The sequence below is a fragment of the Octopus bimaculoides genome, chromosome 5 (assembly GCF_046866305.1).
Source record: "Octopus bimaculoides isolate indiv1 chromosome 5, ASM4686630v1, whole genome shotgun sequence".
Lineage (NCBI taxonomy): Eukaryota > Metazoa > Mollusca > Cephalopoda > Octopoda > Octopodidae > Octopus > Octopus bimaculoides.
Window position 1 is genome coordinate 6043869 of NC_142932.1, and position 123385 is coordinate 6167253.

Sequence of the window (123385 nt, forward strand, 5' to 3'; positions counted from 1 at the left end):
GAAAATGACGACAAAGACGATGACGAACGATATCTGTTATTTTTAAGCTTCATATTATTTCTAAGCTTAAAGTAAAAAGCATTTTTATATGCTGCAATGTCTTTATCAATCAGTGCGCTGTGTAAAGATGGTTGAGTGAGTAGTTTGTTATGGTTTAATGATGATAATAATAATAATAACAATAATAATAAAGTATCTAAAACTAAAAACGACAACTAAACAAAGATAAAACAGATAGGCGGTTCCATTTAATCTGAGAGTTAGTAATGATCATCTCCAGTATCTTCACCGTCACCATCATGTTTTTATTATTACAAAGTTAGAAGTTATCGCTATTATAATCTTCCTCCTCCCCGCAAATCATTTTTATTTATAAAATCGTGGCGGATGGCAGCAGAAGCGGTAGAACCTCAAACAAAAACAAACAAAAAATTGTCTAACGTCTTGATAGTTCAAATCAAGCCGTGATTGACTTGGCCTCTTTCATCCATTCGGGGTCGAGAAAATAATTTCCAGTTGCTGTTAGTGTTTAACTCCCAGCAGGTGATGAATTCAGGTTGAAAAGGCTTATATGATCCAAGTTATTTCCTCTATGAATGCATTATATACATAAAAACAAACAATACATTCCGTGTGATATGAAAGAAATTCAACTGCTATTTCTAGCAAGCAGAGTACTAAGTTAGAGGCTTTCTTATTGTCAGTTGCCGTTGGCTAACACTAGTCCAGCCCAGCCCTGATCGAGCAGATTTATGATTAAAAAGATTTCCGCTGTGAGAATCACGTCTCTTTGTTTTTCTTCTTTTTTTTTCAGTATAGTTCATCTTCGATCACATTGCCTAATGTTTACTTTTATATATTTTTTTTAAGATTGTAGGATAATATGAGGGAGACTGGGCTGCTATTTCAAGCAGATCGAGCAGCTACGTAGACGCTTAAGTACCAGTTATACACCAAGATTGATATTAAATCAATAAACGAGAGGTGGGGAACCGTTTTATGTTGGAAGGCCACATAGTTGTCATCTGACAAGGTCACATTTGAAATAATAATTATTATTACTATTATTGTTGTTGTTGTTCATAAAATCTCTAACAAAATGTTTAAAGGGCGGAGTTTTGGAATAAGCATTCACGTCGTAACGTCGGGCTTCTGTTTTTAACCCAATTGTTATTATCTTATCTAAATAATAACATGTGATAAGGAAATATACACGTCTTCTAAAAATTCGTAATTTGTTGAAAAGATAGGCTTTAAATAAAATTGAATCGGCCAAAATATATTCCAGTATAACGATTTCCTTTCAAACGTTGTACTTCTTTTATAAGGCCGCATTTCGCCCTTCATAAGACCGCAGGACTCCCATCTTCGAACTAAAACCTTGTATTTGTGCCTGTGATAGAACTCACCGAAATATATATATTTTTTTCGCTCCAATCAATGTTTAATGCAGGTTTCTCTTTGCCGAAAAGTTTACAGAACAATTAAAAAGTTAGAATTCTTAACACGTTACTTTTATTTCTATTATAATCCACAACTAGAATGTATTAAAGGAATATTAACTAGATCCATTCACTGATAGTTTATTTTATCCACCCCCGAAGGGATGGAAGGCATAGTTGACCGCGGCAGGATTTGAACAAAGACGAGAAAATTCACGGTTAAAATACGACAGGTATTTTGTCCGCCGGCTCCCTAATGCTTCTACCATCCACCGCCATGATAAGATTTCACTTTCGAATAGCTTCATTTTGCCTTTGCGAACCAGCGAGGTGTAACTTATACCTCCATATCGGTCGTTCGCATACTAAGAATAGCAACCAGATATTCTTTAAACTATGGTCAGTAGTCTAAGATTTGAGGTTTCAAATTCTTGCCTGGACTTCCTATTACCCACCTAGTCATCTTGAAAGAGGGGGCATCTTGGACTGTGGTGATTCAGTTTATACTTAAAAACAACAAAAAGACGGAATGGTTACGGTTGGAATGCCTCTCTCTCTCTCTATATATATATATATGTGTGTGTGTGTGTGTATGAGAGCTGTTCTGGAGCTAAATGACTGGATATCAAACTAAAGAATAATAATCTATTTTGTTATTTGTCCTAGAAATAACTGTCAAATTTCCCCAAATTACTGCTATTATCTTAAATAAAAAATATATTAGAGCGGATAAATACCAATCCTTCCCCTCCAAAAATACTTGAACTTTTTGGTTCTGCCACCTCTTTATTAATGACATCAATATAACTTCTTTCTTCGCCATGGTGTTGGGCAAGTTGAAAAATTTTAAACTACCTTAATTTTGTTAAATATGACAATTTGTCGATTCTGTTTTCAATCCTCACAGACTCCCCGTGGAGAAACACTGTATTAGAGAATGTAGTTAGTTCGTGACTTACAAAAATGATGGGATGGACACGGCTGGAACGCCTTTGGTTATATATATAGTTTTGTTCGTGCCTATGAGAAATGCATGAATGTTACGTATCATTTTTTCTTCAGTCTTTAATGACTGTTCTCATCATTAAGTAATTTTTTAATTAAATTAAAATGTCTAGTCTTACTGCATGAAGTATGCTTGTGTCCACCACTTTAAGCAGCAGTTAATCCCACCACCACCACCACCACAAATTATTGAATGTTAGCCTAGTCTTGTGCTTATGTAAGGAAATCGATTTTTTAAAAAACAAAATTCCTCTCTATCTCTCTTGTTACCATTTTCTCATCCACCCTCTACTTCTGTTCATGCGGTGTTTTGTTTTATTTTCATTACCTATCTTCTATTGTTTACTGTTCACATCAAGAAACCTTTCTAGAAATATTAAATCGACTCGGTGCTTGACAACTAAATTTATTTCACCGACTTCTTATTTCAGAATTGACCTCGGTGCGATTTGAGCTCATTACATAAACAGCCATAACTAAGCATTGTTGTACCTCAGCACGTTATTCAATAAAATCATCATTAAATACGAAACACCGCAAGCATTTACGTCCAAAGCTCTAATGATTCTATCAATTCATCGACCTCATCAACAAGGCTGTCGTAAATTGCATTAAAAGCTTCCTACCCGGACAAAGCAATGTACTAATCTATACGTAGTGTTAGACCCCCGAAATCTAAAGGGCCTCCTAGCAACTGCCCAGTGTGCCCATGCTTTAAGATAGCACTGCCCACCAAGTTTCGTAACAATGTACTAGTTAATTTCTTACCAATACTGTTTTATGGTACTGTACTATAAAAATGTATTGAGCAAGTTTGTTTGAATCCATTTCTCTTCACTTAAGCTTTACCCAATTCATTCCTACTAAAAATAGCAGCTAAATCTCCCTCAGATCACCACCATTCATCATGCATAGGATAATATAGTTAAGGCGATTATTGAGATTAGGACATCACTTTAGTTACGTCAATTAGTGTTTATGTCAAGGGAAAGTGATGTCCTAAACTCAATAATTGCCTATTTCTTGATATACAGAAAAAATAAAGTTGGGATGGACACGACGAGAACGTCTTTTTCAAAGGTCTGTCCACTCGATCAAGTTTGACCTGGGACTATATAACTAACGAAAATATTGCGAGCCAACGATGGAACCTCTATGTGGTCCCTCGATATGCTAGAAACTCCAGTCGACCCTCTAAGTACTCCCACCTTATCTTAAATAAAAACCAGATATAGCAAAACTAAATAAATAAACATAGAAAGGAAAAAAGAGAAAGTTGGAATGATTACGACGGGAACGCCTCTGATTATACGTCTGCTGAATCAAAGTTGACCCAGGAAATCACAATAACAACTTTCTTGAGAAAGCTGTAAACATCGTGTGATCTCATTCCTCCTCCCCTCTCTTATAAATTGTGAGATTTTAAGCCTTCGGAAGAAACCATTTGATTTCTTATGGTACGGTTAGCTCAGTGGCAAAGAGTGGGTTTTTGGTTGCCCTGTGCAGTAGGCAAATTGGCCGCCATCTTCTGAAATATAACAAACCTTCGACTACAGCAAATGCATATATAAAGTGGCCATCCTGTACTGTCCCTACTCATTCCATGCTACTTTGGGTTGGTCCCAGACCAACTTTGTTCTATCAGATCTATTATTAAAGGCATTCCGTCCGCGATCATCCCATAATCGCTATTCTGTTATGCGTAAGAAACCCAAGACGGCATTTCCTGACACGTCATTTTCTAAGGTTTAAGGTGGAGAGGATGTACAGGAGATTTGGTTGCTATTTCTAGCAATTAAACTGATCACATAGACGCTCCTTCATTGCCTCGTATCTATTTTTCTTTAGTAGTTTTTTAGCTCCAGGTAGGACCTGATCGGGCCGATAGACCTCTTATGAATGGACATCTCAGCGGTGATCATTTCTACTTTTTTGTATATCAGGTATTATCCATTGTCTAATGAATGCATTATTTATGATGGTAAGACGTTATTTAAGGGGGGTTTACCTGTTACTTATAGAACCTTATATACTTATATAGAGCAAGCATGGACAACCTTTTTTCGAGAAACGGGCCGCATAAAACGTGACTCTTTATCAAGCGGGCCGCATGAGACGTGGTCTATCATCAGGCAGGCCGCACTACTAAAAAAAATGTTATTTTCCTCGTGAAATCAGGCGTGCCGTTCAGAAAGTTTTACGTGTCGCATGCAGTCTTTCGCTTGCAATTTGCCCTTGACCATTGGCTTCTTCGTCGACTCGTTTTAATATTTTTTTTTTGTTTGATTAACCCCAGATCAGATCTGATCGAGCGAACAGACTTATGATTATAGGCATTCTAGCTGTGCCTATCCCAACTGTTTCGTGTATCGGGAACTTATTACATTGTCCAGTGTATCTTTATTTAAGATACATAAAATACATTGTCTGAAGCTAGGATTTTAGATTCGTTTGTGCCAGTTTCTTTGACAGTTAAAATAGTCATCGCTGTTGTATCTTGTAGTGGGGGTGGGGGTCATTTTGCCAATAACAGGTACATGCATTGGTTCAATTTCAACTTTTGTTATTATTAGTCCACTTGCAAACTAATTAAGCAATTAACAAATCAGTTCGATCTATCAATCATTTCGTTGCTATTCATGACCTCACCAATGATGTCCTTTCATTACTCCAGGTCTGTCGTTGTCTCCAAACTGGCTCTTTTGACTTTTGTTACTGTAATTATATTTTTGGGAATGCTGTGTGAATGTAAGCATGTATATTGGCGATCGTTTGGATCAGTTGGGTTTTATTTCTTCTAAATATTTTATGGTTACTCTCTATGTGGACAGACTCTATCTCTATCTCTCTCTCTCTCTCTCTCTCTCTCTGTTATAGCGCGCCTTCTTGTCGTTAGCTTTTGGCAGATCACAGTTTATAGTTGAGTCTTCCTTTTTTATTCTTCTCTCTCAAAGGACAATATTTTCCCATAACCGAGTAAAAGGCTTTCTTTTGTAATTCCCCATATTTTTCCAATTTGAGTTTCGGATCTCCAATTTTTGTGAAATTTATTTAATTTATTTATTTTCTCATCTCTTGTAATCCAGTCTATTAACTGTTTTGTCCTGTTGTCACCCATACTGTGGACGTGTGTACCTCATTTCCATTTTAACGATTTTATAAATTTGACAATGTCAATTAGTTTTGCTCCCCGATCCATTCCGTTGGTCTATGGTCATTCGACATTCTTCCAGGATTTTTTTTTTCTAGGTTCCTCAGCCGCATTCAGCCCACGTAAAATTGTAATACAGAAGCAATTATTTTTTCCTTCTTCCAATAGAATAAAATTGAGAATGAGAGACATCATTGACTTCACTAATCAACTTCATTTTTTAAGAAAACGTCATTTTTCATTCCATAATATTTAAAATGTGATCCACAGAAACCACGACGTCTAATAGTTTCCAGAGTCCTATGAAAGTGAAAGTATTTTCTCTATCAAAAGTAGGTGTTTTCTTTGACTAAAAAATGAAAGTGACTTTCCTAAGCAATACGGATGTGCGCTTGTTTCCCTACAAAATGAAACTAGTAAAAAAGGAAGTAAAATAATAGACAGTAGAATGCCGGCTCGATTCGAGAAAACAACTAGTGTGACAGTGTTATAGTTGTTGGATCGACCATACATTTTGATTGCGTGTTTAATTAACGTGAGCAAAGCATGACTTTTAATTACTTTTAACATGAGCGAAGCATAACTTAATTACTCAAGCGTATCATCGAATGGTGAAAGAAAATAGTTTTAAACTATTGATTCTCAACTGAGGTCTACATAAATTTTTTGAGGGGTCCATGCAACAGAACAGTAAACTGGAGATCTACAATAGTATTATAAAGACCCCTGAAAAAATTTTGCTTTATATGTATGTATTGGTATTTATTGCAAGAAACGTTTTATATAGTTCACCCTACACAATTGTTAAAAACAAAATAGGAATTTTGAAAGAAGTTTCTATAAAACTACTCTATAAACATCGGGGATCTACCTGGGGACTATGGGGATCTACCTGGATAAAATAGTGAAAAAAGGGGTCTGTAGATAAAAAAAAAATGGTTGAGAACCCCTGGTTTAAACGATTAACAGCTGGAAGTTTTTAAGTTGGACCTACAAAATGTCTTGGCATACCTATATAAGGTGACCATCAGCCGACTTTGTTTCCTCGTAAACTCTCAGAAAAATGGATAATTCTTTGATGAAATTTTCTACAAATAACTTTCAGATGGTGTAGATTACGATTATATCATACCTTAATGGGGGTGGAGCAATGGGAAGACGTGAGACAATAAAGTCGTAGTCGGGCACACTTATGTAGTTATGCCAGTGATTTCTGATTGTTGTAAGTCAGGCGTAGGTAACCTTTTTCGAGATGCGAACCGCATGGAAAATGTTTCCTCATCAGGCAATTTTTTGTTAGGCAGGCCATTCAGAAAGTTCCCCAGGTTGCCATGTCTTCTGTAGATAAAGAAGTGTAATGCTGTTAGATGTACAGCATTCTTTTATCAAGGAACAGCTTGTAATGTAAGTGCTTTCTAGATTAATGGTGTCATGCAACACCATTTATTAAATTGGTTTACAGTACGTGGAAGGTCAATCATTCTCTGCATTTTGTCAATCTCGTTATGCATGCAACAAAAAATCATATTTAGTCACACTAAAAATACAAAAAAGAAATAGATGAGACATTGGGACTCATCGCACATGATTAAATTCTAATTTATATTTTATCTTTTACTTGTTACAGTAATTGCACAATAGCCATGGTGGGTCACCATTTGAAGGGTCTTTTCGAACAAATTGCCCCAAAACTTATTTTCTTTAAAGTCTGGTAATTATTCTGTTGATCTCTATGCCAAATTGCTAAGTTAAGGAGACAAACCAGCACCAGTTTTCCAGCAGCATGAGAACAAGCATAGAGGCACTCACTAACTTACATATATACACACACACACATACACATATATCAATATATAAGAGTAAGATCCAAGTGTAGGAAGTTTGTAAACTTCAAGCACTCTGTGGCAGGTAAAGAAAACAAAAAGTGGACTGTGTACATATACAATGCTAGCATAGAAAGCGGACGTTAAACGATGATGATGATGATGATGATATATATACATGCATGCATATTATATATATGATATATGTTATATATTATACTAGCTGAGTAACCTGGCATTGCTGGACAATTTTCACAGTAGAATACCTTTATTTCAATTCTTTTTTTTCTTCTATGTCAGACCATGTCTTCCCCTATGGATAGGCGTCTTGATCAGGACAAATTTCTGCAGTATTTTTTGGCAGTTTATAATGTCTTGATAAAAGAAGCTTTTTCTTTTTCTATTTGGTGCATAGATGTAAAGATTTTACTTACCATAAAAACCCATGTTATTTACGCACTTTTTTATGCAAAAATAAACTTTAGGGGGTGTGTGAATTACATGTGTATGTAGATCGTTTCCAGAATTTTTTTTGAAATTTTTTTGTTGCAAAAAGACATACAAAATGTAAACATTCATACCGGAAGTTGACTTATTTAATGTCAGAAAAGGTTTTTACAGAAAAAATAATGGCTTAAATGTGAAGTTGACTTTTATTTATGCTAGATGGTATAATGCTTACTTTTTCTGTATAAATTTACTAAAACCATTAAATGGTTAACTACTTTTTGAAGTCTGGTGTTCATGCTGGTAAACATGGTCCAGGCTATATTTTACATTGCTTGGAGTTATATTTAATTTCTTCTTCGCAGTAAACAATTCATAAGTTCTGCCCATGCTGACAATAACAGTAATGACAAATTTTTAAGTTTGCTTGACATTATAAGAGTGAAAGGGATTCAAATTTTGATACTCATAGGTTCTGTCAAGAATAGGAGGGAAATAATTCTGTTTACAGTTTGATTGGTCACCTTCCTCTGTCGCTTGAGTCATCCAAGCTGATGTTTATTGGTAATTAAACTTAACTTTCAGCTTTGTTTTTGTTGGTAATTCTTAACAATTTTTCCTGTGATCATGGTTTGAGAAGACATACAGCAGTATGCTAAAGATCGGACATAATCTCTTGTGGGCAAGAAATGTAAAATAAAGTTTATTATAAACAATACAAACACTTTGTAATTTAAAAGCTTTCAATGTGATACTTGTTAAACAGAAATTTCATTTTTTTAATGAAAATTTAATAAAATCTAATCATAAGTAAGTGAAATTATGCTAAATACAACTAAATTGAAGACCTTTGTTGGCAATTCTGAAAACTTTTGGGTGCGAATTTTATATGAGTAGAAGCTTTTTTTAATAAATTTTATCCCGAAAATCACCTGCGTAACTTACACAGGTGCACAATTTACATGGGTTTTTACAGTACTTCCTACTCTTGAACATCCAATATAAAACTGACCATGAGTGAAGCAGAGCTCTTCAAGGTGTAGACCAGCAACTGAAAATGTTTGCCCTTGTGATTTGTTGATGGACATGGCAAAACTAGGACTCATTGGAAATTGAAATCGTTTGGATTGAAATGGGGCATTGTTTACTGCATCTGTGCAATGGAGGCTCCTGTGTGCTTAGAGACAAAAGCAGTATTTATACTGAGAAGTAATGTTTATTGCCACTTAAACATGGGTGTTCTATAATAACAGATGATACTGCTATTTTAATCCCTGCAATATATTGAAAAACAGTGTCACACAGCCACTGATTTTGCAACTAGCAAACCAGGAACTAATGCTATATCTAGCAGACAAGTATCCATCACTGAGGTTGAAATCATATGATCTGGTGGTCTCCGAGCTAGAATTGTAGGGAGTTCTCTCCCTGCTTGCAATATATATTGAGTGTGAAGTGCACTAAATAACCAGCTGGAGGAGGTGTCCTCCTGGGATTAAAATAGCAGTAGCATGTGTTCTTATAGAACATGAACATTTAGGTAGCAATAAACATTATTTCAGAGAGATTTAAAAAAAATATTACTGATGGTTTAAAATTTGATAATTTTAATCCAGTCAGAAAACAGGATTTGGAAGCTAACATTTTGTGGGATAGCTGTCTATCACAAAATGAAAGTAAACATTACAGCAAAGAAATTTTAAACAAAATGAAAGCATGCCAAGAGAGAGAGGTGGGATCAGCATGCATGAGAGATATACAGAGGGAAGAGTGAGAAAGAGTATGGTAAACATATATATACAAAGGAGGAAAACATAAAAAAAAAACAGAGAGAGACAGATAAAGAGGGAAACGCATTCAGTAATGTATAGAAGCTAAGGTTTTCAGGTGTTTATGTTTTTATTTTGAGAGTTCTACAGCGATTGACTGTTAGTTCTCTCTTCTTTCCTCCACCCCCGGTACTTATTTGCCTTTTTTCATAGATCTTTGTGTCTTTTATTTGGGGAAGGGAAAGACTATATTTTTTTCAGGCATGTTTAACGTTTTCTCTACAAACTATAAACAAGCCCCCCCCCTCACTCCTTTCATTTTTTTTCACACAAAATCTAATTCAAATTTTGAACGGGGTATAGCTGTGAAAAGAGCCCAGAAAAATGGGTAATATCCCCTACAAAATAGGTGGGGGAGAAAAGTTGCTAACAGGTGGCTACACGAAATTCAACTCTATACTTTAAAGAGCGTCTTCTGTTATAGCCTCAGGCTGACCAAAGCCTTGTCAGTGAATTTGGTAGACAGAAACTGAAAGAAGCCTGTCATATATACTCTTTACTCTTTTACCTGTTTCAGTCATTTGACTGCGGCCATGCTGGAGCACTGCCTTTTGTCGAGCAAAACAACAGTAGCATCATCCCCTATGGGTCTGCCACATTTAGGTGGAAAATATACTTCACAATTCTGTGCGGCTACTATTTACATCTTGCTCAGAGATTTATTATTGCTTATATATATATATATATATATATATATGTATATATATATATATATATATATATATATATATATGTGTGTGTGTGTGTATGTATATATATATATATATATATAATATTTTTATGTGTGTGTTTGTTCCCCCACTACCATTGTTTGAAAACCAATGTTTGTGTCCCCATAACTTAGCTGTTCGGCAGAAGAGACTGATAGAATAAGCACCAGGTTTACAGGGAATAAGTCCAGGGGTTGATTTCTTCAACTAAACGGTGGTGCTCCAGCATGGCCACCATCAAATGACTGAAACAAGTAAAAGAATATCAGAAGAACGTTCCATACCAATAAGCTAAGAAGGTTCTTTGAAAATGTGCGATGTATTTTAAGGCTAAATAGTAATTCTGTTTACGTTTACGTAACAGACATTTTGGTTGGATTATATTGTTATTGGTTTCACACATCTTTCTATATTCTGTAACTGACACTATACAGGAACATTTCTCATGGCACCAGCACACAATTTACAAATGCTTACATTTTTTATATTTTCCATCAATTTTTCACGGGTCCAGCCACCTTGATTTCTCTTATAGCCATTCTTTACTCTGTGGAATTGGTGCCTCATAATTAGATTCTAAGTTCAAATCGTTTGAATGCTACTGTTTTCTATACTGAGAATCATTGGATATCATCTGTTAACTTCACACACACACACACGCACACACACACACATACACACACACACACACACACACATGTTTGTGACAGACCATGCCATCCTTTTGCTGGACTTAAATCTCATTTGTGAACCCATGGAAAATGAAACTCCACCAACCATTCTGCCTATATATCTGTGCACACCTTTCAATGCAATGTATGCCAGAAGTTTTGCAAATCTAACAGAGGCCTCAAAAGACATTTTAAGATCCACAAAGCTCAGAACTTATCTGCAGCTCTTCGTGGTCCAAATCAAATATGCAATCTATATGGGTGTCTTTTTAAAACATTGACTGGTTTAAAAAGCTACATCAGATGCCTGAGGTTCTAAGGTGTAGGTACAGGAGATGGTCAAACTCTGCATAAGGAGTAGACAACCACCATATATATATATGTGTGTGTGTGTATACATACATACATACATACATACATATGCACACACATACATACATACATACAGACAGACAGACATACAACAGTCATGTGCAAAATAAGTTTAATACCCTCTGGAATTGTTAGACATACTTTAATTTTTCCAAAATTGAATAAAATAAATAAAATAATGAAGAATACATGCATACTTGCACATGGCAAACAAAATGAATAATAATAACGATAATAATAATAGTCCTTTCCACTAAAGGCACAAGGCATGAAATTTTGGTGGGAGATGACTAGTCAATTACATCTACACCTGCGTTTTACTAAAACTTAATTTATTGTCCCCAGAAGGATGAAAGGCAAAGTCGACCTCGGTGGAATTTGAACTCAAAATGGACGAAATATTGCTATGCATTTTGCCCATCATGCTAATGATTCTACCAACTCACTAGCTTAATGGTTGTAGTAATAACAATAATGATTATTATGGGTGCAGTTGTGACTGTATGGAGGGTGCAGGTGTGGCTGTGTGGAGGGTGCTGGCATGGCTGTGTGGTAAGAAGCTTGCTTCCAAACCACATACTTCCATGTTCAGTCCCACTGCATGGCACCTTGGACAATTGTTTTCTACGATAGCCTCGGGCCAACCAAAGCCTTGTGAGTGGATTTGGTTGATGGAAACTGGAAGAAGCCTGTCATACATACATACATACATACATACATATATATATATATATATATATATATATATATATATATATATATATATATATATATGTATGTATATATATATATATATATATATATATATATATATATATATATATATATATATATATGTATATATATATATCTGTGTGTATGTATCTGTGTTTGTCCCCACCATCACCACCACATCACTTGATAACCAATACTGGTGTGTTTATGTCCCCTGTAACTTAGCAGTTCAGCAAAAGTGACCGATAGAATAAATATTAGGCTTACAAAAAGTAAGCCCTGGGGTGGATTTCTTCGACTAACACCCTTTAAGGCGGTGCTCCAGCATGGCTGCAGTCAAATGACTGAAACAAGTAAAAGAATAAATGAATAATCAAAATGATAATATAACATAAATAAAATGTTGGTGTTATGGTGCATGACTTTTGGTCCACCCTGTACACACACACACACACATACACACTCATACATGCACATAGATATACATACACATGCATATAGATATACATGCTGGTGAGAAAGGAACATGAATATGTTTGGCAGTACATGTACTAAAATATACTAAATTGTTTAACCTTGCCGAACCAAAACAAAATGAAATAGTTGACATTAAATATAGATGTGACTCAACTCGTGGTTTTGTCACTTTTCCTCTCTCTTCCTCACTCTTTCTCCCCCTCTCCCACTGCCTCTCTCTCTCCCTCACTCTCTCTCTCTCTCTCTCTCTTCCCACTCTATCTCTTATTTTTACTCTTTTTCTTCCCTTTTTATGAAGATATTAACACAGAGCTTACTAATTATAACTTATTATATATTGCCTTTTTCTTTCTTTTTTTCATTGGCTTGTGATGACTGTAATTAAAGAAATGCCTGAAAGAGGTTCGTGACAAGCATATGATGTTGTTTAGAATGTGAAATAATGAGAGTATTTGGGGATACAATAGGGATTTATTGTGAAACCAATTGTTGTTGTTTATTTAACTCTTTTGATACGAACCACACCCTCTGAGACAGCCTCTTAGTTTTACGATACAAATTTCTCATTTTAAAGTTATTTACATTAAAGCCTTCTATTGAAATATATGCTAATTCATTTTCTAAACACCTACTTAATAACCACAAATTTATGTAACCAAATTCTACATTATTTTAAGAATTAATCGAAACAAAGGCAGTATACTTCACCTGAAATATGGTAACAAAAGTGTTAACTTCAGATCAGCTAGGATCCTCTACAGCATTCAATGACTGAAGGGAAAAAAGCATCCTCTTAGTTGGAACCTGTCTTAAGAGCTTGCAGCAGGCTAGATTTCACTGACAGCATCTAATAACCAGCTGGTGGTGTTTTACTGAGAGACAGATTAAGTCTACTACCCAAAGAGGTCATGGCAGGATTTGAATTTATAATTAGAGCTGCAGGATTAAAAAGGATGCTCTAGTGATTCTGCTTCCCCACAGATCCACCGACCCTAACCTGTTACTTTATTTATCATCTAAAGGAGATGAAAGACAAGTTGACCTCATCCTGAATAAATCCTACAAAGCATCTAGTCCGATCCTTTAATGACTCTTCTAATTCACTGTATGTAATGTATATAATCAAATGTGTTCCAGTTATGGCCATTCTGTCTTTTTGTGTATCAAGAAGCACATTGTTCAATGTCTCCTGCCTTTTTGTTAGAACAACAAGGTGCAAATGGGGGAAAATTTGGCCGGTATTTCTGGCAGGTCATCTGATTTCAAAGAGACTGTCTCATTGGCTTGGGTTCCCACATAAGTCAATTAGTTAAATGAGAGGAACAGGAGATATAATCGATTGAATATTGCCCTCACCCAAAATATTAGTGCTACTTAATTTATTAATTTTATAGGGCTTAACGTGAAGATAGCCATCTGCAAAATTTGAAACCACAGTATAAGAAGGATGTGCCCTTAACTCCTGATGAGAGTGGGCAATAGCTTAAGTTAACCACTCATGTAGGCCTCACTGGGATTTGAATTCATAATGCAAAGAACCAGATCAAATATTGGTTTCACATTTTGGCACAAGACTAGCAATTTTGGAAGAGGGGTAAGTCAGTTACATCAACCCCACTGCTCAACTTGTCCTTATTTTATCAATCCTGAAAGGATGAAAGGCAAAGTTGACCTTGGCGGAATTTGAACTCAGGATGTAAAGACGGACAAAATGCCACTAAGCAATTTTTCCTGGCATGTTAACAATTGTGCCACCTCACTGCTGTAGAGCCAGAACAAATATTGCAAAGTATCTTGTCTGATGTTCTAATGATTCTGTTACTCCATGGCATATCTGGGATGTTTTTTAAGCGTGGCAGAGTTCATCTCTCTCCAGGCTTGAGCACAGCTGATTTCTTAGAGAGAGAGAGAGAGAGAGAGAGAGAGAGAGAGAGAAAGAGAGAGAGAGAGAGAGAGAGAGAGAGAGAGAGAGAGAAAGAGAGAGAGAGAGAGAAAGAGAGAGAGAGAGATAATAATAATATGTAAACACTGCAAAATTAGCACTCCTGCTTACTGATATGGACACCATCCTGAGCCAGTCATTGAAGGTAAAAATGTCACTATCCTCTGGGATTTCCCAGTCAACACCAACAGAATAATCCAGGCTAATCAACCAGACATAGTCGTTAAAGACAGAGAAGAAAATACTCGTAGATTAATAGGTGTAAGTGTTCCTACTGATAAAAATATATCTGTAAAGGAATTTAACAAATTAAGTAAATATAAGGACCTGGAAATTAAAATACAAAAGATGTGGCATCTTAAAACAAGAACTGTCCCTGTTATTGTAGGTGCCTTAGGTATGATAAAGAAGGGATGTCAGAAACATCTAGATAACATCCCAAGAGACCCACATCTTAGAGAAATCCAAAAGATAGTGCTAACAAGTACTTCCACATCCTTAGAAAAAGCCTATCAATGTAAATGTCTGTGGAGATATTTTGCTACTGTCCCCGCCACTTCTCTCAAAGCTTCCAGTCATACTGTAACATCTTTTATCCTTCACTCACCTTAGGATGCTGTGTGTATTTTGGCAAGTGATTGTAACAAACATACAGATTAAAAGTAAATGATAATGATAATAATTAAAAAATTTTTCTACTAAATAATAGTTCTTTCTACTAAAGGCACAAGGTCTGTATTTTTTATTTTTGCATGGTAGGGTACTAGTCGATTATGTCAACCTCAGTGCTCAACTAATAAGTATCTTATTCATCCCTAGAAGATGAAAGGCAAAGTCCATCTCAACAGAATTTGAGCTTATATGTATAGGGACAGATAAAATTTCTGCCAGCTCACTGCTTAATAAATAATAATAATAATAATAATAATAATAATGAATGAGCAAGTGTCACTGACCTTAAGAATGAGCAAGTATCTCTGCCGTGCAACATCTGTAATAGAGTGAACAAAACCATTGCCTATATCACTAATGAATGCCTTAGAATTGCCCAAAACCACTACAAGTTGTGGCAACATGATAAGCTTATGAAAGCACTACATTGGAAACTGTGCAAAAAGTTGGGGCTAGAGAGAGGCAAGACATGGTATAAGTACAAACCACAGAGAGTGGCAGACTTGGAGACTTGCAAAATCTTCTGGGATTTCTTAATTCAAACAGATCAGGTGTTAGAGCATAACTGACTGGGTGTAGTGGTGGTGGACATGGTGCACTACATGTGCTATATAGTTGATGTTGTGTGCCCCTCTGACCCATGAATAGTCAAGAAGGAAGGCACAAAAATAGATAATAAATACAGCCCTCTTAAGTACGAAATAGCCTGGCTATGGAAAATGAAGAAGGTGAAGATAGTGCGGATTATTGTTGGGTCCTTGGAGACAGCATCAGAAGGTATCAAGAAGAATATAAAGGAAATTGGAATAGAGTGCACAGTAGAACTGTTACAAAAGGTTTGCCTCCTTGGCACGGCCAGAATAATCAGGAAAGTATTAGTTAAAAAGAACAGATAGCATGGTACCATAGGCTGCAGGCAGCAAACCTGCTACGCATACAAGACTCCAGGAGTACCAACAAAACCTGAGATAAAAGAAATAATAATAATAGTAATGATAATAATTTTGGCACAAGGCCAGCAGTTTCAGAAGAGGAAGTAAGTCAATTACATCAGCCACAGCATTTAACTGGTACTTATTTTATCGACCACATAAAGATGAAAGGTGACGTCAACCCCAATGGAAGTTGAACTCAGAATGTAATGACAGATGAAATGCTGCTAAGCATTTTGCCCAGCGTGCAAACGATTCTGCCAGCTAGTGCTGTAATAATGATAATGATAACACAAGTCTGCATGATTTTTGATGTTTAAATGTATTTGTAAGTTTTTTAGCAATTTTTTATGCTGATTTCAGATCTGTTATTAGTTTTTCTCCATCACATCTAGTTTTTCTGTAATAAAGTCTTGATTTTTCACTGTATTATGGTATCAGAAACTCAAATGACAATGATTATCTGATTTATTTTGCTTAACAAATTGTTATAAACCAATGTTGACCTAATATTAGTAAAAGTAAAATAACAACAAATGTAAAGTTTATTAGACGGTTGTTGGCAATTCTGACAGACAATGTGAACATGAAAAGCTATGTACACAATTGCTAGCTGATGCTTTAGTGTTTTCTACATGTCACCTACACAAGAGCCAGTCCAGCGGCACTGGCAATGACCTCGCTTGAATGTTTTTTTCATGTGTCAACGGCACAAGTGCCAGTAAGGTGACACTGGTAACAATCATGCTCGAATGGTGCTTTTTACATGCCACCAGCACGGAAGCCAGTCAGCTGCTCTGGCAACGATCACGCTCGGATGGTGCTCTTAGCGCTCTGCTGGCTCAGGTGCCAGTCATTGAATTTAAACTAAAAACATTTAAAATTGGCATTAAAACATGGGTCAGGATATAAAGAACCAGAACAAATATTGTAAAGTACTTTGGCCCTCACTAACAAATTTGTCGATCCGCCTCACTGAGGCGATGACTACTGACCGAGACCTTTGGAAATGTGCTGTGCGTGAGAAGACCCGGCAAGCCAAGTAAGACCGTTGCCAGTGCCCCTGGACTGGCTCTTGTGCGGGTAGCACATGAGATGCACCATTTTGAGCGTGGCCGTTGCCAGTACCGCCTGACTGGCTCCCGTAGGATTTTCTAGTGAGATCGTTGCCAGTGCCCCTGGACTGGCTTGTGCGGGTGGCACATAAAAGACACCATTTCGAGCGTGGCCGTTTTCATGCGGGTGACACGTAAAAGCACCCACTACACTCTCTGAGTGGTTGGCGTTAGGAAGGGCATCCAGCTGTAGAAACTCTGCCAAATTAGATTGGAGCCTGGTGTTGCCATCCGGTTTCACCAGTCCTCAGTCAAATCGTCCAACCCATGCTAGCATGGAAAGCGGACGTTAAACGATGATGATGATGATGATGACTACCTTGGACTAGTACTTATCTTGGAAGGTGGATGAAAGGCAAAACTGACCTCTGTGGGATTTGAACACACAATGTAGAGAACCATAACTAAATGGCTGAATGAATGAATGTCCCCTTTCTTATCACTTATCACTGAGAATCTGGGGCCACAGATACAACCCATTCATTGTGCCTTCATACCCTCTTCATGATGAGAAGGTCAATGGATTCTGAACACTCTTCTGACCCACTTTACTGTTGGAGTCGACTCCCTTGCCCCCCCCCCCCCTCATAAGCTCTTACAAGCAGTAAGTGTTTATGTTCTGAGATACTCTTCTTTGGATCTGGCTGCTTTCCAATACTACTAAGCTAGACTATCTACCCAATTACACTACTAGTGTAGTAAACTCAGCAGTGCTTTCTCCCAGCGATCTAATAGCCTGCTGGACACTAATCCAGAATTTTAAAGTTTATCAATGAGTTCATCCCAACATAGGGTAAATTATTTTGGACAAATATTTCTTGTAACCCTTCTTACCTAGTAAGTCAGATAAGGGAACTGGTTTTGTTGCTGATGACCTAACCATACAAGTCCTATCAAACTATATGTTACTAGTAGCACTCATAAGTGACCTGGCATAATATGTACAATTCTCCTCTGAGTTTTATTTCAGTTCTTCTTGAGATAGTTCAAGCTGGTTGCTAACAAAACGACAAGACTTTTGAGTTAAGGGAGTTCTTGATGTTTATAAACATGTGTTGAGTTGGTGCGTTGGTTGAGTTATCAATGCACACACCCAGGTGTGTGCACCTATTTATCTGAAGAATCTCAGATAGTGAATCTTTGGAATGTATTACAAATCTTCACTGTACTGCTAATAGATTGGATTTGGAGAATCTGCATCAGTATTTTTTTTGCTCTTTCTTTGAAAAACTTAGTATTTCTAGGTTTTTGTGTAAATTTGTAGGTACATAGCTTAATGCACCTATGTTGATAGGTGCAAACAAGACTTTATAGTCAGGGTACAATTACTTAAGTCCCGCATTAATTCACCAGAAATGTTCTCCTTTTCTTGAACTTTTGATTGTATGTTCACATCTGCTGGGCAGCTGACCTCTACAACAGTGCATGACTTTTGTACCTTGTCCCACAGAACAATATCAGGTCTGTTATGTTTGCACCGAATTGCTTTTTTTAGTGGGGTGTTTCACCAGTATTTTTTGTTTATAAAGGTGTGAATCCATGCTGGTTCTGACAAGCCTTTGATGTCTATATCAGGGCATGCAGAGTGTTGTAAATAGTCTTTGCAACTGTATCATGCCTTGGGGGCAGGTAGTGTCTTGTAGACACTTTGGGGCAGCTGCTTCTGCTGTTGCTGGTCTTCCACACTGGTACATATATATGTACGTGTGTGTGTGTGTGTGTGTGTGTTTATGTGTAAGTATATATAGACCATATATTTTCACATTTAAAAAAAAAATATTTTCACGGGGGTGTATATTTTCACGCTTTTTTATATTTACATAGTTTTTTTAATATTTTCACATGGTTTTATATTTTCAGATTGTTTTTTTTTAATATTTTTACTGAGTTTATATATTTTTTACAGTTTATATATTTTATCACAAGGTGATTATACATTTGTATACCTCAATATAGCAAACCAGGTGAGTTATGTATACATGTTTGGCCATTATAGCATCTAACAGCATAAGGCAAAGAGTCTGTTACCATGGAAGATATTCTGAAAAGAAAAAATACAAAGGACATTAATATCAAGACAAAATAAATCTATATTTGTCAAGTTTTCCTATAACCCAATTTATTTCACATTTAAAGCCAGTTCTCTTCATCTGTCTACCTGTTTGTCCATCTGTCTGTGTTTCTGTATGTTTGTGTGTGTGTGTTCATGTGTGTGTCTATCTATCAATCTATCTGTCTGTCTGTCTGTCTGCCTGCCTGCCTGTCTGCCTGTTTGTCTGTCTGTCTATCTGCCTGCTTGCTTGTCTGTTGTCTGTCTGTCTATTTGTTTGTCTGCTTATATGTACACACACAGCAATATTCTTTTTTTTTTGGCACAAGGCCCGAAATTTTTTGGTGGGAGGGAGCCAGTTGATTAAATCAACCCCCGTACGCAACTGGTACTTAATTTATTGACCCTGAAAGGATGAAAGCAAAGTCGACCTCAGTGGAATTTGAACTCAGAATGTAAAGACAGACCAAATAACCACATATAGCAATATTATTATGGAAAGAGGAAGGATAAAGTACAGTTGACTTTTACTGACACTAGTAAATTACTTACATGTAATTTATCAATGATATAAAGAGGAAAGCTTATGAGCATTGATTCCAAAAGGATTTTAACATTAAAATGTCCTTTTCGTATATCTTTATTGAAGCAGGGACATTATCCCTAACCCTTTTTCAGGTCCTTCACCATTGGAGGGGGTACAGAAAGGGGGAAAATTATCGTTAAACCAGAGCGCTGGTTTATATGCATGCACCAGAATGAACACTACTAAAAACACTCAAGAGCCAAGTGGTGGTGTTAAACAAGGCGACCTGTTAAGTTTACTACTCAGAACAGAAAAGGTCAACTTCAAGTTTTTCTACAAAGTTTCCATCTAATGAATTTCATTAATAAAAATTTACTTGATCTGAGTAATGGTACAAGTCCAAGGTATTGTGCTGCTGCAGGACTGAATCTGAAGCCATGTAATTTCAAATTCAGCTTCTTCATCACACATCTATGTCTGCACAGAATATCATAGACAATTAAATTCTGCAACACATTTTTGTTCTACCTCTACAAATTCCATCATCTTGTTACCTTTGATAAGAATAGTAGAAGTTTTTTGCATTAGCTTGTTTGCTTGCTTCAGGCTCTTGATTGATGGGGCTGGGGTCATCCAAGATTAGTGGTCCCAGAGACATCATCATGCATAGAGCTGACCAGGTTCACCAGTGGTCTCTATTGCTAGTGGTCCTGTACCAATTCCACAGCATCCTCCATGGCAATGTCGAGCCTCTGGAGATCTTCCCCAATCACATCCAGCCAAGCATGTTTTGAATAAAAAACTTTGTGTGCATATGCATCAGCCTGTAGCTTCCCACCTCATAGCTAGATCATCCTACCAGGGCTTTACTCTCAACATTTACATGAGCACAGGATACAAATATTTAGAGAAAGGGCAGAACCAGATTAATCATTAAACCAATTAAGAATGCACTTAGGGCACCAAGGCAAGGGGGCACCACAGTTTTATTCCAGTGCTGAATTTATCATAAAGCAAATTAATAGAGTTAAATTTATCAACATTTTTTTCACAAGAAGAAAAGAAAGAAAAAAACATAAAAAGTATAAAAGATCAAATTACCAAGGAAAAAACACCCGGAACTACCTCACCAAGGAAACAGACAATAAGAAAAAAAGTGGGGCATGGGGGATTTAAGCAGCAAAAACAGGGAAAAGGGAATAACAGATTGTAAACCACAGACCAAAAAGCATGTTATTGTAGACATAATTGCAAAGGTGCTGCTACAGAGAATGGCCAGTGGCACTCGCTGCAACACCCACCTAAACTTGTGGGTCTCATTTCTCAAACAGGCCACAGCTATTTCAATTTTGAAGAGGAAATCAGCAGTGCAGGGTCTAAAAACACCAGAGATTTTGATGGCAACCAACACAAAGGGCAACCGGTACAAACAGATAGCATCTGGTCAGGCTCCTTCCTGTATTTGTCTGTCTTTCTCTTCTGTATTGTATGGGTGGCAATACCTGGGTTTGTGCCTGATGCAGCAAGGTTGCCACTGGAAAATGTGTCACATGTCATGTCCCAGACTAGGGATTTGCCTCTTTCATATGAAAAAAAGTTATTTCATCAGGGCAGTTATCTTCCCATGGTTGTGACCTAAGATTACAAATTGATTGATTACAATAAAAATAAATAAAACAAAACAACACAAAACAATAGAACAACTTTTTGCTTCCATGCTGGCCATTGATTTCTCTGTCATCTTTCAGCTTGTCTAGTGAGTACACATCCTTTTCCTTCTCTATTATTTGCTCAAAGACTTCATCAAGCACTTATAGGGTATTTTCTTTCTTTTACATTGTGTGTCTGTACTATTGTTTTGCATTGTTTTGCTTCATTGTTATCCTGACTAACATTTTATTTTTATCATAAGAAACATGTTTTATTTAATTTTGCCATAAGTTATCCTATAATTTTCATGATTTTTGTCCTGATCACTAGTCTTAAACATGTGTCTTTTACTTGCCATTGTTTTGATCCATTCCTGCCATTAAGGCTTGACCATATGTTTTTCCAGTTTATATGTATTGCCCTTTTTGTATATATTGCCTAACCACTGTGTCCAATGGTTGTTGATGCTCTTAAGGTATGCAGTTTTATCAGAAGCATTGAAACTATTCTGATGTTTAGTGAGACAGCTGATGAGAGCTTAATTTTTATTATTTTTGTAATGTTTCCCATTAAATTTTATCATTTGCACTTGTGTGTGTGTGTGTGTATATATATATATATATATATATATATATATATATATATATATATATATATATATATATATATATATATATATATATATGTATATGTATATACATATATATTTGTGAGTATGTGGTAAGTAGCTTGCTTACCAACCACATGGATCTGGGTTCAGTCCCACTGCATGCCATTGTGGGCAAATGTCTTCTACTATAGCCTCGGGCCAACCAAAGCCTTGTGAGTGGATTTAGTAACCAAAAACTGAAAGAAGCCTATTATATATATATATATATGTATGTATGTATGTATGTGTTTGTGTGTCTGTGTTTGTCCCCTCCACCATCGCTTGACAACCAACGTTGGTGTGTTTACGTCCCCGTAACCTAGCAGTTTGGCAAAAGTGATTGATAGAATAAATTCTAGGCTTACAAAGAATAAACCCTGGGGTTGATTTGTTTGACTAAAGGCGGTACTCCAGCATGGCCACTGTCAAATGATTGAAACAAAGAAAAGAATATATATGTGTGTGTGTGTGAGTGTCTATACTGGTGTAGAACTATTACTCTTTTTATTTGTTTCAGTCATTTGACTGCGGCCATGCTGGAGCACCACCTTTAGTCGAGCAAATCGACCCCAGGACTTATTCTATCGAAACCCAGTACCTATTCTATCGGTCTTTTTTGCCGAACCGCTAAGTTACAGGGACGTAAACACACCAGCATCGGTTGTCAAGCGATGTTGGTGGGGACAAACACACACACACACATATATACATACATACGACGGGCTTCTTTCAGTTTCCGTCTACCAAATCCACTCACAAGGCTTTGGTCGGCCCAAGGCTATAATAGAAGACCCTTGCCCAAGGTGCCACGCAGTGGGAATGAACCCGGAACCATGTGGTTGGTAAGCAAGCTACTTACCACACAGCCATTCCTGCGCCTATGTTAAAGTATTGAGAAAACTATCTTTTTATTTTCAGCTAAATATCATTTGTTGCACCCCCTCCTCAATACTACTAGGACACACATTTAGAACACTTACATATGCATTCACTTACACATATTAATTATAAGGGAAGTAACTCACTTGAAATAAGTTAACTCAACCATTTGATAATCAGAGATCAATTAAAGTGAGCACTGAACTTCAGTTCCAGGGTTGATATGATTGACAGTGGTGTTCCAATATAGCGATAGTCCAAATAAATAAATAAATAAATAAATAAATAAACAAAAGATTTCTCTTTGTGATTTGCTGAAACGGATTCATTATAACTGATTTGTATTTACATACTCTGTCCTTTTTGCTGTAACAACTGTAAAATAAAGTCAGCCTTTCTGTAAACCATTGATATTTTCTTTAACAAATTTTTTTTAAAATTAAAAAAAAAAAAATTTTTTTTAATCTATATAACATACCCTCTTTTTTTTTTTAGCTGAACACATGTGTTCATGCATATGTATGTGTGTGTGTGAGTGGATGCTTGAGTGTGTGGTGTTAGTGCTGTAGAGATATGAAAAGAGAGCAGGTGACATTTCTCTGGAAATAAATAAATAGATAAATAAATAAACAAGTAAATAAAAAAAACTAGTTTTTTTTTTATCGATAATTACTTATTGATTGCAAATAGTGAAACTCTTAGTTAGTCACCTCGTTCAAAGTTAAAACCTAATTGCAAATGTTAAAGTACCAGTAACAGCTATGAAGTAACAAGAAAAAAGGGTGAAAAAAACATAGGCGCAGGAGTAGCTGTGTGGTAAGTAGCTTGCTTACCAGCCACATGGTTCCGGGTTCAGTCCCACTGCGTGACACTTTGGGCAAGTGTCTTCTACTATAGCCTCGGGCCAACCAAAGCCTTGTGAGTGGATTTGGTAGACGGAAACTGAAAGAAGCCCGTCGTATATATGTATATATATATATATATGTGTGTGTTTGTGTGTCTGTATTTGTCCCCCCACCATCGCTTGACAACCGATGCTGATGTGTTTACGTCCCCGTAACTTAGCGGTTCGGCAAAAAGAGACCGATAGAATAAGTACTAGGCTTACATAAGAATAAGTCCTGGGGTCGATTTCCTCGACTAAAGGCGGTGCTCCAGCATGGCCGCAGTCAAATGACTGAAACAAGTAAAAGAGTAAAAGAGTAGCAGCAACAACAGAAACACCACCAAAGCCACCGTTATCATCGCTATCTCCAAAACCATTGATAAGAGCGGGCTGTCATGTAGGTGCTTGAACTACTAGAAATAGCAGCCACATCTCTCTCTTTATCTTTCTCTCTCAGATCACATCTTGCTGTTTTAAAATATAAAGACATTAACAGCAATAACAATTTGATTGTATTTGTTCCATCACTCTGTGCTTTAATTTCAGGTCATGCTGTGGTCAACTTAGCTTTCATATTTTTGGGGGTTGATAAAAAAAAATGGTACCAATGCAGGGTCTGTGAAATGGTGAAACTGTAAAAACATTGGACTGGATGCCTTGCAGCATTTGTTCTAGATCTTTGTGTGCTGAGTTCAAACTCCACCATAGTTTGCTTGAATGGTAGACTTAATCCATCTCCCAGTTTAACAACATCACCTTTAGCAGAATCATTTCTGTTGCAAGCATTTAAGCTAAGTCTCCACTTTTAAGAGAACTCCCACTAATCTGAGGGACCCTGTAAAGTATCAGCGGCACTGCCTTCTCTCTTGATTAAAAGATAAAGAAAAAAAAGAAAAGAAAATTAACAACTTTTTATTGGTAACAAGGAAAGTTCTACATGGTTGTTGTGTAGTACCAAAACTGACTTCAACAAGCTTTCATACAACATATTTTAAGACTTGAATGTTAGGGTAGTATGTACCATAATAAACATGGAATGGATATGGCTAGAAACATTAATTGAATACATTGTTCTACCAGCTTTCTTTCTGACATAGTTTTGTTGTGAAATAAGTTTGTTCAGTGCCTGCCCAACAACAGCATGCATGTTTCTACCTCTGGTTAAAATTTATTCCATTCATATGTCGATCGCTACATCTCTGAGTCAAATGGACACCAGACAAACACCTGAGATGCTGATAGTTTACATTCTCTAACCAATTCTGCATTGTGACTTAAGATGGTGTTCAAGCTTACAATGACTTAACTCACATAGCACTGACAAAATAGGCCAGTGCTTTCTAATTTACTGTCACAGACAGTGGGAGTGTGTGGAGCTCGTATCTATTTCAATGGTTTTCAATGCTGACTTTAATTTCTTTACTGAAGAAGCTATTTGTGATGGGTAGTATTCTACTCTATTCATTTGAGTAAAACTATGTGCTGTGGAAACTACAGCTGAAAATAATTTTATGAGATCTTTCTGGTTCAGAAAGGATTAGCTTATATACAGAATGTTCTTGGAATCTACAAAAGTTATGTTTCTGAAAACCTTTATTTGCTAATGAAAAAATGGAAACTACAGCATTGCTGCTCTGTTTGACTGAAATGTTGGCCTGCCTACTAAATAGTTAAAACCTGTATTCTTTCACTGGTGTTATGATATACTAGGTTACATAATTGCCCCAATTCATTTTGCCATAGATAGACATTATGAGGTGGTATAATAAACCACTGAAAGCTTGGTAGAGTCATTGGAGCATTGGCTAAAATGCCTTGCAGTATACATTTCAGCTCTCTATTCTCCAAGTTCCAACCCTGTTGCTGTCACTTTGTTTTTCATTCTTTCAGGGTCAAGAAACTACCAGTTCTGTACTGGAGTTGATTCTTCTTGTCTGTCTATCTCTTTGTCTTTCTCTCTGTTTGTCTGTTTCTCTGTCTCTCTTTTGGAAGAAATGAGCTATGTTCAAACCTGAAGGATTGTGTATAAGTGACAAATTTTCTGGCCCATACAAAGAGGAAAAAAAATTAATGTAAAATAATGATGATGATGGTGGTGGTGGTGGTGGTGGCAGTGGTGGCGGTTGTGGTGGTGATGATGATGGTGTTGGTGCTGGTGGTGGTAATGATGATGATAATGATGAAGAGAAGAAGGAGGAGGATGGCAACAGTAATGATGATGATGATAATGAAGATGATAATGATAGCGACAACAACGATGATGATAATGATAATACTGTTGCTGTTAATGATGATGATGTTGACGATGTTGATGTTTAGTACTCACAAACAAGGTAAATTGCTCTGCTTACTCCAGTCTACCCGATTAAGAAAAACACATTTTTACTACTCCTCCTTCATTAATTGAGAAGTTAGTGGTATGAAGGACATCCAGCTGAAAAAAACAATTGCTACCGAAAAGGGAAAAAAAAAAAAAATTAAATCTTATGTTTGCTGGTATGAATAAAATTATGAAGACAGAAAAAGGAAATAAACAAAGGTGTAGCTGTGGGGTAAGAAGCTTGCTTCTGAACCAGTTGGTTCTGGGTTCAGTCCCACTGCACGGCAGCTGGGTAAGTGTCTTCTAGTTTTGCCTCGGACTGACCAAAGCCCTGTGAGTAGATTTGGTAGATAGAAACTGAAAGAAGTGAGATGACAGAACCGTTAGCATGCTGGGCAAAATGCTTGGCAGTATTTCGTCTGCCGCTACGTTCTGAGTTCAAATTCCGTTGAGGTCGAAACAAATAAAAGAATAAAAGAAACAAGGCAGAGCTCCAGCATGGTAGCAGTCATATGACTGAAACCATTAAAAGAATAAACAAACAAAAAACAAAATCAAAAAGCAAACAGAAAAAAAACAAACAAATACTAGCAACAAACTGGTAGCCTAGTGGTTAAGGTAGTAGACTAATTTGATACACGTTGCAAGCTGTAGTTCCTCCATTGACATTACACTGAGATTTTGTATACAAGATGAAGGCATAGTCATGAATGTGTGGTTAAGGAGCTTACTTCTTAACCATGGGGGCTTGGGTTCAATCCCATTGCATGATACATTGTGCAAGTGTCTTTTTACTGGTCCTGGGCCAACCAAATCCAAAGCTATGTCAGTGGATTTGGTTGATGGAAACTGGAAGAAGCATGTTGTATGTGATGTGTGTGCATGTGCATATCTGTGTGTGTGTGTATATATTTGGACATGCACTTTTCTTATATACATCTGTATTGACTTTTCTCATTGAGATGTTATTCTCCAATACATTACACTTCAATGAAGCACTCAACTATGAGTTTACTACATCTTATAGCAGAAACAGTTGAAAGCTGATGAAGTTCATAAGATAATCATTTATTCCTTTGTTATCTCTCTTTCTTATTACCGCTCTATACTCAGCTAACACTTTGTTCTGAAACATATGTATATTGAGTTCTACCAGGTTATTAGCCGCACAATGCATAAGCAAAATATATATATATAAATTTTCATAAACAAATCCGAAGGATTTGGGTTTGTCAGTTATGCATGGAGCCATGTAAGTATCGATAGGTGTGTTCAATCCCAATATGTTCCGCTCATCATTTTTCAATCAGTTGTTTAGATTATGTTGCTTTAATCAGAGTATATATATTATCATAAAGTACTATTATAGTTATTATTATATACATATATATATATATATACCATCATCATCATCATCATAGTTTAGCATTCGTTTTCCATGCTAGGTTGGATGGTTTGACTGGGGACTGGCAAGCCAGTAGGCTGCACCTGGCTCCAATCTGAGCTGGCACGGTTACTATGGCTGGATGTCCTTCCTAATGCCAACTACACTGAGAGTGTAGTAGGTGCTTTTTACATGCTACAGGCATGGGAACCAGTCAGGCGGCACTGGCATTGACCACATTTGGATAGTGCTTTTTATGTGCCACTGGCACAGGAGCCACTTAGACGGGTGGACTGGCATTAGCCATGTTCGGATGATGTATTTTACATGTCACCAGTGTCGCATAACCAGCCTATTTAAAAGTACCCTTGAATCGTTGGGCAATACACTGCGCTTGAGAAGACCTATTGAGTCAAGTAAAATTAATCAAAAAAATAAAATCAAAATGGAAATTGTAGTTGTGGCCAATGCCAGTGCCACCTGACTGGCACCCATGCTGGTGGCATGTAATAAACACCATTCACATGTGCCGGTAAGGCGACACTGTAAGGCGACAGTCATGCTCGGATGTGCTTTTAACGTTCTACTGGCACGAGTGCCAATCAGGCGGTACTGTCATCAGCCACGTCAATGCTTTTGATTTTGATTTTGACTTCACTTGCCTCAGTAGGTCTTTGCAAGCAAAGTTTATTGTCCAGTGAATGAGGGGTACTCATAAGTGGGCTGGTTATAACCACTGGCATAGGCCATGGGCTATGGTCTCACTTGGCTTCTCACGCACAGCATATCTCCAAAGGTTTCAGTCACTAGTCATTGCCTCGGTAAGGCCCAGTGTTTGAAGGTCGTGCTTCACCACCTCATCCCAGGTCTTCCTGGGTCTACCTCTTCCACAGGTTCCCTCAACTGCTAGGGTGTGACATTTTTCACACAGCTGTCCTCATTCATTCGCAACACATGATTATATCCAGCGCAGTCGTCTCTCTTGCACACCACATCTGATGCTTCTTAAATCCAACTTTTCTCTCAGGGCGCTTACACTCTGTCGTGTATTCACACTGACATTACACATCCAGAGGAGCATACTGGCTTCATTCCTTGCAAGCTTACGCATGTCCTCAGCAGTCACAGATATTCTATCCACTTTTGACAATGACATTTTTCTAAAATATATATAAAAAATATTTATCAGAAGGTATTTATAATAAAATAACACAGATAGTATTAAAAGTAATTCTATATGTCTAACACTCATTGACATGCTTCCAAAATAAAAATAAACAACTCAGCACCCATGACTTTTGGAAATATTTTTTCATGCTTAGAATTGCTGAAGCATGGAATAAACTACCCACATCAGTTGTCAGTCACCAGGACACTACATCCTTCAAAACTTCCATGCTTCCTGAGGCCAAACACCCCTATTTTTTTTTAAAGATTTATTCACTATTCACTTCCTGTGCATATTCTATGTATGTTTGTGCAGTTTTGGTTACTTTTTTTTTTGATGAGTTGTAGTGCACCTCAACACTGTATACAATAAGTTCATTATATATTTATATACCAAACAAAATTATTAAAAAATACATAATTCAAATCTAAAGGGACTTCTGAATCTCCCTGTATATAACTATATATAATTCATACATAGCTGAATAAATGACCTGTCAGTGTTCCAACTAAATTCAGATATCATGTGAAAGTATGTTAGCAGCTAATTACTTTTGATGTGTGAGTTAGTGGAATGGACAAACAGAAAGACAGAATGAGAGGAGACGCATAGCCAATTATATAAGTAGATTATATGTACACACAAAAAAAATGTTTCATTCTTGTTTTATTATATAGTCCATACATTTGTGCTGCATCCACAATACCTTACTGTAAACAGTATGTTGATATCCTCTAATTTAAGACTTACTATGTGAAATCTGCTGCATATGTTCACCAAGGTCTGCCTCTTTTATAATATGTGGTGGTAGTGATGGTGGTGGTGGTGGTGGTGGTGGTGGCAATGGCAATCAATCTTCTGATCAAACCAAGGAAGCTATGTTCTCATTTTTTTTGTTTTGAAATTGCTGATGCTATCTGTCTGTTGCAACTCCCGACAGAAATGTCACTCACTTTTGGTGACAGAGCAAGGTTTAAACTCAGAATGCAAGGAAGCTAGAAAAAATACCACAAGGCATCTAGTCCAGCTCTCTAACAACTCTGCCATTCTACCACACTGGGCTGGTACTTTCTTTTATAGTTCCCCAAAAGGGTGAAAGGCAAAGTTGATCTCAATAAGATTGAGATGTAGAGTGCAGCGAGTCAGAACAAAGGCATTCTATCCAACATTGTAATGACTCTGCCAACCTGACATCGATGGATGAAAGACAAAGTTGACCATGGCAGGATTTGAACTCAGAGCACACAGAGTTGGAACAAAAATAACAAGGCATTCTATCCAACATTGTAATGACTCTGCCAACCTGACATCGATGGATGAAAGACAAAGTTGACCATGGCAGGATTTGAACTCAGAGCACACAGAGTTGGAACAAAAATAACAAGGCATTCTATCCAACAATCTAATGGCCCTATAATTTATCTACTTACAATGTGTAGGGGTTACAAGGGAACACAAGCCTTGAAAATGAAGGCTGTGTTGCAGAGATAGTGGGGAATGGGAAAGTGATGAGGAGACTGATCTGTGGGAGCTGAGTTCACTCGACATCATCATTTAATGTCTGTTTTTCATGCAGGCATGAGTTGGATGGTTTGACAAGCTGATGAGCCGGAGAGTTGCACCGGGATCCAGTTGTCTGTTTTGGGATGGTTTTGATGGCTGGATGCCCTTCCTGATGCCAACCACTTTACTGAATGTACGTGCTGCTTTTTATGTGGCACCAGCACCAGTGCTTTTTGCATGGCTTCAGCATGGATGCTTTTTATGGAACTAACAGAATGAGAAATTAGTCAGTCTCACACAAATTTCAATCATCAATACAATGCAATGAATAAATTCTACTTTACTGTATCATTTATTTATTTCACCTTACCTGTATTTTTGGTTATTTCTTTCTCTCTACTATAGGCACAAGGTCCTAAATTTTAGAGGAGAAGGCTAATTGATTACATCAACCCCATTGCTCAACTGGTATTTATCTTATTGATCCCAAAAGGATGAAAGCCAAAGTCGACCTCAGCAGAATTTCATCTCAGAACTTAAAGCCGGAAGAAATGTTACTTAGCACTATAACATTACACTGCTAGATTTATTCTATCAACCTGAATGCATCATTCAACCTGCTGTCTGGACTTACCTGGGATTATACATAAGGAGGTACACCTTCATGGAAATATGGCCAAACCCTGCTACCTTCCAGAACAAGATGAACTATGAACTTTATACTTCTATCAACATTAAATTTTCTGTCTAGAACTTTCCTGCATATACACTTTGTCTCTGATGATGGAATACCCAGTGTATGGAGATGTTGATCAATATATTGATCCATCACCTGGGATATCCCAGAAACAGCTGTAAGACAAAATTTACTTTTACTTTTCCTTACTACGATTCACCTTTACATTAATTAAAATATTTTAAATGATCTGATAAGCTTGTCCTACATTGGTTTTGTTTTCCTCTTCCTTTAATTCATACCTGCTGACTTGGAAATTTGCTACAGATCCCCAGAGTATAAAGGTATCATCAACATATTGTAGCTTTTAGGACCAACACCACTAAAACCAACCCTATAGCTGTGATATGTTGATGACACCTTTTTACTCTGGCCCCACCAGGAAGATGTCCAAGTGCTGTTAGATCATGTGAAGTCAATAAAGCCATCCATACAGTTCACAATGGAAAAGGAAAAAGACAATCAGCTGACATTCCTGGACGTATTAATAACACGCACCAAGTATAGATCTGGAACATCCGTATACCACAAGCCAACCTTCACTGGACAATACCTCAACTTCAATTTCCACCATCCATACAGTGTAGAGAGGAATTGCTCAGTGCCTAAAACATCGAGCAAAGAATATAAGTAGTGATTCTGATACACACCACAAAGAAATGATCAAGCTAAGTAACAATCTATTAAGCAACAACTACCTCAAAAACATACTATCCACTCTAATTATGAAGAGAGGATGAAACCAATAAACTGACCAGTCTGCCTACCCCATGTGAAAGGCCTCTCCGAAAAGATACAAAAGATATGTGGCCCATATGACATCAGGACTGTATTCAAAAGTAATACAACACTTCGCAAATATCTCCTTCGAGTAAAACCACTAATAGAAGAGAATATGACCAAAGACTGCGTGTACTCCATCCCATGCAGCTGTAGTAGGTATACTAAGGCGAAACCTACTGCTCCTCAAAATAAGGGTAGAGGAACATCACAAAGCTGTGACATGAGGAGATATTGATGAATTGGATATAGCTGATCATGTATGGAAAAATGGAGACCACCTCCCCCTGTGGGATGAAGTTAAAATAATAGACAGAGAACACCACTGGAAAATACGAAAACTAAAAGAAACAGCACATATACTAGGACACAACAACCTCCTAAGCAGACCGAGTGCAGATATGAATAGCATATGGGAACAGGTAGTAAGGAAGGATAGGAAAACATTAGATTTATAGGCCCTAAAATTCACCCACAACTGGGCATATGGTGTAGTGGTTAAGAGCGCAGGCTGCTAATCCCAAGATTCCGATTTCGATTCCAGGCAGTGACCTGAATATAATAACATCGAAAAATACTTCAAAATTTCCCCAGAGCACCTGAAGAAGGCTGGAGAGTATATCAGCCGAAATGTTGTGTCAACAACAAACAAAATGAGGACAAATATCCGTCAAATGCAAATAATGTACATAATTCCTCCTCTCTCAAAATATAGAACTGTATTACATAGCCACAGTCAAATGACCGAAACGAATAAAAAAGTACACATATGTATGTATCTATCATCAATAAGGGCCTGCTGGGAAAAATTTCTTACGTTTCAAAGTTAAGGTCTGTGTTTTCGAAACAACTGCCGGAAGTGACCTCCAAGGGAAGGAAATTTGAATATATCCCATTCGATTGTAAGCATTCAATTATTTTCTTGTCAAAAGGGGAATGCAATTGGCTCTTTGTTTCATCCGTATCCGAAAGCAAGTTGTTTAAATGGTGTGAACTGTTAACATTCCTCAACAATTATTTCCTGTTTGTAAAGTCAGTGATAACTATGAATCTCTGCAACCGGAGTCGCTAATCTTATATTTAACACAAACAAGTAACTGTTGTAGGATTGGGGTGGGAATAATGTTGCTATAATAATAATAATAATAGTAACAACAACAATAATAATAATTATTATTAAGTACAGTCAATTACTGGGGTTGATTTAATCGACTAACCACCTCCCCACAAACTTCCATGCCTTGTCCCTATAGTCAAAATAATAATTATGAAGAAGAGTTATATTTTTTCAGTATTTCCAACGAAGATGCTTGTTAGAGCTGTATATAACTTTTGTTGATACAGAAAACACCTATATTATTTACCGAAAACATTTATTCAGTGATTGATAAAATAGACAAAAGGACAATCGCTTGTATGGGATAACATGATGTAAATAGTTCAGATTATTTTTAACTTCAGAAAATACTTTGCTGCAAATAAATGCCAGGTTTTCCTTAATAAATAATACGTAAGTTGTTTTTTTCTTTTTCTTAAGAGCATAGGGTTATTTTTGTAAGTAATGCATGTGCTCGAATACATTATACATCTTTCTAATGTACACTCTTTACTTCATCGACTAACATAAATCTTGATTGAATAGAATTATTATAGAAGACCTTGGTGCAGCTTCAACAAAAACATGCTAACCCCGACGTAAATTTAATGCAAAATTAAGAGGTATGGAGCTATAAAAACCGAAATGTGTTTGCGTAAACAACATAACAATTTTGTATAGCTACAAGAGAGGTAGGTTGAAAGAAATTTTGGTGAAAACTTAGTTCCGTAGAAAGTTAGATTTTAGCCGTGAGATAATGTAGGAATGTGTCGGACGGATGTTTCTAGTTATTCAGCTGGGTTTTTCTTTTTTGTTCATGTATTTTTTCTGTTATTGTTGACATTTATTTCGAGGTGGTGGGCAGTGTCAATTGCTTTTGCAGGTTCATGTGAATTTATATTTTTGCACACGAATATATGTGTCATATATATATATTTATATAACGCACACGCTTACACGCGCGCGCACATGCATACACGTATGTTTATATACATACATTTTATATATATATATATATATATATATATATATATATATATATATATATATATATATATATATACACGCTGGTTAATAAGCACACAAACATTGGTGGCAGGGTGTATAATCGATTTAATTGAACCGATTTATTATCACTACCGAGTTTATCGATCTCCGGTTAGATGAAAGGCAACGGACCAGAAGATTCTATAAGCTACAATATGTATGTATGTATGTATGTATGTATGCGTGCGTGCGTGTGTGTGTATATATGTATGAGTCGATTAACGCTATTTATTTATGAATCTGGTAATATTTTCTTGTTTACAGTCGACATGACAAAGCATGAATATTACTTCATCTTTTTAGAAGAATACCAGAGACGTGGTATTGTTTCAAATATTATAGCTTGTTATTGTGTAACAACGAGCACAACTTATGTTCATTGGTTACTAGCGAGAACGGAGTTTGTAACCCGTTTTTGATTTCGAGTTGGAACCATTTCTCTTATCTTAGAGGACCGACAAGGGAGTCTCTGCTGCGGTCGTTCGTCTTGCTAAAAACAGTAGCCAAGCCTCCCTCATCTGAAACATTTCCCACCCTTGATAAAATATGTATGTCATACTTTATATTATAAAGCCTTAACATAATCTTTTCTACTATAAGCACAAGGCCCGAAATTTTAGGAGAGGGGGCAGTCGATTAGATTGACCTCAGTACGCAACTGGTACTTAATTTATCGATCCCGAAAAGATGTAAAGCAAAGTCAACAGCGGCGGAATTTGAACTCAGAACGTAAAGACAGACGAAATACCGCTAAGCATTTCGCCCGGCGTGCTAACATTTCTGCCAGCTCGTGGCTTTATGAAATTTTAAAATATTAAAACTGAAGAAAATCATTCGCCAAATAATCGTTTAACTATTTGAAATAAATAATATATTAAAAGGTCTTCATAGACATGAGCTTAGCTCTGTCGAGCAAATGAAATAATGTTGCACACTCACTCATGATGTAACTCCTACTGAAAGATTGCTATAGATATAATATGCTTATATATATATATATATATATATATATATATATATATATATATATATATATATATATATATATATATATATATATATATATATATGGGAGAATATACAAAAAATAACAACAGACGAGGACAGGTGGTGTAAATAACAAAAGTATATATTAGTATGACGCTCGGGAATACGGAAAGTCTTTGACGTTTCGAGCTACGCTCTTCAACAGAAAGAATACGGAGACAAGGAGAAAAACACGGAGAAAAAAAAAAAAAAAAAATGGAGAAAAAAAAAAAAAAAAAAAAAAAAATATATATATATATATGCGAGTAAAAATAAATACAAAAAGGTGGGGTTTTTTGTATGATTGTGTATAGAGGAATATATTATTTAGTTTAAAAGAGTTCCAACACTGTCTGTTTTTTATGTTTTATTTATATTCCTGCAGAACCAATGTGGGGTATAGAATATGGAATATACAATATATAATATAAAATAAAATAAAATAATATATATATATATACACATACATATATGGTGGGCATAGCTAACCAAAAAGTTAGCTTTGCAAACTCTCAACTGCTAAGCAGGTAAAAAATTAATGGGAGCTAAATGCTAAATGGTGACCGCTAACTTTTATCATATGAATTTAGTTTTTTTTTTTTTTTTTTTTGGCTCTAAACCCCCTAAAAACAGACCCATGTTGTCGCTTAGATGTAGAGCTTTCTAAAAAGGCATAGCATGATAAGATCAGATGATGATCAAGGTGTATGCAAATAATTAAACGAACAAATGAAATTAAACTTTAGTTTTTCATCAACATACACTTTATTACTGTACAAAGAGTATTAAGCCAATCAAAAAGGCATAGCATAGCATTGGTATCATGCCAAGATCAGATGATAATCAAGGTGTACTACTCTGGCTGGGCCTTCTCCATCACCTTGATGTGATGCTGGTTGCCCTTCATAAACATCAGCCTCTCAAAGTTACCATCTGACAGGGTAGCTCTCTTGACCCTCAAAATATCTTTGCCTATAGAGAATAGATGCTCAACTGCAGCACTAGATGGGATGTCTGTGTTATACTTGGTGAACAGGTTGATCAAGACCTGCTCATCCAAAAAGGCAACTTCAATCAGGACCTCCTTCAAGATGGCCTCCAGTTAGGTCTTCACCAAGTTCTACGCTTTAGATTTCAATGACGTGTGGCTCCTGCTCTCCCAGAACTGAGTGATGTTGCTGAAGAAATCATCTTCCTTATCCTCATTGCTGGTGGTGGTGGTACTGCCCTCCTCATTGGTTTCCATTTGGACTGTCTCTACGATGGTTAATCTGCTAACCTGGCTGTTGTTATTCTACTGCTCCAGTCAGAACAGGCGAAACTTAAGGTGGAAGGCAGTGACCAGCTGGCACTCCAGATCTTCTTGGAGAATCCCAAACCATTTTGTGATGCTTGCCAGTATCGTGTCTACTAGAGGACTGCAGTACAGGACATATTTGAACTTGGCCTCCTTCAAGTTTATGATGGTATCCACTACAGTTGGCAGAAGGCTCCTGAGATAATCCTAGTCCTCCCCTTGGATTTTATCCAAGGCCTTGGCAACATTAGACATCACCTGGGTGTGCCCTGTCAGGAAGCCGACATCAGAATCAGTGAAGGTCTGCAGCTTCAGCTGTGTCATCACCCTGGGCACAGACCCCCCTATTCTTCTCCAGCAGGAGAGTCATACGTAGAGTTCCATCTGGTACTGTTGGGGACCACCAACCTCCGCTTCAATGTGTCTAGAATGCTGTCTGTGGCCACTGTGCTGGGGCTCTGCAGTTTCCACAGCCACTGTGCTTTGGACATGGCCTTCCTGTAGGCTGACTTGAAGAAAGTGCTGTCAAGAGCCTTGTTGGTATCTACACTGGCTACCAAGCTGAAGGTATGGGCTGTATACTTCATGTGCACCAGCAGGTTTAGGCCCAGGCCTCTGAACTCATCAAGGATGGCATCAACTTTGTCCACATCTCCAACCTTGGGATCCACATCCAAGTCCCTATCCTTGATGCCTTCTATATTCAGATTGGCAGCAGCCTCAGGAATGTCTAGCAAGAGTTCAACTTCTGTACCAAACTGCATAAATGTCTTAACAAAGTTTTTGTTGTTGTCTGTCATGGTCCTGGTCATTTTGTCTTGCAGTTGGAACTTGTAATGAATGTCCACCATGGCCTGACTGAGAGCATCAAAGGCATGATGTCCTCTGAGGTGAGAGCAGGCTAGGATGGCCACCCAGGGGACATCCTTGAGCAGTCTGTAATTAAAAGAAGTTAAATTGTAAAGAGACAGAAGTTGTAAAGTTAAAAACTTAAAATTATATATATATATATATATATATATATATATATAATAATAATAATAATAATCAAGGTGGCTAGCAACAATTTAAAACCAACTAGGAAATAATTCACTGTCACTAAGAGTGACAGGGATACAGTGAGTACCAGCATTGCTAGAAATAGGAGTTGTAAACTTCTTAGCCACAAAAAGACACGGTCTCTTTGTATTGGCAGAGGAGAAAACCCTCTCCACTCTGAGCAAGATGTATCAAATTAGCATGCTAATTTCATATAGGAAATTAATGCTCATCAGTAATGCTCAGTCCATCATGGCTGATAGAGGCCAACTCACCCTGTCAATATTATGGAGAAGGCCATTAGAATCAGCGACTGATTTCACAAAATGGCAATGTGAAAAATTATAGAATAATCAAGGTGGTTAGTAGCAATTTAAAACCAAGAAGGAAGGCCTACTAAAAAAAAAAAAAAAAAATAGCCTCTCATCTGCATCTTCATGCAACCTGCAATGGTTTTTGTGAGCACATTTGTGTAATTTTTTGCAGGTAGGAAGGAGGCAGGACATTTGATTGCAGTATTTTATAACCATATTTTGTTTATAAAAATCACACAAATTGTAGTTTAACATTTGTTATTAGGCTGTTCTAAATTCATGGAAATATTACTTATAATTCAAATCCTTGTTATTAAACTTTTGAAAATAGTGACACTAACTTGATAGGTGATGTGTTGGGGGTGATGAATAGCTGAGATGAGGGATGGAATGATGGTCAGAATTTGATAAGTTCAGAACTTAGGGTTTGTTTATTCGTTCTTTCATTAAAGACTGCTGTTTTGACTGTGCAGACTTAATCATGAGTGGAATATGTATCTATAATTATATATATATATATATATATCAGCCCCCTCCTATTTATCATAGTCCTCCAGGCAATAACACAGGAATTCAAGACAGGTTGCCCCTGGGAGCTCCTCTGTGATGATGACCTTATTCTAATTGCTGAGTCACTATCAGAACTAGAGGAGAAGTTTCAGATATAGAAGCAAAGATTAGAATCGAAGGGCCATAGAGTCAACCTAGCTAAAGCCAAAGTCCTAATAAGCAGGAAGGTAGACAAACCACAAACCCCTTCAGGTAGATGGCCCTGCTTGATCTGTAGAAAAGGCGTAGGTAGAAAATCTATAAGATGTACCCAGTGTAAGCTATGGACACATAAGAGGTGCAGCAATATCAAAGGAAGGCTAACTAGGAAGATAGTTTTTGTATGTGGCAGATGCTCAGGAGCAATAAACACTGAAAATGTGCAAAGAACAACTTCTGCCACATTCCAGGGAGAAAAACTAGAAGTAGTTGATAGCTTCCATTACCTAGGTGACCAAGTCAGTAGTGGGGAAAGTGTAGCTGCTAGAATAAGAATAGCCTGGGCAAAATTCAGAGAGCTCTTACCTCTGTTGGTGACAAAGGGCCTCTCGTTTAGAGTAAAAGGCAGACTGTATGATGCATGTGTGTGAACAGCCAGTGGCTGCTGAGGATGTGTAAGCTCGCAAGGAACGAAGCCAGTATGCTCTGATGGATGTGTAATGTCAGTGTGCATACTCAACAGAGTGTAAGTACCTTGAGAGAAAAGTTGAACCTAAGAAGCATCAGTTGTGGCGATTGCGCTGGTATGGTCATGTGGTGAGAATGGATGAGGATAGCTGTGTGAAAAAGTGTGAGAAGACAAGAACAAGAATGTAACAGGCAACAACAAAACATCTGGACAGTTCAATGATACAAAGAAGGACAGGAAAAAAACAAGGATGGATCATTCGGGGCCTTCTATCATCAGTCGAGTTCTAGATCATCCATGAAGTTTTGGCCGGTTACACTCGAGACTGCTCCAATCTGGCCGGCCCAAAGAAAATCTAAGCTAAGAGCGTTAGATTCTTTGGAAAAATCTTCTACCTCTCTTGTACCTTACTTTGTGTCCCTTTCCTTTCCTTTCCTTTCTTGTCCCTCCCTAATTCTTCAATCCCTCACCTCCTACCTCTCTCCTCTCCTTCCATGTGACTGGTGTTCTGCCAAACCTGACCTTTCATTCTTGGTTCGACTTCCTCCATGTAGCATCTCTTATATTCCTTCTCATGTCTTTCATCTCTTATGTTCCTGCCGTAAGGCTTCACTCCACACATGCCAACTTAATTCAATTCATCTTTAGTCGAAAGACACCTGTTGTTATTTTCTTGTTGTTTCTATTTGTAATTGAGTAACATTTCTCCATTTTTTCGTATACATTTGCTTGTTTTCTTCCAAAGAATCTAGTGCTCTTAGCTTAGATTTCCTTGGGGCTGGCTGATTGGAGCAGTCTTGAGTGTAACTGGCTGAAACTGCAGGGATGATCTGGAATTCGACTGATGATAGAAGGCTCTGAATGACCCGTCCTTGTTTTTTTCCTGTCCTTTTTTGTATCGTCTAACTGTCTGGATGTTTTGTTGTTGTGTGTTACGTTCTTGTTCTTTTTTTTGTTTTGGTTACATACATACATACATACATACATACATACATATATATATATATTATTCTTTCTGTTGAAGAGCGTAGCTCGAAACGTCAAAGACTTTCCGTATTCCCGAGCGTCATACTAATATATACTTTTGTTATTTACACCACCTGTCCTCGTCTGTTGTTATTATTTGTATATTCTCCCATATATATATATATATATATATATATATATATATAAAATTATAAATAATGAAATATACTATGATAAAATTTATTTAATCATTGGAAATTGTTTTGCAGCTTAATAAATGTGTATGGATAATTTATTATATTATATTTTATAATAAGTAATAAGTTACTTACATCATTGCATTGATATATATACAATCTTTAAATTAATGTAGATGTTAAGCTAACTCTTCAGGTTAAACATGGATTTCTTTTAACCTGAAGAGCTAGCTTTAATCTAAAGAATGTATATATATTAATACAGACATGTAAGTAATTCATTACTTATTATAAAATATAAAATAAATTATCTGTACGTGTTTATTAAGCCACAAAACAATTGTCATTAAATAAGAATTTCCAATGGTTAAATAAATTTTATCATAGTGTATTTCTTTCATTATTTATAATTTCATGCACTCCTCATGATTTTCACTCGTGTCATACTCTATATTTTATATGTTTCATAGAATGATACATTAAGGAGCTTTTTTACGAGCACTGCTGGATTAGTTGAATCCATATATTGTGACAAATTTGTGTGTGTGTGTGTGCATGTATATGTATGTTTATCATCATCATCGTTTAACGTCCGCTTTCCATGCTAGCATGGGTTGGACGATTTGACTGAGGACTGGTGAAACCGGATGGCAACACCAGGCTCCAATCTAATTTGGCAGAGTTTCTACAGCTGGATGCCCTTCCTAACGCCAACCACTCAGAGAGTGTAGTGGGTGCTTTTACGTGTCACCCGCACGAAAACGGCCACGCTCGAAATGGTGTCTTTTATGTGCCACCCGCACAAGCCAGTCCAGGGGCACTGGCAACGATCTCACTCGAAAATCCTACGGGAGCCAGTCAGGCGGTACTGGCAACGGCCACGCTCAAAATGGTGCATCTCATGTGCCACCCGCACAAGAGCCAGTCCAGGGGCACTGGCAACGATCTTACTTGGCTTGCCGGGTCTTCTCACGCACAGCACATTTCCAAAGGTCTCGGTCTATGTGTGTATATATATATATATATATATATATATATGTATATGTGTATATATATATATATATATATATATATATATATATATATATATATATATATATATATATATATATATACATGATGGGCTTCTTTCAGTTTCCATCTACCAAAATCCACTTACAAGGGTTTGGTTGACCCAAAGCTATAGTAGGAGACACTTTCCCAATGTGCCACACAGTGGGACTGAACCCGGATGCAATCTTCTTACCCTATGACTATGCCTGTACCAGTGCCACACCCACACCTATGTGTATATATATATATATATATATATATATATATATATATATATATATATATAAACCGGATTCAAATTTGTTGAATCTAATTGTTATCTATTTGTAAATCCAGCTGATGACACATAGTTTCAACCAGTTTTTGTTCCGGCTGACCAAATAAAGTTATTTAGAATTTACTCCCTCTCTCTCTCTCTATCTCTCTCTTTATCTATCTATCAAACTATCTGTGTCTGTTTATATATATATATATATATATATATATATATACCTTGGATAAATGTCTTCTACTATAAGCTTAGGCTGACCTAAATTTTGTGAGTGCATTTGGGGACAGAAACTGAAACAAGCCTGTCGCATATATATGTATGTATATCTATATATGTGTGTCTTTGTGTCATGTTTGTTGTCCCCACCACCACCACCACATGGGAACTGTTGTTGCTGTGTTTGCATCCCTGTAACTTAGTGGTTCAGCATAAAAGACCAACAGAATAAGTACTAGGCTTAAAAATAAGTACTGGGGTTGATTCATTTGACTAAAAAATTCAAGGCTGTGCCCTGACATGGCCCTAGTTTAATGATTGAAACAAGTAAAAGTATGTGCGATTGTGTATGCGGGTATGTATATATTTTTTGGCAAATGTGTGGGTGAGCATGTGTGTGTTTCAAGTGAGGTTGGATGAGGATATACATATAGGCGCATGTACGTGGGTGTGCGCATTTGTATGTATAGACTGGTGCGCTTACTCGAATACTATGGACATTTTTACTCCCTTACCTTTACTCTCTCCCCTTACTTAGTGGTCATTCTAATAGTTCTTTTGTCTTAATAACCACACAGTAATTTCCCTTTGTTTAACGGTCATTTTCATAGCAATTTTCAATGGCCAGATAACTGAAGAGATGGCGGTGTGGGTTTCCGCCCCGACATCCAAAAACTCGGAGTTTTATCATGGCTACCGAATAATCGTCACATATTTTACAGATACATACATATGTATGTATTTATGTATGTATGTATGTATGTATGTATGTATGTGTGTGTGTGTGTATGTATGTATGTATGTATGTATGTATGTATGTATGTATGTATGTCCGAATAATTGTCACATATTATTTACAGATAAATTCCTCTATTTACATAATATCGAGGTCTCTTTCTTTCTTTTGTTGTCTTACCTTTTCTATCAATATATATATATATATATATATATATATATATAAGGAATGAAGCCAGTATGCTCCGACGGATGAGTAATGTCAGTGTGCATACCCGACAGAGTGTAAGTATCTTGAGAGAAAGGCTGAACATAAGAAGCATCAGTTGTGGTGTGCAAGAGAGACGATTGCGCTGGTATGGACTTGTGGTGAGAATGGACGAGGATAGCTGCGTGAAAAAGTGCCACACCCTAACAGTTGAGGGAATCTGTGGAAGAGGTAGGCCCAGGAAGACCTGGGCTGAGGTGGTGAGGCAAGACCTTCGAACATTGGGCTTCACCGAGGCGATGACTTCTGACTGAGACCTTTGGAAATATGCTGTGTGTGAGAAGACTCGGCAAGCCAAGTGAGACCTAAATCCAAGGCCTCTGCTAGGAGTGTAGCCAACCCACTTATGCATACCTTTCCTTCATTGGATACTAAACTCCACTTGCGAAGACCTGTTGAGGCAAGTGAAATTGAAACCGAATTAAATTTGACGACTGGCACTCATGCCAATGTTGTCTCCTTCATTGGACACGAAACTCAGCTTGCGAAGACTTATTGGGGCAAACAATAGTGAAATTGGGATGGCACCTGTGCCCAGCATCGCATTTCTGGCACTTGTGCCCATGGCATGTGTAAGGACTTTCGAGCGAGATCGTTGCCAGTGCCCCTGGACTGGCTCTTGTGCGGGTAGTACATAAAATACACCATTTTGAGTGTGGCCATTGCCAGTACTGCGTGACTGGCCTTCGTGCCGGTGGCACATAAAAGCACCCACTACACTCTGAGTGGTTGGCGTTAGGAAGGGCATCCAGCTGTAGAAACTCTGCCAAATCAGATTGGAGCCTGGTGTAGCCATCTGGTTTCACCAGTCCTCAGTCAAATCGTCCAACCTATGCTAGCATGGAAAGCAAACGTTAAACGATGATGATGATATATATATATATATATATATATATATAGCTGCTGGTAACATGTTATGTCTTTCATAGAATGAATAATGATAGAGTAATGATTCAAGTGAGCAGGGAAGGGAGGAGGACACTCATCATCATCATCATCATCATCATCATCATCATCATCATCATCATCATCGTTTAACATCCGCTTTCCATGGGTTGGACGATTTGACTCATCTGGCTCACCAGTCCTCAGTCAAATCGTCCAACCCATGCTAGCAGGGAAAGCGGACGCTAAACGATGACGATGATGAGTGTCCTCCTCCCCTCCCTGCTCACTTGAATCATTACTCTATCATTATTCATTCTATGAAAGACATAACATGTTACCAGCAGCTGCTAGAAATTGTCATTGAGATGCTACCATTGTGGCATGGTGTTGTTGCTAAAACAGTATACAATGCTATCTGAAAAGACTGCTTTGGGATAAATATAAACACCTCTACCATTGAATATATACATAGCAACAAAAGAAATATTAATGGAACATTCCCATCAGACCATTAATTAAATGCAAGCATAACAAACCTGATATAGTTATTTGGAACTGAAAAGAAAATTCATGTTTTATCATAGAGGTTAGCTACTTTGCAGATGTGAACAACTTTCTCAGAATCATAAAGATAGAATATTTTGTGGTTGCATCTTGAAAGTTTAAGGGCCTTATTGTTCCATTTGTATTTTAGGTATTTTGGAGTTATTTACTGTTCTTGGATTGAGATGTAACATGATGTAATGGTCACAAGTACAAAAAGGGCTACACTTCATGTTAATATTATTCTCTACAAGTTTACTGAAAATATATTTATGCATAACCTTTTTGTGTTATGCAAAGTGTTCTTCCAGTTTTTTGCTGAGATACATTTGTCCCGCACGTCTGGATTCATATGGTAAGTCATCATGAAGTGAGTGTCTCTTGATGATTTTGCCACCAATCTGCAGGATGTTATCAGCTTCATGTTTTCATTTAGCTGATGTGTTTATTTTTCTTGCCATTACTTAACTGGTGCTATTTGTGTGATATCATACAGCACTTGAAAGCTGTCTGTACTGATTTTAATTCTCTTCCGCTTTTTATTGAGAAAGTCTGTCAATATCACTGTTGTATGTATGTATGTGTGTGTGTGTGGGTGTATGGATATGTGTGTATGTGCATGTGTGCTTGTGTGTGTGTTTAAGCGTTGTATGTAAATGCTGTTTGCGTTTGTGTTAGTACTACTAGAGTATTCTTTTTGTTTTCTTATTCATATTTGGTAAAATTTTTTGGCAAGTATTAATATAACAATGAGCAAAATTCTTTTGTGTTGAGGCTTATATCAGGTTCCCTTAAATTTTTTGTAGGCATAAGGAATTATGTTTAGAAGAAGAAATGTTGAAACATTTTATTGTTACAGTGTGTAGTTTCATCTAAAAACAAGGAATACACATACAGAGAAACAGAATTTGAATTTTAGTCTTTTATACATTCACACACCCAACATATATACATATTATAAAGGAGATGAATGAGCAATAGTAGTTCAATCCATGCTACATATGTTTCAGTAGCATGGTATTTTATTCATAATTTGTGCATTGTAGTATACAAAAACAGACAAGCAGCTGTTTGCTAACATAGACAAAATTCACTGTCAGGCAGTTGGATGCCTGACAGAATAGGGTACTACAATATTTTTGGATGTAGACAACATGCAGAGAACTACATTTTTTTCCCCCAATACACGAATATTCTTGAAACAGCTGTAAGTGAAAACGTGCCCAGCTTTTTTCTTCTCTTTCACTTACATGATTTTTACCTGCGATATATTTCTTCTACCTACCAAACTATGTCACATCAATACTACATTTTGCCTCTTCCTGGAGTCTACCGTTTTACATTGGAACTTTTAAGAACTTCCCATAGTAGAACTTTTACTAATCTCTTGAAATTACATCTGGACACACATATGTACTCATCTCTCTATGCTTTTGTATCCATAGATATTTACGTATGGTTATGTATACAGGCATAGGCATGTATATTGGAGTGTTTATAACTATTTCTATGGTTTTATATACTGTTTGTAAGCTTTTTTATGTGCCTTATATTTTTATATTTTCATTTTTTTTTTTTTTTTTTTTTTACTTTATTATTTTATATTTGTATTGAATTTTGTAAATCTCTGAAGAGGCCTAGCGAATCATGCATGTACCCCCATTACATTACATCATTTTCATCTAATAATTACTTCGGCGTACAGGAGCTATAGAGATAGAATGGGGCATGCCAACGCTAGGCCGAAACAGCTGTAAGTTTCTGCCCCTTCTCCAATTGCTAAATGTCCGTTATATTTGTAACCTTAATTGTTAATATGACATTGTATGTCATAAGTATCTGTATATTGTGGTTTTTATCAATTTAGTTATAAAATAAACAAATTAATCGATAGAATACTTTGTCTGCAAGTCGATGGATACCACATATTCTCCTCCATTTTCTCATTGCTATATATATATATATATATATATATATATATATATATACATATATATATATATATATATATATACATATATATATATATATATATATACATATATATATATATATATATATATATATATATATATATATATATATATGTATATATATATATATATATATATATATATATACACACATGTATATTTTTATGTATATATATATATATATATATATATACACACATGTATATTTTAATGTATACATATATATAATATATAATATATAGGTGAGACTATGTGGGTAAGAAGCTTGCTTCCTGTCTACATGGTCTTGGATTCAGTCCCATTGTGCAGCATCTTGGACAAGTGTCTTCTACTATAGCCCTTGGCTGACTAAGCCTTGTAAGTGGATTTGGTAGATGAAAGATGAAAGAAACCCATCATATGTATGTATGTATGTATGTATGTATGTATGTATGTATGCATGCATATGTATGTATGTGTGTGTATATAGGTATTTGTATGTACATCAGATGATGGCTGTAAACGAGCTTCATTGTCGTACAAGCAAGGTTGTTCATTTCCAGTTTTCTTTGTAAAAACCCTGTCTAGCTATGGGAAAATATCACCATACAAGTGAGGGTTGGCAACAGGAAGGACATCCAGCTGTAGTAAATCTGCCTTGACAAATTCTATCTGACCCATGCAAGCATGAAAAAGTGGACATTAAATGCTGCTGCTGCCACTGGTATGTATATGTGTGTGTGTGTGTGTGTGTGTATGTGCATGTGTGTATACATGCACACACATACCTATTTGTTTGTTATATAACAACAAACAATAAGCTTTGTTAATCAATTAGAATGGAGTTTTCTCGTGTGTGTGTATGTGTGTTTGTGTATATAGTTTTTTTTATGTATGTTTAGAATTATGGATATGTGTGTGTATATAGATTTGTATAAGTGTTTGTGTGTGTGTGTGTGTGCGTGTGTTTGTGTGTATGTATGTATTGTTATGTGTCTCATGAATTACCTAACATTTGAAAAACCTTAATGGAAAGATATACTGCTGCTGCAACTGCTGCTGCTACTACTACTACTACTACTACTACTACTACTACTACTACTACTACTACTACAGCTGTTGCTGCTGCTGCTGTTGATACTACTGCTGCTTCTATACTTATTAAAAGAAAGTAGGTTTATTGATGAGCAGTCTCTTCCTATAAAAGCATTGCAAAATCAATCGATAAATCAATGCAATTCAAAAACAAGTGCAAAAAGTAAATTAGGAAAATCCAAAAAAAAAAAAGAAGAAAAATCATACTAACGACCTAAACGAATAAATAGATGGAAGAGACGACAAATCAATTTTCATGTGCTAACAACAACAACAACAACAACAACAACAATAAGGATAATAATAACTTGCCGTAAGATCAACAAAATTGTACAATCACATTGCAATGAAGTGCAGTGTAATACAAACAAGCATTATGTTGGAGTGTCTCTGTCTCTCTCACAAATCTATCTGTCTACCAGTCTCTTTATATATATATATACATACCGGAGTAAGCACATGAAATGTGCAACAAGGTGGAAAAAAGAGTACTCAAATACCAGAGGTAGAGTAATATGCTTTATTTAAAAGCAGCAGAAATATAACAAAAAAACCGTTACTCTGAGTTTCATGTTCCCGTTCATCGGACAATTTTGTTGTCCGATGAACGGGAACGTGAAACTCAGAGTAACGTTTTTTTTGTTATATTTCTGCTGCTTTTAAATAGAGTATATGTATATATATATATATATATATATATATATATATATATATATATATATATATATATATATAGAAGGTTTGGAGGTGATGTACAGAAATTATATAGAAAAAAATTTTAATTAAGGTACTCAGAAACCTGGATGTTTGTACATTTACAGATTTTTATTAATGTCACATATTAAATGAAGCGCTTTTCACCTAGTCGTGTAGGTTTTTCAAATTGTTTTGGGTGTATATATATATATATATATATATATATATATATATACCCCAACATGCACACACATACATAATAAGTCTTACAAGCTTGTTATCTACTATTATGATTAAGTGAGCCTTTAATGAGACACTTGATAACTGATACAGGTATATATATACATATATACATCATTCATTCATTCATTCATACATACATACATACATACATACATAATTACATGTTTGCTACATGTACTTGCATGTACACATACATACATAATTAATAATATAAATGTTTTTAATTATATAAAAATAAATTTTAGACATTAATTAAACAGAACTCAATAGAAATTGAAATGTGACTTTGAAGTTTTGCCAATGCTGGCTCATCAAAGTCAGTTTGGTGAGGCACTTTTGGTGAAAATTTGAAGTTATGTCATCTTTTCTTAATATATTATATATTTGTCTCATTTCCCATTGCTTGACCTCCAAATGTCTGATGAGCTAGAGTTCATGAAACTTTGAGTTGCAGGGACTCAAGTCAAGCAGTTCTTAAATAATGCATGTGACTCCTACCAAATGTGTTGAGTACCACCTTTCTTTTGTCCACTCATATACAAAGGGGTGCTGAAAAGTTCCTCACCTGGGTAAAAGAAAATACAGGAGGATCAGTTCATTATGATTTTAAACATATTCCCCTCTCAGATTCACACATATATTGTCTGTATATTGTCTTCGTTGTCATTTTGGTTATAAAATAAACAGATTAATCAACAGAGTACAGTGTCGTCTGCAAGTTGATGAGTACCTCATATTCCCTCACACGATTATAGAACTTACACAGGGGCTTCTGAAAATTTCTTCAAAACCAGGCTTTATTTGCATAAAAATTCATTCAGATACCCCGAAAATAGGACAAAGACTAGCGTGGCAAAATACATCTGGCAATTAAAAGAAAGCAAAACCCAATCTTTCAACGTGACATGGAGGATTTTACGATGAGCATCGCTTTACAGGTACGGTGTCCACAAAAGACCAATTAAATGTGATTTGTGTTTATTAGAAAAATTACATATTTTATCCCAAGACAAGAAAGCTTTAAATCAAAGACACGAACTTTTAAATTCATGTAGATATGCGTCTAAATTTAAAATGTCAGCTAATAACATACCATATGGATAGTATATTTTTGATAATTTTTGACTCCTTGAAACCAGTTTGCAATCTCACTATTGGATTTCTACCTCATTATACATGATTTACTTCGCATTGCAAGAATATTGTATAGATCCCTACATTTTTTAAGAAAGCCTTCGACTGTTATATGCATAGTTTTCTTGTTCTTATTTTATGTTATCTTATTTTACTTGTATTTATTTTAAAATATTTTGTAAACAAATTTAACCGTTTTTATGGATGGTTCGATATATGGGATTCTATTATGAATGTATTTTGCCCAATTTTCGCTATTATACACTCAGCAATTTCTTAAAAAAGTTGTCTGCATATATACGTTAAGACCTAAAAGTTTTTTTAAGTGGACGTCTGTATTATAGCAATGCATATGTATTCGTATGTGTGCGTCTATGCTTATGTATAGAGCCTATGTATATACTTGTGCACATACATACATGGTTTCGTGTGTGTGCGTTTGTTATATATGCTACACTTCTTTCTTTCTTTCTTTCCTTCTTTCTTTCTTTCTTTCTTTCTTTCTTTCTTTCTTCCTTTCTACTTTAGTAATGTCCTTCATCTATATGTTATTCTTCTCAACCCTTACTTCCCCTCTCCATAAGTTTAAGATACACTTGCCTGTTCCAACACTGAATAATTTTCGTATGCGAGCATGATTGCGTGAAACAGATCCAGGTTTTTTAAAATTTATATTAGTTTTGATTGCATCGTCATTTCTCTCCCATTTCTAACAAAACTGTCCGATGAATGGGAACGTGAAACTCTGAGTAACAGCTTTTTGTTATATTTCTGTTGCTTTTGAGTAAAGCGTATTACTCTACCTCTTTGAGTACTCTCTATTTATATGTATATGTGTATATATGTATATATTTATATGTATGTATATATATATATATATTTATATATATATATATATATGTATGTATTTATGTTCAACCATTGGTCATCTTTCTCTCCGTTGTAGCTGGAACAAGGAAAATGTATTCTTGTTTGTTTCCTGTCCGAGCTTGATTTATGCGTTCACCACTACAACCTTCTTTAGACTTAGCAGCCCTTCCTGTTTGTTTTCACTGTCCTATTTTGACACTCCACAAAATCCCAAATTTTATTTAATTTACTTTGCAGGAGCAACTGTTTTATTGAAAGCATATATTGTTGTTAAATGCTCGAAATACGAGAATAGAAAAACAGCCAACCACCGATGAAGAGTCGTCCTTTATGTCTGTTTTGTTTTCCATTTGTGTCTTTTGTTGTTTGAGAGAATCGTTGATGTTCCATGTATTCATGCTTCATACATTTTTGTTGTACATGTTTGATGACATCCGGTGACTGCATATGTGTATATATATATATATATACATGTATAGATGTATGTACATATACGTATGTATACATGCACATATATATATATATATATATATATATATAGATATATATGCATATATATATAGATAGATAGATAATAATCCTGATGCGCACTCTATATGATCTTTTTACTCTTTCGTTTTTCTCGCTTATTCTTTTACCTTCTCTTCTCCCTCTATTTTATCCTATTACTATGCCACTCCCTCTCCCTCACTTCCCCTCCCTTGCTCACGTGGATTCCACGTGACCATCGGCCATCTTTCTTTCTCTCCATTGTAGCTGGAACAAGCTCCTGTCCTAGCTTGATTTATGCGTTCACCACTACAACCTCATTTAGCAGCCCTTTGTGTTTGTTTTCACTGTCCTTTTTGTGTTACCTATTTTGACCCTCCGCAAAATCCCAAATTTTATTTAATTTGCTTTGCAGGAGCAACTGTTTTATCAAAAGTGTATATTGTTGTTAAATGCTTGAAATACGAGACTAGAAAAACAGCCAACAACTGATGAATGGTCGTTCTTTATGTTTGTTTTGTTTTCCATTTGTGTCTTTCATTGTTCGAAAGAATAATTCATGTTCCATGTACTTGTGCCTCGTACTTTTTTGTTTTACATATTTCATGACGTCCTGTGCCCACATATGCATATATATATGTACATATAGATGTAAGTATATACATATTTGTATGTATATATGCATATATATATAACTATATATTATTTATATTATTATATGTATATATATATATCAACATCATCATCATCGTTTAACATCCGCTTTTGATGCTAGCATGGGTTGGATGATTTGACTGAGGACTGGCAAGCCCGAAGGCTGCACCAGGCTCCAATCTGATCTGGCAGAGTTTCTACAGCTGGATGCACTTCCTAATGCCAACCACTCCGAGAGTGTAGTGGGTGCTTTTATGTACCACTGTCACGAGGGCCAGTCACACGGCAACGGCCTTGCTCAAAAAGGTGTTTTTTACGTGCCACCTGCACGGGAGCCAGTCCAGTGGAACTGGCAATGACCTCGCTTGAATGATTTTCTAGCGTGCCACCATGCCAAAAAAAAAATATGTGTTTATATGTGTGTATATATATATATATATATATATATATAGCACTGACCTGGATAATTGCCACTTACTGAACTATAAGTACCTCAGGTGCCAGGTGGTAACATCAAACTGAGTAATGGATTAAAGTTATCATCCATGTAGGCCATGATAGGATTTGAACTCAGAGCATAGAGATTTGGAACAAATACCATGATGCATTCTATCTGACACACTAATGACTCTGCCAATTCAGTGGCTGCTATGCCTTTGATTATACTGTGTATCACTTTTTTGTCCATGGGTAGCAACTGTTATTTCCTATTTACCTAACCCTAGTAAGTATGAAAAATGGCTAATATTTCCTTCAAACTTTACTTTTGTTACATTTATTCAAACCCCAAAGAATCCCTCTCAACACATGGCTGTGATGCTCCTCCCACTACTCCTGCTCATAATCAGAGATGCACATATTATCAGCCCCTAAGGGACATGCTTAAGTGGTTGAGGTCAATTAACTGACAAACAAATCTGTGGTATTGAGCAGAATATTTGATATAATGACATTTCTACTTCAGCAACTTAGTGTAGGCTCTGTCTGAAACGTGATGGAAAATAAGTCAGTTTCAAAACATTGATGAGCAGGTCTCAGAAGCAAGGTTTGAAGTGAATAGTTGTCATCAATTTCTTTGATTTTTAGAAATAAATAGGAAATAATACTTACTAAGACAAAAAAATAATTGTTACACAGTGTTAGGCTTGCACAGACAGACCTAACCTGTGGCTTAACATCACCACTACCCCACCCCCACCACCACCATGATCAACAATAACATCTACAACAACAACAACAACTGTAACAAGGGGATTTTCATTCCAATCAGTGGCATAGTCTTTAAGTGGTTACTTGACTTGTTAGAAATAGCAATTAAGTCTCTCTTAAATCATACATTACTGTCTTACAAAAGGGCACATTAGATAATGTAGTTCTAGATACATCATGTCTGGAAGAGAAAAAAGTGATGGGATGGACATGTTTGGGATTCTTGATTATTGACATGATTAGCATTTAATCTAGCCATATCCAGCCCAAATATTCTACCTGTTTTATGTCCAAATTGGTCATATCTGGCCTCTTATGCCTACGCTTCTATGTCATTCTAAAAAGAAACCATCACATCATTGAAATTTTGAAGTTGCAAGATAATGCAAGATTAATTCAAAACAATGTAAATAAATAAGCATTTCATTTGATAGAATAATCTGAATGTTAAAAGACTGACGCTGACTTCGGGCTGGACAAAAAAACCAACTGATATTTCATTTCATCTGCAAACATGGTTGTATGGTTAAGACGTTTGCTTTGTAGCCATGTCAAACTGGGTTCGATCCCAAAGTACTACACTATGGGTGAGTATATTCTTCTATAGCCTTGGGTTAACCAATACTTTGGTAGTGAAATTTGCTTGATGGTGACTGTGTGATTTAGAAGCTTGCTTCCCAACAATGTGGTCTTAGGTTTAGTCATGCTGTGCAGCACCTTTGGTAAGTGTCTTCTGCTACAGACTGAAGCCGATCAAAAACAGCTTTGTGATTAAATTTGGCAGACAGAAACTGAAAGAAGCCTGTCATGTGTGTGTGTGTATGTGTGTATATACATACATACATATATACATACATACATACATATGTGTGTGTGTGTATGTATGTATGTATGTATGTATGTATGTATGTATGTATGTGTGTGTGTGTCTCTGTCTTTGTATGATTAAAATAAAACAAGGTAAGCATTAGTGGTTTATATTTTTAAGTAATTTTTTTTTATTTTCAAAACATTGCCATTTTGTTTTTTTTTTCTTTTAACTTTCTATAAGTGTTCCTGTTGATTTTTTAAAATTCAATCTCCAGTGTATCAGAAAGTCAAAAAAATTGAGAATCATTTTATAGAACCATAGTTTTTATTAGTTCGTAAGCACACTGTTTATTTTGCAGAAAATATAACCTGATCCAAATAATTTGAAATACAATATAAATAGTAGTAAAATTAATAAAATAAATATGTGTTTTGATTAATTGGTTTGTTAATTTCTCATTCAATTAGAATTCTTGAAGATGCCTACTAACATAGAAATAAAATCAAGAGTAAAAGATGTAGAACAGCTGAAAGAAAAAGTTCAACTGGAAAGTGGAGCAAGAACTGATTTATTAATTCAAGAGGATATTTTCTTCAATGTTCCTCAAGGAAGACTCAAGTTAAGAAAAATTCAGGTATTCATAAAATGATAACATTTTTGATGACTTCTCTCTCCCAATTTTTTGCCTACATTTTACATGTGTCTGATTGCCTTTAGCATTCTGTAGCTTGATTGCTTGCTGGAACACCCTGTTCCATTATGCAACCACAATATTCTACTAAGTATGTCAAAGGCTTTATATGTCAATGCTGTGTTTCACCTGTATAAGCAGTGTTATTAATTAATTTTCTGTAAAGTTAGCTCTCAGATATTGTAAAGAAATTAGTGCTGGTTCTAATTTCTATAGATTTTCTGTAGGGATAACTTTAAAACTCTGTAGCTTGAGTGAGAAGGTTTTAAGAAATTGTACATATTTTAAAATTTGTTATTAAGCTAGAATTATTTAAATAATATATCATCATTATAATAGTCATCATTGTTATTTTTACAATCACCATGCTGGTATGGGTTGTACAAGACTTATAGATGAAAGGCAAAGTCTGCCTTGGCAGAACTTGAATTCAGAATGTAAAGATGGACAAAGTACTGCTAAACTTTTTCCCTGGCATGCTAACAATTCAGTCAGCTTGTTGCCTTAATAATAATATTGGGTCATCCCATAAATAATGCGGTTTGCTCAATTGCATGAACTAAAAGTTGGAGGGGGACGGGATAAACTACCTGCATCAACTTGCTATAAAAACAGGTCATAATTTTACCTTGTACTTATTCTTAGTGCAAGTTTTGAAGAGTGCAGTTTGATTTTAACAGTTATTTTTTCAAAGCTATAATAGAAGTGACAAAGGGGCATATTTGGCATATTTTGCTTATGAGTTCAATAAAGGCAACAATGCAATGTAAAGTGTGAGGAATATTAATGTAGTATATGGGGGACTGGACAATAAGCGTAAGCCTGTGTCAATGGTGGTTCCAGAAACTGCGAGCCGGAAACTACAGCCTTTAAGATGAGCCTTCCTTTGAAGATCTGTAGAGCTCGACAAGGATATCCTACAAATCCTGCATAACTGTTGAGGAACTATCAGAGAAGCTTGAATTTGGTCATTAAACCATTCATCGACACCTGCATGCCATTGGAAAAGTCAGCAAATTGGGTGAATGGGTTCCTCATAAACTTTCCAAGTCTAATTGTGCTCTTCTTTGCTGTCACATCTCACAAAAGAAACTTTTTGGGACTGAAGAGTGACTGGTGACGAGAAATGGGTTCTCTGTAAAAATGTCAAGTGCCGAAGACAGTGGATAAAGAAAGGAGAAACACTGGCACCCCAGACTAAAGGTCTTCATCCACATAAGGTGTTGTTATCTGTTTGGTGAGATATTAAAGTTTTAGTCCACTTTGAACTTTTAAACCCAAACCAAATGATAACAAAGGAGATCTACTGTGAGCAGCTTGAGTGGCTAAAGTCAGTGCAAGAAGAAAAATGACCATCTTTGGTTTCAAGACAAAAGGTGTTCTATCAAGAAAATGCTTGGCCACATACAGTGAGGATGACATTCCAAAGGCTGGAGCAGTTTGAATGGGAAACGATGCCCCACCCACCATATTCACCGGACATTGCTCCATCTGATTATCCAGTCTTCAAAATCATTTGTATGGAAGAAATATGAATTCTGTAGACAAGGTCAGAACAGTACTGGAAGAATATTTTTCATCGCAGACAAGTGAATTTTGGAAGAAGAGCCTTGCAAGTCTACCAGAAAGATGGAAGAGCATTGTAGAAAATGAAGGAGAGTATATTTTAGATTAAAAAAGAACTTTGTTTATCTTAATTTTGAAAAATAAAAGAAGCATAAAAAAAAGCTGCATTATTTATGGGATGACCTAATAATAATGATAATAATAATAATAACAATAATAATAATAATGATAACATGATGATGATGATAAAGCTGAAAAAAAACATACAAAAAATTCTAGACAATGGTTAGTCAGTTGTTACTACATCCTTACCCAGGCAGTGTCGTAAATACTTGTTCTTTACCTGACATAATAGAAGACTATTGCCTTTTATGATTTCCATTCAATGAGGTTGGGACACATGTTAAGTGCATGTGACTGAAGTAGATTCTTCTTGATCTGAGTACAGTTTTTATCTAAGAGATCATTCTCTACAGTGAATGGATAGACTTAGTAATATATGTTATCAGATCAGAATATAATGATAATTAGGGATCTCTGTTAAATAACTATACATACGTATGTACACACACACACACACACACACACCATCTTCCAGCTCATTTCGGATCTATTTTAAAACGGAGGCCACAGTTTTCATTAATGTTTTACGTAGTGAAAGAGAAGAGAAAGTGAAAGATGTATGAATGTGTATATGAAATGAATGTGTGAGTGTATGAGAGAGTGAGAGAGAGATAGAGCGAGAGTGAGTGCCACTTACACATACATGAGAACACACAAGACCACTCACCCACTCTTTCTCATGCACACATAAAAGATGTATGCATATGTATTGATGTATGTATGTATACATGACAACACACCGCTTCACTCACTCTCACTCTCTTTTTCTCTCACTTTCTTTCACACATGTTCATTTAATATACACGTACATACATCTCTCTTTCACTTTAAAACAAAAGTAAATAAATAAAATTTTTTTACAGAAATTAACGAACTCCGGATGATGAAATCACATTCAATTAAAAATATTTCTAAATGATTAAAATATTGTGTATGTCAAAAAGTCGACGTTTTTTTTTTAGTTAGAGAGCTCAAAGACTATGTGTGTATATATGTCACAGACAGTGGATGTGTGTTTGTATTGATTGACACACCATGACATTCATCATGTGTGTATGTGTGTTGATGTCACGGAAGCCATGTTTTTTTTTGTCAAGAAATAAAAAACAAAAATTGTGTTTAATTTTTTAAATAGAGGTCCAAATATCACAAAAGTTTATACTGTACTGCTGAAGGTAAGTTTTAAATATAAATATGCAAAAAAAAATTAAGATAAAATTTGCTATTTCTGAGATATTTCAGGTCCACACAAACATCTCTTGAGTTTTAGTATTATTGAGATTTATAACATTTTGCTTTTTATTGTAGGGTAACAAATCAAAATTGATATTTTATGAAAGAAAAGATACAGAAAATGCCAAAGAAAGTAATTTTGATATTAGTGTTATTGAGGATCCCATGTCTCTACAGGTAAATTTATTATTGTTGTTGTTATTATCATTGATGTCATTGTTGTTGTTATTGTTGTTATTATTATTATTATTATTATTAGATAGATAGAAGAGTTCTTTACTTTTGTATACGAATCATATACAAAAGTAAAGAACTCTTCTATCTATCTATTATATTTCTGCTGAGTTACTTCAGTCCTTTATATGAACTAAAAAATATTATTATTATTATTATTATTATTAAAGCAGGTAGCTGACAGGATTGTTTGCATGTTGGACAAAATGCATAGAGGCATTTCATTCATCTTTACATTCTGAATTCAAATTCTGCCGAAGTTGACTTTGTCTTTCATCCCTTCAAAGTTGATAAAATAAGTACCTGTCGAGTACTGGGGATTCATTTAATTGACTTTCCCCCACCCCAAAATTTCAGGCCTTGTACCTATAGTAGAAAGGATTATTATTATTATTATTATTATTATTATTATTATTACTATTTCACTTCTCAGAGCTCTTGGACTTACTTGCTCAGGTTGATTCTGTGAGAGTAGACATCAACCTTGTTAGAGGTCTTACAAGGTCTCTTTCTGCAAATTATAAGCTTTGGTACCTGAATGTTAGCTTATTGTGGAAGATACTCAATGCCCAGTGGATTGACAGAATAGTTAGAAAGTTTGGTAAAATGCATCAGGATATATATTCTGGCTTTTTACATTCTGGGTTCAAATCCTGCTGAAGTCAACTTTGCTTTTCATCTGTTCAGGGTCGATAAAATAATGTACCAGTGAAGTACTAGCTTCACCCGCCATTGTACTTGAAATCAACAAAACTGAGTAGTAGTCAAATACTGGGGGTGATGATATCAACTTATCTCTTTCCTCAAAATTATTGTGTAGTGCCTGAATTAGAAACATTGGTTATCGGCCAAGTCCATCATGAAGGTTGCCTCTCAAATTTCCTACATTAATGCAGGGCTGGTGTTGTTCCTCTTTCTGTTGGCTATGGCAAAAGAGGTTGTACAGTGGATGAGGCTGAACAGATTGAAGGCAAATTTCTGTTCAGTGAAGCCTTTATCAAATTTTCAAGTTCTATTTGGGAAAGAAAGAGAGGGTGGATAGGGAAAGCTCTCCTCCAATGACTGTGACAGATATGGTGAGGGTGAATGGAACAACTCTAAGGATATGCCTTGAAATTGCAGGACAACAGTATATTAAACGTTTTTATAAATCAATACCGTGTACTACTGTGTTAGCAGTGCACTTAAATCACGTATTAAGGTCATCTCTACAAATTTTCTATAGAAATTTTAGCCAGCACAGGGTTCCTTGATTGGTCTTAGTAGTAGGCTCCCCTCTATGATTTTTTTATATTCAATAATAATGATTTCTATGTGTTTCTAGTTTAAGCAGAAAATAGGTAATTTTGAAGTGAGTAGCTTTAGTTGACACTATTAACTCCCGTACTTGACTAGTACTTTATTTTATTGACTTCAAAAGAATAAAAGGCAAACCTAACCTTGGCGCATTTTGAACTTGGAATTTAAGGAGCCAGAACAAACACAGCTCTAATGATTCTGCTTGCTCATCATCTTTTTCTTGACAGAGAATAAAACTTTTGAAAACTTGTAGGGTTCCTTAACTTGTTCAATGTGCTATAGATAAAAAAACAAAATAGGTTGCAAATCTCTACTATAGAGCTTTGGAAAAATACCTTGTGGTATTTTATTTTGTTTCTCCACTTCCTGAGTTCAAATCCTACTAGGCTTAGTTTTGTCTTTCATTCTCCTGAGGGGTGGATTGATAAAGTACCAGCCATGTAATCAACTATACATTTTCTTCCAAATTTGTTGCCTTGTGCCTATATTAGAAATCATATTAGTATTGATGGTGAGACAGTACATAACAGAATTTTGCTTTTAGTTTTTAGTCAAGAGGGAAGACAGTGTCTTTGAACTCTTTGATAGGGGTTCTGAGACTGGAAGTTGGGAGGTAAGAAGTTATCTTCAAACAGTAGACCAGATACAAATGCTTACTATTGAATAAACTCCACAAAAAACATCAAAGGTGTCAGGTGGTGGTGCTAAAGTGGGTGACAGCTGAAGTCTATTGCCAAAGTAGACCATGGTGGGATTGAAACTTAAATCACAAAGAAGTGGAAGAAATCCCACAAAGTATCTGGTTCACCTATTTGATACTTCTTCCAGTTGTACTTTTTATTGAACCTGAACAGATTAAAGGTAAAGTTGTCCTTGGCAGGATTTGAACTCAGAACATACAGAGTCAGAACAAATACACCAAGGCATTTTATCTCATACTCTAATGACTTTTCTAATTCAGGACCTAGAGCTGATATGACAACAAACAAAATGCTTTGTGGTATAAACATTTATCCTTATATGTTCTGAGTTCAAATTTCAGTCAGGTCAACTTTAACTTTCATCCTTCTGGGTCATTTCCATTGGCATCAATCAAATATTGGGGTTGTTTTAAACAACTGCTGCTTCCACTAAAATGTCTTACTATAGATAATGTATGGTAAAATTTGTAAAGCACTTTATGTTTATACATTCAAATTACACTGAATCCTTTTGAATAATTTAAATAAGTACCATTCAAGTACTGGGGTCGATTAAAACTATTATTTCCTGTACCAAATTTGGAAAACATTATAGACAGTGAATAGTGCAATTAGTAGAGGAATCAAACAAAATGCCTTACATTATTTAGTAATGTTTAAGGTGGTGAGCTGGCAGAATCATTAACACATTGGATAGCATTTTGTCCATGTTTGTGTACTGAGTTCAAATTCTGCTGAGGTCAAGTCGACTTATCCTTTCGTAGTAGATAAAATAATTACCAGTTGAGCTCTGGGGTTGATATAATTGATTAGGCCCTCTCCCAAAATTTCAGACCCCATGCTTATATTAGAAAGGACTGTTTAGTAATGTTACTTTATGTGAGTTCAAATCTCACGAGAGTTTGTTTTGCAATAAATACCAATAATAATATTGGGATTTGACTGTTTTAAAGGTATGTGAGAATTTTTTTATCCCCAGATCAGTCTTGATCAGTGATCTATGGTCAAAAACATTTCAGCTTTGACCAGCTCGTTTTGTTTTGTATATCCACGACTATATTATCCAAGGGGTCCTTCCTCTTTTTATGATCGTAGGATATATTGAAGTGAGATGTGACTGTTGGTTTTAGGAGACAGCGTCTTTCTGTATTTAGTTCTATCACTCTATATGTTGAGTTCAAAACTTGTCAATGTGTTTGCCTTCTGGGGCTGATTAATATGCAACAGTCACATACTAGAATCCTTTCACTATCTTCTGTCTGCAAATATTGTGACCAGTTATGTATTTAACACGTCCCGTCTATCATTACGCTTTGTATAAATGAATGGAAGCATTATTTTCAACAGAAAAGTAATAAAATCACGTTTTTAAAAACCCTAAATAATTAACGACAAAATTTAAATGGATTCATGATCTGAAAGTATTTTTCTTTGGTGGAAGCTAACTATAATACAGCTTTTGTGGTAGGCGTATAATAATAGTAAAAAATTCCTAAAATTCTATCTCGTTTCAAGATTTTTATTGTTTTTCTCGAAATAGGAACGTAGTTTTTGTAATTAGTATGCAAAACTACATCTTGTAGAAAAGTTTCAAAAAATCTGATCCAGTAACTCAGTCGGAAAAGTTTTTTTCTTTTTTTGTTTTGCTTTTGTATCATTACTTATATCTATCAGTAATGACAAGCTAGCATTCGGAATACTCATTTGCTCGACAAATAATTGTTTGTATGTAAAACAACCCCAGCACTGAATCTGAAATACCTCATTATACCAAATTAAGAATTTATCCATAGTCTCTTTCATTATCCATAATTCTTTTGATTTCTTTTCTCTTATTATTAATATCTTTCTTGTTCATTTCTTCCGTGTAAAAGGCCTTTAGTGTTTGGTATCGACACTTTATTGTTTCATACCTCAGTTATGAGATTAAAATGAAGCAATTTTTACCTTCTAAACTCTAATACTTTTAGCTGTAATGAAATATACTGTGATCAGATCTTAAAGCAAACTTGTTTACATTCCGTCTTTATGCACTGAGGTCAGTACGTTAGTGGCCTCATATTCAAGGGACGTAAGTTGATTTTTAAGTTAATTTTGCGTCCCTTGGAAACCTTAAGCAGGGAGAACTAGCAATAAAACCTGATTATGTATATCACCCTCTCTGGAAAGAAGTAGTAATCCACGAAATTTAGGTTTAGTAGTGTGTTTTTATTTTTAAAGTGTAGACTCGTTTTCTTTATTTATTATTCTGAATAAGACAGTTTAGTTACCTCAGTCTATGAAAGTGTGGAAGTATGCATGGCATTAAGCATCTTCACACTGTTATCGTCTGTGATAGCTAAACTGAAATTAGATTATAGGATAAATTGTTTAATCAAACAGGAGAACGGCCATAACATATTCTCAAGTAAGCCTAAAATGCACTTGCCATGTGTGAACTTAAGGTGATGAATTGGCAGAATCATTAGAATGGTGGATAGTATAGCTTTAGTTAAGCTATACACAAAAACATTAATAGAGACGTAGATTGTGTTAACGAAAGAGTTATTAAGTTAACTACATGAGGGCAACAGTCACTAGTCAACTCCTGCTAGAATAGAAAACCTGCTTAACCAGAAGTCAACTTCGCCGTGGAACAGCTTCATAGCTAGCCTGCAGCGAAGTTCCTGTCTGCAGTTCGTCTGTCATAAATTCTTGGGCAGTGCCCTACATATAACTCCTCACCAGAACTGTTGATTGTCATTTGAACCGTGAAGGTGTTTTAACTGCTCTGCCTGTGTGTGTGGTTACTTGGCTCTTTGGTGACTGGTCCTTGCCAAAGATTGGTGTAATTTGCATGGGACAACCTCTGTTTGGTGGTTGAGCTACTTGGATGGGGCTGTTGATATTGAGATGGGCCGGTTTCAAACTATCGATGGAAACTGTCTTGTCCGCTAATTAGGAGTTACAGTGATTTGTCTCCCAGACATATGTCTTCATATGGGCCATCGTAGGGTGACTGAAGGGGTTTTCGTCGTGTGTCATGTCAAACAAACACGAAATTAGCCATGCGGAGGTCGTTTGGTATGGATGATCTGGATGTACTATGTGTTGACATGAGAAAAGGACGCAACTGGCCCACACTGTCTATCAGTTGCGCGAGGTATCTTTTGATATCCGGGCCTGACTTCGTGTTCGGAAGGAACTTTCCTGGCACTGTAAGAAGGGAACTATACATAATTTCTGTGGAAGAAGTGTCGAGATTTTGGGGTGGTGCGGATTCCCAGCATCACCTATGGAAGTTGATCAATCCAATTGGGCCCGTTAAGTCTGGTTGTGAGGGATTCCTTAATGCGGTGGTGAAATCTCTCCACTAACCCGATCGCCTGTGGATGGTAGGCTGTTGTGTGCTTCATTGTGATACCAAAAGGTCACACATGTCATTCCACAGCTTTGAGATGAATTGTGGACCCTGATTAGATAAGATGCTGAGACACCGAAATAGGCAACCCAGTTTGTGATGGAGGCTCAGCTGACTTCTTGTGTTTCTGTGTTGCAGAGAGGGATAGAATCAAGCCAATGAGTGTAGTGGTTTATGAAGGTCGGTAGGGGGCCGACAAGGTCAATGTCGACGTGACTGAGACTTTCCAGGCCAAAGGGTGTACATAGGAATTCATACAGCCCGAAAAGAGCGATCACAGCGGTTTTTGGCTGATCGTCATCTAGGACTGATATTTGGTGGTAACCTCAGATGAGGTTAACCTTTGAGAAAAACGAGCACTTGGCTAACTGGACTGAGAAGTTCTTTATGTGTGGAATGGGGTTGTGGTTGGATGTTGTATCTGCGCTGAGATGACAATAATCTCTGCAAGGGCGAAAACCTCTGTTGGGTTTCGGTGCCACATGTTGACGACCAGGGATTCCTTGATTGGTGAACTATGCTCGACGCCTCCATATTGTCAAACTTAGCCTTTGCAATAGCAAATTTGTCTGGTGATAGATAATGTGCGCGGCTGAGCACTGGGGGGGTAGTGGTGGGGATGTGGTGTGTCATCTTGTGGTGGGATGTAGGTTTGGAGAATGTCGGAGTAGTGAAATTGGGGAGGCTCGCAAGGAGATTCAAGAATTTATTCTCGGTCTGAGAGAAGGTTGCTATGTGGTGGTGGCATCTGCAGATGTTACCAGAGACATGAGAGCATACGTGTTGCTGTTGATGAGTTGTCTCCCCTGCAAATCAACCAGTAGTGTGTGTGCTCGATGAAAGTCCACCCCGATAATAGGCTGATGGATATCGGCGATGGTGAATGCCCATGTGTATTTTTGTGAGCTAATGTTGAGAGAAAGGATGCAGCGTACGCATCGATTGTGGAGTCATCGGTAGCCATTAAAGGTTGGCCCCACTTTCTGTAATGGAGGTCCCTTGCTGATGCTGGGATCACACTGACTTCTGCTCCTGTGTCGATTAGGAACCTACATCCAGAGTTCCGTTCGCAGACATAGAAGAGCAGTTGATTGTGTCTGCTAGCCACCAGGTCATTCAATGGCGGCCAGCCCTTGAGTTTCCCTAGGCTGATGGCCAAAGGATCCTGAAGCTACATGGTTGATTGCACTTTGTAGCCTTTTTCCGAACTTTGGGTGGTAGAAGCACAGGTCATCTTGCTTAACTCTACCATGTCTCAAGGCCAACCCTATGGCATTGACCATAACACCACTGGATAAAAAAATGTTTGTCGGGTGCTTTTGCTAACTGCCACAGGTCCTTGATCTCAGTTTGAGTTATGAGGGCCTGGACCTGAGGTGGTAACTTGCGGAGGAATACTTCCCTAAACAAAAAGGAGGGTGACTCACCAGGGGGAACTAATGCCAACATCTTGTCTATCAATTCCAAAAGATTGGAATCACTTAAATCCTCCTGCAGTATCTTGGCTGCTGCTTCCCATTCGCTCTGCCAGAATGTATCCACCAGCCTGACTTTCAGTGTGGTGTATTTGTGTGTTGCTGTGGGTTGGATTAAAATGTCCAGCACCCTCGTTGCCATGTCTTCTTCCAGTGCTGCTGCTGTGTACGAATATTTAGTTAGGCCTGAAGTTATTTTGTGTACGTTGAATTGTGCTTCCACTTGCGTGGACCCTAGCTCATCCCTCCTCAGCCAGAATTGTGGTAGCTTCAGTACTGTTGTGTGATTGCTTGCCATGTTTCTTTTATTTTCTGTTCACTTTGATGTGCGAAGCGAAAGCTGTTGTTCTTCTGTGGTGTCACCAGTTATAGCTTTAGTTAAGCTATACACAAAAAAATTAACGGAGACCCAGATTGTGTTAATGAAAGGTTTATTCAGTTAAATACATGAGGGCAACAGCTGCTAGCCAACTCCTAGAATAGAAAGCCTGCTTAACTGGAAGTCGATTTCGCCACAGACCAGCTCCCTAGCTAGGGCACAGTGAAGTTCCTGTCTACAGTTTGTTTGTCATAAATCCTTGGGCAGTGCCCTACCATAGAATATTTTAAGTATTTTATAACTCTCAGTGCTCTGAGTTCAAATCCTACTAAGATCAGCTTTGTTTTTGTCCTTTTTTGTCCAGGTTGATAAGAAAAGTCCAATCTAGGAGAGTGGATTGGCATAACTATTAGAGTATTAGGTGAAATGGTTTGCTGAATTTGTTCTAACTCTTTGTATTCTGAAAAGTAACTCCTGTATCAGCATGAAGGCAAAGGTAGCCCTTCCCTTGGCTAAATATTGATTTCAAACCTTGGCACAAGGCCAGTAATTTTGGGTGATAGGGTAAGTCTATATCATTCTCAGTGTTTAACTGGTACTTATACGAATGTGACATTGGTCACAACAAGGTCAAACTCAAGAGGGGCTGGCACAGGACTGCTAGCAAAGGAGAGCACTGGTAGACCTGGTCGGCTCTATGCATAATGGTGTCTCTGGGCCCACTAACCTGGGATGATCCCAGCTTCATCAAGCAAGAGCATGGAGCAGAAGAAGCAGCTTCCTATATAGCATCTTGGGTGTCTTCTACTAAAGCCTCAATCTGTACAAAGCCACATGAATGGATTTTACAGGGAGAAACTGAAGAAGAAGCTTATCATGTATATGCGTGTGTGTGTTTGGCTATTCTGCTGTTTATGTTAAAAGGACTAGGGAAAATCTTAGTGTTTCTATTCAGTAAGCTACCCATTTTCCATGATATCATCTAATATTTAAATATTTTATGCTTGATTAGTTGCTAATTATTTTACTGACATTTACTTTTTACCATCTCCTTTTACTTGTTTCAGTCATTAGAATGTGGCCATGCTGGGGCACCACCTTGAAGAATTTTTAGTCAAATGTAGCGCCATTAGTACTTAATTATAAAGCTTGGTACTTATTCTATCAGTCTCTTTTGCTGAACTGGTAAGTTACAGGGACATAAATACACCAGCACTGGTTGTCAAGTAGAAGTGAGGAACCCCGCCTTCATACATATATACAATGGCATTTTTTCAGTTTCTGTCTACCAAATCTATTCACAAGGCTTTAGTTGGCCCAAGGCTATAGTAGAAGACACTTGCCCACGGTGCCATGCAGTGAGACTGAACCTCAAACCATGTGGTTGGGCAGTAGCCATGCTTGCATCTTTTCTTAAAATCTGTACATCATCCATTTTGCCTCATCCAATTTTTGTCATTGTAGATTGTTCTGAGTCGTGCACTGGGTGTCAAAGGAATTGTGAAGAAACGGCGTGAGTTATATATTGCTGGTCAAACTCGGATCCACATTGATGATGTCGAAGGATTAGGAAATTTTATGGAACTAGAGGTTAGTATTTTTATTGCTGTAAGCATTTTATGATGTTACTATTTTGATACCTAGGATGTAACTTTAAGCTGCATCTGGTAGTGGTGCCATGAATCAGGATTTCCAGGGGTTTTGAGGTGTGTGAAACCACCTTGTAGCCATTATTGTTTCCAGATCTGTTCTGACCTGGAGTAGTAACACCTGTCAGGGTCACAGCTAAGTTTTAAATAGCATGTAACCAGCCAAGTCATTGAACTCATGAGATGCACCTCTTTCAGCAAATGAATGTTATTAAATTAATGGCTAATATCAATAAATCCTGAGTGGATGAACAGACAATAAACTGTCAATGTCCAGGATCAACCAGTTCTGTTAACAAACTACTGGTATCATCTGTAGTCATGTTGTGTGTAGATGAGATATTTCAGCTTGTGAAAGAGCAATGTGACTAAAACCCAAGCCAGATGTCCAAGCCCCATCACTCAATCAGGGTGCCTGGCATGAAAGAGTTGCATTGGTCTGAGCAAGTCAACTTATCCGATGATGATGATGATGACCGTTTTGATTGGTAAGAAAGAATTTGAAAACCTGATCATTTTTACAAGGTAGCTTGGTGAAATAGAAGTTTTGTTTCTCTCAGTGAAGCACACAATGGAGTACTGCTCCAACATCTGGAATGGCACTGCTGCTAGTCAGAGACATTCTGGAGAAGATCCACTTGACTAATTGGTATTCAAACACTCTCAGACACTGGTCCACAGATGTGCTATCTTTTCTCAATCAGCACTATAAAGGCCTCCCTTCTTGGGATTTGGCTAGTCTCATACCTTCACCAACCAGCCACCCTCAACTTATTCATCTTCCCATCTCTCGTCACTTTTGACACATTCAACTCCCACAGATTTGCATTAACCATGAACTGCAGTCTTTCTTCCCAGGACATCATCCCTCTGGAATCTTCTCTGCTCATGCCTTCCTTGCAGGTGTCAACCTGCAACAGTATAAACATGACATTAATAATATCAATTCCAATTGTCTCAGAGGGCTGGTAAAGGTCACAGGCAATGCCTTTTCCTTCAGACTCGACAATAAAAAATGAATGGGTTAAGTGAAAAGAAACTGTTTTAAAAACAAGAATGAAAATGAAAATCCAATTTTTCTGAGAGAAAAACAGCAATATAAAAGTGCTGGCAAAGCACTGATATGTTCAACAATTAGCAGTAACCTCCTCCTCATCAGTAGAAGTAGTTGCACCAACAGCATTATGCATCATGTCATCCATATGTTCTTCATACCCAATGCTGTGGCTGTAGCAATTGTGACATCTCACATTGGCATAGAGTTTCAAATTTGCAGAAGAGTACAGTCAATTGAATCTACCCCCAATAAACCATCATCATCATTGTTTAACGTCTGCTTTCCATGGTGGCATGGGTTGGACGATTTGACTGAGGACTGGCAAGCCAGAAGGCTGCACCAGGCTCCAATCTGATCTGGCAAGGTTTCTACAGCTGGATGCCCTTCCTAACACCAACCACTCCGAGAGTGTAGTGGGTGCTTATTACATGCCACTGGCAGGAGGCCAAGTTAGGTGGTGCTGGCATCAACCACACTCGAGTGGTGCCTTTTGCGTGCACCTGGCATGGGAGCCAGTCAGGTGGCACTGGTAATGACCACGCTCAAATGGTGTTTTTGATGTGCCACTGGCATGGGTGCAGTCAGGTGGTACTGGGATTGGCTGTGTCAATGATTTTACTTGACTCAACAGGTCTTCTCAAGCACAGTTTATTGCCCAATGATTGAAGGGTACTCTTAAATGTTATAGTTAAGCAACACTGGCATAGGCCATGGTTATGGTGTCACTTGGTTTGCTGGGACTTCTCAAGCACAGCATATCTTCAAAGGTCTTGGTTGCTTGTCATTTCCTCTGTGAAGCCCAACGTTCGAAGGTTGTGTTTCACCACCTCATCCCAGGTCTTCCTGAGTCTACTTCTTCCATAGCTTCCATCTTCTTTTAGTGTGTGATACTTTTCCACACAGCTGTCCTCATCCATATGCAACACATGACCGTACTAGTGCAGTTGTCACTCTTGCACACCACATCTGATGTTTCTTATGTCCAACTTTTCTCTCAGGGCACTTACTCTCTGTATGCACACTGACATTACACATGCAGCAGATCATACTAGCTTATGCATATCCTCAGCAGCCATGGCCCATGTTTCACTGCTGTGTAGCATGGCTGTTCACACACATTCATCAAACAGTCTACCTTTCACTCTGAGCGAGAGACCCTTTGTTACCAGAGTTATTTACTTTATTAATGCTGGAAGGATCAAAGTTAAAGTCACCTCTTTAGAAGCATACATTACAGAAAGGTTGAAAGATGAAACTGAATACATTAAAAAATTTGTCCTGTCCTTTACCATTCCAGTCACTTCATTTTCATTGCAGTAATATTAACATCATTTTCTGAATATACACCAGCTCTACTATTGTCTTGTACAGGCATTCCCTCCATTAGAGAAGCATAATGAAAATATTGCCATAACTCAAAATATGCATGGAAGTGATTGGGAATATGTTTTACAGTCTTTTCTACTCTTGGTACAAGGTTTGGAATTTTGGGAGAGGGGGACAGTCGATTACACCGACCCCAATATGCAACTGGTACTTAATTTATTGACCCCAAAAGGATGAAAGGCAAAGTTGACCACAGCGGAATTTGAACTTAGAATGTAAAGACAGCTCAAATATTGCTAAGCATTTTGCCTGGCTTGCTAATGTTTCTGTTATAGCAAGAATTTCAAGAGTGCAACACTTCCATAACTGCATAAACCTCTATTTTGAACCCCTTTGCAATTTAAAACTTTTTCTAATTTCTTTTTCCTTCTCAAGGTTATGATGAAAGAAGATCAGGAGAAATTGGAAGGTGTTAAAATTGCAGAAGACTTCATGAAAAAATTCAATATCCAAAAGTCTGATTTGATTGCTGGTGCTTACATAGACCTACTCCATGAGAAAAATAGCAGCAATTAAATGAACAATCATGAGAATTTGAGTTGACTAATTTGTGGTCTGTGTCAGCAAGGGTTATTTTTATTCTTCTTCTCAGTGTCTCCAATATAGAACAATTGTAAATGCTTGATTTTTCATCCTCATCTTGTCACATCTGAACATATTCATCTTTGTTACAATATTAGGGTATCTTTTGTTTACTGTGTTTTCTGGTTTACAAGTTGAATTTTTCTGACCAAAATTTCCATCCAAAGAAGGTAGGTTGAGTTATGTATCAAGACAACTTTGGAGGGTAAAAAATTCCATGTGAAATGCAGCAAACTCTGGAAAGTTATTTAAATGTTTACACGGTTTGAATGCTTACACTACATGTTTACACAATACACTATGTTGGTTTGTATGTTGAAAAATACAGTTATGCATGTTACCAAACAATTATAAAATCATTTTGTCAATTAAAGTTGAGTAACTACTATAAAATTTGTCCAATTGTTTTACATACTGATGATGATGATGACTAGATCTAAATCAAACTGAAAATGCTACCAGAAAAGTAGTGGAAAAGGGTAATAAAAGTAATATTAGATCTAAATTGCAAGATATTAAATCTGATGACAAAACACTTTACTTTTATAATAAATATGTGCATATATGTGTTTTTATATTATTAATAAATTAATAAACTCATTAATAATATATTCAGGAAATCAATATTTAATATTATGAATTTTGAAAGATATACATCCAACATAACATGGTAGCATAATAAATTTAAAAGTTTAAAACATAAATATACGGAATATAAATATTAATACATATAAAAATCTAAAAATAGATAAATATATGTTTAAATATATATGCGTATAAAAATTTATGTGTAAATAATCATGAATATTATAAATTCTAAAATATAAAGAAACCTAAAGTTTAAAGAATAAAATATCTTACGATCGTTTCGCGGATATTACTACAAACACAAAGTGATGTAAAGATCATCTTATTATTAGTAATTCCGTTCTTCAGAGATGCATTAAGAACCCTTTATATACCCATATAATATTAAAGTATTAGAAATATTACTGAATAGAAAATAAATTCTGATTATGAAACTGAATATTGTCATTAACATTGCTGCTAGTTCGGTGTAGCTCTGATCGAGGAAACCTGTTGGTAAAGATACTCCGTCCACGACTATTTATAGGCAACAGCACCTTTGCCAACACTGACCAATGTGTCTCGGCAGGGTGTTAGTTACTGGTGATTTGATTGCTATTGACCACATATAGGCTTCTGTGCAGATCTGTATTATGATATAGTGTGTTCCTTCATCTAAAACTGACTCCCCACTTCTCTTCCTGCTATGACTATGTGTACCATCTACCATGTATCATCTGGTGGTAAATGTGCTTGACAGTGCATTAGTTTGTCTTAAATGCATTTGCTGATGTTTTTCAATAAAGCTCATTTATGTTTTACTTTTTCTGCTAATTAAATCTTCAAATATAGGAGTTATGAATAAGCAATTTGCTGAAAATATGTCAAGAGAATAGAATTTGTCATAAAGCATATTTGTTTTTTAACACGATTTTAAAATTTTGCAGTTAGAGTGACATGCTCAAACATTGATTGGGGTATTTAATCAATGAGTTCAGTATGAGCCTTGTGAAATACAAAGATGACATTTTTCTTTACATTTAATGTCCATGTAGCATCACATTAAACATATACCATATAGTTTGCCATCATCATTTTACATCCACTGTCTTATGCTGGTATGAGTTAGAAAGGCCCTCACAGTATTGAGTCTGATCTTATTTGGTGTTACTGCTCTTAAAACTGGATTTGCAGACCAAACTTGTTTGTATTTTTCATTTTTGGTTCAATTTCTATCGCTGGATGTCCTTACTAATGCCAAACACTTCACAAAAGTTGATGATTACTGGATGAAATCTCATTCTAGGTTTGCTCTGAACTCTTATCCGCTTCATCCAGTAGAACCTGCTTCCAAGATTCAATTGGCAAGGTGGTTTCCTGGCTACACTCTTTTGCCTCTAACTCTGTAGAACTGGTGGTGTCATTTTCCTTCTCAATACAAATTGCATGCAAGATCTCTTACACCCCTTAGCATTTTAATAGGCCATATCTGGCCCAAATTATTCTATCTTCTTTTTGTTCAAACCATCCGAGTTCAGCCTCTCATACCTATCCAACAAGGTCATTCTAAAATTAAACAATCACATCATTGAAATCTCTAAAAACTACAAGATAATACACAATGAATCCAAAACAGTATGAATGGATAAGCATTATATATTGACAAAGCAATCCAAATGATTGCGCCTCCAGGTGTACCTCCATTGGGCTAGAGCTACTTTGCACAAAATCAGGATGTTTCTCTGTTTGTTTGCCTTGGTTGAGTAGGAATGCAAGGTTATCCAATTTTTTTCCCCTTTACTAGGTTTGTATTTGAGGACAGGTCATAGACAGATCTGAAGATGAAATAGACTAAAAGGAACTATGTCCTATATAATTCCAGCTGAGATTTCTTTGAAGTGCATTCTCCCACATTGTTCATTTGCCACTGAGTCAAGTCCCTGACTAGTGATCTGTGTGTACCTCATTTCTCTGAACTTGAGGTTCTACCTTGCTACATCCACCACCTCCTGAGCCCTTCCATTCTCTACCAGTTCTTAACCAACCTTGAACCTCTGAATCTTCAGGCATACACAAGAGCCTTGCTTTTCTAGACTTGTACCCTTCCACAATGAACTTTAAGGAAAGTAGTCAGTCACATCACCGAGGCTAAGTGGGTTACTAAGCCAGTTGCTCATTTGTTTATTATTCTTGGCCTCCATCATTTCCACTGTGCTAGTGCCGATATTGTATACCAGCAAAAGCCAGAGATTTGGTATTGGCATGAACTGGAGGCATCAGACTGTATTTGCTAGGGAGGCCACAATTAAATCAAACAATGTCATACAGGTGGCAATTAGGCAGGAGACATTAGAATATCAATGTTTTGAGGCATCCGTTCTGACTATGCTCCAAGATCAAATCCAGGCATGGCTTACTTGGGTGATAAACTTAATCCATTGTGTGGTTTAACATGAATGCCTTTAGTGGAGTCCATTTGCTTAAAAGCACTTTGGCCTGACTTCTTGTAAATGAATGGAGGATATCTTCTGGCCTCCCAGAAGCCTTGGAAGCCCAGTAGAGGGACATGGGCACTACCTTCCCACCTGAAAAGAAAGAAAGAAACAAACATAGCACTCTTCCACCAAACCACTTATTTTTTAGTGCTGGTGAGGGATAGCAAACTGGTGTCCTGCTAATGCCAAAAGGATCATAATCATGTAGGTCCATAAAGAAAAAACTATCATCAAATAAATAACACTAACAAGAAAACAAAGAATAATGAAACAGCAGTGAAGAGAGGAGGTACAGCTGTGTGGTTAAGAAGTTTACTTTGCAACTATGATTTCAGACCAAATCCCAATGTGTGGGTCGCTGTGTAAAGAGCCTTCTAATTATTGCCTTGGTTTGACAAAAAATTTTGTGAATTGAATTCGGTTGTTAGAAAAATATGTAGAAGCTTGTTGAATGGGCTATCTTTGTTCTCAAGTAGCAAGCTTGATTTAGTACCACCCTGGATATTGAGTGCCTTAAGCAAAGCCCTAACTGTAGCATGTAGTATGAGAGTAACATTTTCCTTTCAGTCTAAGGCCCTGAAAACTAAAGGTAAAATGTACTGCCGTTCCTTATTTGACTAAGTAATAAGAAAGAAAATTAAAAGTGGGGGGAAAAAAAACAAAAACAAAACGACGGCATAAGTTAGTGACTAACAAACTTTTAGTCTTGAGGGAGTTTTTTTTTTTCTTAATTCCTTTTTTTTTTGATTTTTTTTGCACAGAAATCTTGTCTTTTGATACAAACAATAAAATAAGACTTGGCATTAACCTAAGAGATTCCTAAAGGTTGGTTTCTTCCTTTTTGTTTTTTACATCATGAATAGAAGCTTAAATTACCCTATAGTTTATTGTACAAGACTAGATTAAATTTCTAATAGCCAAGATGGGACTAGAAATTGACAGTCAAGAAAAAAAAAAGTTATAAGGGGAAAGTACTTGGGGCAGGAAAAGAAACAAAAGTTCTTGAGAGAAATTTGTTTTTGTTTCAAAAGACAAGGAAAACACATATGATATGTCCATAAATTAAAAAATAAAATAAAACCAAAGGGTGTGAATGTGTATGGAAAATTTAAATTAAAACTATTATTCAGGTTTTTTCTTCACTTATTTTTCTTCACACCATTCATTTTCCTTCCGCACCTATAATAAAAAAAAAAAAAAGAAAAAAAAATGAAGACTCATTTGCATATAAAAAAAAAATATGTAAATATATTTTGACTTCGGTACAAACAACTAAGATGTCATGTCTGACAAATATTGGGTTTACTAGTGAATATACTTCAAGTGCTGTGTTGCAGAAATGTAGCTAATAATATTAGCATTTTGATGCTGTGTGTGTGCAAGCGAGCAAGATTTTATGATGGAGGTGACAATAACGCTCTGTTAAGTTGCTGATGCATTTATTATGTTGCGATAAGTTGGCAGATTGGTAGAATCATTAGAGCACTCTGATTCAGCTCTTTATATTTGGAGATCAGCTTTGCATTCCAGCTCAATGGGCTTGACAAAATAAAGTACAAGTATTGAGGTTGATGTAAATGATAAATCTCTCTCCTCAAAGATTGTTAACCTTCTCCCTAAATTAGAAACAATCATGTAGTTATAGTGAGGTGACTACCACAATATTTACTTTCTCAGCAGGCTTTATTATGGCACTGTACCGAGTTTACAAACAGCCAACACACTGAAATATCTGAGAGCAAAGTTTGAAACCAGTGTCTTAGTGATACACAAACCCATCAGTTATTGTATTATAGAAAAAGACAAGACAGAAAAGTGTTAAATGATAAAACTATTGTTACCTGTTCCTCTTCTGCAGGGGTGAAATCGTTTTTAATGTTGAATGTTTTGCGTATCTCATCAGGAGCTTTGCCTTTGATCATATTAGCCACTGTTTTACAGGTAACATCAAGAAGTCCCTTGATATCCAAGTAATTAGCAGCCTGTAATAATATGAACAAACAGTGATTAAATTATAGAAATTACAGAGCAAACGGCAAGTATTATTTAATACATACATGCAAAAACACACCCATGAAAGAACTCCAATGTGAATATTAGGCATGTCAAACTGAACCAGTTCATAAGTTGTCAGTGCAGAAGTAGGTGTGATAAAAACCATGTCTGAACCGTAGCATGTCAATTCCCTACCATCACAACCAGATACTAATCAATATTTTAATATTTGGTGTAACTAGTGACAGTAAGTAAATGGATCTTTGTTGGTTTTGACAGAGTATTCAGTTTTTTGCTTCAACCAAGCTATCTGCTCATTGCATTAAAAGTGTCTCACTAGTCTACAAACATGTAGTATTAATGTAGTCCTCAGTGTGACAAGACTGTGTCATCATTTTCCATGATCACATGGTTCAGATGGGATTTGTTGAGGCAAGTTTTCTATGGTCAGATGCTCTTCCTTTTGCCAACCCTTCAAGCAAGGTAATATTTCCACATGGCTAGACATGTTTTTGCAGAATATTGGACATGTCACTGCCTCCATGACAGTGCTACCCATTTACAACTATCACACAGTGTCAAGACAAAGGAATGTAAACGCATTATATATACATATATACACACACACACACATTAGCTGAATGACCCAACGTTGCCAGGGTTACTGCTGTTCTCATAATTATTTCAAAACATTTATGTTTTATTAAAAAATATCGAAATTGTAATGATAATAGACCTTCAAACTGAAAATCTGTCAATGCTGAAGCACCCCAGGATAAACAATATTCATTGCGTAATTTTTTATTGGTGTCGAAATGAATAAATTGTTGTTGCTTCCAAGTCGAGAGCAAGCAAGGTAGACTTAATCTCTGCACTACATGCTTTTCCCACAGTCAACAACCTTGAGGGATTAACCCTGAGATTTGTTAATTGAAATACCAAAACTTAGTTTAACTGGAAACCGAAGCATCTTAAAAAATTCAAATGGAATATCTGTAGGTACGATAGGAATTTTTGGAATAACATCTTATCTGGCCACCACAGTCCCCAGATCTCAATATTATTGAACATTTATGGTGCATTTTAGGAAAACAAGAATGGACAAAAATTCCTTTCGAAACAATTCAAACTTTGTATGAGTTCATACCTTGTAGAATTCAAGCTGTAATTACTGCCAAAGCAGTCCTACCCCCATATTAAAATAAATTTGTTTGAAATTTTAGGGGGTTTCCATTATTTTGTTCAACCCCTGTATATGCATATATATGTATATACATACACTCACGATGGGCTTTGTTAGTTTTTATCTACCATATCTACTAACAGGGCTTTGGTTAGCATAGGACTATAGTAGAGGACACTTGCCCCAGGTGTCATGTAGCAGGACTGAATGCGAGACCACATGATAGGGAAGCAAGCTTCTTAACAACACAGCCATGTCTATGCTGTATATGTGAATTACAGTTAAACCCATCTGATGGGTTCCCAGAGTCTCCCCTGTTTCAATTTCAGTCAGAGGGCTTGGATCAACTTAAGGCATTGATAAAGTACATTGTTTTAAAAGGCTACACTGCGGGATTGAACCTATGACTTCATGATTGTAAAGTAAACTTCTTAAGTACAAGGCCAGGAAATGTCCTTGTATAATAACTACAGAGTTGTTATATCCAAGTAACTTTACAGTGAAATACTAAATGTCATGTAAAACACTGGAGTGGGAGGAAAAATGGAAAGCAAGCAGCACTTGCATGCAAAGTGCAAACAAATGCCTCTTACATTATGGAAAACAATGCACCTGTGCTGGTGGCACGTAAAAAGCACCCAGCACACACTGCTAAGTGGTAGTCATTAAGAAGGTCATTCAGCCATTGAAATCATGCTACAACAGACAGTTGGAGTCAGGACAACTCCATGTCAAATCATGCAACTCATGCCAGCATGGAGAGTGGACATTAAACGATGATGATGAGTCTAAAGAGTTAGAATGAGAAGAGGCACCAAAAATTTGAAAATACATGAGGAAAAGTTCTCAAGTGATGTCTTTTCTTTTGTGAAAGACTGAACAAAAGGTTACATGATGTTATTAGCTAGAAATAGACGAATTGTAACAGGAATAAGCTTTTGAGAGTCCAGAACTGGGAAAATTAGCTAGTATATTTAAGTAACAGCAGACAGATAAAATGCTAAAACACAAGATGGCGAGCAAAATGCCAGAAAAGTTTAAGAAATTAGAGATGAAAGAATTGGAATTTGTATAGTAATAATAACAAGAGTACTCAGAGAGTGCAAACCTCCACCAAAGCAACACCAACATCCTCTCAATGATTAGCTGGAGATGATTTTTAAAATGAGAATATCTGAAATAAACTCGACTGCTGATACAAACGAGAATACCAAAAATGAGCCCAACTGCTCTCAAAAATTAAGTAAAAAAAGAAACATCAAAATAATCCAAAATCCTTGTTTGTTATCTGATCAATCCCAATGGTAGTCATGGAATATGTTGGTGGGTGTGCAGGCTGTGTTTGTAATGTGTGTGTCTGCAGTGGGAATAGGGATAGTTTTCTCTATGAAGGCCTTTTTTAGTCTATCCACTGATATAATGTCTTTATGACCATTAGGGTCTATAGTGAAAAATTTATCTGTGTATGAAAGAAAATGGAAAGGACCGGCATACGGTGCTGTTAACGGAGGTTTAACAACATTGTTGTGCACAAAAATGTGAGTCGAAGAAGTAAAGCTTCCTTCAAGGCAGAGCTAGAAATGCAATTGTCAAATAGGTAAGAAGTTTTAAACAGGAGCGACATATTCAAAGTTGCTAAAGCTAAAAATTGTTGAGGATAAATTAAATTTATTATTGTTTCTAAATATGTTAGTGTTATTTGATTTCTGAATATTTTTGCTGTCATTTGTCTATGTTAGTTTGATTTTTTAATCCATCAGTTTCTAGTAAGATAGAGACGCGAGTAAAATTAATAATAGAGAAACAAAAATCAAACTTTGGAAACAGCAACACCGCCAAAATTTATGTGGAAACCATGAGCGTGCTTACAAGGGAGATAATCAGAGAAAGACTTGAAAGTCCATAAGATCGTCATACTTCATGTAAAGTAAGTAAAACAAATAATCCAGAATCCTTGTCCAGTACCGGATCAATCCCAAAATCTAATCAGTTCGTGCCAGTCATGAGGCCAAACATCCTTAAAAGTTTCATCAGAATCCATCCAGCGGTTCTTGAGATATCTTGTCCATGGACAAACAAACACGACTGAAAACAATATGCTAATGACCAAAGAGAGTCTCCCCACCCGAACAATGTACGAAGACTTCCAATATTATCAGTACTGAATATGCTATATCAAAATGGGAGTGAGTCTCTGATGTAAATTTAGCAATATTGCCTTGAACCCTAAACTTCTGATGAAGTTGTAGAGTCACCATTGTGACACATTGTACACCAATTTTCTCCACCGGCTGTGGTCACAGCCAATGATTCACCCTTCTGTGCCTTGTTGTTTGTCTATCATTTTCTTTAAAATCTACCTCTCCACAGACCCTTGAAGAATGGTTTTTGCAAGGCTACTGGATCTTGTTATAGGGCCTGTCTCAGCTTCCTATTTTTCATTTTTGTGAGATCTTAAAGAAGAACAATATGTTAGTGGAGGGTTTTGTGAACTCAGTAATTTGAAATTAGATGCTATCACAACCTAGGCTCTTGTATAACATCCCAAAATAATGCAAAAATTGTAAGGTTTTCCAACAGTGATAAATACAAGCCATAAATTCTGTGCATACATGTAAAACAGCACAGAATATACTTTCCACATTTAGACAAATCATTCTTTAATAAGTCAATTTTTGTTTTCTTTTTACTGTAGAGGGTATATAGACAAAATAGACAAAACTCACCAAAATCAATTCAAACAGAGTTCCCTGGTCTACCTTCAAAAACTCTGTATCCCAGGAACAAATGTCATCTGTCCTTTTTTCTTTATTTTCATCATCCTCAGGAGGTGGAGGATCATCCCGGTGATACGTACACCACTGAATCACCTTTTTCAGGATGGCAGCATTTACATTGGGCAGAGGGACAGCTTCTTCATCTTCATCATCAACGCCGAGATCTGGTAAAATATAATATATTCTTGGATAAAATTGGAGCTGTCACAGGAGAAAACATATCACACGTTGAAGTCAAACCTCATGCATCTAAGGTCCATTTCCCCATGTTAATACAATTTCGATGAATACATATTACAGTTAATACAATTTGGATAAATACATATTACAGTTGGTTGTCCTTCCTTACTGCTTTCCATGGAAAACAAGATATGAAAACATTCACACACAATAGGTTTCCATAGAATTTTCATCTATCAGATAACATTAGCTGGTTCAATGTTACAGTACAAGACATTTGTCCAAAGTGCTGTGCAATGTGATAGAACTGGAGATCATATAGTAACAAAATGACCTCTGTATCTATTCTTTGAAATAAGTTTTTTTGCTTTCTTCATCCATCACCTTTTCTTGAAAATATGCACAAGTGTTCAATAGCCAAAACCATTGAAAGGTATGACTTGATCTCAATAAATATGATAATTGATTAGAAAAGATCATATAAAATCTTTTTTGACAAAAATTTAATCAACTTCTTCCTTCACTGGTCTAATGAAGAGAAAAAATCCCTCTTGTCACAAAAATATTAAAAAGAATACAACCACCTTGCTCTATAGGAGCATACATAAGGAAATGATGTCAGGAACCTCTATTTTGGTCTGGATAAATGTATGAAATTCCTCTGCTCTGCAGACTAAATAGTTTCACAGGTCACCTGTACAGCAAATACATTTTAGCTGTTGTGCATTTTAGAATCTTCTGAGAAAGCTATGATATACTACACAGTAAACCAATATATCATAAACCAGCACTTCATGTGTAAATTAATTGAATGCACTGAACTGTTGTAAGTCACTGCCATTATTCATGAACAATCTTAATTTACAGCTGCCTTACCAGCTCAAAATCTCGGCAAACTTTATGAAGATGTCAGTAATTTCTGAAATTGAAGTAACTGCTAAGAATGCATCATCATCATTTAATGTCTGCTATCCAATGTTGGCAAGCTGCACAAGACTCCAGTCTGATTTAGTATGGTTTCTATGGTTAGATGCCCTTCCTAAATTCAAGCACTTGTGGCAGAACCACGTAAAAGCGCCCAGCACACTTTTTTTTTACATGGCACTGCACAGACACTTTCACGTGGTTCTGCCACAGGTGCTTTTCACCACCAGAGGGACCAGTCTCAACGCTTCTGCTACAGAGTATGGGTCTTCTTGAGAAGAAGGTGCCAGGCATGTTGGTCCTTTATTATCTCGCCTGAAAGGTTCTGCATCCTGAGGTTGTTCTTCAGGATGCTGAACCTTTCAGGTGAGATGACAAAGGACCATTGTTTATGCAAATCAATATACCCAGTTAAACCCTTTAGTAGCTTCCAGATTTCAAGTTCCTATCACCAATTGGAGCCAAGCATTTTCACTTACTCTAGTAATGTCACAAAGAAAGCAAACATTCTTATTTAACTTTCCTCTAAATTACAAGGCCTTTATGATTAGTCAAGAAATGTGCTTCACAACCACATGGTCCTGGGTTCAGTCCCACCATGTGGCACCTTGGGTAAGTGTCTTCTGCTACAAACTCAGGCTGACCAAAGCCTTGTAACTTTTGGTAGACAAAAAACTGAAAAAAAAAAGACTATATATATCTACATGTGTGTGTCTTTGTCCCCTACCACTGCTTGACAACTGGTGCTGGTGTGTATATGTCCCTGTAACTTAGCAGTTTGACAAAAGAGACCAACAGAAAAAGTTGTAACAAGCTTAAAAAAAAAAAAGTACAGGAGTAGATTCATTCAAGTGAAAATACTTCAAGGTGGTGTCCTAGCACGGCCGCAATCTAATGACTGCAACAGGTAAAATATTAAAGATTATTAAGGTGGAGAGATGGTGGAATTATTAGCGCATTGGACAAAATGCTTAGTGCTATTTCTTCTGGTTCTTTACATTCCGAGTTCAAATCTTGCTGAGGTTAACTTTGCCTTTCATTATTTCAGATGTACAAGTCAAGTAGTGCAGTTGATGTAATCCACTAATCCCCTGCTGCTAAAATTGCTGTCCTTATGATGTCAAAATTAGAATTACTATTAAGATTAAGGTAACAGACGAGTGGTTGATGGCAAAATAAATGATAATAAATTACTTTGCAGAATATAGTCACACACACCTTTATGCTTGGACTCCTAATCCAGGTGAGGTTGATATTGCTTTCATTCCTTCTGGAGGTATTGAAATTCAATACCAATCAACTACAGCAGTCAATCTAATACTGATTATTCATACCCCACCAGCAAAGGTGTGGCCTTAGTTAGAAATTATCATGATTATTATGAAAGGTGGTGGAGGACAGAAACATTTGGTTCAATGGTCCTACAGTTCTGCCAATTCATTGTACTGGATTGGTACACTTTTTTATTGACCTACAAAGGATGAAAGACGAAGTTGACTTTGGTGGAATGTGAACTCAAAACACAGAGAACTGAAACAAATGGTGTGAGGTATTCTATCCCATGTTTTAATTCTCAATTTATGCAGTTGGGTTACCAAACAGGAAAAAAATTTAACCCCAGGTTTGTGCAAATGACTACACACCTAGACTTACAAAGGTATGCCTTGAGTGTATAAAAATATAAATATTTACGTAACGTGCCAACAAGTGGGATTGAGCCTAGAACCAAGAGGTTGTGAAGCAGATTTCTTTATGACATGATCAAGGTACCTCATACAAAAGATAGGTGAAGGTCACAGAAATACAAACCAAAATATTCAATTTACAAATGATAAAGGACTAAATAACAAAACAGAAAATATCTATCTGAAGGACAATCATTCTGATTGTAACGGCATTTTAACAAGAATTTTACCACAAAGAACTTGAAACAATTATTGATAATCTAAATAAAGGAAAAGCAATAGGTTTTCACACAGCTAAAAAATTCTCAACTGGAGCCAAATATAGTTGCTCCTCCTTAGACATAAAATACCAGAGGTGTTGAAGTAATGCCGAGCTAATCATTGTTTCGAAACCATGTATGAAACAAGCTGTATCACAAGCAAAAAGCTTTTGATGCCTTTCTCTTATCTGTCCCTCTTACAAGCTTTTTGAATGATTACTTCTAAACAGGACCCCACCCATTTTTGAATGGCCTCTCATCAAAGAACAAGCCAGATTCCATTCTGGAAAGCCAAATACAAACCAACTGCTGAAACTCGTTCAATAAACCTGAGGATGAGTCCGAATATAGGAAAAGTTAAAAAAACAATTAATGTTCAGAGTTCAGAGTTCAATTCCACATACTTGTTGCTTGTCTCCATCTGGATTAGTCAGTGTCAGACAGATAATGATACCGAGTTAATCCATTAACATCATCAAATGTAATGCTTATTTATTCACATCGTTTTATATTAATCATGCATTATTTCACTGCTTTGAGGTTTCATTGATGTGATTGTTTAATTTTAGAATCACATTGTAGGGTAGATTAGAGATGTCAGATCTGGCCAGTTTGAACTGAAAGCAAAATATTTGGACTGGATATGACAAGCTTAAATGCTAAAGGGTTAAACAACTATTCCTTTCAACAAATTTGTGTGAGGAAGCATATCTTAACTTCTCCATTTGGCAATTGAGATCACGCATATATAGCTGCCATAAACTTAGTTTAACTGGCTATACAAGACCTTCTTGGCAAGATATACTTTGTTTACAGGAAAGCCTCCAAATTGCATAGTAAATCATGGATTTTCTCAATTTATGACTTTCATAAGAACATAACCAATATATGTGCCAGCAGCAGCATTAGGAAAGAAATACTAAAAGGTTAATTACATATTTTAGACATTTTTCCAAAAAATTGAGATTAGAAAATAAGTTACATTTACCTTCTAACATAGTTTTTATTGTGACAGATTGTTTAGCAATCTCCACATCAACTTCAAACGTTTCACCATCAGAACTTTGCAATTTGATGTTAGGCATCTAGGAATAAAAATAATTAAACAGAATGTATGTGTGTGTGTGGATATATATATATATATATATATATATATATATATATATACACTTGGAAATGGATGCATCGCATTCAATTAAATAATATATATACATGCATATATGAGTACAGGACGCCACCAATGGTGCAAACAACATGAAATATGTAAACACACACACACACACACACATATATATATGTATTAGACTTGTAAAACCTAAAATACGAATGGATATTAACATTGTAAAAAAAAAAAAAAAAAAAAAAAAAAAAAAATCAAAATTTAATGATGTACAGGACATAATTCCATGGCATCCATGCATTATATATGATGCACATTCCCATTTCTTTTCAACCACCAGAATAACTTAGAACTTTTGAAAGGAAAACTTCATATCATTCAGAATGTATGAAACAAAGGCAAACTTAAAGTATGAAAACGCATAGATATTTAAGACAAACTTATGAAAATGCTTTGGGCTGGCAAAGGTTAAAATAAGGAAAGCAAATATGAAATGGTAAAAAGAAAAGACTGTATACTTTTATAATATATATATATATATATATATATATATACACATATATATATTATACACACACACATACATTATCAAACAGTTTAGTAGGATGATGCCACATAAGTAAGTTTCAGATATGGACTAAGATTTGGTAAAGCTATTTTTCTGAACAATTGTGGAATGCATGAACATGCACAAATCGTTTGTCAAAATTTTAACTTACAAAATTATTTTAAAACACTCTAGAACAGTGGTTCTCAACCAAGGTCCATGTAACAAAATAGTAAATTAAGGATCCACAACAATATATTAAGGGCCCCTGAAGAAATTTTTACTTCAGATATATGTATTGCAAGAAATAGCTAGGTTTCTTTCTTTAACATTTTACATAGTTCAACCTACACAAGTTAATGTGTGAAAAACAAATTAGGAATTCTGAAAGAAGTTTCTATAAAACTAGCTTTTAAACCTCGAATGGTTATGGGGTCCACCAGAATAAAATAGTAATCAAAGATGTCCATAGATAAAAAACGGTTGAGAAGCCCTACTCTAGAACAACATCTTTGAAACACTATTGCTTACATCCAGCCCAGATAAACAAAAGACAGTAATAACTGCAGTATCAACCACTGAAGATGGTGCAGGGGTGTACACCACACCACCAATGTTGGTGCAAAAAAAGGTCTGAGTTCACTTTACCTGCCTCCACTGTAGCCACCACCAAAATCTATCACGTCTGACTGAAGGAGGAAAAGACACAGCAGATAATAACCTTAGATATACTCCTAAAAAGCTGAGATATCTATGGTTGGAATGCCTTTGATTATAGGTCTACTTAACCAGGATCAACCTAGAGTTGAATAATACCAACAGACATAAAGAGTGCGTGTTCACACTGTTACACATTCAATACAATTCACAACTGCAGGTCAAAATGTACAGTATGGTTTTCTGCTAATCAGAAGAATGGTAAATCTGACACAATAGATCTGTGAGTCACATTTATTGGCTGCTGACCATCTGTCTGCCATAGATATACTCAACCATATAAAGATATAGTATATATGGAACAGATATGTGGGTCATGTTTATATTTCACTAACTACCTGCATAACTACTTAATGAGCTGACCTACCACCACAGAACACCACCATTAACTAATACTTTTACTGGTACCCTAATAAGCTTTACTTTTAACTTGTAAGCTTTGGGTTGTTAAGAGACCACTAAACATTTTGTCTTTATGGGGCTACTCAACAAAGATGTAAAGAAACAAGTGCTCCATTGCATACTTCAAGCTTCAGGAAGGGTTTTGAGTTCAGCTGCTTTTTATTTTTTTCCATGTTAGGTATTTTTACTTTATGGAGGAAAGTAAATCCATAGACTAAATGCAGTCCATGTAAACCATGGACTAAATGCAGTAGCATGGATAACATGTTACAACTTGCTGACTCTTTAGCTTGTATGCTGGGATACTATCACCTCAGTCACCTGTTAAAACTGTTCTTTATTATTTAATTTACACAGGGATAATAATGTCCATCATTTTAACAAATGTTTCCACATCTGTAATAGATCACATCACCATTCCTACCAACTCCAAATTATCTTTTGTGAGGCCTAACTACACTTCTCTTGTCATAAAGATCTCCCATTATGAGAAAATCCTTTTTTTACTCAATGTGTGTCATACATTCACTTCATAAGAACATATCAGTATATAATATTTCTCCTGTACATATTCAGATATCTTAGGTACTAAACCGTTTTCTCAGCTCACATGTGCCCCAAGAAAATGGCTGATTATATGACTATGGATATGCTGCTTGGTGGTACTGATCAAGTTATTAGATTTTTTTCTCTTTTTACTTGTTTGGTGGAGGAAATGGAAATGCTCCTGATTCCTGCAAGTTCCCCTGAGACCAGTTAGCTTGATGTTAATACTTCATTTAAAATACTGCAGGTCAACAACTGTAGGAAAGACATGACCAGGAAGAAGATTCCAGAAAACTGATATTCTGGGAAGAAAGGACTGAGTATAATGAAAATAGTGGGGTCGAAAGACTTGGATGCACCAAGAGTAACAAGAGGTGGAGGGAGCATGAGTGATGGAGGTACATGTTCCAAGGAATAGAGGTCACTGAAGTATAAAGACTGTAAGAAAAAGCTAATGCATGGACAAATGACAAGGGTATGTTCTAGCCACTATCATATTAACAACTTTAATGGCACAACAAATGTTCAATATTTGAAATATTGATTTCTAAGACACACTCCAACCCAGTGTGAGTGAGGAAGCAGTTAATTTTACTGACTGCAGAAGTGATGCTGACCTCATCTTTGTCTTCTACAATATAAAGCAGCTTTTTTCAACCTGGGTCCATAGCAAAGTTCAGTGGGGCCACATAACTATCTTTAAAATTCACACACAAAGCATACATACAAGCGTTTTCTATATCTTAAGTACTGCTATGACATAAAGAAAAACAAAAATGTTTGAAAATTTATTACTAGTGAATAAACAACAAGTTGGCTTTGGAATGCCTTGTATGAATTAAATATGTTACTGCTTTTGAAGTTCATACAATGGTGGCAATCTCTAAGGTAATAACCTGCATGGCTTCATTGAACTTTGGGACAATACTGTAATGTTTCTGAATGGTAAGCAGTTTAGAGAGAGAAGAAATCCTAGCAACCAAATGTGACATATCCTACCTTTCATATATATTCGAGGAGCTAAATTTGCTGAACAAACAGCTACAGACCCCCCCCCCCTTTAATTTGCAAAGAGGTTACAAGTGCCTTCCTTGAAAACCTACCTTTATTAGGAGCTGTAAGACAATGATATCTTAGTGCACATTGAAGACGAAGAAACTGCACAATGATATGGAACCTAGGTTTAAAGATGATCTGGTAAAGAACATTCCAAGGTAGATTCACACAGGACAAATGCAGCTGATGATGCCTGACTACAAGAAAGCCTTACTGAGTTGCAGAATAATGTAACTCAAGTTTAATTATGGACTCAATAACTTAGGTAGAAATAGTGAAACTGTTATAAAACTATTATTGCTTGAACAGGTGAGTAAAATTATATTTCATTGCTTATCTGGTGGTCAATGAGGAAACTTGGGATAGAAGAATGGCTAGTGAGAGCTGTGCGAGCCATGTACAGAGATGCGGCCAGTAAGGTGAGGGTTGGAAATGAGTACAGCAATGAATTCCGGGTAGAGGTAGGGGTCCACCAAGGTTCCGTCCTCAGCCCCCTATTATTTACCATAGTCCTCCAGGCAATCACAGAGGAGTTCAAGACAGGTTGCCCCTGGGAGCTCCTCTATGCTGATGACCTTGCCCTAATTGCGGAGTCACTATCAGAACTAGAGGAGAAGTTTCAGGTGTGGAAGCAAGGTCTAGAATTGAAGGGCCTTAGAGTCAACCTAGCTAAAACCAAAATCCTAATAAGTAGGAAGGTAGATAAAACACAAACCCCTTCAGGTAGATGGCCCTGCTCAGTATGTAGAAAAGGAGTAGGTAGTAACTCTATAAGATGTACCCGGTGCAAGCTATGGACACATAAGAGGTGCAGCAACATCAAAGGCAGGTTAACTAGCAAGTTAGTTTTTGTTTGTGGCAGATGTTCAGGTGCAATAAAGACTGCAAACAAACAGGAAACAACTTCTATCTCATTCCAGGGTGAAAAACTAGAGGTAGTCGATAGCTTCCGCTATCTGGGCGACCAAGTTAGTAGTGGGGGTGGGTGCGCTGAAAGTGTAGCTGCTAGAATAAGAATAGCCTGGGCAAAGTTTAGAGAGCTCTTACCCCTGCTGGCGACAAAGGGACTCTCACTCAGAGTAAAAGGCAGACTGTATGACGCATGCGTACGAACAACCATGCTACATGGCAGTGAAACATGGGCTGTAACTGCTGAGGACATACGTAAGCTCGCAAGGAATGAAGCCAGTATGCTCCGTTGGATGTGTAATGTCAATGTGAATACCCGTCAGAGTGTAAGTATCTTGAGAGAAAAGCTGAACATTAGAAGCATCAGTTGTGGCGTGCAAGAGAGACGATTGCGCTGGTATGGACATGTGGTGAGAATGGAGGAGGATAGCTGCGTGAAAAAGTGCCACACCCTAACAGTTGAGGGAACCCGTGGAAGAGGTAGGCCCAGGAAGACCTGGGCTGAGGTGGTGAGGCAAGACCTTCGTACATTGGGCCTCACCGAGGCGATGACTACGGACCGAGACCTTTGGAAATGGGCTGTGCGTGAGAAGACCCGGCAAGCCAAGTAAGATCGTTGCCAGTGCCCCTGGACTGGTTCTTGTGCGGGTGGCACATGAGATGCACCATTTTGAGCGTGGCCGTTGCCAGTACCGCCTGACTGGCTCCTGTAGGATTTTCGAGCGAGATCGTTGCCAGTGCCCCTGGACTGGCTTGTGCGGGTGGCACATAAAAGACACCATTTCGAGCGTGGCCGTTTTCGTGCGGGTGACACGTAAAAGCACCCACTACACTCTCTGAGTGGTTGGCGTTAGGAAGGGCATCCAGCTGTAGAAACTCTGCCAAATCAGACTGGAGCCTGGTGTTGCCATCCGGTTTCACCAGTCCTCAGTCAAATCGTCCAACCCATGCTAGCATGGAAAGCGGACGTTAAACGATGATGATGATGATGATGATGAACAGGTGAGTAAAATTATATTTCATTGCTTGAACAGGTGAGTAAAATTATATTTCATTGCCCTTCCCCACTTACTTCTTACTCAGGTGAGTTAGGTTTTAGCTGAGTGTCTTTCCTACTGTCAATAGTTTGCAAGCAATTAGAAAATATAAGTGGAGATGATCTTTGTCTCTCTAACAACCACAGGATCCTGGAACTATAAAACTTGCACAGACGTTAAACGACGACGACGAAGATGATGATGAATATTTATTTATTTTGCTAAAGGATTTTGCATTTGTGCTCATAGAGCAATTTTTGTTCTTTAGAAGTTATTAAATTTTCTGTATGTCAGAAAATTTTTATGCCTGTTTTACACACACGCACACATAATGTATGATTATAAATAGCTGTTTTATTGAAATCACAAAATAATGTAGCTTTTGATAAAGTTATAGAGCATAAATGTGTGATTAATAGACTGATATTATTATGGAGTTTATTAGGTTAAATAGTAGAAAACAGGTCACTTTTGAAAAAAATTATTAAAAAAAAATGTATATTATAAATTTTTGATCAGAGATTGTTTTCATTACAAATTATCAATTCTTAAATAATATTCATAGAAATATATTCCCTGATAATAAAACTAATTTAAAACAATTTTTGTCAAATGGTTATAATTTTTACAAAAGTGATTTGTTTCTGTGATTAACCATTGCTTACAAAACTGAAATACTTTTTTTTTCTTTCTCATTAAAGTGTCTAGGGGACCCCACAGAAAAATTAAAGATTCCAAGGGGTGGGGGTCATGAGTTTTGGTTGGGAATAACTGAATATAAAGTACCAGTAGTCAAGTACTCAATGATCACTATAACTGATTATTTCTTCCTCAGAAACTTCAAACTACTTCGTTTCTGTACCTGGTTTGCAAGATTCTTTGTGTGAATTCGTGTGTTCTATCTCCCTAGACACAATAAAACGTCAAACTAGTTCAAGTAACAATTATGTTGATCAGATAGAAAATAAATATCCCACCCAATATCTACTGTCGACAAAGAAAATACTTCACTCACACGCTAGAATGACAAAGGCACGAGATTCCTGTGTGTGAGTGTGTGTATACACATATGATAAACATTAAACAAACTATACATGTAGCGTGTCCTGTCAGACGTGGAGTAGTGTATAAACTAACAAAAAGTATGACGACACACGTTAGAGGTACGTGTTGCAACCTGTATAATTTCTAGCACGAATTGTTTTCTTTAATTCTATCTCGCAAAAACAAAATTATAATTAATAGTAATAACATGAATTTCTGTGACACTAACAGAAGAGCTCCAATGAGAATAGCCAAGATCTATATAATGTCACTTACTTCCATTATTTCACAATTCAAATAATTACCAGCTTTTGTAGGGTTTGTAATACAGGTAGGGTAGAGAGGGAGGGAGGGAAGTTAAATAAAACCAAATAATAGCTATGATTTAAATTATTTTTATGAGCAAGGAAGCGCAGTTTTAATAAAAGGAAACTCACCTAGTGCCAAATTGGGAGAAGCAAAACTAACTAGTACCAATGGTTTCTTAGGTATGCTGGTTAACATATAAACTATATGCGAGGCAACAAGGGAACCTCAATGTAGTCGATCCGTCAGCTAGAAACAACAGTTAAAAATGACCCACATATTCCCCCCACGATGGTGTTAAAAAAAGGAAAAGGTACATTAGATAACGTATTCCCCCAACTTCCAGACCACTTTCGCTCATCGGTCTGCTCAATCAGGACTGACCTAGGGCTAAACATACACTATACAAATGTAAATTTGGCTTAGTATAAACTCTAATAAAAAACATAGTCTGATTTAGGTACCTAGAAGGTACAAGCGTAGCCGACCGAAGCAAATTCGAACCAGTATCTCGTGGTATTTATTTTATTAGTTACGACAACATTCCGTTTTGATCTCTTAACTGTGGAATTGACTAATGCTAAATCTGGAAATGATCTTGTTACGAAAGGTTTAAGAAAACGAAGAGATTCAGCAGTCGCAGAAGAAATATAAATACATCAAAAACTAACCACAGACAATTCTCTACACACTTGTTCAAAGACAGACGGGCATGTACTTTCCCTTCCGCTAAGAGCAGGGAATTCAGTATTACCTAAAATGGCGCTCAAGGGAACACACAGACACACAGTTTTTGTATCTATTTTGCAAGGTTGTTGATGTGAAATCGTATGTCGAAACAGATGGTGTTGTATCGAAAGAGGGCCATTTTGTCAATAACTACCGTTCGATGGCAAACTGACCATCCAATGATATATACGCTCACACACATTTAACGATGACATGATGATGGTGGCACATAGAGATAATTGGAGTTTCTTACATGAAACTCTCGATTATAGATAGAGTATGAGAGAAAGAGAGAGAGAGTTGATAAACTGTTAAACAGTAATCTTTATGTATTAGACAGGTAAAAAAAAAAAATGGCAGGTACTACACAAACTTCAAGTCTAACAAATAAGTAAAAAAAAGTTCATAAAAAACCCCCCAGCTGACCAGTGAAGCTTAACGGAATATTAAAATACGAAAGTAAAATAATTTCAATAACATCCTAAGTAAAGACTTCTCACAGAAAACGAGATGCAAAGTCACAGACTTTACCTGGGACGGAGAAGGTACAAACAATAGATAAAAGGTGGAGTTGATTAATTAGGAATCGAAACTGCAATCAAACGAGGGTGGGGTGGGTGGATGGCGATTTTTTTCCCTACTTTACTCCAGAAAAAGATTATAGCACACACCTATGTTTGCCCCGACCACACAATGAGTTATTTGAGGGTGGAAATGAAATATGATTGTTTTTGGTTCGAATACTTGCGAGAAGAATGTTTATTCTGTACCGCTATTAATTCAAGCCATACTTTACTGCCCACACGTACAGTTAGTAGCCGAATAGAAACCCCACTATCTCTCACTTCCACCTTACGTTTTGTCAACTTTTGTTACCATAATCGATTGTTCGAGAAGTGTTTCCCTTAATATGAGCCGATGGTGAAAGTGACTTCGAAGTTTCGGCCTGCTTAGCTTTAATCGGACTATATATGTGTGTGAGCGCGCGTATTCGGTAAATGTCAACTTTCCTATAGGCTGCCATTAGGTTTCATGAGCAAACAAAAATTATTACAATGGCGCAAAACGAAGATCATTCACCAAAGACATTTCAAGTACTGTATAGGAATGCCATATATATATATATATATATATATATATAATCTGAAATTTTAGATGATAGTTTCTCGTCTTGATCTATACATCAATGAAATATGACTACAATTTTGTGGATCTTAAATGTTGGTAGACTGAAGGTTGATAATAATGATTTCTGACATTGGTACAAAACTATAAATTCATAAATTTCAAGGAAGAGGGATAAGTATATATATATATATATATATATATATATATATATATATAGTCTAGACTGGAACTTATGTTATCTAATCCAAGGAGGATGAAAAAAATAAGTCTCAGACGAGATTAAAACTTGGAAGGGACGTAATTAAACACTGTAAGGCAATTTTTAAAAAAATAAAGATATCTTACATTGCCAAAATAATTAATAGCATAAATAACTAAATAATTAATAACATAAAAGGTACAATTGCCTGAAGTACCAGTTAAAAAAGTGTCGATTATTTTCATAAAATCAGAAGGATTTAATTTCAGAATGTAGAAATTCGAAACTAAATTGCTGTAAGTCAGAAATCTCATCAATTCTGTCAATGGTAATATTTAGCCATTTAATTATTTTTGTTTGCCAAAATGTATTCAATTCTTCTATGATCTAATATAATAGTGATGTTCCTTTCACATCAAAAGTTTCCATGAAATTCGTTTTCTGTTTTTTAAATCGTCACATCAACAGCAGATAGCACTATACGAAATAAATGAAGACGTTTCTGAGATGAGCACACACACATACACAAATGTATTATAACAAGGGAAGTGGCGATGAATTGGTCAATGGAATATGGAGATCGGGTTTCGGTTTCCAACTGTAATGATTTCACTATTATTCTTTCAATGATTGCTAAAAGCATTTCGTTGAGAAGACTTTAACGTCTTCTGACCTGCGATTTAATACTTTGGAATGGGAAGTTTTGATAAATAATATATCATATTGGTATATAATCACTTAAAATATTTCAATATTGCGTACGTGCTTTGGATCTTTGATACATTTTTTTTCTTTTTTTCCCATCTCACAACCGTATAGTTTCACATTTAAAAATATCTTATATATATATATATCTGTTAGAATGACAACAATAAAGACACGTAGCTAGTTCAGGTTATATGAAAATAACAAAGACCAGAAGAAAAAAAATAATTACAAAGGAAAATAAGAAGTCAGCTGAATCGATTCATTAAAGCAAAAATCAAAACAACGCCATATTCTAAGATATCGGTCGACTTGTGTATCTCGATGTGTGTAGATTCACTTGGTCTTTAAATCGGGGATTGGTTTTAATAGTATTCAATATTGAAAACTAATACCCGACTTCAGAGTCCAAAATAGCTACCTCACCTTAACCCCTGTCTCCACTATATTAGATATTTCTTTCTTTCTTTCTTCCCCCTCTCTCTCTCTCTATATATATATATATCTGTATATAAATAGATACACATACATTCCAAACACAAGGACAGTGTAGAAACAGCTGTAACGTACGGCAGTAAATATATGCATGGCTAGTTTTTAATCAGATAGTATTTCACTTTCAAAACAGATTAATTTCAAAAAATGAAAAAAAAAAACGTATTGAATGCGCAAGAGACAAAACAAAGGAAACACACATCTATTTATATGAAGCTCAACAACCACAAAAAGCCATACCTTAGAAGAGGTTTATAACAAAATATCAATCGGTGTTGAGACTTTCAGTCCTTAAAACTGCGCTAAAAAGAAGATACTGACAGCGTCCCCTGTCGACTACTATGTAATCAAGCTACTGAAGAGCAGATAACCAATTTTTTTCTTTCCTTTTATTTTAATCCCAGTCACGTGGTCGTTCTGCTTGCTAGAAATAGCAGCCAGATTTCTGTCAAATCACACCCTACCATACATACATACAAACAAACACACAAACAAACAAAGACAGAAGAGCAGTCATTTTCAAGCGAGGTGCTACAGATTTTTAAGAATATAATTTAATGATTTATAAAGTCTATACTAATGGTTTAGCGTCTTGAAAAACTTATAATTTTGTTAACCACGAAATTCGTGATTAATAAAACAAGACAAGCGATAGTTATCTGTATTGTTTTTCAGTTCTTTCTCAACCGTAATACATTTTTTTGTATTAAATTCGTGGTACAGGGAAGATTTTAAAAAATTACGTAATTCCTATACAAAATAACAATTTAATTTTAAACTTTAGAAATATATTGTAGTTAAGAAATATATTGTAAAGTGTTTCTAACCTCGTTTTATTAATATTTGTGCGCAATTAAGAAAAGACTGACAAACTTGTTGGAGTGTTGGACAAAGGTTTTCTAAAGTTTGATCAAATTCATTTCTTTCTGAGTTAAAAAAAACAACCCTGTAACTTTGCCTTTCATCATTTCAGAGTCGGTACAATTATGAGTCAAGTACTGGGGGCAGTTTAATCGACTAACCCCTTGCCCTCACAAATTTCAGGCCCTATTCATGAGAATAACAAAGTTATGAACAGTACGTATTTCAAGATACTCCAGCTTTAATAAATGATTAAGGAATATGGAGTTACACCTAACTCACTTCTACTGTCAGGTTCGCTTTAATCTAGGGTGGTAGTAACTATCAAGAGCCCCAGTTATGGATCAAATAGTAGATGGACTTAGGGCTAAGGCCTACAGGAGCCGGTGGAGGGAGGGCTGGTCCTTAGAGATATGTCACACAGACTCACCAGTATGTGGACATGCCCCGATGTCACATGAACCAGTATACCTACCTTAGAATTGAATAGGCTCTGTGCATCAAGGGTAAGAGAAAAAGTAAGAGAGAGAGAGAGAGAGAGAGAGAGAGAGAGAGAGAGAGAGAGAGAGAGAGAGAGAGAGAGAGAGAGAGGATCCACATGAAAAATCATAAACGGCATAGTGGATTAAGTATCTTAATGTATTTATTTGTGTCCCTTTATGTTCTGAGTTCAAATCCTAGCGAGGTCAACTTTACTCTTCATCATCCCGAGGGTGAAGTGGGTGAAGTTGATTAAAGATGTACCAAGGGTGTCCATTTAATCGACCATAAGCTCTGAATCAAAATCAGTGGTCTTGTGATTATTTTATAAATTATTATTCGCAACGACAAAGGCGGTGAGTTGGTAGATTCGTTAATACGCCGGACAAAAAGGTTTAGTCGGCATCTTTTCTAGCTTTACGTTCTGAGTTCAAATTCCTCCGAGTTCGACTTTGCCTTTCATATTTCTGGGGTGAGAGGTCAATGAAATAAATACCAGTTGAGCGCTGGGGTCGATGTAATCGACTAACCCCTTCCCCAAAAATGCCAGGCTTTGTGTCTATTGTATAAAGGATTATTGGCAACCATAGAAATAAGCTTTGGGAATGAGATATACAGTAAGGCTGTATCCAGGAATTTTACTCGAGGGTTTACAAAGCAATCCATCAGAAAAAAATGAAGGGAACTCGTGCATGGATTTGAGGTCGGGGTAATTATCCATGGGTTTCGTTTTTAAGTACCGCCTATTTCAGGGCGGTTTTGAGAATACTGAATTACGTTTCCACTTTAGTCGTGACGGATCTCCGACGTTCGGTGATGAGGATTCAGTTGTTTGATCAACTTTTACATTCATCCTTCGACGTGATTGAACAATCAATCCCAACCAGTCGGGATTCACAATACAGATTGTATTATTAATCCTTTCGATCACTAAATACAAAACGTAGCTCGCGAGACCTTCGTTTGGGTAATTTTTCTGAACCAATATCTTTCCCTAGTACGCCAATCCGCTGAGTAGATTGGAGCAATGTGAAATGATGTGTTTTGCTCATGAACACAACACACAGCTTGGTCTGGGAATCGAAACCATGATCTCACGATAGTGAGTGCAACACGCCAACCCCTAAGCCACACGCCTTAATCACCTGCTTCTGAATTAGGGTGTGTGAGGCCGAACATTCCACAAACAGGTGTATGTTTGACGTAATTCTCAGGTAGTGTCAGATCGACATAGTGTGTGAGACAAGGTTATAGCTTTATTAAGCTACACGCAAATAAACTAGTAGATACGCGAATACATTTATCAAAGGTTTATTACTTTACGTACATCAGGGTTTGAGTCGCCAGTTATTCCTGTTTAGTTCATTCAGATTCGTTTAACCCTCACTGCTCACTGCTGACATTCTTTTGTTCTTCTTCTCCCACTGGAAGTCCCTTTTGTTGCTGTCCAACTTCCCCGTAGCTAGCCCGCCGCGAAGTTCCTGTCTGCAGTTCGTCTGTCATGAATCCTACCCTACATAGCTCCCCACCCCAGAACTGTTGACTGTCGTTGGAAACGGGAAGGTGTTTTAATTGTCCTGCCCAAGCGTGTGGTAACTCGATTCTTTGGTGACTGTTCTTTATCAAGGCTTGGTGTGATCTGCCTAGGGCGCCCCCTATTTGGTGACTGGGCTACCTGAACGGGGCTGTTAATATCGAGATGGGCCGGTTTCAATATATCGATGGAGACTGTGTCTTGTTCGCCAATTAGGAGTTGAAATGTTTTATTTCCCGGATGTATGACTTGATATGGACCATCGTAGGGTGACTGGAGGGGTTTTCGTCGTGTGTCACGTCGAACGAACACAAAGTTAGCCATGTGGAGGTCATTTGGTACGGATGATTTGGGTGTACCATGTGTCTACATGGAAACAGGGAGCAACTGGCCCACGCTGTCTCTCAGGTGAGCGAGATACCTTTTGACATCCGGGTCTCACTTCGTATTGGGAAGGAACTCTCCTGGCACTGTAAGAGGGGCACCGTACACCATTTCGGCAGAGGGAGTGTTGAGATTTTCTTTTGGGGTGGTGTGGATTCCCAGCATCACTCATGAGAGTTGGTCGATCCAATTTGGCTCGTTAAGTCTGGTTGTTAGGGATTCCTTCAGGCGGCGGTGAAATCTCTCCACTATTCCGTTGGCCTGTGGGTGGTAGGCTGTTGTGTGATTCCAAAAAGGTCACACATGTCACTCAGCTTTGAGGTGAATTGTGGACCCCGAGCAGACGAGATGCTGTCTGGGACACCGAAACGGGCGACCCAGTTTGCGATGAAGGCTCGGCTGACTACTTGTGTTTCCGTGCTGCGGAGAGGCCAGCGGGTGTAGCGGTCTACCAAGGTCAGTAGATACGAGAACCCTGTGAAAGTGGTAAGGGGCCGACAAGGTCAATGTTGACATTATTGAATCGGGCCTGAGGTGGTTCATAGTTGCCGAGGAGTGCTTTGGTGTGTTGATGGACCTTGTTTTGTTGACAGGGGATGCAGTTCCTGGTTCAGTCTCCGATTTGCTTGGCCATACCATGCCAGATAAATTTGCTTGACAGCAGCCACCGTGTGGCTTTAGTACCTGGATGGGAAAGTCCGTGAATGACGTCGAAAACTTTCTTGCGACAGGCTGAAGGGACGATCAGTCGTGGCTTCCCAGAAGATACGTCACACAGTAGGGTTGTGTCGTTAGAGCCAAAGTGTATATATCCTGCAAAGAAAGTGATGTGATGGTAGTTCGGTTGGCTCTGATCTCGTCGTCTGTCTTTTGGGTTGCAGCCATAGTTTCGTAATCCAAGCCTGCCTTTGTTGGTGCTGGGTAGGTGTGAGAGCGGGTAGGAGCACGAGAGAGTGCGTCGGCAACTGGGTTGCCCTTGCCGACTGTGTTGATGATCTGTGAATACTGTAAACGTGCGTATTTGTGCGTTGGTAGGGGTTGGGTTAAAATGTCCAGCACTCTCGTTGCCGTATCTTCATCTAGTACTGCCACAACATACGAGTATTTCGTTTCGTCGGTCCTTACGTTGTTTATATTGATTTGGGCTTCCGCTTGCGCGAACCACAGTTCAGCCCTCTTCAGCCAGAATTGTGGTAGCCTCAGTGCTTGCCATGTTTGTTTCGATAGCGAGAGCTGTTGCTCTATCGTCGGGGGTCATCGGTTGCGTATAGCTTTATTAAGCTATACGCAAACAAACTAGTAGAGACGAGAATACATTTATCAAAGGTTTATTACTTTATGTACATCAGGGCTTAAGTCGTCAGTTATTTCTGTTTAGTTCATTCAGATTCGTTTAACCCTCTTGCTGACATTCTTTTGTTCGTCTTCTCTCACCGGAAGTCCCTTTTGCTGCTGACCAACTTCCCCGCAGCGAAGTTCCTGTCTACAGTTCGTCTGTCATGAATCCTACCCTACAAGGCTGCAGCATTTGAAATATTGGTACAATCCAGTATTCATCTACGCATTATTATTTACAAGGTATGAGTCAACCAAGATGCCAGCTTATGGGATCGAATTCGGCATCTCTTAACAGTAGGTGTGTACGTGCTGTGTAGTGGGGGTTGGGCAAAATGGGCCAGTGGGGCAAAATAAGTAATTTCTAATTTCTCGTTTTCTCTTTAACTGTTCAAAACCATCACATTGCAAGTACTGCATCATCATTTTGTACTGTCGCATCTTCTTTGAGAGTTAAAATTGGTCAGCATTGTTGTTGGTGTTGAAGTCGAGAGAGTTTGAAATGTAGTCAAGAGACATACTTTTTTTTCACATTTTTCCTCAACCTTGACCCAATTGTAATTGAGGTTACTGTCTGGATATTTTTATTGTTTAACCATCAAAATTATTTTATCTGTTGGATTCGAAGTCAATTTCCTCCCACACTGATGTCTAATTTGATAATTTTCAAAAAAAAAAAAAAAAAAAAAAATGTCTAAGATGGGATAGAATGAGTAATGATTAATTTCAATAATTTCTTCTCTTTAACTGCATGGTGCATAAATCTATTAGAAAGAGAGTCACTCTCTGTACCTTCTTCACAGATCGTGAAGGAAGTATAGAGAATATCTTATACTTTTAGATATAGTCAAGTCTCGTTAGTTTCATATCATGTGTGGACGTATAAGGGTTCGGCAATTTCTTGCCGAACGGACTTGTTATTTTGTGCTCTGTATTACTCTGTTCTTTGAATTGAAACTTGTAAAATTCTTTTGTATTCTTTCTCCTTTTTGAAATTGAGCCTGCTTGGCTTTTGAAGTTTCACCAAACTTAGAAGGTTCGCCTCTTTGGGGGCGAATTGCCACCTTACAAGTCGGATGAAAAACCAACATTTTTTTGACACGCAAATTTCTTTCCATAACATGGAAGAAAATCTGAAGGAAGATCGTGCCTCTCCCCACCCCACCCCATCATCTGGAAGTTACGAAGAGGCTTTCTCACTTCTCCTTTGTGGAGAGAGAGAGAGAGAGAGAGAGAGAGAGAGAGAGAGAGAGAGAAAAAGAGAGAGAGATAGAGAGAGGAGGAGAACGCTGTTGTTGCATAGGAAAATAAAATATCTCAAGTACTAACGCCGCCATTACCAGTCACTCCCTTGAGAAATACCCGCAAACAATGAATAGCGAGTCGCGGCTTCGTGTCGGCGGCTACAGTCAACAAAGAAAAGTTAAATCTTATCACAGAAGAACAGAAAAAAATTCAAAAGCCTACTAAAAAGAGATGGTACCAATGTAAGCCTAACCCCTCCCTGCGTAAAGCAATAACTTATAAAACGATTATGTGAACATTGTTCGAAAAGCAGTTATTCGAATGGAAACTTGTATGAATGAAAATTATTCAAAAGGACATTTATACGAAATGTTAATTATTCTATTTTTTAAAAATTTTATTTAATCAAAAATGATAAAATAAAAAATCAAGTACACAAATGATGTTTATTTCGAACAACTGTTTTTCGAACAATTTTCATGATACATATAAAACATTCTCTTTTAAAAAACAAGACAAAAAAAATTGAACACGCCGCCAAAGAACAAACAGAAAAATGCTTACAATCCATTTGGAGCAGGACCATCTATGTGGCAAGAGGTGAAAAATCTGGCCCTGTGGAGGTTAGATTCGCTTCAGAAGAAGCCAAAGAACACTTCACAGTGTCTTTAAAAACATCTGAACCAGTACTTCTACCTACCTGTTTGGGAAGAAGAACTTGCAAAATAAAAATTGGGGAGGTGCCACTAGAAAAAGACGCCGTATGGATGGTGGGGGCTGTCCTGCTGGACTTAGAAACAAGCATAAACATCCTTCAAGTCACCAAACTCCACCAACAAAAACGGGGGGGGGGGTATAGAACTAATTATTCAAGCATCTCAACAGGACCTTGAAGCGCCGTCAGACCTGATCAAACTACCAGATGGGCCAGTGATGCGCGTCATGGTGGAGGGATGCAGACTCAGATGCTACAAATGTGAACAGAAGCGACATATATATTAGGGTCATCTGCCCACTGGAATCCTCTGTAATAGGCCTCTCATAGCAGATCCCAGCGAGAACAGCACAGACTAAGACTCAGGCCGCCTCAGCTCCGGACGATCAGGCCAAAGCCAGACTTAGCGTGGATGAACCAGCAAAATCTACAGCAAGTCCAGCCCCAGCAGTAAAAGCTAAAGAGGTGCTCACGTGGGAGAGTGCACTTCAAAACCATACCTTCACCAGCGCCAACTCAGTAAGGGACAACCAAAACACAAAGGATGACCCCCACCTCAGAGGCGGACTCAACTGCTACCAACTCTGATTGGAAGGAGATCCCCACCAGAAAAAAAAATAGAAAAAGAAAGAACACTTCACGACACCCCTCTGCACCACAGACACATATCCTCCTGCATGCCCATCCCTATATAACCAGCACAAACACCAGCACCACAACCACAGAACACCGTTATCCTGTTTTTCTCATTTTGTAATATTTAAAATTTTTAACTCAACCTTTGTTAATTCATTCGATCTTTTCTCTTTGTTGCCGTACCGGCGTACGACCTCACCTTGTCTGTCCTGTGTTGTCCCTCTATATGTGGTCCTTAGTGGCCGATAACGAATCAAACGTTTTGCCGAACGGATGTATTTTTGTGAGTTCGTAAGTGTTGTTACTTTCTTGTTACTAAAGAGGGTTCAATTTATTTTGATTGTGTGCACCTTCGAAATTGAACATGCTTAACAAGGGAGGTGTCGCACCCCAAAATTCCCCACTTCTAAGAGCGAATTATACCCTCGTTCATCTCTGCTGGAGTTTTTCTGCTCAGTTAATCCTTTTTGTTTTTTAATGATAGTGTAGTGGCGCGAAATTATAGCCGCCATTGAGGAAGTACTATTCTGCGCATGCGCAGGGGACTTCACCACCGGAAGCCCCTCGAGTTGCGCATGCGTAGTAAAACTCGTACTTAAGCAGTTACTTTCATTATGTCAGTGAGTTGAGCTCAGACCTTCTACATGACAAGACCTCGCTCCTCCACGAAGCACTTTTACTCTGTTCTCTGGCAGGCATCAAGGAAGACATTCACCTTCCATTTACCAACTACAACTTAATCAGCGGCTGCTAAGCTGAATGACAGGAATTGTATAACCAAGTATCATCATAAATAAAAACCTTTTAATTATATTGTTAATTGTTCTAATGTCTCTTCATTAAAAATGCTGTTGAAAGGTGATAGAGAGACTAAAGTCTCTATGACAACTATCATACCTTTTACAATGGCTTCCAGTCATGGCGAGGGTAACGCCCAAAGTGTATAACGAACTGAGCGACGAACTGTACAACGAAATGTTTCCTTCTCTTTCTTGTGCGAACAGGAGGAAGGGAATGGTTTACTTTCCCAAGAAAAGTTATCGAAAACTTTCAAGGACACCCAAGTCAGCAAAACCAAAAACCACGAGATAAAAAATTTCAAACTGAACAGCCGCGGCGTCGCGTCTGAAGCGAGAATCGATCAGCAACAACTCAGCTTCGATATTGACGAGTTTAAAAAAGTAAAAAATCTATTGAAAAGAGATGGCACAAACGTTACTTTGACACCCCCCCCACACGCACACACACACACACACACACACACACACACACAGAGTTCATAAATGAGAATCAGGTATTCTCCGTATAGAATACACTTTATAGTGCTCAAGCGGTTTAAACTTGAGCGGGTGGAGGAGTAAATGTAAAGATAGGCGGGTCGATATAGAAAGAATATTAAATGCATTACCCCAAAATATATTTAGTTACGCGGACGTTACCTCCTTGATTTGAAAGGAAGAAAATCATAGTTTCTTTGAATTCAAAAGGTTTATTGAATCTATTTATATGGAGAATACAATTATAAATATAAGAAGTAAAAACAAATGCGATAAAACAAATTAATATCCTCATTATGAAACAAAAGGATTTTTCTAGAAATTTTTTCACTTCAGATGTTGGAGAAATGATGTTTCATCAAAATTGGGGCATTTGATGCTAGACCAATTTGGATACAGTCTTCAAGGTCCAATCGATTACTCTGCTTTGTTTTTATGTTCATTAGAATGGAAAATCCTTGATTGCAAAGACAGGTTGTTGCAAAAGGCAGCAACTTTTTGGCTGCTTCCTCATGCCAGAAGAAACAATTCTGTCGTAACAAGGAACACTTTTTTTTTTTATAATTTCACTTATGTCTAACGACTCCTCATTACACCAAAGAATTTCATTTTTACTCCACTTAGGATAATTTACCCCTGTTCGCCGACCATTCGACCATGTTGTTTCCCCATAGCTAGAGGACACCAATCAGTTATGGTTGATTAGGTATCTGCCCATGTAAATGCAAACCTAAGCTTGCTGAATACCTTCCTATCAAGGCTTCTTAGTTGGTGAAATAAAGGGAGGTAGGTCTTGATTACCTTAGTAAGTGTAAGGGAGATAACTTTAGGAATTTTGCAAAGCAAATACATAAACGTAGTGTATATTAGTAAATAAAATAGAAGTAATAAACGCATTTGTAAGTTCACTTAAACATTACTATGTTCCCAGCCCCTACACACACGCACACACGCACACACACAGATAAGCACACAGCTGTCACAATACACCACGCCGAGCCGTGTGATTGGTTCTAGCCTCACGACACCAACATCACTGTCAGTAATACCAGCGCGAGTAAAACAACAAGAACAAGAACAACAGCAACAGCAGCAGCAGCAGCAACAACAACAACAGCAACAGCAACAACAACAACAACTTTTCTAATATAGGTACAAGGTCCGAAATTTTTGGGGAGGGGCCCAGTCGATTAGATCAACTCCAAAACGCAACTGGTACTTAATTTATGGACCCCCACCCCCGAAAGGATGAAAAGCAAAGTCGACCTCGGCGGAACAACAACAGCAACTGCTACTACTTGATGTTATAATTGCCTGCTTTAGACATGTTAGACGAAAACGAAACCATTAAAAGACACATTGTATGTATGTATGTATGTATGTATGTATGTATGTATGTATGTATGTATGTGTGTATGTATGTATGTATGTATGTATGTATGTATGTATGTATGTATGTATGTGTGTATGTATGTATGTATGTATGTATGCATGCATGTATATGTGTGTGTATGTATGTATGTATGTATGTATGTGCGCGCGCGCGCGTAGTTTCTGTTCACTGAATTCATTTATAAGGTATCATTTAGTACGGGGCTATAGTTAGAGACACTAGCTCAATATGCCTCGCAGAGGGAGTGAACTCGAAACCTGTTGTTTGCGAAGCGAGCTTCTTTATGCATATCCCCATTGATCAGCTAATCAATAGACTAATTGAGAAACCTATCAGTAACGAACTATCAGTAATGACTACTGGAAACAGCTGAAAGTCAAATTTACTCCAATAAAGGAAAAAATATGTAATGACAATTATTTATATCTTGTCTTACATATATATATATTTAGATTCTGATGAATTAGGTACTAAAGTTGAGGCACCAGAATTTAGTACGGTATTATCCATACAGTTTCAAAGTAAGGTGATTAAAATCAAAATAAGCAACAAGGATATCCAGAGGTAATGCAGTACGATCGTTTCAAGCGACTCCATTTAATTGAACAATGCAACCGTTGCATCAATTTAAATGCAGAGCAATCCTCAGCTGCATAAATACATAGAATTAAATTAAATTAAAACAGACGGACAGTAGCTTCTAAGCTGAAGTGAAGACAGCATATTCTTTGTCTATCTCTTTACCTTCTTGGAGGTTATAAGTAAAATTATACTAATGTGTCCATCTGTTTTAATTTAATTTAATTCTATGTATTTATGCAGCTGAGGATTGCTCTGCATTTAAATTAATGTAATAGTTGCATTGTTCAATTAAATGGAGTCGCTTGAAACGATCATACTGCATTACCTCTGGATATCCTGTTGCTTATTTTGATATATATATATATATATATATATATATATATATATATATATATATATATATATATATATATATATATATATATATATACATATATATATATATATATATGTAGTGGATCATGCAGGCATAGCGTGGATTCGATCCTCGATACCCGAATTTCAATTAACAGTTCAACAGCACAATAGTTTTTCTGTGAATGACAGTAGTTACATTTGCCAGATGCCTTTGCCAAGCAGAATAATGTCTTCGCCACTTGACCCTTCTAACATCTTCTATTTCACCAATAGGAAGAATAAAGATATCACAGACCTCCAACAAAATCTATTGTTCTCAACAATATGTCCATCATTCTGACTAGTTTTGCATAGTTATAAATACTAGAATTTGGCAGTACGGTTATCGACTGAGTCTATCATCAAGATTGTGCCGTCTCCCTCCTTTAACAAGGAAAAGGAGGCGTCATTTTTCTGCGTAGTCGCCGTATTGAAAGAGACAGTATGGATGACGCGTGGAAGAGGAATTGAAACATGCAGCTTTATCTCTGGACGCAGGTTAGTCAGTTTTTTTAACTACCACCTGTCCAGAAAGATCAGTTTGGAGAAAAGGTGCCTGCCTCGAAGAACGTCTGGGAAAAGATGGACAAATGTCATAAGGAAGCTGAGAGTGAATTGGACTGCGCTAGTGTAGCCGGTCTGAACGGAAAAGAAGGAAAAAAAAAAACGGAAGAAAAAAAGGGTATTATAAAAAGTAAAAAAAAAAAAAAAAAGGAAAAAACCGGCGGGTCGACCACCAACCCGAAAAATATATCATCGTGTAATTTCGATTTCACTGTACTGTGTAAATTTATCCGATTTCATTATATTCGATTTTTAAATAATGTATAACCCCAGTCACTAATTGTTTTTGTTTTGTCCTTGTGCTGTCCCCTCTGTGTCATGGCCTGTGTGCTGAATAAAAGAAACTAGTTATTAAACAGACAACTAGAGTCATATTCATAAGCAAGCAGCCGCTAGAGACCAAACGGCCAGAGGGAAAAATAAAGTTACCGTCAGCGACTATGCGAGACAACTTTCCTCGACTCTTTCACTTTCACTATCTCACTTTCTTTTCTCTGCAACATAACCGTATCTCTCTTTATATACTACTATGAGAACGTGTACACACATACCGACCGAAATTAACTCTTTTTACCTTCCATGCTTTTCCATTTACTAGTTATACATATCATCGTCGTGGTTTTGGATATATACAAAGTAACGGTAAATAAATGTCTCTTTACAACTCCAATCACTGTTCTTCTTCCATCTTGCATACTGGCGACCAACACCTTAACAACAAACCATTACAATTGGTGACGACTCTGACGTTCCATCCTATTGTTTATCAATTATTGTTTAACCGTTACATATATATACTCTTTTATTCTTTTACTTGCTTCAGTCAGTTGACTGCGACCATGCTGGAGCACTGCCTTCAGTCGAACTAATAGACCCCACGACTTATCCTGTTGTTTGCCGAACCGCTAATTTACGGGGACCAACATCGGTTGTCAAGCGATGGTGGGAAGGGGGATAAACACAGACACACAAATACACACACACACACACACACACATACGACGGACTTCCTTCAGTTTCCGCTGCCCTAACCACTAAGCCATTGACCTCCACTGGAGCTCTAGGTATTTTCGCTCAATAGACACTTACAACGCCCGGTCTGGGAATCGAATCCGCGATCCTACGACCGCGAGTACGATGCCCTAACCACTAGGCCATTGCGCCTCCACACACACACACACACACACACACACACACACACACACACACATACAGCAAAAAAAAAAGAAAAAAATAGGAAAGAAAGATAAGCTCAAAGTAAGGATATGAAAATGTTGATAATCTCCCCCTTGGAAATTGCGTCACCGATTACATCATCTTTCAAGAACTCTACAGGTAGAACACTAAGCCATCAACACTACCAGTAGCATTAACAACAACTTAAAAAAAAACATACTATCATCTCTGTCATCATCATCATCATCATCATTACCACCACCATCATCATCATCATCATCGTCATCATCATTACTGTCATCATCATTATCATCATCATCACGTCGATGACAGAGATGACGACTGCCACTATTACTACCAAGTCCGCCATTTCGATTACTATCAACAATCTTCATCATTTGCATTCATTACCATCACCATGGCTACCACTACTACTACTACTACTACTGCTGCTGCTGCTACTGCCACTGCTACTACTGCTGTTGCTGCTGCTGCTGCTTCCACAGCTGCTACCCACCTCCCTGCTATCACCATCATTGCAATCAGCACCGTCTTCCCCCCACTTAACTTTCGTTGGGCCAATTAAGGAGCTTTGTTCGCGCAGGTCGCTCGACTTGCTAGATATCGCATCTAAATCTCCCTCAAATCTCGCACTACCGTCTTAAAACGGGAAGGAAGCAGACACAATAGTTGCAGGTATAGAAATAGGGTGATGGTCAACGGTCGAATGGTTCCGTTTATGGGGTTGATCTGGAGATGACAGTAACAACAACAACAACAACAGCAGCAGCAGTAGCAGCAAGTACAACATCAACAATGACTACTGCTACTACTACTACTACTACTACTACTACTACTACTACTACTACTAATAATAATAATAATAATCCTTTCTACTATCGGCACAAGGCCTGAAATTTTCGGGGAGGAGGACTAGTCGATTTCGATTACATCGACCCCCGTCCGTAACTGGTACTTAATTTATCGACCCCGAAATATTTGAAAGGCAAAGTCGATCCCGGCGGCATTTGGACTCAGAACGTGATGTCAGACGAAATACCACTAAGCATTTCGCCCGGCGTGCTAACGACTCTGCCAACACGCCGCCTTGCTACTACTACTACTACTACTACTACTACTACTACTACTACTACTACTACCACCACCACCACCACCACCACCACCACTACTACTACTAATAATAATATTAATCGATGATAGAGCCTAGAAATAGCAGTCTATTCTCCACCTAACAAAAACCCGTGTTAAAAAATAGGACGAATACTTTATATAAGTATATAAACAATGCCCGGAAGAAAGAAAGAAAAAAAAACACAATAGAAAGCAAATGCATAGAATACAAAAAAAAAGAACAGCAAAGCGACTCGATGGTCTTGGCTAAAATGTCTTAGATTACAGATTTGGCACCTTGGACAAATGGATTTGGTAAACAGAAACAGAAAGAAGTTTGTCGTGTGTGTGTGTGTGCCTTTATGGTTCCCCCTCTACCTCTTGACAACCTGTATTGATTTGTTTACATCCCCGTAACCTCGGGCCAGCAGAGTTTGGGGTCTGAAGATACGCCGTAAGGCTAAACCCCTTATATATATATATATATATATATATATATATATATATATACTTTATTTAAAAGCAGCAGAAATATAACAAAAGACTGTTACCCTGAGTTTCACGTTCCCGTTCATCGGACAGTTTTGTTATGTGCTTACTCCGGTATATATATATATATATATATATATATATATATATATATATATATATATATATATATATTTGCCTCTGCTCGCTCAGTTCACGTCTTTATCTCGTTGTGACAGCATCCCTGTTGTGCTTTTCTCAGTGTTTTTTGTTTTAGTTTTGTATGTCTTTTGTTATTATTTTACAATAATTAGTTGTGTTAGGGTTAGGGTTAGGGTAAGTGCAAAGGACAGTACTGAGAAGAAGAAAAAGCTGATTACGATAGAATCGAAGAAGGAAATCATTGATAAACATGAGAGAGGTGTGCGTGTAGTGGACATAGCACGTCAATACGACCGAAGCACGTCAATGCGACCGAAGCACGTCAATACGACCGAAGCACGTCAATGCGACCGAAGCACGTCAATGCGACCGAAGCACGTCAATACGACCGAAGCACGTCAATGCGACCGAAGCACGTCAATGCGACCGAAGCACGTCAATGCGACCGAAGCACGTCAATGCGACCGAAGCACGTCAATGCGACCGAAGCACGTCAATACGACCGAAGCACGTCGACGATCTGCACCACCCTGAAGAAAAAGAATGAGATCAAGACTGGTACAACAGTAAAGGGTGTCTCTAGGCTTTCGAAGCAACGCACATCTGTCTACGAAGAGATGGAAAAATTGCTTTCTTTGTGGATCAGCGAGAAGCAACTCGCAAGGGATACGATTATGGAGACCATCATCTGTGAGAAAACTCGAATGCTGTATGGGGATCTCCTGAAGCAGAACCATGGATCATCGACGGAGGAGACATCAGCTGACGCATTTAAGGCCAGTCACGGTTGGTTCGACTATTTCAAGAAGAGGACTGGTGTTCACAGCGTCGTCAGGTATGACGAAGCTGCGAGTTCTGACACGAAGGCAGCCGAAGAGTACATCGCACAACAGGTATTCAGCTATGATGAAACTGGCATTTTTTTAAAAACAAATGTCCAGAAGAACCTACATTACTGCAGAGGAGAAGAAAATGCCAGGACACAAGCCTATGAAAGATAGGCCAACTCTCGCCCTTTGTGCCAATGCGAGTGGAGACTTGAAGATTAAGCCGCTCCTTGTCAACCATTCCGAAAATCCACGAGCGTTCAAAGCGCACAAAACCCTGAAGGAGAAGCTGCAGGTCATGTGGAGGCAGACATTAAAGTCTTAGTCACCAAGTAATTCTTCACCGAGTTATCTTCAGACCAGCAATGAAAAAGTACCTTCTGGAGAACGGTCTTCCTTTTAAGGTCAACCTCTTCCTCGACATTGCTCCTGTTCACCCCAACTTCGAAAATGATATCCTGGACGAATTTAAATTCATAAAAGTTCTGTACCTTTCACGCACCACCACCCCTGTCTTGCAGCCTATGGACCAACTGATGATGTCTAATTTTAAGAAATTGTACACCAAACACTTGTTTCGTCGGTGCTTTGAAGTCACCGAAAATACAAATCTAACCTTTCGTGAGTTTTAGAAGGAACACTACAACATTAACTGCCTGAAAAATCGATATAGACTTGCAGGGTGTAACGAGGAGAACCCTGAATTCTGCATGGAGATAACTGTGACCTGACTGCGTATCCGAAAGAGACTTCGATGAGTTTGAGTCTGAGACACCTGTAGTCGAGAAGGCAGTGTCTCTTGGTAAGTCCATGAGCCCCGATGTTGACGATGGGGACATTAAAGATCTCGTCGAGGAATACTCAGAGAAGCTGACGACAGATGAACTCCTGCAGCTTCAAGAGCAGCAGCATTCGGATGCGGTGGAAGAGATTGGTTCCCAGGAGGAGGACAGTGTAGCGGAGAAGGCTATCTCTACAACTGACATAAAGGCGGTGTTGGCAAAGTGACAGTATGTTTCTGAATTTGTAGAAAGATATCATCCTGAAAAAATATCTACGGGTCATGCAGCTGCTTTATTTAATGACACTGCCCTGACACATTTTCGTAACATTTTGAAAGGCAGGAAAAAGAAGACTTCTCTTGATATATTTCTAATGAAACGACCTGCAAGTGTGAAAAGTGAAGAAAGTGTGTTCAAAAAACCTAAATTAAACGAAATGAGAGAGAAAACGCCAGAAATTGTTCATCCTGAAGACTTAGTGAAAGGAGATTCTCCTTCCAAGCAATCCTTCTCCTCCTCCCGCTTCATCGTCGTCCTCGCGCACAAATCGTCCCATCTTTAAAGTAATTAAATCAATAAAACCAGTTTACGCATTTCTTTTGCATTCTCTTTTATTATGTTTTTATAATTGTCATTTTCCTTGTATCTGCATCTTTTCTGTTTTAAAACACATAAAAAAAGATTTTTGGGTGGTTTTGGGGGCCTGGAACCGATTAATTATACTTGAATTAATTTCAATGAAGAAAATTGATTTGTGAAGCGAGTAAATCGTAAAACGAGCTCGGTCATGGAACGAATTAAACTCGTATTGCGAGGTATCACTGTATATATATATATATATAATAAATATATATATATTTATTGCAGCGTGGAAGGTATTTATAAGCCATTTAAAAACACACAAAAACCGTTAGATTCACTTCAACATTTAAATTTAATTTGTCAAAATATTTTCGACACTTTGAAAATGTTCACTGACAATATTTTGTGCTGCATATATATATATATATATATATATATATATATATATATATATATATATATATATATATATATATATATATATATATATATATATATATATTTATTTATATATATATATATATATATATATATATATATATATATATATATATATATATATATATATATATATATATATATATATATATATATACATATATATATATATATATATATATATATATATATATATATATATATATCTATATATATATATATGGTTCGAAATTTCCCCAAGACACCTGATGAAGGCTGGAGGGTATATCAGTCGAAACATTGTGTTAACAACAAACAAGATGAGGACAAATATCCGTCAAATGTAAATAATGTAAATAATGCACATAATTCCTCATCTCTTAAATATAGAACTGTACAGGCCAGGTATCGTCTTCAGTTTTCGGACAAGTAAACGTCTCATTTGAAAGGACAATTTACAAAAAAAAAAAAAAAAAAAAATTGAAAAAAGAAAGACATAAATGTAAAGACATAAACTAGGATCTCAAAATATCGATCATGATTGGGATCTTTCACAATATTGATTTAAAAGTAGTGTCAGCACGAACAGCTACTGATGTCTCTTAGTATTATATGAGTCACACCCGATAAGTTTTCACACAGAAAACTTATCGGGTATGACTCATATAATACAAAAGGTACTGACGTAGTTAAGCTCATGGACAGTATTGAAGTAACACGTGACAATTACCGTGCACGTCTGTTGCACACAATCAATGAGAATTTCAGTAATAAAATATGAAAAGAAAGAAAGCAACAAACACAAACTACTAAAACACCATAATAATCCTTTCTGCTATAGGCACAGGGTCAAAAACGTGTGGGAAGGAGACGAGTCGATTACATCGACCTCAGTGTCTAACTGGTGTTTAATTTATCGACCCCGAAAGGATAAAAGGCAAAGTTGACCTCGGCGGAATTTGAACTTAGAATGTAAAGATTCTAAGCATTTCGCCCGGGGTGCTAACGATTCTGCTTAGCTCGCCACCTTATAAAACTCCATAATAACAATAATAATAATCATTATTACTAGTCTCAGAACGCAGGTGGCAAGCTGTCTGCATCGTTAACTGGCCGAACAAAATGTTTAGCGGCATTTCGCTCTGAGTTCGAATTCCTCCGAGGTTGACTTTACTTTTTATACTTTCGGACACTGGTGTCGATGCAATCAACTAGTACCCTCCTCCAAAATCTGATTACTTGTCTCCGTAGTAGAAAGGTTTATTAGTGTCAGAATGGAACGAGTTTTGTAGACTCATTTGAACGTTGGATAAAGCCCCTCAGTAATTTTTTTCCACGGTTTTTTACATTTGAGTTTAAATACTACTGAAGGAAACTCCATTTCCCCTCTCTCTGGTATTCGAATAATGACAGTATCAGTCTTGTATCGAGATCGATATAATCGATTAACCCCCAACCCTAAAAATCACTGACCTTGTGCGTATGTTAGAATTAATAATTTTTAGTGTTAGAAATCATTATTTGGTTCTTAATATTGCAAGACTAGATACTGCAACAGCTTGGGTTTCAAGGGCCAAGAGTTCTTCAATATCCTCTCAAAAAGTCTGAGAGACGTACATAGGTGAATGTAGGCGTCTTCAACAAAACAAAACTGGATGTCCTCCTGTTCAACTGGTATTTATTTTATTGACTTTGAATGGATGAAAGTATTTGAACTCAGAACGTAAAAAAACCCAGTAGAAACACCGCTAACGATTCTGCGAGTTCGTTACTTTAACTTTTGTAAATTTCTAATAAAAAATATGTGCAAGCGGGCTGTGTGGTAAGAAGTTTGCTTCCCAACCACATGGTTCTAGGTTCAGTCCCACTGCGTGACACCTTGGGCAAGCGTCTTCTATTATAGTCTCGGGTCGACCAAAGCCTTGTGAGTGGATTTGGTAGACAGAAACTGAAAGACGCCTACCGTGTGTGTGTGTGTGTGTGCCTTTGTGTCTGTGTTTGTCCCCACACCGCCTGACAACCGGCAAAGTGATCGATAGAATAAGTACCGGCTATTATGCAAAAGTGTCGTAAGTCCAAAATGTTGTTTCTTTTCCAGAAAACAGAAAAATAGTTTCACCATTCCATAGCCAAACCGTTGTACTACACTTTGATAAATTTCGATATCTTGGCATCTGAAGCAGCTGGAGATACGGTAGTTTGATCAAAGGAACAGGATATTGCAAACAAAAATAAATATTGAATGAAACGCATTTGGCCAAATTTGGACATACGACAGTTTAACATAGAAAGACGTTCCACGAAGGGCGATAATTCTAGGTCTTAAAGGGACACAATTCTAATATTTTTTTTTTAAAGAATGTTTTCTTCTCTGAAAATTTTGTGTACTAATTCATTATAAAAACATTACTAGTTAGCTATAGTTTTAAGATGTCTTATGTTTCAATTAAATATTCATTACATTTTTGAAATGTGGTACAACAACATTTATCGAAAAAACTTCGAATGTGTGATACCTAACTCGTACAGTAAAAATTAGCTGGCTGTCATTAAAAAATATAAGGGAGGTTACTCTTGGCATAACAGCAACAAATTGAAAACTTGTAAGCTGAAAAATTGAAGTTAAAATTCTATAGGTCGGATTACAACGAGCCGGTTTTAATTCAAGGATGAGCATTAATATTTCACTTACAGAATTAAGTCTTTGTGAAAGCTAGTAAATACTGATTTAATATTCCTTGCTATTGATTAGTTGAATTAATCATTTAAGATATCTTAGATTACAAACATAAATAATTTATTAAAGATGTGAACATAATAGAATATTAGATTATTTTTGTTTTGAGATAGGATGGGTGGATGTACAAGTTGGTAGATACGTGGATCGATATAGTGTTGGATAAAATGTGCTGTAATATTTCTTTCGGCACTGAGGCAGTGAGCTGGCAGAATCGTCAACACACCGGACGAAATGCTGCTAAGCATTTCGTCCGTCATTACGTTATAAGTTCAAATCCCGCTGGGGTCGACTTTGCCTTTCATCCTTTCGGGGGTCGATAAACTAAGTACCAGATGAAAGTTGGAATCGTAAATTGCTGGCCTTGTGCCCAAATTTGAAACCAATATTTCTTTCTGCTCTTTGCATCCTGCCAATTATTGCACTCAACGAACTTTTTAAACTATTGATGTACGAAATCTTGGTTTTTTGAAGACTTCATCACAGCAAATCACAGCAACTTTGATTTCATAATTAAAAAGTATTTGCACTGAAATGGAGGTAAGAGCTCTGATATATAGCTAGTAAGTTATATACATGGACGTCTTCCCTACATTTTCTCCACCTAAATTTTCAGTCTTTCTTCATCCATCCAACCTTTATGATGAGCATTAACAACAATAATTACTTTTTTTCCTTTGAAAAAAATTATTTTTCATGAGGATAAGGAAACTTTTTACAAGCAGTTGTAAACGCTAGGCTGATGGTATAATAGCTTCTGCACTGTCTAGTTGTTTTGATTTTTATAGTTTTGGTGCCGTTAGGTTTTTATGTAGGGACATCAACAGTAATAGGTATTTTATTCATGTTTCTAATTTGTGTCATTTCAAAATCTTCCTGCTTTCTCGTTTTTATGATAAATTTGTGACCTTAACCCTAACTCCAATATTTTATTTTCACAATCTTCGGGCATTCTTTTGCCTTGTATTTTAGCGAATTCAGAAAAAGGTAGATTATGACATATTGGATATGATAGTCACTTCTATTTTTATTCCTTGTTTTCCTTTTTCATTATTAAAAAAAAAAAATACAGTGAGTGACAAGAAATGAAATTTAGAAGCTGGCTGCGAGAAAATGATTCAGGGCATGGTGCTTACTGATAAACTAGTGTAGTTTCCAAATATTGGATGGGAATAAGCGTAGACGTAGCTGCGTGGTAAGAAATTTGCTTCCCTACCATATGGCTCCGGGTTCAGTACCATTGCAGGACACCTTGGGCGTCTTCTACCATAGTTCCAGGCCAGAAATTGAAGGAAGATCGTCATGTGTGTGTGTGTGTGTGTGTGTGTGTGTGTGTGTGTGTGTGTGTGTGTGTGTGTGTGTGTGAGAGAGAGAGAGAGAGAGAGAGAGAGAGAGAGTGTGTCTGTGTGAGTGTGTGTGTGTGAGTGTTTTTGTGCTTGTATTTGTCCCCAACCACCACTTGGCAGTAGGTGTTGGTTTGTTTATGTTCCCGTAATTTAGTAGTCTGCAAAAGAGACCGACTGATAAAATAGATGCCAAACTTAAAAAAAAAGTACTAGGGTCAATTTGTTCGACAAAACCCTTCAAAACAGTGGCCTTGCATGGCCGCAGTCCATTGTCAGAAACAAGTAAAAGACAGAATATTAAAATAAAATAGACAATCATTAGAATAGAATAAACAATATATAAGAATACATTATTACAGGTTACATCAGCTAAAATAGTTTTGCCCGCTTACATCTGGTGACTACAGTACCCAATTTGAGCATCTAAAATAGACTTGTTCACTTGTGCCCGGCAACAATCTCGTTGATAGTCTCCCTAGAAATGCATTGCAAAGGTGTGACTTGTAACTTTTAAATATAAATAGATTTTTCAATTGAAATTCTGGGGATATACGTCTAAAAATTAGGAAAATGATAATATGTACGCGTATTGATATTATGAGCAAAAGGAGTTTATAAGACAAATTTCTAAAGAAAAAAAGAGAGAAAAGAAAATACACATATGTGAAGTACGATGTCTATCTGCTTTTCTCTTCTCTGTTGGCGTTTTAGTTTACTAGAGGTGACGAATCGGTAGAGTCGTTTGAGCGTCGGACAAAATGCTTCGTAATACTTGTTCTGACTTTCTGCTCTGGGAGTTCAAATCCCACTGCCATCAACTTTATCTTTCATCCTTATGGGGCTCATAAGAAAAAAGTACCAATCCAACGTGATAGATTGACAGAACTAGAAGAACGTCGACCGGTTTAACATCACCACTTGATAACATGGATGCTTTTTCGCAGACTCCACTCTGTTACAAGTATTCGAGCCAGATTTCCAGTTCAAGGCTATCTTCCTCCTTCCATCCAGCCAATCTCGGGGGTTCTATAAAGGATTATAGGCATTGGTTTCTCTCCTGGCTAAAAGACCTGGTGATTATCTGAAACGTATGATTTATGAAGCTACGAATACAAATTCAACCAGGCAGGTGAGTAAGAAGCTGAAAATCTGTTTTGGGGAGTGGATTAGCAGACTATGTATGTATGCATATGTATTTACGTATATAACTACATATATGTACGTGTAAATGTATGTATGTATGTATGCATATATATATGCATTATGTATGTAAGCATGCATGCATGGACACTGACAGACAGACAGGCAGACAGACAGACACACACACACAGACGCAGACACACACACACACACACACACACACACACACACACACACACACACATAAACAAAGTCGACAGCAGGTGAGATCCAGAGATGATCAATATAGAAAAACACGTAATAGTGCTCAAATGGTTTGAACTTACACCCGAAATCTTTATATATATATATATATATATATATATATATATATATATATATATATATATATATGGATGATGAATCAGACTCCAAAGAGGCTGGTGTTGGTCTGCATCGGCAAGTTTACTGCACTGTTTTTACCGATTTTACTATATATATATAATATATATATAGTCAAATCGATAAAAAGATTGCAGTGAACTTTCCTTTGTGTTGATAGTTTTATAATATTGAGTCAAAATTTTTGCACAGTCAGCAAGTTCGTGAGAGGGGGTAAGTCGAATAGATCGACCCTAGTTTTAACCTGGTACTTATTTTATCGACCCAGAAAAGGATGAAAGGCAAACTCAACCTCGGCGGAATTTGAACTCAGAGCAAAATGACGGACGAAATGCCGGTAAATACTTTGCCCGTCGTGCTAACGATTCTGTCAGCTCACCGCCGTATAGGGTTTTACTAATATTACAAATGTCTCTCACACATTGCCATCTTGTTAGCATCCCGTTTCTAATGAAAGTCTGAAGGCGGAAGGATGAAAGGAATACAATATTGAGATCAAAAAATGGTCGAAGCAAATGATATAAGGAGCATCTCCAGATGACATTAATAACTTACTTCAGCACCTGGACACACGAAAGCACGCACGCATGCATGCACGCACACGCACATACGCACACACATACGCGCACGCACGCACGCACGAACACACAAACACCATACACACACACACACACACACACACACACACACACACACACACACACACACACACACACACACACACACACACACACACACAGAGACAGACAAACATGTACGCATTCACAGTCCTTTCAAACAAGTACCAGCATAGACATAAAAGACAGTTCTCTCCCTTCAAAATGTGTTGCATCGTACCTATATCAGAAATCAATATTGCTGGAAGAATGATCAACGCAATGGAAACAATTTGATGGATGTGTCTAGGTTTGAATACAGAACTAGTTTAAAATGGAATTGTTTTCAGGCTATTTTGACTATTTCTTATCAGTAAAACAATTGTCTATGACTTAACTCTCTTAGACTGAAGACATTCAAGAAGAAATCAATCAATCAAAAGTGTATAAACATAACTTTAAGTTGTTATTACTAACAGACCTATGAGTAAATGTGTCCTAACCGTAGCCGTCCCATCTCACATTCAGAGTAGTGTGTGGGGGTAGTTATGACTGCGTGCTTACAATGTTCGCCACTAATGGGCCCCGTGGTACTAGGGACTCCTCTTGTGATTTAATAAGTGATTACTTCTATAGAAGAAAGAATGTCTTATGGCAAGGATGGTTACTGTGTTTGAATTTGAAAATTAACCGGCTAAGATTTCGAATTTGACAGCAAATAGGCGAAATCTCTGATCTATTTCTTGTGGTTGTGTTATAATCTAGAGTTTCTCGGATAAACATAAAGCGCATCTTATTGCTTGTATCCATTTAGTCAACATATCATTAATTTTTTGAAGGGTTAGTGTGAGCATTGCATTCGATTTTAGAAGGTTAAGTCACTGCTTAAAAGCTCGTATCTTACTGATGTTTTCAGAAATAGGAGCGGATGATGTCATCGCTTTCATGTCTCACAACAAGACTTCTACTAATCTTGTAATTTATCTCGATTGAATAAATAAATACATTATTTCTATAGACAAGATGGGTTTCCCACAGCTGGAAAGCCTTTGATTACATGTCAGCTAAATTTACCCTAGTTACCTCTAAAAAGCAAAATAACGTTTTGGTTAAATTGTATTTCGACAAAGCGATTAGGGACTTAAAGAGAACCCCAAGGAATACACTAGTAAATGAAAAATTCAAGAGAAAAGCAGGTTATGTATCAGCTGAACAAAAAGATGCTCATTACGTTTTGCCGAGAAGATTACATTATTGCGGTCTGCAAAAGCCTCTAAATATTACCAGAACACCCATTCAGTATTTTGGATCTTGCAGACATTTCTCCAAATTTTTGTAGGTTCTGGCCTTCTAAAAACCCTCCTGACTAGATCACTAATTCTGTTCCTCCATTCATAAAACTGTTTAACTATTATGACTAACACACCATAAAACATTACTTTAATTTAAAATTTAGTTTTGACTTGCTTTGACTGTCTATCTATCTATCTATCTATCTATCTATCTATCTATCTATCTATCTATCTATCTATCTATCTATCTATCTACACACATACATGCGCGCGCATATATATCTTGTTTGCTTAATTGTATTTACTGTATTTTATATTCTAAGTACTATCATTTCGAATTTTGACCCTTCCTGTTTGAATTTTCTAGCCTTTACGAATTTTGACTTTCGTTGAGAAGTTATATAGATGATTTCGATCTAGTTTGGATTCTTTGCCATCAAGTTTGAATTCTTTGCCATCAAATTTGAATTCTTTGCCATCAAATTTGATTGCAAAGAATTCACATTTGATTGCAAAGAATTCAAATTTGATTGCAAAAAATTCAAATCTGATGGCAAAGAATCCAAACTAGATCGAAAACATCTACAATACCCACGATACAATTTCGCGTAAAGGTATATTCTTAAAAAAACAAAAGAATATGTTCTTTATTACACATAAACTCATGTCACACAAAAGAGAAGCTACTACTTTATAACGACTCATAAGTTTTCCTCTTCTTAATATCAATATGCATGAAAGATTACACCATTGAAAAAGCTCCTCCCGCCACAAAAAAGTCAATAAAAAATGGTGACGTACACCCCGGGCGAAATGCTAAGCGGTATTTTATCTGTCTTTACGGTTGAGTTCAAATTCTATCGAGGTCGACTTTGCCTTTTATCCTTCGGGGTCGATATATTAAGTACCAGTTGCATACTGGGGATCGATCTAATCAACTGACCCCCTCCCACCAAATTTTGGGCCTTGTACCTCGAGTAGAAAAGAATGTATACTATTTGAATAATCCTGTACGATAAATGTGGCGAAATTTCGAATAAATATTCTGAAACATTTATGTGCATAAAACGTTTTATTGAGATGTAAGAGGTAGTGGGGGACAAACACAGGCACTAAGACATACTCACAGACACAAAGACACCCCGCCCACACATGCACAACGGGCTTTCAGTTTCCGTCTACCAAATCCTATCGCAAAACTTTGATTGTCCCGCAGCTATCTATCTATCTATCTATCTATCTATCTATCTATCTATCTATCTATCTATCTATCTATCTATCTATCTACCTATCTTTCTATCTATCTATCTATCTATCTATCTATCTATCTATCTATCTATCTATCTATCTATGTATGCAGATATCCTCCCTCCTCTATTTATCTCTAACTTTGGATCTATTCCTTTCTTTGCTCACCCCTCCCTATTTTGTTTTGTCTCTTTAACGGCTCTTTCCCTCTCTCACCCTTTGTCTTTCTCTCAACTCACCTGTGCCCTTTCCTTCTCTCCCCTCCCACGAGATACACTGAAACCGTCATCTTGTTCCTCTTTTTTGAATTGACTGTTTTATTAGCTAGTCACTTATTCTCTCGCTCCTAATTTATCTAAGATTTTGAATCTAGTTCCAGGTTTTGGTTTGTCTAATATCCTTCTTCTTATCTTTTTTTATAAACGTATTTTCCTCACGTCCGAAAGGACTACTGCCTTTCCTATTAGCGTTACTTTGCATAAACTCGTCTTATTTTTGTGGCTAAGTCGAAAATATCCTATGTTTATGAATATCACTGTCGTTTTCTATTTTTTATGTTGCTGCCCTTGCCTATTTGTTTATTTTGTTACATAATGTATTTCCTATTCTGTTCATATGTTATCTTTATTTACCATGCGTGCTATAAACCACATCTTGTTTTTATATTTGTATCATACTTTCAGGACTTGTTTGCCGATTATGCAACGTTTGTTACTGAAATTGAACCATATTGTCAGAAGATGTCGAAATTGTAGTGATATTTGGTTGACAACTGATGAAGGATAGAGCTAGTCGGCGTCTGTTGAATGTGTTTTTTCTATTTTGCTGTAACTTCCTTCGTTAGCACCCCTGTGCTACATTATTATTATCACTACTATTCTTCTTCTTCTTCTTCTTCTTCTTCTTCTTCTTCTTCTTCTTCTTCTTCTTCTTCTTCTTCTTCTTCTTCTTCTTCTTCTTCTTCTTCTTCTTCTTCTTCTTATTATTATTATTATTATTATTATGCATAAATGTATGTATGTATGTGTGTGTGTGCGTGTGTGTGTGTGCATGTGTATGTGTATGTTAGCATGTGTGTGCGTGTTTGTGTTAACTTCGAGGAGGTAAACGCTTAGCATATCACGTTTGCGATTGGTAGTCGTATCACCACCACCACTACCACCACGAAGAGAAAGGGCGAGCGAGCGAGAGAGAGAGAGAGAGAGAGAGAGAGAGAGAGAGAGAGAGAGAGAGAGAGAGAGAGAGAGAGAAGAGAGAGAGAGAGAGAGAGAGAGAGAGAGAGAGAGAGAGAGAGAGAAAGATAGAGATGTATAATTAATGGCTAAGTATTCATTAGAGAAAACGTGTTGCGTTATTTTGAATCGATGCGATTCACTAACTTTAAGACATGTTCCAACAGTGAACATTTGAATTGATGTCAGCCATTGAAATAAACTAACCACACATACCCAGACAAATATAACAACTGGCTGCCTGCTAACAATCATTATGCGGAATGGATGTCAGCTATGCACTAGTCACACATAGAATCACACACACACACACACACACACACACACACACACACTTATTTAATAGTTGGTTACCTGTACCAATGATATAATAGGAACAAAACAACGACAACAATAATGGCGACGATGACAGCAACAACAGGAATAATAGCAGCTTCATCAAAAACAACATCTCTATACAGTTAATCAACCTGCTAAAAGTAGCTGCCAAATATCCCTCATGTTAGATAAAGAAGTCCTAAATACCATTGAAAAGTCAGGGCGGCAAAGGCTAGGATGCGTTTCATCAATTTGTTGCCCTTGTATTTCTAATTAAAGCTTAAGGCAGTTCTATGGAGAGGTGGCTTGTTGATTAACTTGACTGGTTCATAATTTTATCAATCCCAACTCGATGTAAGGCAAAGTTGACATCGTGAAGATTTGAATTCAGAACTGTAAAGAGCCACAGCAAATACCATCAGGCATTTTGTCTGACATTATTTTAATAGGAGTAGAAAGGCTTAAACTTTAGAGGAGGGCCCACTCGATAACTGGACACCAGAGTTTATTTGGTATCTATTTTATCGATTCAGAGGCACGAAAGGCAAAGCTAATTCTGGCGGGATTTGAACGTAAAAATAAAGTAAATACCATTAGACATTTTGTTCGGTGCACCATCAGTTTTGCGAGTCAGTGACCCGAAAATAAATTGCTCTTGTTTTGTCGTTGTTCACTCCTGATAAAGACAGTGAAGACATGACTTCTTTTCAGATATGGTATATCTAAAATTATATTATCCAATGAGTAATTCTCTCTTTCATAACAATATCGTATGATTTGAAGGTGGTTTAGCTGCTATTTCTAGCAGAAGAGTAACCACACAGAACCTCCTATATGTTCGTCGTGAATGTAGGCCATTTAATATGGCGTAGGATAGTGGAAATACTAAATAAGTTAGGTTACATTTGAAGTGATATAGCTCATACATGTTTGCTTTCTACATCAAACGTTGAACGAAAATCCATTTTACCTTACATCTATCTCTTTTAGTAACAACTTGTTTACTCTAAGAGTAAGTTGACACAAATACAAATAATTAAATAATTTCATAAATATTTATTATTTATTGCACATATATTTCTTTACTTGATGTCGTAGTAAGGTGATTTTCAAAAAAAATATTTGACTAAAAGAAAAAAGTGGTTTATATAATAATCAAGTAAACAAAAACTTGTTTTTTTAGTCTGTTCCAATTAATTCCAGGCAAGCTGTTTGTGGCAACAGAGATTCTTTTTAATGCAAAGTCCTAATACATTATTACATCAAAGTTATCCCAACCTCTTTTATTTTGGTCATACTTTACTGTTTATTAATCTAATAAAAGGAAAGAAAAAAAGAATATCCAAAGTTTAGGCGTGGGTATGTGATTAAGAAGCTTGTTTCTCAACCATGTGGTCTTTGGTTCAATCACACTACCTGGCATTTTGGGCAAGTGTGTTGTATAATAAACCTGGGCTGATTAAAGCTTTGCGAGTAGGTTTGGTGAGTGAATGGAAACTGAAGGAAGCATGTCATGTATGTGCTTGTGCGTGTGTGTGTATGTGTATGCGTGTATACATACATATACATATATATGTACAAACACATATACACATACATACATATGCATATCTATCTATCTATCTATCTATCTATAGTAAAAAAATTCGCGGTAAAATTCCACGTGGTGGATTGTAGTAAAAAATATAAAAAGAAGAAAAATGCACAGAAATGTTATGCTGGAATATATATATATATATATATATATATATATATATATATATATATATATATATATATATATATATATATATATACATATATACCGAAGTAAGCACATGAAATGTGCAACAAGGTGGAAAAAAGAGTACTCAAATACCAGAGGTAGAGTAATATGCTTTATTTAAAAGCAGCAGAAATATAACAAAAAAACCGTTACTCTGAGTTTCACGTTCCCGCGGGAACGTTAAACTCAGAGTAACGTTTTTTTTGTTATATTTCTGCTGCTTTTAAATAAAGTATATATATATATATATATATATATATATATATATATATATATATATATGAAATAAAACATTTGCATTGTTGACCAGTTTCGCTTAGGGTAATCATAACTAAGTAGTTATAATTTCATGCTGTCATAATCAGTTTCTATGTTAGAAGGAGGAAGGATATTCTTTTATATGAATCGGGAAGTAAATAGATTCTAGTGGAGGTAATCAGTGAATGTTATCATTAGAAGCAGGGTAGGTAATTAGCTTTTTAAAAAATAAGTTGATTATATGCAAATTAAAGAGGTACATATTTATGAACTAAAATATTTGTGCAATCCCAAATTTGATGCATATTCATATTCTGGTGCGGTTGATATGTTTCAATAAATATAGTCTCTGTATTTAAGCGTTGTTGTACAGTTGTTCCATTGCATTGGTAAACAGGGAAAATTTTGAAGTTTTGCTGGAGATTACCCACTCATCTCTCTACGTGTTTGCTTAGTAGTATTTGTTTGCATCTTTGAAAACGGATGTGTTCCTTATGCAGTATTATTCTACGTTTGAGAGACATTCTTGTTTTCCCTATATAGTTGTGTACACATTCTAAACGAGTTATGTCGTAGATTAAGTTTTCGGATGTACAGGTAAACTCAGTCTTAATTTTGAATCGCTGCCTTTATTTTAAATGGAATTCCGAACCTTCCAGTAGGTAGGGACATGTTCTAAAATTAGTTCATCTGCATTTCTTAACTCTTGGTTCCGTTGTTTGGAATAATTTCGCACCTGTCAGTATTTTTACCTTTGTGTGTGCGAAGAATGTGGTTCATCTTAGGTTCCCTAGTGAGCATAGGTAAATTTTGAATAATAGTATTATATAACTCATTGTTTCTGGGGTTGCGGGTAGAAATATAGAGTAGTATTTTCAAATCGAATGTGCTATTTCGTTTTACCTCTGTTAGTGCTTGGATATCAATTCTCTTGGCACGTTTTATGCCATCATATATTAGCGAAGGTGAATAATGTCTCTCGACTAGTAGGGTTTTCAGTTCATGCAGTCGTAGGTCCCGGGTATTTCTATCAGAGACTATTGTGCAAATACTTTTCGCTAAGTTAAACTATTTATTTTATTGTGTTTCTGGTAGTATGTGCTAAACAGGTATTGCTTCGAGTCTGTCGCTTTATAATACATGTCGGTTTCAATTTGGTTATTGATTCTTTCTTTTATTATCAAAATATCAAGAAATAGAAGTTTCTCTTTGTCGTATTCCATTGTAAATTGAATGTTGGTATTTATACCAGTGAACAGTGTTTTAAATTCGAATAGTTTATTAATACTTTCATTCCAAAAGAATTGGTAAAATGAATATCTACATTTTTGTAGTGATTCTTGATGTATAGTCAATTCTAAATATCCTGTTTCTAAGTTTGTAACAACTGGGGTTGCGTTGTGTCCCCATCGCAATTCCATATTCCTCTATGTAGTAATTGGTATCAAACAAGAAGTAATTGTTCTGGGGTACAAATTTCAATGCTTCAAATATAAACTTCTTGTTGATGCGCCCGGTAGTTCTTCTGGATAGTCTTCCAACCAGACTTTGATTACTTCTACACGCATACATGCATACATACATACATACATATATGCACACGCACATACACGCACGCACGCACACACACATACATACACACACACAAATACCTCTCTGTAGTGCTTCTACTCTGTATTTTCGGAGAGCAACTGATAATCGTCGTAGTGTCTGCCTTTCCAGTACCTGATGCTGAGAGGAGATAGCCACTCCGAAATGCATACATCCATCAGTTTGGTTAGAGAGAACTTCAAATTGACTTGGTGTGTTTACACCTATCTGTCTATAGTGAGAAATTTTCTCCACGACAAAATAGAGAAAATGGCTTCCTTACGGGTTCGAATAAGCCTGAAACATATTTAAACTGGTAACAAGTGTGTGTTTATATATATATATATATATATATATATATATATATATATATATATATATATATATATATATATATATATATATATATATATATATATATATATACATATATATATATAGTTATATTGCGGTTTAAACAATAAATTACCTGCCTCTGGATACCTTCTAACGAAGACGGTACCCACACAGGTAAATCTCAGGAGTGCCTCCGGATTTAAACATCTCCTGGTTGCTTGGATACTTCAGACTACCCCTGAAATATTGAAGCAATCCTATCATTTACCTATATATATATATATATATATATATATATATATATATATATATATATATATATACATACATACATACACACACACACACACACACACACAC

General features: G+C 36.8%; 2 protein-coding genes across 10 annotated transcripts; one reads left to right on the plus strand and one right to left on the minus strand.

The window, feature by feature from the left end:
• Nucleotides 1-32578: 32578 nt before the first annotated feature.
• On the plus strand, nt 32579-69226 carry LOC106875754 (uncharacterized). 8 transcript variants are annotated; one of them, XM_052967972.2, is made up of 6 exons: nt 32580-32735; nt 52742-52894; nt 53586-53752; nt 56807-56908; nt 65624-65749; nt 68627-69226. In XM_052967972.2, the coding sequence occupies exons 2-6, from the start codon at nt 52822-52824 to the stop codon at nt 68765-68767; spliced, it is 609 nt and encodes a 202-aa protein (XP_052823932.1). In that variant the 5' UTR covers nt 32580-32735; nt 52742-52821; the 3' UTR covers nt 68768-69226. The 8 variants fall into 8 exon arrangements, with proteins under 8 accessions (XP_014779499.1, XP_014779498.1, XP_052823932.1 ...); XM_014924009.3 differs by having other exon boundaries at nt 32717-33343; XM_089351975.1 differs by lacking the exon at nt 32580-32735 and adding an exon at nt 32747-32820.
• Nucleotides 69227-72151: 2925 nt separating this feature from the next.
• Nucleotides 72152-92160, minus strand: LOC106875753 (S-phase kinase-associated protein 1). 2 transcript variants are annotated; one of them, XM_014924008.3, is made up of 5 exons: nt 92080-92160; nt 81888-81984; nt 77800-78014; nt 73737-73877; nt 72152-73074 (listed from the first exon to the last, which is right to left on the minus strand). In XM_014924008.3, the coding sequence occupies exons 2-5, from the start codon at nt 81982-81984 to the stop codon at nt 73039-73041; spliced, it is 489 nt and encodes a 162-aa protein (XP_014779494.1). In that variant the 5' UTR covers nt 92080-92160; the 3' UTR covers nt 72152-73038. The 2 variants fall into 2 exon arrangements, with proteins under 2 accessions (XP_014779494.1, XP_089208103.1); XM_089351977.1 differs by having other exon boundaries at nt 88715-92160.
• Nucleotides 92161-123385: the final 31225 nt, after the last annotated feature.

Bases quoted from the DNA above. Each gene is read 5' to 3' on its own strand.
- LOC106875754 (XM_052967972.2), top strand. From the start codon at position 52,822: ATGGTTGTATGGTTAAGACGTTTGCTTTGTAGCCATGTCAAACTGGGT. The intron at 52,895-53,585 runs GTGAGTATATTC...TCATTCAATTAG, and splicing joins CCCAAAGTACTACACTATGG to AATTCTTGAAGATGCCTACT. The intron at 56,909-65,623 runs GTAAATTTATTA...TTGTCATTGTAG, and splicing joins AGGATCCCATGTCTCTACAG to ATTGTTCTGAGTCGTGCACT.
- LOC106875753 (XM_014924008.3), bottom strand. From the start codon at position 81,984: ATGCCTAACATCAAATTGCAAAGTTCTGATGGTGAAACGTTTGAAGTT. The intron at 78,015-81,887 runs GTAAATGTAACT...ATATTTTACCAG, and splicing joins AATAAAAACTATGTTAGAAG to ATCTCGGCGTTGATGATGAA. The intron at 73,878-77,799 runs GTGAGTTTTGTC...ATATTATTACAG, and splicing joins CTCTGTTTGAATTGATTTTG to GCTGCTAATTACTTGGATAT.